The sequence below is a fragment of the Natrix helvetica genome (genome assembly GCF_964273705.1).
Source record: "Natrix helvetica genome assembly, chromosome: 1".
NCBI lineage: Eukaryota > Metazoa > Chordata > Lepidosauria > Squamata > Natricidae > Natrix > Natrix helvetica.
Window position 1 is genome coordinate 375,578,673 of NC_138548.1, and position 141,680 is coordinate 375,720,352.

Here is a 141,680-nt window from a genome sequence, read left to right on the forward strand (position 1 = left end):
AACAACAGTATATAAAAGTTATATGCTGGAGCATGACACCCCCACTCTTCTAACAGGAATCTATATCATTCTGGACCAGAGGTGTCAAGCTCGTGGTGTCGCCGTGGTGTCCTGTGACATATCAGGACTCCCCCCCTTTGCTAAATTGGGTGGGGGCGGAGCCAGCACGTGATGTATCCAGCCTGTGGGCAGTAGATTTGACACCCCTATTTTGGCTGTCAAATCTCATATTTAAAATATCCAGTGATGGAGCATCCACAATTTCTGGAGGCAGGCTATTCCACTGATTATTCTCGTTCTCAGGCATTGCTTCCCTCCTTGATTAGTTTCCATCCATTGCTTCCTGTTCTCCCTTCAGGAGCTTAATTTTTAACTGTCCATTGTTGGCATTCAAGGTCTCAAACTGCCTGAAATTATCCTGCCCCAATTTCAAAACAAAAAACCCCTTCTACCCTCTGGATTCTACACATTTCAAACTTTCATAATTCTCTAAGACACTGTGTATTTCTCTCGCTCTCATTTTTGCCAGAGAACTGGCCTTCTAATACTTTCCGCAGCCCCATTTCAAAAGGCCCAATTCCCAGTAGTGGGCCATGGCTTGGAGTGGGGCTGAGAGACCCCCAATACGGGTCATGCTCGTTCCAAAGGTGATTTTTCAAAAGGCAACTGGACTTTGTTTTTGCCTGAAGACTTTTCACTTCTCATCCAAGAAGCCAAGAACTGAAGAGGCTTCTGGGATGAGAAACTAAACCACCTTCAAGCAAAATCAAAGTCCAGTTGTCTTTTGAAAAAGCACCTTTGGAAGTCCTTCATTGAGCGCCACCACAGATAATACAGATAAAGGTAAATGTTCCCCTTGCACATATGTGCTAGTCATTCCCAAATTAGGGGTCAGTGCTCATCTCCGTTTCAACGCTGAAGTGCTAGTACTGTCCGAAGACGTCTCCATGGTCATGTGGCCGGCATGATTAAATGCTGAAGGAGCACAGAACCTTCCCACCAAAGATGGTCCCTTTTTTCTTTTTTTAAAATGTTTTTAATTTTATTTTTAATTTTCAAAATAAACACAACTCATGCTTCTTTACATACTGTGGAAAGTGTATCAGTTGGTTACAAAAAGGCTTACGTGCATCTCTTCCACAGTCAACAAACATAATTCGTATTAACTCAAGTATTTTAACTCAGATATTTATACAAGTTACCATCATCATACCTCCATTTTCATTTGACTATAATTGTTTAAACGTCCTTCATCATAAAATATACCAAGATTTAATACATAACCACATACTGGAATTTTACTTACTATTTCTAAAATCCTCCAATAACACTGAACCCTCATGTCCTATTCTAGCTAAACATCCATATTTAATAACAAAGTTTTCTAATCCTCCTTTCCAAATCACTGTTTACAATTTACATCCAGTTTCCTTATATTGTACCCATACTTATATATATGATGTTATCATTATCCCTCCTTTATTTAACTATATCCTGTATCATAACATTTTCCCCCTAATAATCAAGACTTAACTGTATCTAACTTAGTTCTTTTTTTATTAACCTATATATACAATCCAAAAGGATTTCTAATCTTCCTTTCATGGGTACCATTCAATATTCATATCCCATTATTACTCATCATAACACTACACATTGTATACATTGTTATCATTATCAATTATTTATTTAACTACATCTATTGTCAATAAATTTCACTAAGTTTAACTAGTTTTAAATTATACCCTTCCATCTATCAACCTGTATCTTTCCAGTAGCAAAACAGTCTCATATCTTCTGCCATTTGTGGTGTCAGTCCTCTAATCATCTCCTTAATCAAGTCCACACTTTGTATGGACTCCTCTTAGCGACTCCTTGCTTGTAAAATCTCTCATGTAATTTTGATGCCCTTCTTCTGTTTTCTTAATCAGTTTATCTTTGATTGTCAGTAGTGTTATCAATGATATTGCTAATAAAATTTCTCTCTTTAAATCCATAAATTCTTTTGTTTTTTCTTCTTCTATATCTTGCCATCTGGGGTAGATTTCCCCTCCATTTAATTCCTCTTTCAGTATTCCACTTTTGCCATTTTCAGAGACAAACCAATCACCAAAAATATCAGCAAATTTAATTTCTTTATATTCATTTTCTTCTTTGATTTTTAGGTGTTCAAACCTGACAGCTTTAAGACTTGTGGACTTCAACTCCCAGAATTCCTCCTCCAGTCATGTTGGCTCAGAAACTCTGGCATTTGAAGCATGCAAGTCTTAAAGCTGTCAAGTTACAAGACCCTTCCACCCCTAGAAAAAAAACGCAGAGGTCTTCAAACCTGACAGCTTTAAGACTTGTGGACTTCAACTCCCAGAATTCCTCCAGCAGTCATATTGCAGTGACATCATCTGCGTGGATCTGCTCCATCTTTGGTTTCTTCATCGTGGGCAGGGCTGCTGCTGAAGATGCCGACGAGCTGCTACCTCCTCCTCCTCCAACAGCACCACCAGATTTGCACCTGAGCTCAGCGCCGCGTTACCTCTGCCCCCTCCTCCTCCGTGCTTTTGAGGAGCCATAAGGCTTTTTTTCCCTGCCCACCCCCCCCCCCGCCTTCCTACTGGCTCCCGCAGCCTCATGGCTCCTCAAAAGCACGGGGGAGGAGGAGGGGGCAGGGGTAACGCGGCACTGAGTTCAGGTGCTCCGAGCGGAGGGGAGGCGGTGCTGCCACGCACGGGGATGCCGGCTGGAGCTTTACCAGCTTCAAGTCAGCCGTAGCGCCAGGCGCCAAATCCGGCAGTGCTGTTAGAGGAGGAGGTGGCTGGCAACAGTTCTTCTGATGGCGGCGGGGGCTTTGGGGCTTCACAACTAGCCTCAGTCACCCTGTGCTCATCAAAGCAAGTCCGGGGAAATCCTTTGCGGGCGGCCCGTTCTAGCTGCCTGCAAAGGACCTCCCCAGCTTCTGGAGCCTGTGGCAATAGAAATCACTGCCACGTGCGCGCCTGCGCAGCCGCGCACCTTAGAGGGAACATTGTTTAGGTCTGTTTAGACCACCCAGCGGCAAAAGTATCGATGGCAATCTCAGACCATTGAGATCACACGTCGTCTCGTCGTGACATTGGCTCCTCCTCCTAAAACCAACATTTCTGTGGTTAAAGGAGACATTTCTTAAGTGAATTTTGCCCTGTTTCATGACCTTCCTTGCCATAGTTATTATGCAAATTGCTGCAGTTGATACATTAGTAACACGGTTAAGTGAATCTGGTTTCCCCATTGACTTTGCTTGTCAGAAGGTTGCAAAAGGGAATCACATGATCTTCTGACATAGCAGCAGTCATAAGTATGGAGCAGTTGCCAAGCACCTGAATTTTCATCACATGACAATGAAGAGGCTGTAAAGGTCGTAACTTTGAAAAATGGTCATAAGCCACTTTTTTAGTGCTGTTGTAATGTGGAAAATGGTCAGTAAACAAACGTTTGTAAGGACTGTTTACAACCGAGGACTATCTGTAGTGGATTGCTTCCATCACTTTCTATTCTCTTGTGTCCTTCAATAGATCTCGAGGAAAAAGCCGTTCTCAACGCCATAGTTCTAGAAGAAAGAGGAGTCTATCTGAACCAATCGATGAAATTGCTCTTCCTGTGACCATCCCGGACACCACCACCAAATGGAAAGCCGGAGCTTTTTGTTTATCAGCATTCAAAGGCTTCGACTTGGCCAAGCCCACTTTTCTGAAGGCCTCCCAACCATCCAGCAATTCAGAATAACAGAGTTGGAAGAGACCTTGGAGGTCTTCTAGGCCAACCCCCCTGTTCTATCCTCACTACACGTTAGTCTGTCTGCAGCTTGACATGCAGCTAAACCCACTTATCCTCCAATAAAACAGACCGTGTGCATAGATCTGAATGCTTTATTGAAAGAACAGGATGTGGTGAAACTGGGGAAAATAGGAATACATACAATGAGAACCAAATACAAGACAGGCAGTATGGAGTTACTGTTGAACATAACAGTTAATAAATACAAGTAATTTAAATCTCACCAGCGATGCTCTGTGGGTGGGATGTGGGTTTGTCCTTGGGTGGATTCTTCTTTGTGCTTCTGCCTTCTCTAAATGCTAAAGGAAATGAAGTCTGGCTTTCCAGTGTGCACTTGTTTAAAGTGTGGGTGTGATGACTGAGGGCATGGCACAAAGGCAACACAACCAGAGAATAGGTCTAACTCCCCTTTATTGCTCCAACTGTGCCCCCTCAACATTCCCACATTCACTACAGGTCCTGGAGCAAAGCTCTCACATGCACCTTCAGAAGCCTCTGGCTGCGAGTAATCCAGTAAGTAAGGTTAGCCACACAGCAACCATGGTCAGTAGTCCAATAAGCCAGGTTAACCAAACGATAACCAGAGCAAGAGATTCAGCAAATCAAGCAAACTGGCAAGCCCCACAAGAGCGAGTACAGCAATTTCCAGGCTTGGGCAAGTGCACACGAGGCTCAAAACAGATTCAAGGCTTGTTACTGACAAATGCCTCTCCCACCGGCACCTCCTTACATCTCAGTCCCCAGGTGTACCTTGTGAAAGGGAGCGAGGCACTTTCCTCCTTCATAGCTGGCTCAATCTGCATTGATCTCACCGTCTCACCTTACTAATTCACAAAAGCCTTGCCTGGATGGACTCTGCCCTTTCCCAAGTTGCACCAAGGCCAACGGTGCCGTCCTCTGCATCCCTGTCAGCTCTTGTTCCAGTTCATCTTCCTCCACAGATTCAGCAGATTCAGATGGGTAAAGAGATTGGATCAGCTTCAAACAATATAAATGGCAATTGTCCTTCCAGCCACGAGGTGGGGATAGAGAGCAACAACAGTATATACAAGTTTTTTTAATGTACTGCAGCCCCTGGGAACCGGATCAACTTTTTAAGAATCAATCAACCAGGAAACATCAAGCAGAAAAGTTGAATAAAAAGTTAGGACTTCAACAGAACAGAAATAGTAGCTATAAAGATATGAAGCATATATATATATATATATATATATATATATATATATATATATATATATATATATATATATATATATATACATGGTTTGGGATTCCTTCAGGCTAGTTTAGTTGTATATATATATATATATATATATATACAACTAAACTAGCCTGAAGGAATCCCAAACCATGTATTGCTTATATATTCATTTAATAATATATAAATAAATTTACTGGCTGGATGCCTGCCATAGCACTCTTTCCATCTCAGCCCCCACCCCACCCCCCTTCTTCCACGTGTCCCATGAACGCATCCATATTTTCAAGAGGATGGCTGGTAGAAAGAGAAATCCCAGGTGTCCAGAACGAGCAATCAAACCAGGTTTCATTCCAAGCAGCTTTGCTCATTTCAGCCCCGCTCAATCTCCGCCGTAGACATCATTCCCGGCCTTCTAGGCCTTTTCCACCCGCGAACACCTCCCGCTCCCGACTACCGTAAATAATTCCGCTGCAACGGAGTTCGGGCGACCTTTAACTGTCAACATGGAGCAGGGCATGCGCAGACCACCTTTGCCAACCCTTGAAGCCGAGCAGAGGACCGGAAAGGCCGTAGTTGCTTTAGGAGACACTCTAGGGAGCAATAAACGAGGGAGCTTTGCCCCTCTAGGATGCAGCAGTGTCTGGGAGGGCAGGGGAAACCTGTGGAGGGACCGATTTGGAGCTGCTCTTCTCAGTCTCAGAAGCCCGGAGGGAGGGGAGCCCCGCCCCCTTCTCACCCTCCGTGAAGCCGGGAAAGGGGCGGGGCTAGTGGGCGGGGGAGGGTCGGCCGTGACCGAAGGCGGCGGCCTCGGAGGGAGTTTCTCTCTGTCGGGGCTGCGCTGAAGCCGGAGACCGAATGGAAGCCTGGGGGTCTCCCCTTCAGGCGGGGAGCGGCTTCCCCGAGGGGTCCCGCAGCTCCGAGGCCGAGCGCTGGCGCTTCCGCAGTTGCGGTTCCCGGGAGGCCGAGGGGCCCCGGGCGCTTTGCAGCCGCCTGCACCGGCTGTGCCGGGGGTGGCTGCGGCCCGAGCGGAGCAGCAAAGCCGAGATGCTGGACCTGGTGGTGCTGGAGCAGCTGCTGGCCCTGCTGCCCCCGGAGCTGGCGGGCTGGCTGAGGGAGTGCGGGGCGGAGAGCTGCGCCCAGGCGGTGGCCCTGGCCGAAGGCTACCTCCTCGGCCCCGCAGCCTCCCCGGAGCCCGGAAAGGGGCAGCAGGTGAGGGACTTTTATCCTCTTCTTACACCTCTTGTGTTTCTTCCTTACAGATCATCCCAGAGAAAAGACATCCAGACAACACGTGTTGGGATGGTATAATAGTATGTGAGAATAACTTTGCAGGATGGGGACAAGTCATAGACTGGACAATCATAATTTAGAAGATAATCTCAATTCCCACATGGTGGTGGAGGTGGAGAGATTGGGGAGCGGGATCATAAAAACCTATGCTAGTTTTGCTGCAAGTAAAAGGAGACGATGGGAACAATACTTTGAGAATCATAATATTCTATTAATGTGACTTCATCATGACCATAGAGCTAGTATTCATTGTCATGGTCCACCTTGAAGACCTGATAAACGATTCCTTCAGTCGGGATTCCCAGACCAGAGGCTCATTCCCCAATCCTAAATCCAACAATAGCTCTTCCCAAATATCCCACCCACTTACAAAAGCATGTGTCCCTGTCTAAATTGGAATATTCCTGTTTTCTGGTCCTCTTTGGTTACTACTAATTTTGGTTACTATGATTAGCATTGAACTTAAGACACGTGAACCCTCCTTCTCATGAACAAGACCTCTTAACCAAACTGGATGTTGGAAGTTATATTTCTCCTCCTAAATACTGTAATATTTCTAGCAAGAAGCAGGAAACAAGAAGCCATAGGTATTTCACACGTGTGCAAATTAGTACAGGTAGTCCTTGACTTACAGCCATTCGCTTAGTGACATTCAAAGTAAAACAGCATTAGTAACTTTTGACCATTTTCACATTTATAACCATTGCAGCATCACCAGAGTCACACATGATCAAAATTCAGGTGCTTGGCACCTGTCCCATATTTATGATGGTTGCAGTATCCCTGGGTTATGTGATCATCTTTTGTGACCTTCTGTCATGCAAAGTCAATGGGGAAGCCAGACTCACTTAACAACCGCATTACTAACTTAACAGCTGCAGTGATTCAGCAAGAAACGATGTAAATTGGGGCAAAACTCACTTAACAACTGTCTCAGCAACATACACTTTGGGCTCAAATGTCAAGGGTTATCTGTACAAAGAATGAACAGAGCATTATAAAAAGTTATGAAATAATATATGAAAATAGTGCTTAGGTGGATCAAATAGTGCTTAACATGTATATTTCAAAACCTATTTTTGATGTTATGAGGCAAAAACATTGAAAACTCTTTTTTCCCCTCCTCAAGCTTTTTGGCTCCATTGTGCGCAGACACCCCAGAAAGCAGTCATGTACATTAAAATATGTTACCAAATCACAGTGTGAATATAGTTATCCATTTTTTAGATTGCTTAATTTCAGCAAAATGAAGTAGAGATGCAAATACTAAGCCTTTGTGACTTTCCCAAGTAATGTAAGTGAAAAGATTGTCTGATTATTACTTACCAAAAGGTCTTGTATTTCCTGGATTCTAAGCAGTTTCCAGTGTAGATAGGAAAACTTGCAGAGAGAAACAACGAAGTATATTTTATTCATATTCCTTTTGCTTGATCATGGGATTCCTCACCTCAGTGACCTCCAAATTTTTGGGCACCAGGGACAGGTTCCATGAGGAGATGTTTTTCCGCAGAGCAGAGGGGGCATAGTTTCATGTGCTGCCTGCATCCCACAGATGAGGCTTTGCTTATTTCCATGGCCCAGTTTCTGGCATGCCACAGCCCGGTGCCAATCCAAGGATGGTGGGTTGGGGACCCTTGTCCTACCTGTCAATAGCAGGAAAGAGACCTGAGCAAACTTTGGAAAAAGTGCAAAGAAGAGCAACTAAGATGATTAAAGGCCTGGAGACTAAAACATATGAAGAACGGTTACAGGATTTGGGTTTGGCTGGTCTAGAGAAAAAAAGGACTGGGGGGACATGATAGCAGTGTTCCAATATTTGAGGGGAAGCCACAAATAAGGGATTGACTTATTTTCCAAAGCACCAGAAGGCAAGACAAGAAACAATGGATGGAAACTAATCAAGGAGGGAAACAACCTGGAGTTAAAGAAAAAGTTCCTAACAGTGAGGACAATTAACCAGGGGAACAGCTTTGCCTTCAGAAGTTATGGGTGCTTCATCACTGGAGGTTTTTAAGAAAAGACTGGACAGCCACTTGTCTGAAATGGTATAAGGTCTCCTGCTTGAGCACTAAACCGCCAAGATCCCTTCCAACTCTATTCTGATTGGAACCTACTTTTCATATTAAATATACAGTATATTGGCATTACACTTTCAATCAGAAATATAAGAAAAAGATAAAATAACCAATGCAATTATACATGATCATTTCCCTGGACTGTTTTGATAAGCTATTAAACTGGACTTTCTCTTACTTTACACACTTGTATATCCTTCCGGATATTATCAATATATGTCATAAAATCAGTGTTTACATTATGGTTTCCTGTCACTTAATTCTAGCTGAATACAATCAAGCATAAAGATTATGTGAACTACCTCTGTTACATGGCCACAGCACTAGGTATTAGATTACATATTTACTCTGTTGTTATCTATCTACATACTGCATTGTGCTATATGTAATAAATGAAATGGAATATCTAGGCTTTGATATGCCCTATACTACCACAATAATGAGAGAAAACAACAAATTAAACACACCGTTATAATTTGCACACGTGCAGTTTGTGGTCCTAACTCCTCTACGTTTCATAATTTATTACCCAAAAATGTGGAATTGTTACCTGTCAGTTATCAATCATGTTACATAATATTCCAAAAGCAGTTTGGGAAACTGTCTGTGCAATTTTTGGTTTTGGAAGTTCCTGTCATGATTTTCATTCTAGTTTTGATCTATTCCCAATTTATGGCACATCATTCTTTCAGTCCACCTTAGGATATTATTGTACTCTGTATGGTCCCTGTGCTTTGATACAGAGAGTATATCATTCTTTAAAGTTGAATATCCTTCAGAATTATTTTGCAAAAGTGGCTTATTGGCAAAATCTGTTGAAAGGTTATGTTCCATTGCAAAAGAGATTCTCCCTATTTCAGCTTTATATTTTCAAAATTACCCTAAAACATTTCTCATTACAAGCTAAACCTGATTGAGAATTGAAGGTGAGAAAGAATGAAGTGTCCAAATTGCCTTTTGATGATAGTTACAAAGTTTTCAAGGGGTGCATTTTACCACCAAACAATTTCTGTGTTCATTCAAGATCTCCCCCTGAAATGTCAGGTTGGTGGTCTCCTCACTGCAAGAGGCATAGAGAAGCCACTCCAAAAGAAGAGATTGATCCTGTCCCTTTCAGGAGATAATAGCCCTGAAATGTAAAGGAGAAAAAAGACAAGATCGAATAGTCATAAATACATTCAGGAAGAAGAAAGCCCACAATTGTCAAGTAAAGGGGAGGAGATAAAGAAGCATCTCCTGATCAGAAAGAAAATAGGAAATAAAAGACTCACAAAAGTGGCAGGCATTTATCCAGAAATAACAGCAACCCACAGAGTAGGAATTCTCAAGTTCTCTCATTTTGATTTGGGTTGGAAAAGTATAGTTGGAGAGTAAAAACATAAGGCAAGTGAACTAACATGATTCAAGTCATTTGAAAGTGGATCATATGCCAGACTTTTCTTTCAGTTGCAGGAGCCATTCATTGGGGAGATCCCAGCAGAACTCCAGGGAAGAGGAGATCCATCCAATGATTCTGAAGAGATTCTTTTCAGGAGGATCCAGCTGGGGACACCTTGCCACTTAAATGTGGGTTTCTTGTGAGAAGTTTAAACTACTTTCGCTCATGAGCCAAATGCCGAGTCTGTGTGAATTGGAACTTGGTTCAACCTCCAAGGTTGTTCTGGGGATGCAAATGAAGGACAATTCACAAGAATCTTGTATTTGGAAATGTTATCTGTACATTAGAAGATTTTAATCTTTCCTAATATTTTCCTAAAGATTTGGAAAAACAGTTAAAAATTAAAAGCCATGAATCAAAGCAATACCAATTGAACAAAAACTGATTCAGAAATACCCCAATATATCCACTTTAAAATAAATTACAGAAAGGACAAATTTCTCTCAGAAAAACCCCTAATTCAAAGCTGACAAATTTTAATGGAAAGACTGTTGGTCAAGTGACTTGTTTACAACATTTTGAAATAGGCCCAGTGAAAAATTCTTAGTACGTATGTCGCTTTCTAAAAAAATTGTATTTGAGTTAGCCAGCGACATGAGGTCTCTGCCCAAAACCTCCTTGGTGAGTTATTCCCGTCTTGGGGGAGGGGGAGTGCCATTCTACCAATTGGATGCATCTAAGCCATGTTTCCAACAGCAGCATGGAGGAGCTGAAGGGGGGTTTCCCACTCTTAAAGACCTTGTGGACCTGCAGGGCCTATGCCTGTCCTATAAGAAAATGTCAGTTTGATCTCTTGCAAAGCTCTCTTTTCTCTTTTGGAACTATGAAAGGAAACATTAGAGAGGACTGTCTTATGGGAAAGTTCTTTTTCTTTCTAGGACTCTGATCCCTTTGAGGAGGTGGCTGTGGACTTTACAGAGGAGGAGTGGGCACTGCTGGATTCCGGCCAGAAAGCCTTATGCAGGGAAGTCATGCTGGAGGTTTCTATGAATTTGGCCACTCTGGGTAAGGATCCTCTTTGCGTTCCAATCATTGGGAAAGGTGCTTTCATTGGGAGGTAAATGGGGAAGTTATCTGCACTAAATTGCATAAAGCGGTCAGAACTCTACCCGGCCATCATCTGTTCTTCTAGGACACAACTAAGGCCTTGGCAGAAATGCTCACCATAGCTTTCTGAAAGACCTAAGATGTTCCATGGAAATGCCTGGCCGGATTGACTTATCAACAGCAAAACCTTAATCTGATTCAGGGCTGAAAAATGCCTTGGATACTGTTAGAGTCACCTGGATATCAATTTGCACCAACTATCTCCTAGCTGACACATAGTTGGTGCCAAATCTGATGCTCAGATGGGCATATTTTGCACTGGGGAGACCCCATCTCTCCATCATTGTAAACGCTAATGAGAATTTATTTTCATCTTTCTAAGCAGGTGATGGTGATGACCTGGGGAATGAGAATGAAAAGCAGCCACCATTATTGACACTGCAAAATGCACTATCTGCAAAGAGTCATTCCTTCTCTTTTGCATTACCTAACATACCGCATTGGAAACCACACATGTTTTCAGAATATGAGGCGGATTTCAGTCAAAGCAAAATGATGAAACTATGCATGAACTGTGGAAAGAGCTTCATTAGCACGAGTAATCTTAATTGCCATCAGAGTATCTACATAGGTGAGAAGCTATGTAAATGTCCAGAATGTGAAAAAAGCTTTTGTCAGAAAACAGAGATGATTTGTCCTAAAAAGATCCACACAGGGCTCAGACCATATAATTCCCTGGAATGTGGAAAGAGCTTTTTTGAGAACAGTGATCTTATTCGACATCAAATGATCCACACAGTGGACAAACCTCATAAATGTCTGGAGTGTGGAAAGAGCTTCGCTCATAAAGGAAAACTTAATTTTCATAAAAAGATCCACACGGGAGAGAGACCATATAAATGCATGGAGTGTGGAAAGAGCTTTATTGACAACTGGCACCTTACTTTCCACCAAAGGATGCACACGGGAGAAAGACCATATAAATGCTTGGAGTGTGGAAAAAGCTTTAACTGGAGCAAAGATCTTATTCGTCATGAAAGGATCCACACTGGGGAGAGACCGTATAAATGCTTGGTGTGTGGAAAGAGTTTTGCTCAGAAAGGATGTCTTACTGGTCATGAAAGGATCCACACAGGGGAGAAACCATATAAGTGCACTGAGTGTGGGAAAAGCTTTGCTCAAACAGTACAACTTAATGCTCATAAAAGAATGCACACGGGGGAGAGACCATATAAATGCTTAGTATGTGGAAAGAGCTTTAATTGGAGCAGAGGTCTAATACATCATGAAAGGATCCACACTGGGGAGAGACCATATAAATGTATGGAGTGTGGAAAAAGCTTTGCTCAAACAGCACATCTTAATTCTCATAAAAGGATCCACACAGGAGAGAGACCATATAAGTGCTTGGTGTGTGGTAAGAGTTTTGCTCGGAAAGGATGTCTTGCTGGTCATGAAACAATTCACACAGGGGATAAACCATATAAATGCACGGAGTGTGGAAAGAGCTTTGCTCGAACAGGACATCTTTATTCTCACAAAAGGACCCACTCAGTAGAGAAACCATATAAATGCTTGGTATGTGGAAAAAGCTTTAACTGGAACAGAGATCTTACTCGTCATGAAAGAATCCACACTGTGGAGAGACCATTCAAGTGCATGGAGTGTGGAAAGCAATTCAGTCAGAATAGGGCTCTTATCAATCACGAAAGAGTCCATACAGGAGACAGACCATATAAATGCACACACTGTGGAAGAAGCTTTGCTCAAATAGGGGCACTTAATTCCCATAAAAGGATCCACATGGAGGAGGTACCATATAAATGCACGTAGTGTGGAGAAAGCTTTAACAATCACAATACATTTATACATGAAAGAATCCACATAGGAAAATTCCATATAAATGAATGGAGTGTGGAAAATTTTTTACTGGGAAAGAGCATCTTACTCATCATGAAAGGATCCACGCTGGGAGGAATTCTTCCAAATGAACAAAGTGGAAAGGCCTCCAGTAGAAACTTATCTTACAATTTGAGGATCCACTGGGGAGAAATCATGTAAATGTATGCAGTGTGGAAAATGCTTTCCTTGAGAAAGGCACCATAATTCTCATAAAAAAATACCCACAGAAGACACAATATAAATTCATGGAAGGAATTTCAGAACATTATTTCTGGTCCCAAATACTGGAATTCATTCAAAGCAGCCAGCTTTTCCGTTGCCTGTTTTAACTTGCATTTTTCTTCTCCTTCCCCATGATGTGGAAAGAGGGATGCAAAATAGCAATGAAGCCCTTCAGTTTCCTCCCTGTTGCCCTTCACCAGCTCATTATCTTTTCCAACTGGAGGACTGTTGGCTTCCTTGACTTCCCTCTTAATTTACTGGAAAAAACTATATAAAACAGAAATGGAATCATCATCATCCTAATCATTATCTATCCACTGCAGGATGAAGGTCTATTCTGCATGTTTCCAACCAATATGGTCTTGAGATTTGCTTTGCCAATTGGGCTTGCAATAGACGCTGATGTCATCACTATGTCTTCTTGTGGCTCTCTTTTGTGGACGCATCACGTGGAATCCATTCTATGACTGCCTTTGTCCACTAGTAGTTCTTTGTGATGTGATCAGCCCATTTTCATTTCAGTTTTTACTGTTTAGGTGGCATCATATATTTTCATTTGTTCTGTAGTCGATGTCTTTCTATCTTGTCTTGTGATGATGAGCATGTATCTGAAATTGCATAAATTTACCAAATTTGGAAAGTATTTCAATCTACAAATGTTAATTCCCACAAAATAGTGTTCGTGTTTCTTCACTTCTTTAGCTAAAGAAAACTTCTCATTTCCTTTTGATATCTTCTGACCAGGAGAAAAATCAGCCTCCAAAATACTGCCTCCTTTTGAGCAGTTGCTAATGCAATTATTCTCCACCAACACATTTTGGAGAAGAAACTCTTTACTCCTGGAACCTTATTAATAAACATGACATGTACGGTAAATTTCCTGCTGTCTCTTCTGTGTATTTTTCACTATCTGACCCAGTTATCATGGCCAATGATATGGAGCCCAGATTGTGAGTCCACTAGGGGGAGAAACCAACTTCAGGAGATCAATTTCTCTGGGTTTTGTTTTAGGTAGCACAGCCCCTTGAAACCAGATCAGCTTTTTAAGAATCAGCCAAGAAAGATCCAGTGGAAAAGATGAATAAAAAAGTCAAGACTTCCAATAGAACAGAAATAGCAACTAAAAATATATGAAGCAGATTGTATTCTGCAAGAAAAGCGGGGGAGGGGTGTTTAAAGAGCATCACCACAGGAATATAGACAAAAGAAAGGACAAATAAACTAGCCTGAAGGAATCCCAAATCATTTATTGCGTATACATTAATTGTATATACATACATTTACTGTCTGGATCCCTGCCATGGTGCCCTTCCCCAAGTCTTCCTCCTCCCCCAAAATTTCTCCCACGTGTAACAGGAATCCCCCTTTCCAGAGGATTGCAGTAGAAAGAGAACTCCCAGGTATCCAGAAGCGACAATCAAATCAGGTTTCATTCACAGCCGCTTTATTCATTTCAGCTCAATCGCCAGCTTTCCAGGCCTTCATACTCGCCTCCCCTCCTGCTCCTAACTAAAAACTTCCGCAGCAACTATGCTCGGGCATCCTTTAAACGTCAACATGGAATAGGGCATGCGCAGAGATCTTTTTCCAGCCCGAGCAGAGGACCGGAAAGACTAGGAGCCGCTCTAGACAGGAACAGTCTAATAGGGCTTTGCCCCTCTAGGATGCAGCCGTCTCTGGCCCAGTGTCTGGCAGGGGGAACCTGTGGAGGGACCGATTGGCAGCTGCTCTTCTCAGCCTCAGAAGCCCTGAGGGAGCGGAGCCCCTTCCCCCCCTCCGTGAAACCGGGAGAGGGGCGTGGCAAGTGGGCGGGGGAGGGTCGGCCGTGACCGAAGGCGGCGGCCTCGGAGGGAGTGTAATCCCTATTGGGGCTGCGCTGAAGCGGAGACCGAATGGAGGCCAGGGGGTCTCCCCTTCAGGCGGAGAGCGGTCTCCCCGAAGGGCCCCGCAGCTCCGAGGCCGAGCGCTGGCGCTTCCGCAGCTGCGGCACCCGGGAGGCCGAGGGGCCGCGGGCGCTTTGCAGCCGCCTGCACCGGCTGTGCCGGGGGTGGCTGCGGCCCGAGCGGAGCAGCAAAGCCGAGATGCTGGACCTGGTGGTGCTGGAGCAGCTGCTGGCCCTGCTGCCCCCGGAGCTGGCGGGCTGGCTGAGGGAGTGCGGGGCGGAGAGCTGCGCCCAGGCGGTGGCCCTGGCCGAAGGCTGCCTCCTCGGCCCCGCAGCCGCCCCGGAGCCCGCAAAGGGGCTACAGGTGAGGGAGTTTCATCCTCCTCTTACGCCTCGTGTCTTTTCTTTATACATAGTCGCAACAAACATCCAGAGAACACTTATTGGGGTGGTGTAAATAGTATGCCGGAATAACTTTGCAGAATGAGGACAAGTCATAGACTGAACGGTCATAACTGAAATGATGTTTTCGTTCTCAAGTTCTCTGACTTGGGTTGGGGTAGTACAAGTGGAGAGGCAAAATATAAGGCAAGTGAACTGTCATGGTTACAGTAATTTGAAAGTGGATCATAAATCAGGCTGTTCTTTCAGTTGCAGGAGCCATTCATGGGGGAGATCTCAGCAGAGCTCCAGGGAACAGGAGATCAATCAAGTCCTTCTAAAGAGCTTTTTTTCAGAAGGATCCAACTGGGGCCACCTTGCCAGGTAAGTGTGGGTTTAAATTCCTTCCATTCATAAACTGCTCTTACAAATAAATGCTGTGTGTGTGCACTTGAACATGGTGTCTCCCCAGAATGGCCTACTGAATCACATTCATTCATCTTTTAAGATTGTTCTACGAATGCGAACATATTATTCACAATAATAATATAGTAAAATAATATAAGGTAATAATATATTATATTATAAAAATAGACATTGGGACTTAGGAACGAGTGCAGAAAAGAGCAAAAGAATATTGCAGCCGAAATCATATAAAGAACATTGCAGGAATTGTGTATGTTTAGTGAAAAGGACAACTACGGGTGACTTCATAGTATTATTCCAATATTTGAACAGCTCGTACAAGGACGAGGGGATCGACCTATTCTCCAATGCATCTGAAGGGAAGGCAAAAAAACAATGGATGGAAACTAATCAAGAAGAGAAGCAACTTGGAATTAAGGAGAAATTTCCTAGCATTGAGAACAATTAACCAGTGGAACAACTTGCTTTTAGAAGCTGCTGGTTCGCCATCATTGGAGGCTTTTGAGAAGAGACTGGACAGCCACTTGTCTGGAATTGTAGTGTCTTCTGCTTGAGTAGAGGGTTGGACTAGAAGACCTCCTTCCAAATCTGTTATTCTGTATTAGGAAATGTTTAGAATAACAGAGTTGGAAGGGATTTTGGAGCTTCTAGCCCAAGCCGCTGCTTAGGCACGAAACCCTACACCACTTCAGACAAATGATTATCCAATCTCTTCTTAAAAACTTTCAGTGTTGGTGCATTTACAACTTCTGGAGACGTTGTTCCACTAATTAATTGTTCTAACTGTCAGGAAATTTCTCCTCAGTTCTAAGTTGCTTCTCTCCTTGATTAGTTTCTTGTCCTGCCCTCAGGTGCTTTGAAGAATAGTTTGACTCCCTCTTCTTTGTGGCAGCCCCTGAGATATTGGAACACTGCTATCATGTCTTCCCTAGTCCTTCTTTTCATCAGACTAGACATATCCAGTTCCAGCAACCGTTCTTTATACTTTGTTTTAGCCTCCAGTCCCCTAATCATCTTTGTTGCTCTTCTCTGCACTCTTTCTAGAGTCTCAACTTTTTTTTTTGTAATTTATTGCATTGGAAGAGTTCCATCTTTCTTAATGTTTTTCAAAACACTTTTCAAAACAAGTTAAAGAATAAAAACTATGCAGTAAAACAATACCAAATTGGATTAAGACTGCTTCAGAAATATACTGACATATCTACTTAGAAATGTGTTACAGCCCCATCCCATTTTCTAATCAGTTTGCTGAACCCGACAGGTGAGGCCAAGGCCAAGGATACTCTCTCCCCAACTTCCTTGCTGAATTATTCTGGACCAGGGAAAGGCTTCCCAGTGAGAGCAGTATTGTCATTCTGTTACTTAGATGCCTTTAAGCCAAAATTGTTACAGCGAAAGTAACAGCCTGAACTTGGAGCTTCACAGCCAAAAGAATTATGGGGAGAAGTAAACTTATGCCCGCTTTGCCATAAAATGTCTATTGAGTCTCTTGCAAAGCTCTTTTTTCTGGTTTGTGCCTGAAACATATTGTCTGCTAATGAAGATGTTGTTTCTCTTTCTAGAGTTCTGCTCCCTTTGAGGAGGTGGCTGTGGACTTTACAGAAGAGGAGTGGGCACTGCTGGATTCTGGCCAGAAGGCTTTATGCAGGGAAGTCATGCTGGAGGTTTCTAAGAATATGGCCACTCTGGGTAAGAACCCTCTTTGCTCTGGGTCCATTCATTGGGGAATGGTGTTTTCAGTGCAAGGTAAACAGTGAAGATACCTTCACTTATTTGCTTAAGGTGGTGAGGACTCTGCCCGGTCATCTGAATAGTAGCACATCTTTAAAACCTTTTCTAATCTCAAGAAAACAATCATGGTGACACATGTTTTGGAGTTAGCAAATATCCATGGAAGAACTACTGCAGGAAAGAACATCAATTTCTCCTCGATTCCTTTCAACTGTCAGGACCGTGCTGGATCACAATTCAGGGGCAGAGACAATTCAGGGGCAATTTTGTCCAAGGTTCTCATCACAGCCTAGGCCTTGGCAGAAACACAGATCGTAGCTTTGGGGAAAGCCTTAGATGCTCCATGGAAATGCCTGGGCAGAATAACAAATCAATTAGACCCCCAACTAAAAATTCCTAGGATTTCATTAAAATTCCTAGATAACAACTTGCACCCAACGTCTCCTAGCCAAACACATGGCATGTATTTGAGAAAAGGAATTGCCTCTCCTTAACAGTTGTAACGTAGCAGAGGACCAAGCTGATCAAACGTGTCATCAGGGATCAAACATGTCATCAGTCATGAATCCCTTTGAGTCCACAAGAGATTTAAGTCCAGCCCACCTAGAATTCCTTTGACTGTTATCTACCGCCATTTGCTTTAGCCATCAGTAGTTCAGATTCTTCTAGAGAGCTTAAGTTTGCAATAAATCTTTACACCCATTTGAACTGCCTGGATCTCCTGATTTCTTTGTTGCTTGACATCTAAATTCTAATAGGAATTTCTATTTTCTTTTCTTCCCCAGGCGATGGGCTGGAGAATGAGAATGACAAGCAGTCGAGATTAATGCCAAAGCAAACAGCAAAATATGAAATGGAAGAAATGATGTTTGGCCATCAAAGGGATCCACAAATGCAAGTGAGAAGCCCCCCAAAAGATGGAGAGGAGATATCCTCCCTTTCCCTCCCTTTTGAAATCCATGGCTTCCTTACCCAGCAAGGTCACAAAGGGAAGAGAAAAGGAAAATATGGCAAAAGAGAGCAAAGTGAATTTGATGTAGGGGAATACGACAGAAGTCAGAGCACAGGAAAAGAGTATGTCACCAAACAGTATGTCAATCAGTTCTTCTCTGTTGCTTTACATACAAAACTCTACGGGAAACACAAAGCACATACCTTTGTAAAATTTGGGAGGGATTTCGTTTTGGGCAGAAAGATAAAACTCTGCATGAGGTGTGGAAAGAGCTTCAGTAGCAAAAGTAATCTCAATCGCCATCAGAAGGTCCACACCGGTGATAAACCATATAAATGCATGGAGTGCGGAAAGCAGTTTAGTCAGAAAGGACATCTTACTCATCACAGAAGGATCCACACAGGGGAGAAACCATATATGTGCACAGAATGCGGAAAGAGCTTTGCGCAGAAAGGACAACTTAGTTCTCATAGAAGGATCCACACAGGCGAGAGACTATATAAATGTGTAGAGTGTGGAAAGAGGTTTATTGAGAACAGAGACCTTACTTGCCATGAAAGGATCAATACAGAGCGGAATCAATATAGGTGCCTGGAGTGTGAAAAAAGCTTTACTGACAACTTTACCCATCATGAAAGGAGCCACCCTGTAGAGACTCCCTACAAGTGCATGTCGTGTGGAAAAGGATTTACTCAGAAAGGACATCTTACTCGTCATGAACGAATCCATACAGGGGAAAGACCATATAAATGCAGAGAATGTGGAAAGAGCTTTGCTGAAGAAGGACGACTTAATTCTCATAAAAGGATCCACACAGGTGAAAGACCATACAAATGCATGGAATGTGAAAAGAGCTTCACTCAGAAAGAACATCTTACTTGTCATGAAAGGGTCCACACAGGGGAGAAACCTTATAAGTGCACAGTATGTGGAAAGGGTTTCAGTAGAAACTCTTATCTGAACCGTCATCAGAGGATCCACACAGGTGAAAAACCATATGGTTGCAGGGAATGTGGAAAAAGATTCATTGAGAATAGAGAGCTAACTTCCCATCAAAGGATCCACACAGGAAACAGACCATATAAATGTCTAGAGTGTGGAAAGAGCTTTTTTGGCAACAAAGATCTTATTCGTCACCAAATGATTCACATAGGGGATAAGCCGTTTAAATGTCTGGAGTGCGGAAAGAGCTTTACTGAGAAAGGAAAACTTATTTCTCATAAAAGTATCCATTCAGGAGAGAGGCCATATAAATGCCTGGAGTGTGGAAAGAGCTTTACTCAGAAAGGAAAACTGAATTCTCATAAAAGGATCCACATGGGGGAGGGACCATATAAATATATGGAGTATGAAGACAGCTTTATGGACAACAAAGACCTTAGTTGCCACCAAAGGATCTACACAGGAGAGAGTCCTTATAAATGCAGTGAGGATGAAAACAACTTTTTAATGACTACAGGACCTTTATTTGTCATGAAGACATCCACAGAGGAGGAAATTATAAACGCATGGAATGTGGAATAAACTTCATTGAGAATACAGGTAGTCCTCAACTTGCGACCACAGTTGAGCCCAAAATTTCTGCTGCTAAGTGAGACATTTTTAAAGTAAGTTTTGCCCCATTTTACAATCTGTTTTGCCACAGTTGTTAAGTGAATCACTGCAGTTGATAAAAGTTATTAATACAGTTGTTAAGTGAATATAGCTTCCCCATTGACTGTGTTTGTCTGAAGGCCACAAAAGGAGATCATATGACCCTGGGACACAGCAAGTCATAAATATTAAACAGTTACCAAGTGTCTGAATTTTGATCATGTGATCATAGGGATGCTGCAAAGGTTGTAACTGAAAAACTGTCAGTCACATTTTTCAGTGCCATTGTAACTTTGAACAGTCGCTAAATGAACTGTTGTAAAGCAAGGACTACCTGTAGTGTGCGTCTCATAAAAAGATGCGCATGGAAAAAACCATATATAGGTAGTCCTTGACTTTCAACAATTCGTTTAATGATTGTTCAGTTAACAGCACTGAAAAATGTGATTTCTGACCAGTTTTCACCTGACTGTTGTAGCATCCCAATGGTCATGTGATCAAAATTCAGATACTAGGCAATTGACTCATATTTATGATGGTTGCAGTGTCCCAGGGTTACATGATCCCCTTTTGTGACCTGACAAGAAAGTCGGTGGAGAAGCCAGATTTACTTAACAACAATGGCTAATTTAAGGTTACTTCTGCTGACTGTCAGTTGCCTGCAATTTGGCAGATCGAATCTCACCAGGCTCAAGGTTGACTCAGTCTTCCATCCTTCCGAGCTGGGTAAAATGAGGACAATATTTTGACTGTAAAGTCAGGGCTGTAAAGCACTGTGAAGCGGTATATAGTCTAAGTGTTATTGCTATTGTCATTAACACCTACAGTGGTTCACTTAACAACTGGCAGCAAAGGTCATAAAATGGGGCAAACTCAATAAATGTATCATTTAGCAACACAAATTTTGGGCTCAATTGTGGTCATCAATCGATGATTACCTGTAACTCCCATGAAATGAAGTTAATCCAAAACAGTCAACTTTTTCATCATCAAAGGATGCACAGGAGGAAACGTTTTATTGAATAAAACCAGCAGAAATATTTGGTTTGTATAAATTATATAAATAAATTTGTTCCATGATTTCTCGAAATAATTCGGGTACTTCCTCTATTCTTGGCAGTTGATCCGGAAAATAGGAATTCAGATTGGAAGAGAAAAAAAATATGAACTATCTCTAAGAATAAGGGTAGCTCACATCCATCATGTGTACCTTTTTTTGCATTCTAGCAAAGCTTCCTCCATGCCATCACTGAATGCTCCCTAAAAAGCCTCTACAAACTTCAAATTGCACACAGACTGGGGATTCAACAAGTCAATCCCCTTATCTGAACCACTGTGTTCAGCAAGCTTTGCCAGAACACAAGATGAAAACGTGTGCTTTGGTACAGATACTCCTAAACTCAGAGAACTTAAAAAATGGTCTATAAGGGAGACTTTTTTCTTATTTTCATCTTTTGGCCCCATCTTTTTCTGTTTCTCTTGCCTTCCTTTCTCTGCAGATGTCTTCCCAGATTACGCAATCTGATTTTGAGGGGGTGTACAACCTCCGGAACCAAAATTTGCCCCTGAACTGGATTTGACCATTAGTTGCACTGAAATGCCTGCTCTTCTCTTTCCATTGCTCATATTAGCAGCACTCTCTCATAGGTGTGTGTTTGTGTGTTACATTTTTTGCTGATAAATAAATGAAGGGAGACTAGTATAGATCTATTTTAAGCTATTTAGCTCTCATCAGCTAGCCATACCCTTGCTGGGATTTGAACTTGGGCTATTTTACAACATATTTGGGCATACCAGATGCTTTGACAAAACACCTAATGTATGTGTTACACCTAGTTTAATAGAAAGAAGGACTAAGGGAGACATGATAGCAGTGCTCCAATATCTCAGGGATTGCCACAAAGAAGAGGGAGACAAACTATTTTCCAAGGCACCTGAGGGTAGAACAAGAAGCAATGGGTGGAAACTAATCAAGGAGAGAAACAACTTAGAACTGAGGAAAAACTTTCTGACAGAACAGTTCATCAGTGGAACAGCTTGCCTCCAGAAGTTGTGAATGCCCCAACACTGGAAGTCTTTAAGAAGATGTTGGATAGCTATTTGTCTGAAACGGTATAGGGTTTCCTGCCTAGGCAGGGGGTTGGACTAGAAGACCTCCAAGGTCCCTTCCAACTCTGCTATTGTATTGTATCTTACACCTGTCCTAGGAACAGATACATATAGATATAAAATTTACTATTAAATATATGTATTAATATATTAAGTATATATATAATTTACTATTAAAACTCTTGAGTGCCTGCGTGCATACACACCTTTCACCTGTCCCAGGAACGCATCCACATTTCCAAAGGAGTTCCAAAGAGAAATCCGAGATGTAGACAAGCTGCAATTAAACCAATTTCCGTCCAAGGCCGCTTTCTTCATTCCAGCCTCCGCTCAGCCTCTGTCTTGACCATCATCTCCGGCCCCTTCTCCACACACTCCCGTTCTCCCCTTCCCGCGTCCGTTCCTGAAGACCGAGTTCCAACGGCTTTCAACGGTCGGCAACGAACGGAGCACGCGCAGAAAGTCCCTGTCAGTGCTCGCTGCTGTGGGTTTTAGGGGGGGGTGGGGTAGGAAAGGAGGGTCGCGCGAGCAACGTTTTTGCTTCTTTTGCTCTGAGGGGCGCGGGAGGTTTTGGCGGGAACGATTCTAACTGCCCTGAAAAGCTCTGAGGAAACGGAGACCATCTGGAAACCGGGAAAAGGGCGGGGAGTGGGGAATGTTGGGACTGCCGTGACTGAAGGCGGCCTTTGGAGGGAGCTTCTTGTTAGATATTAACATATATCGAGATAAGTCTTCCCTCTGGTCCGCTCCTACAGCGGGAAACAGGTATTCCTCTGATTGGTCAATGGGCGTGCCTCATCCCTATAAAAGGGGAACCCTCCGACCACAGAGCAAGCTGGATCACTACTACTACTAATAAAATGAGCTGTTGAGTTACTTCGTGTCCGCAGTCTGTCTCTCGTTGCCCAGATCTAACATTGGCGACGAAGGTGGGATTGAGAGACAGATAGGACGAAGAACGCTACTTCAAGAATCTCCGGATTTGATCCAGCCCAGGAATTCGGCGGAAATTCCGGCAGCCATCTCAGATCACCGCAGCGCGGCAAATTCAAACTGAGAAAATGGCGATGCATGCTCCCCCCGCTCCTTTCGACCCAGCAACCGACGAATGGGAAGCCTTCATGATTCGTTTCGAGTGTTTCCTCGAAGCAAATGAGTACACGGGGATCACCGATGCAAGAAAGAAAAATATCTTCCTCGGCTACTGCGGAAAGGAAGTCTTCAATACGGCCAGAGACCTCACCGCGCCTACTCCAATACAAGCAGTACCATGGGCGACGCTGAAACAAGCCTTGGAAACACATTACGCGCCAAAACCGTCCCGCCATGTCAGCCGCAAAGAATTCAACATGAGGACTCAAAAGGCGGGAGAATCCATTAACCAATTTGTTGCAGCTCTACGAAGAATAGCAGCCCACTGTGAATACAGGGATTTGGAAGAGCATATCTTAGAGCAATTCATCTGTGGGGTAAGAGACATTTCGTTGCAAAAGAAACTGTTAGCCAACCCGAATCTAACCCTACAGTCAGCATTGAACAAAGCAAGAGCGTCGGAATCAGCGGAGAAATCAGCAGTGACCATACAAAGAAGGGTCAACGAAACCCAGCCAGCACCGAGACAAACCAGAGTCCACTACGAAGACGCAAGCCCCGACTACGTGGATCCCGAGTTCGAGGACAGTCACTTAATGCAGAGCAGTCACTGGAGGCCTGGGGGGAAACCCGGATCCCGTTTGCCGCCCTGCGCAAGCTGCGGAGGGAATCACCCCAGGTCTACTTGCAGGTTCAGGAACGTTGTTTGTTCGCACTGCAACAAACTTGGGCACATCGCACGAGTGTGCCGGAGCGGAGTCCCTGCCTCACGGCAGCCACCCATGTACCGCCAACAGAAGCCCAACCCAGGGGCTTGGCGAAATCAAAAAGGGCGCCCAGAGAGAAATCCACAAGTGTTTACCCAGAGAGAAACTCCCCAAAGAGCTGAACGAGCGTATTCCCAGAGAGATTACTCACAAGAAAGTGAGCGAGCGTATCCCCAGAGAGAATTCACACAGAGAGCCGAAAGAGCGTTCTACCAAGACGCTCAACGAGAGTATTTTCAGGATATAGACGATGAGATAGAGTTGACCCAGAGAGAGGAGTTGAGAACGTATCTCACCACGATACATCAGGTCCGCCCTAAGCGGCCCAAAAGGCTGAAAGTCACAGTCCTCTTGGAGGGCTCACCCTGCGAGCTGGAGGTGGACACAGGATCAACCCTGACGATCATTTCATGGGCATCCATGAAACAGGCCATTCCCAGCCTCAGAAAGAGCCAACTGCGCGCTCCTGACGTCCTGCTACGAGACTACCAGGGGAACCAAGTCCCCATCGTGGGCCAAGGCACATTCCACATCCAGTTTAAGGACATCGAAGCCCAGCTGCCCGTGACCATCTCCAGCGCGCCATTGCAGAACCTCCTGGGGCTTGATTGGTTTGAAGCCCTGGGATTAGAAGTCACCGGAATCAACGCCGTGAGAAACAGCAGCGCTGAAAAGATCTTTAAGGAGTTCGAGGATGTGTTCAGCTCCGGTCTTGGTAAGTATGTGGGCAAACCAATATCGTTCAATTTAGATCCAAATGTGGCGCCAATCCGACTTAAACCGAGACGAGTGCCTTTTGCACTCCGCCCAAAAATAGATAAAGAGATAGATAAGTTAGTGGAACAAGGAATCCTTGAGCCGGTAGATCACGCGCGTTGGGAGACACCTATCGTGACCCCAGTTAAGTCAGACGGATCAGTCCGCTTATGCGCAGACTATAAATGCACAATTAATGTCGCGCTACAACAGAGCGCATATCCGGTGCCCGTAGTACAGCACCTATTGCACTCATTGGGGCCAGGAAAGGTTTTCGCTAAGTTAGATATGGCACAAGCTTACCAGCAACTGCCAGTAGATAGCGCCACAGCGGAGGCCCAGACTATAGTGACGCACAGAGGAGCGTTTAAATGCAACCGGCTACAATTCGGCGTAAGTATTGCTCCAGGATTGTTCCAGAGCGTCATGGAACGGCTGTTGCAAGGGATACCGGGAGTCGTCCCATATTTTGACGATATCTTGGTGTCCGCTGCAAACGAGGAGCAACTAAACAAAAGAGTCAGATCTGTTTTGGCCAGAATCAGAGAGAAGGGCCTCCGCCTTAAAAAAGAAAAATGCCAAATTAACGTGCCTAGCGTAGAATTCCTGGGTTATAGAATTGATGGTCAGGGAATTCACCCCACTGAAAAGAAAATTAAGGCAATCCAGGACGCCCCCACACCACGAAATCAAACCGAGTTGCAGGCCTTCCTCGGACTACTTAATTTCTACAGCGTTTTTCTGAGACAGAAGGCGACCGTTGCTGAGCCACTACACCGTCTACTCCAGAGGAACGCACCATGGAGATGGGGACGAGCCGAAGCTGCAGCATTCGCCGGGGTAAAGCGCCTGCTCACCACTGACTCACTACTTGTGCAATACAGTCAAACCCTCCCGCTAGTATTGACCTGCGACGCATCGCCTTTCGGGGTTGGAGCAGTCCTCAGCCACAGGATGCCCGATGGGAAAGAAGCACCCATTGCTTTCTACTCCAGAACTCTTTCATCGGCCGAAAGGAACTACAGCCAAATGGACAGAGAAGCATTGGCTGCCGTTGCAGGTGTGAAACGTTTCCATGAATACCTCTACGGCCGCGATTTTGAACTCATTACTGATCACAAACCGCTGTTAGGACTTTTGGCGGGAAATCGCCCCACTCCGGTCTCCCTTTCTCCACGTATGACCAGGTGGACTGTTTTCCTGGCTGCGTACTCTTACAAGTTAATTCATCGACCGGGCTCCACTCTAGGGCACGCAGATGCGCTCAGCCGTTGCCCATTACCAGACATTTTGCCAGACCCCACTCCAGAAGTACCGGTATTGCTCATTGACTGTTTGGATTCGGGACCGGTTTCTTCTTACGATGTTGCAAGGTTCTCCTCGAAGGACAATTTAATAAAACAAGTGCAAACTTGGGTATGGAGGGGGTGGCCAAAGGGAAATGTGGGCCCGGAATTCAAAATGTTTTGGTCTAAACGGGACGAACTCTCCGTGTTACAGGGATGTTTGTTGTGGGGGGATCGAGTTGTTATTCCTTGTGCTCTACGAAAAAAGGTATTGAATGCTTTACATATGGGTCATCCGGGGATCGTGAGAATGAAAGCGTTAGCGAGAAGTTATGTGTGGTGGCCCAATATGGACAAAGAAATAGAGGAGTGGGTGGCCACTTGCGACCCATGCCAGGAGTCGAGACCAGCACCCCCGGAAGCGCCCGCCACAGAATGGGAGAAACCCAAGGCACCCTGGTCACGCATTCATATTGATTTTGCAGGGCCATTCCAGGGTCAAACCTTCCTCATAGTTGTAGATGCTTATTCTAAATGGTTAGATGTAGTCCTAATGACATCAACCACGGCAGAGGCAGTTATAAAGGTACTTAGGCGGCTTTTCGCCACCCATGGTCTACCAGATCTGTTAGTATCGGACAACGGGCCCCAATTCACGGCCATGCAGTTTGAAACATTTTTAGCAGGGTTGGGAATCAGACACGCCCTCATCGCGCCATTCCATCCAGCGTCCAATGGTCAGGCAGAAAGAATGGTGCGGTTCGCGAAAGAGGCCCTCGCCAGGATGGGCCCGGGGGATTGGCAAACACGCATTGACCATTACCTCCTCATTCAACACATTACCCCGAGCGCAACGACCGGTAGAAGCCCCGCTGAACTACTAATGGGTCGCCGCCTACGGTCTCACCTGGACAGGCTCCACCCGAATTATTCTACCTCGGCTCCCCCAGACTCTACAAGTAAGGTCAGATCTTTTAGAGAAGGAGACACTGTTTATGCTCAAAATTACACAGGGGGGACATTGTGGATACCGGCGAGGGTCATTGGCATCATGGGCCCTCGATCGTATTTGTTAGAGCTTGAAGATGGGCGGAATTGGAGAAGGCACATCGATCAGCTTCGAGGTCGCCTAGCACACTCCAACTTAAGGGATGAGGGCGAAAGTTTCCTGTCCACAGAAAGACAACCGCAGGGAAACTTCATCCCAGGAAACGACGACACCGGCGAGCTAAGCGGGGGACAGGACATCACGCACGCAGCTGAGCAACCCCCCGTCATCACAGCCGCTGAGCAACCCCCCGTCATCGCAGCCGAACAAGATACCAGGGAAAAGAGCATCGAAAACGCAAGACCTCCAGAAACAGAAAAAGCACCCGATCCTGCAACTACTTCAAACCAACAGGAAACCAGTCCTGCAAGTACTTCAACACAACCTGAACTCCGACGTTCCTCCCGAGCAAGACAAACACCCACCTACCTAAAGGACTATGTCACCTACCGCAACGTCCCATCTAGGAGGGGAGGGGTGTTAGATATTAACATATATCGAGATAAGTCTTCCCTCTGGTCCGCTCCTACAGCGGGAAACAGGTATTCCTCTGATTGGTCAATGGGCGTGCCTCATCCCTATAAAAGGGGAACCCTCCGACCACAGAGCAAGCTGGATCACTACTACTACTAATAAAATGAGCTGTTGAGTTACTTCGTGTCCGCAGTCTGTCTCTCGTTGCCCAGATCTAACACTTCTCCTCCGGCTTCAGTGAAGCCCGAGACCGAATGGAGGCCCGGGAGTCTCCGAGGGCGGGAGCAGCAGCAGCAGCAGCAACCCCCGTTGCTCTTCAGGCGGGGAACGGCTGCTGGGAGTCCGGCGGAGGAAGCGGCAGCCCGAGCGTCCTCCCCGAGGGGAGGGGAGGCCGAGGGGCCGCGGGCGCTTTGCAGCCGCCTGCATCAGCTGTGCCGGGAGTGGCTGCGGCCCGAGCGGAGCAGCAAAGCCGAGATGCTGCACCTGGTGGTGCTGGAGCAGCTGCTGGTCCTGCTGCCCCCGGAGCTGGCGGGCTGGCTGAGGGAGTGCGGGGCGGAGAGCTGCGCTCAGGCGGTGGCCCTGGCCGAAGGCTGCCTCCTCGGCCCCGCAGCCGCCCCGGAGCCCGCAAAGGGTCGGCAGGTGAGAAGAGTTCACCGTGGGACGCTGATGTATTTCCCAGCCTCTGTTAAAAAAAAAATCGCAGACATGAAGTCAGGGCACGCTTATCTGGAAGTCCTAATAGTTTGGAATTGATTTCCTTTTGAGGCAGGCAAACACTTCTGTTTTACATTGAAGAAAATTCCATGGAAGGATTGGATCAGATATTGAAAAGTTATATTATTTTCTTATATTTATATTAAAAAAAATAGTTTTGGAAAAAGCAGCAAACAATGGAAGGGCAGGTATATTAATTACATAGCTGCCATTTAGTGTAAAGAAGCAACAACCAATGACAAGGTTATTAAATAAAAGGTGAAAGTTATGTTTAGGTGGTCCAAAATGAGCTTTGGGGGCAAAAATACGGAGAGTGGTTTTCCCCCTCCTCTTCAAGATTTTTGATTTCAGTAAGCACAGTTGCTAGAGAAAGTAATTATATACAGTAAACAACTAAATCAAGTTTGAATATAATTATCCCCATTGCTCGGTTTCAGCATAATTAATTAGAGATTAGTGCAAACATCTGATTAGCCACCATGACAGAAATGAGTACAGTTCAGACACCCTGTTGAGACTTGGTTTAGCATTTGTTCACTTAAAGTAATCTTATGAGAAAGGCCCATATTCTTATTTGATCAATAAGATCTCAGGATAAGAGATCTCAGGTTGTGGTCAGATTAGGAGGAATGTTGCACACTCTTGCATTTGTTGTTTCCCACTGCAATTTGATTTTTGTCCAAAACTGTTTTCAAAAGATGCATTTTAGTCCCCAAAGCATCTCCATTTTCACCCTAAAGTCTCTCCCAAAATTGCCAGGCTAGTGATATCTCTATTGCAAGAGGCCAAAGAAGCCACCCCAAAAGGAAGAAGAGAACGATCCTGTCTCTGTCAAGAGAAAATGGCCCCAAATCTAAAGGAAAAACAGGACGAGATAGAACAAACAAATATATCCACAAAGAAGGAAAGGCCACATCTAACAAGTGAAGGAGAGATAAACAACCAACTCCTGATTAGAAGGAAAAGAGGAATTAAAAAGAAGCAATGATGCATTTCACAAAAATGGCAGGCATTTATCCAGAAACAGTAACCACCCACCTAGCAGGAGTTCTCAGGTTATCTCACTTTGACTTGGGTTGGGGAAGTTCAAGTAGACAGGAAAAAGGTAAGGTAAGGACATGGTTACTGTCATGTGAAAGTGGATGATAAATCAAATTTGCCATTTCAGTTACAGGAGCCATTGATGGGGGAGATCTCAGCAGAGCTCCAGGGAACAGAATATCAATCCACTCCATTTGAAGAGCTTTTCAGGAGGATCCATCTGGAGCCAACTTGCCAGGTAAGTGTAGGTTTCTTGTGAGAACTTTAAATTCCTTTCATTCATGAATTAGTTTGTCAACCAAATGTTCAGTCTGTTTGCATTTGAACCTGGTATCCCCACAGAATGATTCAGTGAGTCACTCATTTAACTTTCAAGGTTGTTCTGGGGATAAAAACGAAGGAAATTCACAAGAGTCTTCTTTAGGAAGTGTAATTTATATGTTTGAAGAGTTTAATATTTCTTAATAATTTTTAAAATACTTTTGAAAACAAGTTAAAAAATAAATGCCATGAAGTGAAACAATTGTATAAATGCTTCAGAAATATGCCAACATATATCCTTAAAAAGGAATCACATTAAGGACAAATTTCTCATGTAAAAAGTCCTAAGTCAAATCTAAATGGTATAACAGCAAGGCTATTGGTCAAATGATTTGACATTTCCAGTCATTTCCAACATTTTGAAATAGTCCAGGTAAAATATTCCTAATAGGTAGGTCCCGTTTTCTAAGAAATTTGTATTTTGCTGAGCCAGAGACATGAAGTTAGGGAATTTCCCTCCCCAAAACCTTAGTGAGTTATTCCAAGCCAGTAGGGCTCCCCAAGGGGTACCATGATACAACGTGGATGCATCTCAGCCATGTTTTGTGCCATTACAACAACAGCATGGAGGAGATGGGGAAGGGGCTTCTCAGCGCTAAGGACTATGTGAACCTGCAGGGCCATATCTGTCCTTTAAGAAAATGTCCATCTGATCTCTTGCAAAGTTTTGTTTTATATTTTGTGAAGAAACAAAATATATGAGAGGACTGTCTTATGGGGAAGATTTTCTTTTTCTTTCTAGGACTCTGCTCCCTTTGAGGAGGTGGTTGTGGACTTCACAGAGGGGGAGTGGGCACTGCTGGATTCTGGCCAAAAGGCATTGTTCAGGGAAGTCATACTGAAGGTTTCTAGAAATATCACCGCTCTGGGTAAGGATCTTCTTTGCTCTGGGTTCCATTCATTGGGAAATATGTTTTAATTGGGAGGTAAACAGGGAAGATACATGTATTCACTTGCATAAGGTGGTCAGAACACTATCAGGTCACTACCAGCTAAGTTTGCTTCCTCTTAATTCCCTTCTACCATCAGGGTCCCTGGATCACAAACCCGCAGAAGCATGGGTAATTTTTTCCAAGGTTGTCACCATAGCCACTGTTCTATAACACAACTAACAACTTGGCAGAAATCCACACCATGGCTTTGGGAAAGACTTTAGACCGTCAAACTGGCAGCCTTCGGGCCAGATGTGTCACACACAAGCCATGCTCACCCCAGCTCCGCAAAGGCAAAAAAAGTCACATCACGTGACACCAATATGATGTAGCAAGCTTGACATCTGTACTTTAGATGATTCATAGAAATGCCTGTTGACCTATCAACAGCAAAGTTTTGATCCGGTTCAGGGCTGGAAATTCCTTTTGCTGCCCATCAGAGTCTCCTAGATAACAATTTGCACCCAATATCTCCTAGTGTGACACCTAGGCTCAGGCTCAAATAGGCCTATTTTTGACATGGGAGACCCCCTCCCCTCTTCTCTATATAAATTATACTGACAATTTCTCCTTTATTTTTTTCCAAGCAGCTGATGGTGATGGACAGGAGAATGAGAATGACAAGCAGCCAAGGTTACTGATATTGCAAAGAGCAAATCATGAAGATGAAGAAGAAGTGATGTTTGGCTATCAAGGGGACCCACAAATGCAAGAGAGAAACCACAGAGAAGGTAGAGAAGAGAAGTTCTTCACTTGCTTTCCTGTTAAAATCCATGGTTTCTTTACCCAGCAAGATCAGAATGGGAAGAGAAAGAGAAAATACGGCAAAAGAGAGAAAAATGAATTTGAATTACCGTATTTATTCGAGTATAACGCGCAAAATTTTCTACCCAAAAAAGAAATCAAAGTTTGGGTGCGCGTTATAAACGAGGGGTGGGGTGGGGTGGCAGTGGCGGCCGGTCCATTGAGGGCGCAGGCGAATTGTAAATTCGCACTGCGCCTTTTCCGGGCTGCAGCTGCTCACTGTACGCGAGGGCGAAGAAGAAAAAAAACATCCCCTCGTTGCGTACAGTGGGCGGCCCGAACTGGGGGTGAGAATTCTTATTATCCGCTGTATGGTCACCACTTCATTTCCTTGCCTCGCTCACACGTTACGGCATCAGCAATAAAATGGACGGCACAGAAGACGACCTGCTGTGGAATTCAGACTCAGAAGAAAGCGAAGAAACTGGAGAAACAGATGTTCCTGCCAACTGGGACACTGATGAAAAATTAACTCGAGGAGAATGGGAACAACTCTTTAGTGTATCTGATGATGAATCTGACTTTGAAGCATTTTAAATAAATATTGTTACCGGTAATTTTATTTCGGTATTGTGTTTATACCAGTTTACGTTGTCAATAAATGATTTTTATCATGGCTGCACGTGTTCAACAACATTTTTTTGTCAAGTACAATGCTTGGTGTGAAACAAAATTTTATACCGATTTTTAATCGAAAATTAGGGGTGCGCGTTATACACATGTGCGCGTTATACTCGAATAAATACAGTACGTGAATATAACAGAAGCCAAACTAAAGGAAGACAGCATAGCCCCAGGCAGCATAGAAAATACATAAATCGTTCCTTCTCTTTAACTTTACCTAAAATACTACATAGGGCAAACAAGCCACATGTGTTTGTAAAATTTGGAATGGATTATAGTCTAAGCCAAAAGATGAAACTGTGTATGAAGTGTGGAAAAAGCTTCAGTAGCAAAAGTAATCTTAATCGCCATCAGAGGATCCACACAGGTGAGAGACCATATAAATGCCTTGAATGTGGGAAGAACTTTACTCAGAAAGGACGTCGTACGTGCCATGAAAGGATCCACACAGGAGAGAAACCTTATAAATGCACAGAATGTGGAAAGTGCTTTTCTCAGACAGGACAATTTAATTCTCATAAAAGGATCCACATAGGGGAGAGACCGTATAAATGTTTACAGTGTGGAAAGTCCTTTACACAGAAAGGACAACTGACTTGTCATGAAAGGATCCACACAGGGAAGAGACCTTATAAATGCACCAAGTATGGAAAGGACTTCAGTAGAAATGCATATTTGACTTGCCATCTGAGGACCCACACGGGAAAAAACCATATAGTTGCAGGGTGTGTGGAAAAAGATTCGTTGAGAACAGAGGACTTCCCATCAAAGGATCCACACAGGTGAGAGACCATATAAGTGTCAGGAGTGTGAAAAGACCATTTTTGGTGACAAAGATTTTACTCGTCACCAAAGGATCCATACAGGGTATAAATCTTATAAATGCCAGGTGTGTGGAAAAACCTTTTTTGGCAATAAAGATCGTATTCATCACCAAAGGATCCATACAGGAGAAACCCTTTTATGTATAGAGTGTGGGAAGAGCTTTACTCAGAAAGGACATCTTACTTATCATGAAAGGATCCACACAAGAGAGGGAACATAAAGATGTATGGAGTGTGGAGAGTTTTATTGACAACAGAGATTTTACTCACCACCAAAGGATCCACACTGGGAAGAGATCATATAAATGCCGGGAGTGTGAAAAGATCTTTTTTCTCAACAAAGACCTTACTCGCCAGTCGCCACCAAAGGATCCACATTGGGGAGCGACCATATAAATGCATGGAGTGTGAAAAGACTTTTACTCAGAAAGGACATCTTACTTGCCATGAAAGGATCCACACAGGGGAGAGACCTTATAAATGCTTGGAATGTGAAAAGAGCTTTACTAAGAAAGGAGAACTTAATTCTCATAAAATGATCCACACAGATGAGGCATGATATAAATGCCTGTAGTATAGAAAAAGCGCTATTGGCAACAGAGACCATACTGTTACCAAAGGATCCACATGAGATAAACCATATAAATGCATTGTGTGGAAAAGGCTGTAATGTGTACATGTCCTTTACTTGTCATAAAGGGATCCACAAAGGAGAAAATGATAATTTATAGAATGTCAGACAAACTTCATTGAGTGTAGTGTACGTCTTATAAACAGCTGCTTGTAGGGAAATCTATATAAATTCATGGAATTAGCTTAATTTAGAACAATCAACTTACTCATCAGAACGGATCCAGACATGGGAGGAAGTTTATCATTTCATGGAATGTGCAAGATCTTTGGTTTGAGCTGGGATCTTATTTACAATCCAAACATCTACACAGGAGAAATGCTATTCCACTTGTGTATGAAAAGCTGAATAGCAATAGCACATATGCTTATATACCACATTATAGTGCTTTACAGCCCTCTTTAAGTGGTTCAGAGAGTCAACATACTGCCACCAACAATCTGGTGCCTCCTTTTTTTGACCTTGGAATAATGGAAGGCTGAGGCAACCTTCAGGATCAAACTCCTGGCGGTGGAAATGCAGTGTTAGCCTGAAATACTGCATTCTAACCATTGAGCCAACATGGCTCTTAGATGATGAAGATGAAGTAGTGACCTTATCTGCATACAATAACGGATACAGGGGAGTTTCCAAGGAAATGTACTGTATGAGGTAATGAGTAAGTCAGCACACCACTGTCTTGCTCATCATACATTTTCTACACCTGTTTACAGACCTGGGGAACATAGCATCTCTTTGGAAGGTTACAACCCAGACATTACTTGCCACCATATGGCAAGTAATACTGCCACCATGTGCAGTATGTAAAAGCTTCACTGAGTATATAGTTGGTGTACGTATCATAAAAGGTTGTACAGAGGAGAAACCATATAAATCTGGAATTATCTTAGTTTGAAACAATCATCAAAAGATGGCAGGAAGGTTATTAATGTGTATAACAGGCAAAAGACCTTTGATTTTACTTATTTATTAAATTTATATGCTGCCCATCTCACTGATAAGGCGATTGTTTTGACAAACTTGAACATTGGGCACTATCTAATAAAATGAAATTCAATGGTGAAAAGAGTAAGGTTCTACATTTAGGCAACAAAAACGAAATGCGCAGGTACAGTACAGGTGGTACCTTGCTCAACAGTAGTAACTGTGAAAGGGATCTTGGAGTCCTAGTGGACAACCATTTAAATATGAGCCAGTAGTGTGCTGCCAAAAAAGCCAACACAGTTCTAGGCTGCATAAAGAGGGATAGAATCAAGATCATGTGAAGTGTTAATACCACTTTATAATGCTTGGTAAGGCCACACTTGGAATACTGCATTCAGTTTTGGTCACCACGATGTAGAAAAGATGTGGAGACTCTAGAAAGAGTGCAGAGAAAAATTAATCAGTGGAACAGCTTGACTCCAGAAGTTGTGAATGCCCCAACACTGGAAGTCTTTAAGATGTTGGATAGCCATTTGTCTGAAACAGTATAGGGTTTCCTGCCTAGGCAGGGGGTTGAACTAGAAAACCTCCAAGTGCCTTCCAACTCTGCTATTGTATTGTATTGTATTATTTCAACTACCCATTGTTTTACTGCCTTCCAATCCATTAATCCCTTGCTCATGGTTTGTTGCCTTAAAACTGAGCTTGACTGGGAAGCTGAAAAAGACTTCTTTGAAAGGAGGAATGGCTAACCTACTTTCATGTTGCTGCTAAGAAAAAACTGGTGTTTGAACTAGCCTAGTGTATAGATGATTGGCTAATTGAATGCCCTCAAGTCAGTGTCAATTCTTAACATCCAGATACCTACCTGGATCCTCAGGGCTTCCCATCACCTTAGTAACTGAATCCATCCCCCTTGCACTGGTCATCCACTTCTTTCCTTCTGCCTCCCCCCCCCCCACCCAGCAATAGAGCTTTCTCTGGAGCTGGCTCTTTGCATAATACGTCCAGCATGCCTTCCAGTAGTACAAATTTGAATGATGCAACCATTTTGTGGGACTCTAATCACACTAATTTAGACCTATCTATGCGACTTCCATCCACATGCACATTTGCTAGAAATAAAAGGGATCACACAGAACTTTATTTTGTTAAATAAGCAGGAAGTGAAATTTCTGCAACCAATATTAAAAAGTGTGACAAAAGAGCAGATTGTACAAAAGGGTCTCACATACTAAATTTAAACAAAGGACAAAACTGGGGTATTGATGTGTTTGCTAAATAAAACTGTTGCTTGAAATGGGATTTTGCACCTTACAGGGTGGAATTTCCAGGGCCCAAGTTGCTACTTAACAGCCATTTGGCTTGAAAGACAACCTCCTTCCAAATGGCTGCAATTCAGCAACCCTTGACTGGCCAAAAGCTGTTAGACAGCTAGCTTCTGAGTCCCTCTCTTTTCCTAAGAGTGCTGTTGTCTATCTCTCCAGCAAATCATTCATTTGGCATCTACAAAAGCAGTGGATCCTGTGGCTGACATCTCCGTTGCAACTCCAGAAGTCATTTCGCCTAGGTCCTTTCCACCAGTCTGTAGTAGGGGGCTCTCTAGCCCATCAGCTCAGTGTTGAGTTCCATTCTTCACAACCTCCCCACCTTCCAGCCTCACAATCTTGTCTGCGTTCTCCACCGTGTGCATCCGGTGAGCAATTACCAGCACCGTCCGGCCTCCACTCTTCACAGCCTGCTGGATCTAGAAAAGGAAGCAGTGATCCAGAGAAAATCCTGGGTTCCTTAGACGCTCTACCTAGAAGCTTCCTCACATTTCCACTGAAAAGTGTTTATCCGCCTTTGCAATACAGTTTGGCCCCAAAGGTATTTCAATCTGGAAAACAATAAAAGCTACCCAAATGAAGGCAAATATGTGTGCCTCAGGAGAATGTTGCATGATCCACTTTGGGTCGGTCTCCGGGACGAGAAGTTTAGTCTTCTCATCTTTCAGATTCAATCCGGAGCCTTTCCTCAGGGAAATTCCCTCTCAACAGAATGTAAGTAGCATAGAGAAGCTGCCCACCATTTTCTCTTCCCAGCATCACAATCTTGTGAGAATCACTGGTGCAAAATATTCAAATATTTGATTTCATTCTGTAATACTGTTTGCTGTTTGGCTACATTTTCTGATTTAATTTTATGTATAGTAGGTGTGAGAAGCTCAGAGTCGGTTTACGACCAGAGTGTCATGTCAGACTGGTAAAATCAATAAATATATTTACTGTACATCTGTTCAAATAAGCATTTAGATCCATATTATCTGCTCACATAGTGCTATTGTTCAATAGTTTTCACTGTACATAAGCCAATAGCTCTTGGAGGACTTGAGATTCAAATCATAATAACCCTCAGAAGACAAGCTGATAAAAGAAAAGATAATTCAATATAAGAACTCTAAATCAGGATAGGGCACCCTGATTTTAAAGTCTAGTTAACACCAAGATAAACTTGGAAGAAATTACAACACGTCAGGTCAAATAAACCCAGTTTTCCTATGCTGTCACCTTTCAAACATTCAGATTAAGCCCTTCAGCGACCCTAAACTACTCCAGCCAAGGTCCACTCCCAGCCCCTTATGGATCCCCCACACTCACTGCATCGTCACTCTTGAAGTCCAAGGCACTTGTGGCTTCATCCAGCACCAAGACCTTCGGGTCACGGATCAGGGCCCGGGCAATGGCCAACCGTTGCTTCTGCCCAATGGAGAGCTGGTCCCCTTTTTCCCCCACCTCTAAAAGAAGGCAAGCCACAGAGACGGAGGAGATCAAGAACAAAGTCAAGACCGACCAAATCTTGTTGCCCTAAAGGGATGGCAAAGCCATCAGTTGAAGAACAAAGCAAAATTTGAAGCTCAACACTCTTTGAAGTGGGAGGGAGACACTGCAACTTGGACAGCTGGCTCTCTTATTTTCAGTGCAAAAGGTCTAGAGGAGGGGAAAAGACCCCTGCACTTTTTAACAGTAGAAAAGATTTTAGGACTCATGATTTTTGAAACGGCACAACAATGCAATCAGCTCTTTGAATTCTCTTTTCTGCATTCGTGGTTTAATGATATTGCTACAATTAGAATAACCTGGAGCTTTACAGATGGTCCTAAAGTTACAAGAGCAATTATGACAAGAATTTTCATTGCTAAGCGATGTGGTTGCAAGGTTGTTTTATGACCGCACTGCTTAGTGAAGACAATCCATGTGTTCCCAACTGCCATTGTTAACATAATCTTACTGGTCATTAGGCAAGGACCTGCCCACTTCTCACCAACAAAGTCAGGGGGTTGGCTACAGGTATTTGCAGGTCCCGGGAGCTCATAAGGAGGCTGGCAGGCAATAGGTGGCTGACGTCAGGGGTTGGGAGAGGGATTGCAGAAGTGCAGGAGAGGCCTTTTGGATGTGGGTTGGTGCAGGAAGATACACAGGCAGCCTCAGCGCCATACGACACTTTTTAGGGCCCAGAATGTCTGCTGCCAAGCAAGGTAGAGTGGGTGTATGGCCGAAGCAGCCCATGCCTCACTTTGTGGGTACTGGAGTCATTCCTGCCAGGTAGGGGAGATTTACCTCAGCAACCTGTGACATTCCCCCTCCCCCCACCCCCCCAGCTTCCCCACTGACTTTGCTAGTGGGAAGCTGGCAAGGAAGATTGCAAATGGGGATGCAGTACTTGTGGGGCACTGCAACTGTGGTTAAGGGCAGTGGTGGCCAAGCACCCAGATTGCGATCAGGTGACTGCGGGGGAGAGGCAAAGTCAGAACTTCAAGGACTAGTTGCAACCTCCATTTGTTTGGCGCCACTGTAATTTGGAATGATAGGTGAAGGAATGGTCCTAACACGAGGACTACTGTATATATTGCAACAAAGAATTGTTGGATTATTGTCAAGAATAAAGAATTAGGACTGGTGGGTTTAGCAGGAAGGAAGTGAATCAAGGGGGGGATTTTGCCCACCTGCATCAAAGCCTCCTTCCAGTTCACGGATGAATCCCAAGGCATCGGCTTCTTTTGCTGCTCTGATCACATCTTCCTCGCTGCAGCCTTGTAGGCCGTAAGTGATATTTTCCCTGATGGACCCAGAGAATAGGACGGGCTCCTGGCCCACCAGGGCCACCTGCAATTGAACAGGGAGGCCTATCAGGACAGGGCTGGGCTGAGGAGAAAACGTCACTTTCCAAGATGGGGCTCAAGTCCACTCAGAGTGCAGCTGTTTCAGGCAAAAGATTCACTACATCTCCCAATGTAGACCTTGACCTATCTGAACTTCTTTGGAAGCAAAGTGGCGACATCCAAACAATCTCGCTTGGTTTTCAAAGCTAAGTAGGATAAAACTTGATTGTCACCTGGATGAATTCCAGATGGCTAGACTAGGAAGGTCATCAAAACATATCACATCAGGGTGGGGGTGAGGTGTAACCTTTACACTGTTGCCAGAGAAACGGTACGGCCTCATTTATAGATCACAGGAGATTCTGATCTTTTATCTCAGGACATAAACCACGTGGGCAGAATATCCTGAATGCCACTCCTTTTTACCTATCAAGGAACGTAAGAAATCCAAATCCTTTCATCCATTGCATCTTTTACTACCTTCTGCACCAGACCAGATCTGAGCCACTTTGGAGATTCCAAGCCCCAATTTTGTGGCTTTCAAAGTTGCCTTAGCGGCACTGCATTCACTTTTCTCTCTGGGAATTTGGATATGAGCCACACAATTTCTGAAAACCAGAGCCTCTTTCACTGTTGTTGTTGTTGTTTTTTTGGAGGAAGGAACGGCATAAAAATGCAGTCTTTGCCATAAAAATTAGAAATTTAAAACAAGCACACAAAGAAAATTGCAGTGCATTGGGCGAGATGGACAACAAACTAACAAGTAAATAAGTGCTCTTAAACCCCAGACAATTCCAACCATATCATCCTAATGTCATGTGGTCCTGCCCAGTCTGCATTATCCCTCTCCCCAAACCTCCCCAAGTGTAACCCTTCAACCACCAAAGAGACCTAGGCCTCATCCTGCAGGTGATAAGGACTCCCTCACCTGCCTATGGAGATACTTGTGCTCATATTTCCCAACTGGGACTCCGTCCAGCAGGACCTGCCCCGACTGGGGTTCGTAGAAGTGCTCCAGGAGGGCGATGCAGCTGCTCTTTCCACTGCCGTTTGGGCCCAGCAAGGCCGTCACTTCCCCAGGGCGGAGCTCAAAGGAGACATTCTAGGCCAAAGAGAAGCAAATGCATGAAAAATGAAGCAGGAAGATGCAGCATCAATGTTATATTTAGAGCCCACAGTCTCAGTCTCATACAGTACAGGTAGCCCTTGGCTTACAACCACAATTCAGCCCCAATTTTTTGTTGCTAAGTGAGAATGTTGTTAAGTGAGTTTTGCTCTATTGCTACAGTTGTTAACTGAATCATTGTTAGTAACATGGTTGTTAAGTGAATCTGACTTCCCCATTGACTTTGCTTGTCAGAAGGTTGCAGAAGGGGATCATATGACCCCAGGACACTGCAACCGTCATAAATATGAATTAGGCACCAAGTGTCTGAATTCTAATCACAGGGATGCTGCAACCTTCAAAAGAGTGAAAAAAACAGCCATACCTCACTTTTTCGACTGCTGTTATAAATTTGGAGCAGTCACTAAATGAACTGCTGTAAGTTGAGGGGTACCTGTACCGAAACTTGCTTCGCCTTTTTAAAGGCCTTTAAAGTCTCAACATTCTTCCTCCCAATGTTCTTTTTCAATGTTAAAGGAATTGTGATTACATTTGTAGAGCACACAACCTACTTAACCAGGTTCCTTAGCAACTTTAACAACTGCATTTGAGAGATGTATTGGTGGTGTGGTGGCGCAGTGGCTAGAGTGCAGTGTTGCAGGCAAACTCTGCCCACAGCCAGGAGTTTAACCCTGACCATCTCGAGGTTGACTCAGCCTTCCATCCTTCCGCGGTCTATAAAATGAGGACCCAGATTGTTGGGGGCAGTAGGCTGACTTTATAAACCGCTTAGAGAGGGCTGTAAAGCAGTGTGAAACGGTATACAAATCTGCTATTGCTATTGCTACTTAGGGTATCATGCAAAGCCACTCGGGTGCCTTCCAGCTTCCGATAAAGTACCTTCAGGACCTGGATCTCAGGGCGGGAGGGATAGCAGAAGGAAACATTTCGGAAGGAGACGCGTCCCTCGAGGGTTTCTGGAGACAGCGTCCCTTCTGTGCGGACAGATGGCTCCCGGTCAAGATACTCAAAGACTTTCTCCGCAGCGCCTACATTGCTCAGGGCATCCCCGTAGGTGTAAATCAAGGCCTGTGGGAGGAAAAGGAAGGAGCAGCAACATTAAGACATGAGAGCATCTGCAAAGGGAGGAATACAGCTAGCTACTCTGTTTTGAGCATCGATAGCAGTATTCCAGCATTTGAGAGGCCACCACAAAGAGGACAGGCTCAACTTGAAAGAAGCTGCCTCGGGAAAAGGATCAACTTTAATGATATGCACAACTTGCGGGATCGCATCCTGCCCCATACATCCCTACGACCAATCCGCTCTCACAGAGAGGGACTCCTCCAGGTGCCGTCCACTAAGCAGTGCCAGAGGGCGGCGCCCAGGAGCAGGGCCTTCTCTGTGATGGGCCCAGCCCTCTGGAATGACCTCCCCCCCGACATTAGGATTACTACTGACCTCCGCTCCTTCCGTACAAAACTCAAGACCCACCTTTTCCAACTAGCTGGCCTGGCTCAACTATAGTTCTATCTCTAATCCTCCTGGCAATTTTAAACTTTTTACACTTTAAAATTTTAAATTGGGTATTTTAATTTTTAACCTTATTATTATCGTTGTTTTTGTATTGTAACAATTGTTGTGATTTTATACCTCCTCCGTGTAATGTAATTGTCTAATCGTGTAACATATGATTTATTTATTGTACGCCGCCCCGAGTCCCTTCGTGGAGATGGAGCGGCTAACAAGTCTAATAAATAATAATAATAATAATAAGTCCAACCAGACTCCTGCTGACCACACAGATGTGTCCCTGCAGTTTTCTTCACAACAGTGCAAAACAACCCGGCCTGTGCCTTGGTGGGAGGTTTGTAAGGACTTCCCAGTCGAGCTCAATAACTCGGGATCCCTAGATGGTCTCCTATCCAACTAACCAGACCCAGCCCAGCTTTCTCAACACACAGAGCAGATGCTGCCTCCTGCTGGGTGAGAAAGTCCAGGAGGGAAAAGGGAAGGAGGGGATTTTTTTTTCCCCTTAGTGTATCTCATGGCTGTTTCAAGCACTTTTTGAAAGCAACAGAATTCTAGAAAATAATTGCTTTGCTCCATGAAGATCAGCCTCCAGTTTCAGCCTAGACCATTGATGGCGTGCCACAAGTGGCATGCGGAGCCATTTGTCAGGGCACGCGAGGCGCTGCCCTGTCAGCTGGCCAGCGTGCCTTTTTAAAAGCCATTTTTCGCCGTCCCCAGGCTCCAGAGGCTTTATAGGAGCCTGGGGAGGGCAAAAAGAGCCTCCCCCGCCCCCCGGAGGCTTCAGGGACCGTCCGGAGGCTTCCCTGAAGCCTTCGGAACGCTTAAAACGACCCTCCGAGCAAACCGGAAAAATGGGGGGGTCGCGCGTTGTGCGCGCATGCGCACTGGGGGGGGGTCGCGCGTTGCATTATGGGTGCGGCACGCCTGCACACGACCCCCCTGTGCTCCCCCCTCTTGTGGCACGCGAGCCAAAAAAGGTTCGCCATCGCTGGCCTAGACTATCTTCAATTTTTAACTTGCAACTTCGTGCAAATTACTGGCTTCTGTTCCCAATGGTTTAAAGTGGCAATAAATTACTTTTAAAAGAGAACCTAAGGAAATCTGATTTGAAATCTGGAACCTCTTCCCACACCTTATAAAGACTTCCAACAAAATTAATTCCTTTGTAACTGCCCCCAAAGGACTTTTTTAAAAAGAAAAACAGCCTTCTGAGGATAAGTAACTTAAAGGAATGGAAATAATTTGAGCAGGATTAGAAGCACGAATCAATTTCATAATATAAGCCAGGGGTGGCAAACTCAAGGCCCGGGGCCAGATTCGGCTCATGGGGTGCTTAGATCTGGCCGGCAGGGCCGCCCTGGAAACAACGGACTGGCCCACAGTGCCTCTGCCAGTGAAAATGAAACTCACGAGGGCAGCCCTCCAGAGCTCCATTTTCACCGGCAGAGGGTCGCAGGAGGCTGTCGTAGCCGAAAACGGAGCTCAGGAGCCCGTATTTGCTGGCAGAGCACATGGGCCACCACAGGCGCCCCTGACATGAGTGATGTCGAGCTGGCCACACACACACACACACAAGGTCAAACACAACCCTGATATGGGTGGCCCTCAATGAAATAGAGTTTGACACCCTGATATAGACAGTTATTTCCTCAATGAAAAAGCAGGATATATTTTTTTAAAAAAGAATGTTTCTATAGGTATCTTTTTATTTTGTTTCCACTTATTTGCTACTTGCTGATTTGTGTATAATGCAAAGCTTTCTGCAAAAAGGAGTAGGAGGACCATATTAGCAAAACAGAAACATAGAAGAAATCTGTGCTGATTGTGGCAACCTTCAAGTTCCTAGTCCTCAGAAAGCTTTATAAAAAAATTTTATGGCACCATTACTGACATGTTTCTTTCTATTTTAGACAATTATTCTTTCTTGAGGACAGTGGCAGTAAAAGAGCAGGGAAGTAACTTGGGCTTACTGATTATGAACATCTACGCTTATATCATCTTTTCCCTAAGTATATGTCTGACTATTATTTTCTCCTTTCCTTAAATCTATAAACACGAATGCCTCCTTTTGACTACAGCAGTCTCTCTCCCATTATCCTCTGCAGCAGGGGTGTCAAACTTGATTTCACTGAAGCCACATCAGGGTTGTGTTTGACCTCTGGGGGCTGAGTGGGCATGGCTGGGTGGGATTGGCAGGGCAGGTATGGCCAGCTCAGCGTCCTGCAGCCCGCACGCAGCCCTCCCAGGCTCTGTTTTTTTGCTGCCACGGCCTCCTGCAGCCCTCTACCAGCGAAGACAGAGCCCAGGAGGCGCTCCCAAGCTCTGTTTATGCTGCCAGAGGGCTGCAGGAGGCCGTCACAGCTGAAAACAGAGCTCAACCCTCCTGAGCTCCATTTCCCTCCCGAGCTCCATTTTTGCTGGCAGATGCACCACAGGCCGATCCTTAGCTGTTTCCCAGGCAGCTCCATGGGCCGGATCTAAGCATCCCACAGGCTGGATTCGGCCTGCAGGCCTTGAGTTTGACACCCCTGCTCTGGAGGGCATTTTTCCAGCGCCGACTGTTAAATAATTAAATAAATACTGCACTGAGTCTTGATAACCTTTGGCTGTTGTGTCCTGCGTTTGATTCCACAACCGCCACCGAAGAACCCAAAGTGCTACAGAGGAAAAAAAAAAAAATCAAATCGAAGTGTTCACCGACCTGCACGTACCACCCCACGTTTGCTTGGTAGAGGATGAAGGAGACCAGGTTTCCTTTGGTCATGAGGCCGTCGCGGATCTGCTGGTAGCCACAGAAGAGCAGGATGAACTTCAGGCTCAACTGGAGGACCTGGAGTAGGAGAAACGGTAGGGCAGCCATGAATGGAAAAGCTATTCAAATGTCATGATGTGCTTCTGTCTACAAAGATTGTGCGAGCCGTGGTTATTCCGTGACATTCTACGGAAGTGGAAGCTGGACTTTAAAGAAGAAGAATGGGAAGAGCATTGACAGTCTTAAACTCTGGAGTTGGAGAAGACTCCTGAGAATCATCACGGACAGCCAAAAAACGAACAAACCGATGAGTCACTGAACAATACAATACAATACAATACAATAGTAGAGTTGGAAGGGACCTTGGAGGTCTTCTAGTCCAACCCCCTGCCTAGGTAGGAAACCCTATACCGTTCCAGACAAATGGCTATCCAACATCTTCTTAAAGACTTCCAGTGTTTGGGCATTCACAACTTCTGGAGGCAAGCTGTTCCACTGATTAATTGTTCTAACTGTCAGGAAGTTTCTCCTCAGTTCTAAGTTGCTTCTCTCCTTGATTAGTTTCCACCCATTACTTCTTGTTCTGCCCTCAGGTGCCTTGGAGAATAGTTTGACTCCCTCTTCTTTGTGGCAACCCCTGAGCAAATGAAACCAGCATTCTTACTGAAGGCACAAATGACCAGGCTCAAATTATCCCACTTCAGACACACTATGTGAGGACCTAGCTTTCTTAGATAGGTACAGATTAACAGAATTGGAAGGGACCTTGTAGGTCATCTAGTCCAACCTCTTCACCCAAGCAGACCATACACCAGATCGATCCGGAGCTCCGTTATCAGCTGCAGAGGCCTTCAGGAAAGCCTTGCTGATTGCAGAAGAAATGGGCTGGCAAGGCAGGTGTTGGGGTGCGTGAGGCCTGGCTGCAATTGTCTGAAGTAGTAGGGCAGCTCTACCCCCCATGATTCCCACCCTACCTTAATTTTTACCCGTGCACCCTGGCGTGGACGGGGTCTTCATTAGGGCTTATATTGGGCGCACATGTAAAAATCAAGCTAGGACTTATTTTGGGGTCGGTTGTATTTTTGGGGAAATACGGTAACACTTCAAGAGATCTTGATTCGATCCCTTTTAAAAACAGGGTTTGAAACTGGGATTTCACTAGATTCATTTGTGGTTTGATTTTTGGCAGCGAAGACCTTTCAACAGAAAAACAGTCTGGATGAGAGGTTAATGCTAACAACTGCTATGATGTAGAGTACACACTATCTTGTGAGATTGGGGACAAAGACACCAAATGTTTACAACTTTTCAAGCCAAGTAAGAAAAGCCAGCAAGACTTGGCAATCTCCTAAAATCTAAGCCATATTTCAAAATTGTTTTTTTTTTTTAAAAAAAATTGATACCTGAACAGGAATCTCCACAGGTTAGGAATCACTCACTTAAAGAACCTAAGTCAGTGATCGCCAACCTTGGCAACTTTGTGGACTACAATGCCCAGAATTCATCAGCCAACATGGCTGGCTTAGAAATTCTGGGAGTTGCAGTCCACAAGCCTTAAAGTTGCCAAAGTGGGAGAGCCCTGAGTCTCAGAGGACTTACCCGTACAACAAATAAGTAAACGATCCTTTCCAAGTCCCTTTGGTTCTTCAGCCGGCAAGTGTCCCCCAAGGATGCCTCGTAACGCTGTGACTCCTTCTCCTCGGTGGCAAAGCTGCGCACGGTCTCTATGGACGAGATGACCTCACGGACCACCTCCTCTGAGCGGGCTACCGAATCCTGGATCGCCTTCAGTAAAGCCTGGATGGACCACAAAGGAAGTGGCAAAGTCAGCCTCCTGAAAGCTGCCTTAGACCAGTTATCATGCTGGTAGGATACCCAAATCAAAGTCCAATGGCCTCGTTTGGAGGAGAGAAACCCCCCAAAGACTTCCTGCCTCTATCCTATTTCGATTATTTCTCACTTGCAGCCAACTGGATTCCAGAGTGCAAGCTGGAGAGGGAGAAGTACCCACCTATTATTATTTCAGGGGAGGGGGTGTTTCATTTATTCTAATTAAGAGTTGGGTTGTCTACGGCAGGGGCCACCAATCTTTCGGACCTCAGGGACCACTAAATTCATAATTTTACATCTCGTGGACCACCAATATGATTTTTTTTTTTAAAAAAGATAAATAGTATTTGGTGTAATATAAAAAAATGTAAATATTTTTCTGTGGACCACCAAAATTTTATCGCGGACCACCGGTTGGTGACTGCTGGTCTGCGGAGATTCTCAATCACCCAGGTAATTGCTGTCTCAAAGGTACCTCTATCCGAAAAGCAATCAGACTTTCTTGTTTGTTTGTTTGTTTTTTCCTTTTAAAATATTTCATTTCTCATCCACGAAGCTTCTTCAGTTCTAACTGATCGGTAGGTCAGTTACCCTGACTAGGTGGCTCAGTGGCTAAGACACTGAACTTGGCGATCAGAAAGGTTGGCAGTTCGAATCCCTAGTACAGGTCTCCTGTGTGAGACTAGACTAGGAGACTAGATGACTTCCAAAGTCCCTTCCAATTATGTTAGTGTTAAAGGTCATTCCCCACCATTCAGCTAGAACTGAAAAAGCTCCCTGGACGATTAAGAAATCCAACTGCCTTTGGAAAAAGCATCTTTGAGATAAGAGATGGGTTGAACCAAGAGTCAAAGAAATTCCAGAGGGTCTCAAGCATCATCATTTTTTTCATTTTGTCTCCCTTCAGCGTGAGGGAAAACTTTATAACAATTTCTTATTTATTATTGATTGCCTTTACAAATAAAAAATTGCAGTCCTGCTCGTTTTACAGTCCTGTCTATTTCTAACAAGCTTTGTTCTAGTATGATCTTTCTTTCATGCCTATTTTCTCAGAAATATTTCTATAATCCTATTGTAGGTAGCACTCAACTTAACGCCAGTCAGTTAATGATTGGTCAAAGTAGTTTTCTGCCTTTAAAGAATTTCTGGCTGTTTTAAAACATTGCTCCCCGCCTGCGATCACATGACCACATTTTTGGCAGGTGGCAACTAGCTCACATTGACAACTGGTTGCCGAACTCCCCATGATAACCATTTGAGACCTAGTTATCTGCGGGATCGCATCCTACCCCACACATCCCTGCGACCAATTCGGTCTCACAGAGAGGGACTCCTCCGGGTACCATCCGCTAAGCAATGCCGGCGGGCGGTGCCCAGGAGTATGGCCTTCTCTGTGATGGGCCCAACCCTCTGGAACGACCTCCCCCCCCGATATTAGAATTACTGCTGATCTCCGCTCCTTCCGTAAGAAACTCAAGACCCACCTGTTCCAATTAGCTGGCCTGGCCCAATCATAATCATAATCTAATCCTGACCCTCCTGGCCGGTATTTTAAATTTTGGGGTATTTTAATCGGTTTTAATTATTAGCTAATTTTATGATCATTGTACAGACTTTTTGTTTATTTGTTTTTCTGGGGTTTTGTATTTCTGTTGTTTATAGTGCATTTTATTTCTGTCTGTATACCGCCCTGAGTCCCCTCGGGGAGAGGGGGAGGTTTATAAGTCTAATAAATGAAATGAAAATGAAATGAGATCTTCTCTGCCAGTTTTGGCAGAAACTGCAAAAATGGGAAACCGGCAAGGAAGGTTTGTAAGTGAAACAGAGCTGAAATCCTGAAGATTTCAGTTCCGTTCCTGCAGCCCGCTGAAGAATTTCCCCTCAACGCTTGGAAGGCAGCTGAAATTCTTCAGTGGGATGGAGGAGCATTTGAGAGTGAAAAAAGCTCTCAACTTTGTGCAGAGATTTAACACATTTTTCTTCTTAATGACTTGGGAAATCACTTAATGACCACAACCGGGAATGCCAGGATAGCAGACATAATCAAAACAATCATGTGGACATCTTGCTTAATGACCACTTTATTAAATGCCCCAGATTCCGGTCCCAACTGTGATCACAAGATGAGGATAAATTGCAGGAAGTCCCTCGGCTTTTCCCCTATATTTTTGTCTGTCTCTGCTTTCTTTCTCCTCGCCTTGCCCCAACTCCTCTGTCTCTCCTTGTAGCAGGTGGTGATGGGATGATGGGATCTCATTATTCTTCTTTTCACTTGAAGACATGGCCAGGGACATAAACACACACAATTCCTTTTCTTTCAGCCTAGGAAGAAGAAACCAGGCCACACAACCAACAACCAATCCTTTTGTATAAGCCACACAGACAGGGAAGGGAATTTTAATCACGTGGCCGCCATCTTGCCTTTTCTGCCCTCTGGAGATGCCACCATGTTCTACACTGCTCAGCTCCCTTGAAGTCTCTTTTTTCTTCTGCTCTTTGGCTTGTTTTTCCTTTCCCTGAACTGGCCCATTCCCTCCCTCACCCAAGTTGGGGCTCCTTCCCCGCCTGCAATTGGCCACAGAAACCCAGAAGCGTCCGCCATTCCCTCTAGGCCGCCCTCTGCCTCCATGATCCCTACCTGATGTCGGGCATTGTAGACCTTCTGGACGGCCATCATGAGTGGGGTCTCGATCAGCATCAACAGCGTCAGGCGCCAGGACAGGCCAATCATGAATACGTAGAGCCCAACGGACTTGATCAGGTTGCGCAGGAAGACGTTGGTGTTGAGCGGCACCGAGCGGCTCATCATAGTTGTGTCTTTGGAAAGGCGGGAGGTCAGCGTTCCTGCGGGCAAAGAGATAATGTTCAACAAATGCCATACTGGCAACACAGGAAGGGAGATTATAGGAAACAGTCCATCCCCCACCCTACTGGGAAGAGGGCAAAATCATGGACATAGCATCGAAAGATAGAGTATCCTCTTTGTAATGAGTCACCATTTCCACCTAAATCCAGACTACACCCCTAGGATTTGATAGCTTTTTAGCCAAGGAAGATAACAGAATAACAGAGTTGGAAGGAAACTTGAAGGTGTTGTAATCCAACACCTTGCTCAAGCAGGAAACCATATACCAGTGATGGCCAATCTTTTTGTTGTTGGGCACCAAAAAATGCAAGGGTACATGCGCTAACCCTAACCCCCCCCCCACGCTCCTCCCCTTCACGCACACCACACCGCTCACTTCCAAACTGAGCTTGTTATTTCCTCTGGGGGCCCAGGGGAGGCCATTTCGACCCTCCCCAAGCTCCAGGAAAGCCTCCGGAGCCGGGGAAGGGCGAAAAATGGACCTAACAGGCCTACCGGAAGTTTGGAAAAGATTCGTTTCCAGCTTCCGAGGGGCCGGGGGAGGCCTTTTCGCCCTCCAAGGCTCCAGTAAAGCCTACGGAGCCTGGGGAGGGCAAAGAATGGCTCCAACGGGCCAACCGGAAGTTCGGAAATGATCCATTTCCGGCTTCCAGAGTGCCTCCAGGTGACCGGGGGAGGTTGTTTTCGCCCTGCCCAGGCTCCAGTAAAGCATCCGGAGCCTGGGGAGGGTGAAAAATGGGTCCAACAGGCCTACTGGAAGTACGGCCTCCTCCAGCCCTCCGGAAGGCTGAAAATAAGCTGATCGGTGCAGGCATGCATGCTGGAGCTGACGGCTCGCGTCCCAGCAGATATGGCTCTGCGTGCCACCTGTGGCACACATGCCATAGGTTTGCCATCACGGCCATCTACCATTTCAGTCAAATCTCTTCTTAAAAACCTCCAGTGTTGGAGCACCCACAACTTCTGGAGGCAAGTCCTTCCACTGACGTCTTGAGTGTCATTTTTTTTTAAAAAAATCAGCCAAGGGTCGCGTTTCTCTTGGGCAGATAAAGACTCCCTCCCAGCCAACTTCTGCCAATCTTTTATTAAAGCTGATTAAGCTTAAATCTAATGAGCACTTGAATGGAAGAGCCCGGGATTGCAGATCGGACTGCAAAGGTGGGAGAAAAAGAACGTCTCAGAAGAAAGTCGGTGGAAACTACTTCTTTATGGACGGCAAGGAAAAAAAACAGAGTTGTGACCATGTTGTCTCCAGGAGCAGCATTCATCCCAAAGCGATGGTATTATTCTGCTCAAAAAGCTAAGCAAGATGAGACCCGGTCAAAGCAAGGATGGCCACGAGGAAATCCCAAGGGTATGTGTGCGGGAGTGAAAGCAGAATGGTGCGTTGGCGAAGTACTTTCATCTTTTCCCCCAAATATGACATGATTGGTCTGCCGAGTTATCAAAGACGAGCTTCACCTGAGAGAATCTTTTTCCTTGACACAGTTCCAGAAATAGCGCCTGCCTTTTTGGGCCCTCACCTGTCTTCACCTCCTGGAAGAAGGCCAGGTCTTGTTGCACCAGAGAAGAGAAGAGTAAGTTGCGAGTCCGGATGACCATGCGGGAGATGGTGAACATGAAGAGCCCCCCACGGCAGCTGGCAAAGGCGGAGCTAAAAGAGAAACAGCAGGGGGGATTGGTTCCTGCTCCACCAATGGATCAAAGCTCCATGTATGAGCACCTACTGGATTTGACCCGGGTGCAAAAAAGAAATCACCGACGGATCTATCCCACTATTTGAGATTACCGTATTTTTCGGAGTATAAGACGCACCCTTTTCCCTCAGAAAAGAGGCTGAAAATCTGGGTGCGTCTTATACACTGAATACAGCATTTTCTGCCTCCCAAAACTCCGCCCCTTCACCAAAATGGGAGTGTTTTTAGCTTTTAGAAAGCTTTCAGAAAGCTCCTGGGGGCTGGGGAGGGCAGAAATTAGCAAAAAAACGGCCTATTTTGTGCCCCCCAGCAGCACTCTATAAGTTTCCTAAAGGTTTTCCATGCCCTTTTTTGACAAAAAAGAGGCCCATTTTCACAAAAAGCGGGCTGTTTTTTGCTCATTTTTGCCCCCACACCCTCCAGGAGCACTCTACAAGCCTTCTAAGAGCTATTCATGCCCTTTTTTTTTGAAAAAAAAAACCAGGCCCGTTTTCAAACTGCCCATTGGGAGATTTGCAGAGTGCAAAAACTTTTTTTTTTAAATTTTCCTCTTCAAAACCTTGCTGCGTCTCATACTCCAGTGAGTCTTATACTCCGAAAAATACGGTAAATAACTCTTTTTCCCCATTTTGAAAAAGCACCAGACAGTTTTCATTTTGAATTAAAAGCAGCAACAAGATTCCTGATACAAGCCTAAGCTCTGATATAGATGAAGCACATTTTCCTGCTGGCTACTGGTGCCTAAAGGTGCCATTAATTAATGGATTAATAGCAATAGCACTTTGACTTATATACCATTTCAGTTTACAGCCCTTTCTAAGTGGTTTACAGAGTCGACTTATTGCCCCCAACAATCTGGATCCTCATTTTACAGACCTCGAAAGGATGGAAGGCTGAGTCGACTTTGAGCCTGGTGAGAATCGAACCCCTGGCAGTCAGCAGAATTAGCCTGCAATACTGCATTCTAACCACTGCACCGCCACGGCTCCTAAGATTAAGTTCATTTATGTTTATTTGTTTTTTGCTTTTTTTAACGCAAAGCTCTTGCACTCCTTAAAAAGCATGAGAAACAAAGAAACAGCAAAATAACAGTGGTTATCGTCATCCGTTTCCTGTGAAGAACTAATAGCAATTGCACTTATATACCGCTTTCACGGTGCTTTTACAGCCATCTCTAAGCGGTTTACAGAGCCAGCCTATCGCCCCCCAACAATCTGGGTCCTCATTTTACCCACCTCGGAAGGATGGAAGGCTGAGTCAACCTTGAGCTGGTGAGATTTGAACTGCCAAATTGCAGGCAGCCGGCAGTCAGCAGTACTCTAACAGTACTGCACTCTAACCACTGCGCCACCTCGGTTCTGGAAGGGACTGGAAGGGGGTTTGAACTGTGTGCATTCCAGAGCCATAAACACTGCAGATAAATTACTCACTCCAGAAAAACGGAGGAGGCTCCATTAACTGTGACTTTAAAAAAAAACCAAAGTCAAGTTTTGCTTCAGGAGAACTCTAGAGAACAAACTGATTTCCAATCTTTCCAGCAGCCTGAGTGACAGGTACGCATAGCTCAGTGATGTACAGTGAGGTTTATAGCTGGTGAGGCAGCAATTTTTTTAGACTTGTGGACTTCAACTCCCAGAATTCCAGTCAGGCATGCTCAGTTGCGACCTGCCGCCCTCCGCCCTGGGATTCGGCCATGGCACCGCCTGCCAGAGCTGCGCGGAATACGGGGCGCGTTTGTCGGGCAAGGGCAGCGCAGGTGGGGAGCGGACAGAGCGGAGGAAGCCTCTCCCCCCCCGCTTCCCGCGCCTGAAAGAACAAAGGGAACCTCTGCCGCTGCCCGGGCAACCTGGCCGGCCTCTCTTGCGGCGGCTCTCTGGTGCTTGGGAGTCCCTGGAGGAGCTGGCGGGGGCTGCAAGCACCGCAGGCTGGACTGGAGCCTCGAGTCTAGGGCAGCGAGTCATTCGATAGGAAACTTGCCTCTTGGAAGGAATGACTCGGCTTGGCTCCTGCTTTGTCTCTCCTGCCTCTTCGCTTCTCCGTTCGGTCATTGGGCGGCAGATCGAAAGCGGGAGCCAAGCCGGGTCATTCCTCCCAAAAGGCAAGTTTCCCATCGAATGACTCACTGCCCTGATGATGAGAGGTTAGGCTGTGCCTCACTTGCCTCACCTGACTGCACGTCACTGGCATAGCTTCATTTAGGCCCCACCTGGTCTTTGATTGGCAGGTGAAGAGGGAAGAGGTACTTCCCCCAAAGAAGGTGGCTCTGGGACTACAACATGTGTGTAGCCAGCATCAAAACGACAGGTGCAGTAGGGATCTGGCAGAGCTGAGTTGATTTCAAAAAGCTAAGCAGCATCAAATTGGCTGGCATTTGGATGGGAGGCCACTAGGAAACCCCAGAGCAGAGATTACGCTGGGAAGTCAAAACATATGCCCCAAGAAGGCAACAATCAGTAGCTTCCTTAGTGTTGTGACCCACCAGCAGCCAGCAGAGCTGGCAGCAGATTTGGACAAGGAGGAGGTTGGGGAGGAAGATGGGCCAGTCCTGGAGTCTGGGGAGGGCTCAGATGAGGGCTCTGTGTCGGAAACAGAGAGGGGTCAGAGCCGTATGCCAGTTATCATCTGCCTTCAGAGTCAGATATCAGTGAGGCAGATGAACAGCTGGAGCCTGTTCCCAGTGTGTGCTTGCACAGACTTGCCCGACAAGGGAACAGCTAAAGAACAGGGGTCGACTTGGGAATAAGGCCACAGGTGTATGATGAATGGCCCCTCCCAGAGGAAATAAAAGAAGAGCGAAAGGGGAGTGGGGTTTTTGTCAGGACAAGGAGTCTGCTTCATGCTCTGGTGAAGCCTAGGTCAAAACACTTCGAGCTGGCAAGAAAAAAAAATACCTCAACATCTTCATTCAACATGATCACTCCCTTGTACCACCTTGTGGTCATAATGCCAGGTGACAACAGAATCATAATTCCAGGCCTTCTTTACGTATTTAAGGGCAACTGCAGCAATGGGGCCTGGAATAAGCTCACCTTCCAAATGAGACCAGGCAGAGAAGAAAGATGGCCGTGGAAAAGGCTTCTGTGTCGTATTTGGTGCCCAGGATGTCAATCAAACGCCCAGTGTAATAGGGCCTGAACATGTCACCTGCAGGTTGGCCAAGAACAGAGAAGGTGATGTAGGACCTCAATCAGGAAAGGCAGTTTACCTCCCTCCCACACCCACACAAACATTACATATTTCCTCTGGACATCATTCTGTGACATGCAAAGAAATCTTGAGTTGTGCCCCAGTGTCCCTGCCGCTAGTGGGAGAACTATGGAAAGGGTGGGAAAGTCCCTCAGGATGGGAGAAAAAGAGATGGTTGAAACGTTGAATGGGAGAGGATTTTGAAAGATCCAGGATCTGTCTACGTCTCTTTTCATCCTGGGACAAATGACACACTTGGGAAACCAATCAGCAGGTACAAAGGAGGCAAGGGGAAATGGCCGAAGCCTCCAGAAATCCTGCTCTGTGGAAGGAGGCAACCGAGAGGCGCATCGGACGGATTCAGGGAGAACATCAAAAGCAGCAGCAGGATTTCAAAGGCTGAGATTGGGTCTGTTAAAGACCTTCTGGCAACCATCTCGCAACTGAATTATTTTATTTTTTTTAGCCTGTGGTGTGTGATTCCAGCCCTGGGGACTCTTCGTGGTACATTTATCCTGCAGCACAGAGAACGATTTCACTCCGCACCAACTCACCAATCACCGCCAGGATGAGGAACAAGAAAGCGCCAGTGAGATACAGCTTGTCTGGACCGAAAAGTCTGAGCATCTTCCAAAAAGTGGCCTTGTCTTCTTTCCGGGATTCCTCTGTGCTTCGCCCTTCTGCCAGGATCCCCCAGAGGAGCTGGGAGAAGCCCACTGCCCCATAGATTGCTAGCCACCAGGACCAAGAGGCCGAAGAGACCAGGAGGGGAGGGTCCCCAAGCCAGTGTCCCACCAACAAGTACAAAGGGGGCAGGATGCTGACAGCAGCCACTGTGGAAAAGGACATTGGGGAGATCCCACCCATGGAGAGCAGGCCTCTGACCCCCCAGAGAACCAGCAGGCGCAGGGCGGCCTCCAGCCAAGCCGCTGTGGTCCCCAGGGGATCCATGGAGGGGGCCCAGCCAGCTAGCAGGGAGAGCAGGATTCGGTCGCAGAGAAGCAGGGGAACGGCCTGAAACCCGACAGGGACCAGCATCTTGCTGATGGGCTCTGGGGAGAGAGGGAAGGACTATTGGTTATCTGAATTGGAGGATTATGGATTTAAGAGGAGGAGGAGGAAGAGGAGGAGGAGGAGGAGATGAGAAAGAAGAAGGAGGAGGAGAAATAATATAATAATAATAATAATAATAATAATAATAATAATAATAATAATAATAATAATAATAACAACAACAACAATAATAATATAATTGGAGGGCTAAAGGGCTATCTCGCTATTTGAAAATTCTAAATTTACCTGACTTGAACATTCTGACTCTACAAAAAACCACCCTACTTGGAACAACTTATATCCTCCAACGTTACCTTAACACAGCGGTTCTCAAATAGTGGGGCGCGCCCCCCTGGGGGGGCGCGAGGCTCCATAAAGGGGGGCGCGAAGGCTCCCTTTCCATCTGGGTGCAACGGCGGCGGCGTGGGCGAGGCATAATATATCCCGCCTGGAAGTGGCAGCACTTCGGACTGTGGATTTTCATTGGAGCCGCAGGCTGGAGCTGTGCAAGAAGCCTGCTCGGGCGGGGGTGGGAGGGAGGGAAGCATGGCTGTCCCAGGCTTCCTTCCCTTCCCCCCCCCCCCCCCAGCCCAAGCAGACTTTTTGCACAGCTCCAGCCCGCGGCTCTGATGAGTCTCTGAGCAGTCCCCAGCGCTGCCACTTCAAGCCGGGATATATTCTGCCATGCCCTCGGCGGCGTCTTTATGCAGGTAGCTCGCCTCCCCGCCAGCAGCTCCACCGCCAGCATTCCGTCTGGAAGCGGAAGCGCAACAGCCGCTGTTGGGGAAGGGACAAAGGGGCGGCGGTCGCCCGATCTTGCCACCGCCACCCCTTCGCCCCTGGTAACGGCGACTGTTGTGCTGCTGCTTCCAGCTGGGATGCTGGAGGAGCTGCTGGCAGGGAGGGAGGGAAGAAAGGGAGGAGGGAGTAAGGATAGACAAGCAAGAGGGAAAGAGGAAAGAAGGCAAGCAGGCAGGAAGGAGGCAGAAGGAAGGAGGGAAGAATGGAACTGGAAGGGAGGCAGGGAAGGAGGGAGGGAGAAAGGAAGGATAGGAGGATAGGGAAAGAGGAAAGAAGGCAGGCAGGCAGGGGGAAAGAGGAAGGAGGGAACTGGAAGGGAGGCAGGAAGGAAGGGAAGGAGGAAGGGAGGGTGGAAGGAAGGATAGACAAGCAAAAGGGAAAGAGGAAAGAAGGCAAGCAGGCAGGAAGGAGGCAGAAGGAAGGAGGGAAGAATGGAACTGGAAGGGAGGCAGGGAAGGAGGGAGGGAGAAAGGAAGGATAGGAGGATAGGGAAAGAGGAAAGAAGGCAGGCAGGCAGGGGGAAAGAGGAAGGAGGGAACTGGAAGGGAGGCAGGAAGGAAGGGAAGGAGGAAGGGAGGGTGGAAGGAAGGATAGACAAGTAAGAGGGAAAGAGGAAAGAAAGCATGTGACTACGGTGGGAGACGAGGAAAGACCGGTGTGCTATGTTATGCAGAGGTGTACTTATAACAATTTTATAGACAAATTATACTATTTACAGTCGCGCGGGGGGGGGGGCGCGAAATGTTTTCTTCTTCCTAGGGGGGGCATGACAGAAAATAATTGAGAAGCACTGCCTTAACAGTTCCTGTGTCCTTGGTTAGGACTCGAGCTGTTGAGCTACCAACCAGCCCCAAAGGCTGTGAATCTCACCAGATTAACCAAATAATAATAATAATAATAATAACAACAACAACAACAACAACAACAACAACAACAACAACAACAACAACAATGATGATCATCCTCTGATGATGCCAAATGTAGACTCTGCAAAGAAGTTGATGAAACTGTTGACCACATACTCAGCTGCTGTAAAAAAATCGCACGGACTGATTATAAATTGCGGCACAATTCAGTAGCACAAATTATCCACTGGAATTTGTGCAAAAATTATAATATTAAAACAACAACAAACTGGTGGGAACATAAGCCTGAAAGTCACTGAAAATCAGATGGTCAAGATCCTATGGGATTTTCGTATACAAACGGACAAAATACTGGCGCATAACACACCAGATATCACACTGGTTGAGAAAAATAAGGTTACAACCATAGACATTGCAATACCAGGTGATAGCAGGGTCGACGAGAAGGAACATGAAAAAATCGCGAAATACCAGGACTTAAAAATTGAAATTTAACGATTATGGCACAAACCAGCAGTGGTCATTCCAGTGGTAATCGGCACACTGGGTGCTATTCCAAAAGCACTGGAATTACGTTTAAAACAGTTAAAAATTGACAAAATCACCATCAGTCAAATGCAAAAGGCCGCACTGCTTGGATCTGCACACATATTACGAAAATACGTTAAGACATCCTAGGCCCCTGGGTGGGGCCCGACTAGTAATTAATGCCAAATCCGGCGAAACAACTGGCTGCTGTGATACAATTCTGTCGATGCAATAATAATAATAATAATAATAATAATAATAATAATAATAATAATAATAATAATAATAATAATAATAGTAATCTAAATTAAATGGTGGAAATACAATCAAGGCCATAAATACCTGGGCAATACCAGTTATAAGATACACAGCTGGTATAGTTAACTGGACACAAACTGATTTGGACATTTTGGACCGAAAAACCAGGAAACTAATGACAATGCACTACAGTTTACATCCACATGGTGACACTGATAGACTATACCTGCCCCGAAAATCAGGTGGCAGAGGATTATTACAAGTGAAGCAAATAGTTGAAGAAGAAAAACATGCACTGGCTGATTATTTAAAAGAAAGTCAAGAACATCTATTAATCGAAGTAAAGAACAAAAATCTATTGAAGGCCCAACAGACGAAACAAGAATACAGAAAAGATGTGATAAAATCAAGAATGGAGAGTTGGCAGAACAAAGCATTACATGGTCAATTTCTGGAAAAAATAAAAGATAAAGTGGACAGTAAAAAAACTTGGTTATGGTTAACAGCAGGTACATTAAAGAAAGAAACAGAGTCACTAATCCTGGCTGCGCAAGAACAAGCTATCAGAACAAATGCCATTAAGGCCAAAATCGAAAAATCCTCTGATGATGCCAAATGCAGACTCTGCAAAGAAGTTGATGAAACTGTTGACCACATACTCAGCTGCTGTAAAAAAATTGCGCAGACTGACTATAAAATGCGGCACAATTCAGTGGCACAAATGATCCACTGGAATTTGTGCAAAAATTATAATATTAAAACAGCAGCAAACTGGTGGGAACATAAGCCTGAAAAAGTCGTCGAGAGTCAGATGGTCAAGATCTTGTGGGATTTTCGCATACAAACGGATAAAATACTGGCGCATAATACACCAGACATCACACTGGTTGAGAAAAATAAGGTTACAATCATAGACATCGCAATACCAGGTGATAGCAGGGTCGCCGAGAAGGAATATGAAAAAATTGCAAAATACCAGGACTTAAAAATCGAAATCCAACGATTATGGCACAAACCAGCAGTGGTAATTCCAGTGGTAATCGGCACACTGGGTGCTATTCCAAAAGCACTGGAATTACATTTAAAACAGTTAAAAATTGACAAAATCACCATCAGTCAAATGCAAAAGGCTGCACTGCTTGGATCTGCACACATATTACAAAAATACGTTACGACGTCCTAGGCCCCTGGGTGGGGCCCGACTAGTAATTAATGCCAAATCCGGCGAAACAACTGGCCACTGTGATACACTTCTGTTGATGCAATAATAATAATAATAATAATAATAATAATAATAATAATAATAATAATAACAACAACAACAACAACAACAACAACAATAACAAGTATTAGTATTGAGGGTCACTGCATAAGACCTTTGGCTCCTCGATTCAATTAAACTGCCTCCCAATGCTACATCTAATCAGCTGACTTCCCAGCAAAGGATTCCTTGGCTGCGGCCTAACTATTCATATTCTGAGTGCAGGAAGTCTCGGGATAATTTCGGAAAAGATCCAATTCACAACAACGAAGCCTTCTCTGGTTACAGGACCCTTCGCTGCGTGTTTGACTCTTAAGTTCTCGGTCCCAACAGGCACCGCCAGCACCGCTCGGGAAAGCCGAAATCTTCAGTGACTTTTTCTCGGGAAGAAAGGACTAGATCGGTTCTTTAGGCTAGAAAGGATTTGAACCCCGCTCCCATCCTCCGGAGTAGAGGCGCGAGTAGAGGACCCCAAAAGTTTAGTTCCCGCGCAAAGCAGGACGAAACGCGTTCGGTTAGTTCTTGGCGGGGCAGGAAAATCGGGGCTCACTACGCAGCTGCTTAAAGGAGGAGGTGGACTGCGCGCCCCGTAATCCGCACCCAACATGAGCAGCCCTGCTGGATGCGAATGATGGGGAGTGGAGTCCCCCGCACCTCCGGAACCGCTTGACCGTCCAGATCAATGCAACCCTCCGCCCTTTTTTCCAGTTTCTCACCTTTCGGCCGCGGCCAGGAAAGTCCTTCCACCGCGGGCGTTTGGTCCTTCTCGATCCTGAAGCCTGCTTTTAGCCGGGCCGAGCTTGGCTCCCCTCTGTCCCCAACATGCGCCGCACCGACCGCCTCCTCCTCTGCAGAGTCAAGAATCCCTCAACGCGCCGCTTTTGCTTTCGATTTCGAAAGGCAGAATCCCCTTTCCGCCAAGCTTCTTCCAGCACAGTGGCCGCCAGATGACGCTCGCGTTCCGCTGTGCAAGCCTAATAGCGACTGACCTCTCTCGCCTGTTTTCCCTTCACCCTCGTGATTTCTTGAATCGGGAGTCGGTTGGATAAGTTTTCTTTTCTTTACGTGTCATAATTGAGTCTTAAACCCCGAGCGTGGCTGAGTCGTGCATGGCGTTATTCATTACTACTGGTAGCCCTTGACGTACGGCCAAAATTGAGCCCACGTTTTCTGTGGCTAAATACAATAATACAATAGTAGAGTTGGAAGGGACCTTGGAGGTCTTCTAGTCCAACCCCCTGCCTAGGCAGGAAACCCTATACCGTTTCAGACAGATGGCTATACAACATCTTCTTAAAGACTTCCAGTATTCACAACTTCTGGAGGCAAGCTGTTCCACTGATTAATTGTTCTAACTGTCAGGAAGTTTCTCCTCAGATCTAAGTTGCTTCTCTCCTTGATTAGTTTCCACCCATTGCTTCTTGTTCTACCCTCAGGTGCCTTGGAGAATAGTTTGATTCCCTCTTCTTTGTGGCAACCCCTGTGATATTGGAACAATGCTGTCATGTCTCCCTGGTCCTTCTAAAGGAGACTTTGAGTGAGTGAATTTGGCCCCATGTTACGACCTTGCTTGTCGCAGCCGTTAAGTGAATCACTGCCGTTGTTAAGCTCATTAACACGGTTGCTAAGTGAAACTGGCTTCCCTAATTCCCTAACTGGCTCGTCAGACGTTTGTGGGATCACATGATCCTGGTGCACTTCAACCGTCATAAATATGAGTCAATTGCCAAGTGGCTTGTTAGAGAGGGGGGATGGATGAGACAGGACTCAGGCTTCAGTGACAAACAACAGCTCTTTATTAGGCAACTACTCTATTTACAAATCCATCCCTGGCTTGTCTAAGAGCCTTTTTATCGGCTTTGAGTATTTTCCCACCGGAATGGAGGACCTTGGTGGAGCCTATTGCTATAGTTTCAATATGTAACCCCGGCTGAATGTTGATCCCATGGCCATGGGGATGTTGCAATGGTTGTAAGTGTGAAAATGGTCATAAGTCCTTTTTTCAGTGCTGTTGTAACTTTGGGCACTAAACCAACTGTTGTAAGTTGAGGACTATCTGTACACTATCTCGTGGCTTCCTTAAGCCAGGGTTCAGTGAAGAAGACACAACCTGTTGTTCTTCCAGCTGCCCTTTGGACAGTCATGCATACGATACCTTGGTCACCTCACAGTGGACAATTGCAGTGCAGTCTACATGGGGCTGCCCTTGAATACTACTAGAAGCTGCAGCCAATCTAAAATGCAGTGGCCTGGACAGTAACAGAACAACAGAGTTGGAAGGAACCTTGTAGGTCATCTAGTCCAACCCCCCCTTTCAAGCAAAAGACCCTACACTATTGTTTACAGATGGTAGTCGTGATGAAGCTCCCATAATTTCTGAAAGAAGCTGTTCCATTGGTTGATTATTCTCGCTGTCAGAAAATTTCTCCTTATTTCTAGGTTGAATCTCTCCTTGATCAGCTTCCATCCGTTATTCCTTGTCTGGCATTCAGGTGGCTTGGAAAATAGCTTGACCCTTTCTTCTGGCAGCCCCTCAAATATTGGAAGACTGCTATCGTGTCTCCCCTGGTCCTTCTCTTCACTAGACTAGCCATGCCCAGTTCCTGCAACCATCCATCGTATGTTTAGCCTCCAGTCCCCTAATCATCCTGGTTGTTCTTCTCTGCGCTTTTTCTAGACTCAACGTCTTTTTATAGTGTGGTGACCAAAACTGGATGCAGTATTCTAAGTGTGGTCTTACTAAGGCCTTATAGAGTGGCATTAGTAAAGCCTTATTAGAGGATTTAGAAGTGAGAACAAGAAGTGAGGAACAAATTATACACAATTAAAAATGCATCTTTATAAGCATGATTCTTCAGGGAGCCCTTTTGTTCTTTGATCACTGGCCAAGCCTTTCTTCCCCAGCTCTGCCTTCTATTTTTAAACATGGATTATTTTAAGTTGTGGTTCAGTGTTTCCTCACTTGCTTGAACTCATCAGGAGTGATACTTGAGCAATTTGCCAGGGATATCCTTGCGGATAGACTCTATGGAGGAAAACCCCTGTTTAATGCAGCTGGGAATGAGGGGGGCTAGTAGGAATAAAAATCTGAGCTCCCTCTAAAGATTCAAAGCAGGAATTTCCAATAATACCGATTTTATTTTCCACTATCCAAGTGATGTATTCTTATTCAGACATCTGTAGGAAGAAAAATCCGGTCTGGTTCCAAGCCGGGGGGAAAGCGCTGGAAATAAAATGGAGGCCGATTGGAAAGGACTCTGTTTATTGATGAGCAGAACTGACACCTGGGGCAGCTGACAAAATGGCTGAATGAATGGATGGATCTTGATAGGTTTCTGTGACTTTGAAGTTTGAGCTGTTTTTGAGATTGTGCCATGAAGGGGCTTTTGTGTCTTTTGCTATTTTAATGGTGGTGGGTTAATCCTATTATGTCCTAGAGGTTCTGTCCTGTTCTTAGAATTTGGATGGGGGGATGTATATTCTTAATCCCATCAGCTGGATCTGAAGATGTTTTGTCTGTGAACAGATTGGCCCAGTGGTGGGATTCAAATAATTTAACAACCGGTTCTTGCCCTAATGATTTCTTCCAACAACCGGTTCATCAAACTGCTCAGAAACTTAACCGGTTTTCCCAAAGTGGTGCAAACTGGCTGAACCACTAGATTCGCCCAGACTTCCTGGATGAATACAAAATATCCCCCTCTAAAGATTTCAGGCATCTGCTGGAGGTTGTTTTACTATGCAGGAAACGGGGGCTGCTTTCTGCCTTTAAGAACATGTTTCTCCATTTCTCTTTTGGGGAAATATAATATTCTGCATCTTTTATTATTACCCAAAATGTTTCATTCTCTGGGCAGGGGAGGGCTTCCTACACATCTCAAAAACTTTTAAATTACAAATCAGAGTTGAAAGAAAAACAAGCTTAAATGCGGTTTATTGTTGCCCCGTGAAAAGACAGTGGGGACGGTCCCCCATCCCTTTCTTCTCTGCCAGCCCTGAGTGTCAGAAGATCTCCTTGTGCCTGTGGTCATCTGCCCATCTCACTTCTTCTCCTCCGAATACTGGTGGAGCAGGTCACTGACATCCGTCCGCCCAACCCGGATCCAGCCATCTTCCTTCATGTGATACACTGGAGGACACAGAAATTGGTAGACAGTCAGTAAGGGACACTGCAAAATTAGCCTCTACACACGCACACAACCCTCCAATGCTCGGGGACACAGGATGCCTAAAGAACCCAATGGGTGCTTGGGCAACTGTTGTGGCCCAGCAGGAGCTGTTGCAGCTGCCACCAGACTCCGAGAGTGAGGGTCCCTATGAGTCGGCTCAGGAGGATGTGGAGGACCCTGGACAGGGTTCCGACTCTGAGCAGGGATCGGAGAGTCTGGTCGGCCACCAGGAGGCGCCTGAGGCATGGAGCAGCGGTGAGAGCCAGAGGAGGGGGGCTCCTGATGCCATGCCTTGGAGCAGTGGGGAGGAGTCACGAGACAGTGAGTCAGAGATAAACAGGGAGTTCCTGGACGCCCGTTATCGCCGCGCCCATAGACGCAAGGAGCGAGGGTGCAATTATCGGCGGTAAGGGCTCTCAGCTGCTGATCAGGAGACTCCTCTTCAGGCTATAAAAGGGTTGACTGTGCATACGCCCTTTGCAGCAGTCAACAAAGAAATCCTACAAGAAGTTTTGGTCTTGAAAACGTAGCAGGCTGGATAGCTGCTTTCGTGTCTTGTGTTTGTGAGCTTTGTCATGGTGGTTTACTGCCACGGAACTTTCTGTCTGTCTGTGAAATAAACCCTGTTAATTTGTATTGTTCTGGAGCGTGTTCTGTGTGGGCGAAGGAGGAAGGGGGGGCCAGAACAGGCAACATACTGTTTACTACTCCGCCAGAGTAGGAATCGCGGTGGGTGGCATAGCAGATGGCCCTTCGGCCAAGGTCGTAGGCCTCCTCCACGCTGAGGTCGGGTCGATGGCCGCTGTCCAGGACTCCGTAGGCGTATGTGTTTCCGCTTCCCGTGGAAAAAAGGGGGCCTTTCAGCCGGGCTCCTGCATCATCAATGTAGTACAGACCAGGGCCCTGGAAAAGGGAGGGAATAGTGACTCTCTGCAGCTCTGCCTTCGTTTGCTTTCCCTGAGGGACTGTGCAGCCCAGCCCTGGCCACAGAGCAGCCTCTTCACTCCTTGTTCCAGGGACGTGCGGTCAGGGGAGGCAGGGGAGGCAGAGCCTCACCGCTCTCATCATGAAAATAAATAAAAAAGGGAAAAGGCGCTGAGGAGCCTTCTGCACACGTGGTTGGGAATGGGACCGCTCCGTGGTCCTCTTCATGTTGACTCAGGAGTCAGGAATGAGGGGAATGGGACCACGTGTGCAGGAGGCTCCTCTAGCCTCAGCCTCCCTCCTGCGCACGTCCCATTCCCCGCCTTCCTAAGTCAACATGAAGGGGACCGCAGCTCGCGCTGATGACATCACCAGCCTCACCAGCCATAAACCTCACCGCACGTCACTGCCTTGTTCCAGATGTGACTGAGGGTTACACCCCAAACAAGGGCAGGACACAACCAGGTTTAACAGTAACCCACAGCAGTGGCCAATCTAGGCTGATCCTTGGTTGGACCCGATTAGTTCTGGATGGGAGACCACTAAGAGATTTCCGGGCTAGACTAAGAAGTAAAAGTAAAAAACAGAGCCGATTTGGCATAGTGATGAAGGCACCAGGCTAGAAACCAGGAGGCTGGGAGTTCTAGTCCCGCCTTAGCTACGACAGCCATCTGGGGGACCTTGGGCCGGTCACTCTCTCTGATCCCAACCCACCTCGCAGGGTTGTTGTTGTGAGGAAAATAGGAGAAGAAAGGAGTATTTAGTATGTTTGCCACCTTAAGTTATTTATAAAAAATAATAAATGGGGGACAAAACATTCCCAAAACAATCCAGAAAAAAAAAACCATGGCAAACCATTTCTGTACTGCTGTTAAGCTAGATACCTGGACAAGCCATCCTAACCTTTTAAAAAATCCTGTAACTCTCCACCCTCCGAAAACTGAAAAGGCTCACCCTTTGACTCTGGGGCGCATAAGGGGTGATCCCTTAGGCTGTATGTGGGCCCCACTTTTCACAACTCTTAGGGTATCAGATAGCCCCCAACCCTCTCTTCCCAATTGATGCCTAAAAACCCACCTAACTTTTGATTTTTTGCTAGAATGCTTCAAAGAGTCTGCCTTCCCTTCTTGTCCCCTTCCCTTCCCCTTTCTTTCCTCTCCCTTCCTCTCCTTTCCCCCCTTCCTCTCTCTTCCTTTGTCTTCTCTTCCTCTCCCCTCCCTTCACCTTTCCTTCTCTTTCCCTTCCCTTGTTTTCCTTCCCCTCCCCTCCCCTCCCCTTCCTTTCTCTTCCTTTCTCTTCCCTTCCCTTCCCCTCCCCAAGTCCCCTGGCTCATCTGTTCTCCCTCCCTCGCTCCCTGCCAGTCAATACCTTCTTGTCCCATCCGCACACCATGCTGCCAACCGAGAGACCCATGCCCCGGTACTCCACCAGCATGTTGGCCAAGAGCTTGGAGGCAGCCGAGACGCTGATCCGTTCCTTGTTCCGAAGGAAGTAGAGTCTGCATTGGGAGGGCAGAAGGGAGGCAGGGTCAGAGGAAGAGGGTCTGTCTTCCTACCCCAAGTCTCCCCCCACCCAGATATTTCTGTCTCTCCCCAGGTCTTCAGTCTCTGCCTGACCACAATGGACCCATCGGATTTCCTGTATAAGAGGAAGAGTCCCAGGATCCCTCTGGCTTTAGGCTGAGCCAAGGTTGCCCAGAGAGAGACCCAAAGCTTTGGTGGGCCTGTTAGGGCCTCCCTGAAGTTGCCGTCTTTAATCTAATGGAAGGGAAAATATTAAAGGCAACTGCAATCGTCAGATCAAAGGAACAATTTAAATTAGATGTCCACAGGTAGCCCTCGACCTACGACCATGATTGAACCCAAAATTTCAATTGCTCAGTGAGACAGTTGTTAAGTGAATTTTGCCCCATTTTACGACCTTCCTTGCCACGGTTGTTAAGCAAATCACTGTAGTTAAGTTAGTTGTTAAGTTAGTTTCCACAAGTGCCAAAAACGTTAACCATCACTGGTATAGGGTCTTCTATTTGAGCAGGGGTTGGACTAGATGACCCACAAGGTCCCTTCCATCTCTCTCTATTCCATTCCATTCTATTCTATTCAGAATTTCTATTCTCTTATTCTGAATAGAATAGAATAGAATAGGATAAGAAATAGAATAGAAATAGAATAGAATTAGAAATAGAATAAGAAATAGAATAAGAAATAGAATAGAAATAGAATAGAAATAGAATAGAAATAGAATAGAAATAGAATAGAAATAGAATAGAATATAAAAAGAATAGCATTAGAATAGAATAGAATAGAATAGAATAAGAAATAGAATAGAATAAAATAAATAGAATAGAATAGTATTAGAATAGAATAGAATAGAATAAGAAATAGAATAAGAAATAGAATAGAAATAGAATAGAAATAGAAATAGAATAAGAAATAGAATAGAAATAGAATAGAATATAAAAAGAATAGCATTAGAATAGAATAGAATAAGAAATAGAATAGAAATAGAATAAGAAATAGAATAGAAATAGAATAGAATAAGAAATAGAATAGAAATAGAATAAGAAATAGAATAGAAATAGAATAGAATATAAAAAGAATAGCAGAATAGAATAGAATAAGAAATAGAATAAGAAATAGAATAGAAATAGAGTAGAAATAGAATAGAATGTAAAAAGAATAGCATTAGAATAGAATAAGAAATAGAATAGAATAGAATAAGAAATAGAATAGAAATAGAATAATAGAATAGAAATAGAATAGAAATAGAAATAGAATAAGAAATAGAATAGAAATAGAATAGAATATAAAAAGAATAGCATTAGAATAGAATAGAATAGAATAGAATAGAATAGAATAGAATAGAATAGAATAGAATAAATAGAATAGAATAGTATTAGAATAGAATAGAATAAGAAATAGAATAAGAAATAGAATAGAAATAGAATAGAATATAAAAAGAATAGCATTAGAATAGAATAGAATAAGAAATAGAATAGAAATAGAATAAGAAATAGAATAGAAATAGAATAGAATAAGAAATAGAATAGAAATAGAATAAGAAATAGAATAGAAATAGAATAGAATATAAAAAGAATAGCAGAATAGAATAGAATAAGAAATAGAATAAGAAATAGAATAGAAATAGGGTAGAAATAGAATAGAATGTAAAAAGAATAGCATTAGAATAGAATAAGAAATAGAATAGAATAGAATAAGAAATAGAATAGAAATAGAATAATAGAATAGAAATAGAATAGAAATAGAAATAGAATAAGAAATAGAATAGAAATAGAATAGAAATAGAATAGAATATAAAAAGAATAGCATTAGAATAGAATAGAATAAGAAATAGAATAGAAATAGAATAAGAAATAGAATAGTATTAGAATAGAATAGAATAGAATAGAATAGAATAGAATAGAATAGAATAGAATAGAATAGAATAGAATAGAATAGAATAGAATAGAATAGAATAGAAAGAAGGGACCTTGTGGGTCATCTAGTCCTACCCCCCTGCTCAAGCAGGAGACCCTACATCATTTCTTTGAGGAGATGGCTGTCCAGCTGCAGCCCATCAAGCACCAGCATCCGATCCCTACCTGCAGTATTTGGCCAGGAGACGCTCCCAATATTGGCAATCGGCCGCAGAGCCAGACATGGTGCCCAGAAGGTAAGGGTTGATTTCAATCACCTTGTTGAACTGCAAAGTACCTGCGGAGGAGACGGAAAGGGAGACAGGAAGAGCAGATTAGGCCCACTCGAGCGCTGCTGTTGGGCAGATTTTACCCCACCACAAATCAGAAGGAACACAACCGTTTTCTATAAAAAGGCATTTATCTGCTTTTGCCAATAGGGAGTTAAGCTGCATCTGAGGGAGTGACCTACAGTGCCACAAAGCCTTTTCATAATATTTGTTTGCCTGGGGAAAAAAAACTACCAGGCTAAAGGTGCTTTTTTCAAACGTTTTTCCTTTGAAGACGTTTTGCTTCTCATCCAAGAAGCTTCTTCAGTTCTAACTGGATGGTGGAGGATTTCTTTCAGTCCTTCAGTTTTCCTTCAGGGCTCCTTCCGTTCAGTTCTTCAGTCTGACCAAATTTACTCAAAAGTTTACAAGCTTTGCAGCATCCTTCGGGCAACCAGCTCGTATTTATGACCCCTGGCTCACATGTGATCCCCTTTTGCGACCTTCTGACCCTTTCAGCGAAGTCCACGGGGAAGCCTGATTCACTTAACAACCAGGTTACTAACCGATCAACCGCAGTGGTTCGCTTAAAAACTGTGGCAAGAATATCTTCTCGCTCAATAAAAACGTCAAATTGGAAACCACTGTGGCAAGAAAAGTCGTGTTAAGGGGGCACAAAGCACTTCAGAAATGAGGTCCATATTGCCTGCCATGTTATACAGCAGAGTAATGGAATTGTAATAAGCATTAAATAGCAAGGATTATAACTAAGCTGATCAAATGTAAGCTAAGTAATGATATGGGAGGGGGGAAATGGAGGGGGAACTTGAAATATATTTTTAATGAAAAAAATAACGGAGATTGTAAAGCCAGAACTAAAAACTTGGGGCATGTAATGATGTATGTTATACAATATTATTATGAAAATAGCTGGAAATTGTAACCAGGCCCAGACTTTGGCCAAAAAATAAGCTTTGGGGGCGGGGATAAAAATGTAATTGCTATATATGTATACTTTGTTTTTTTTAAAGGAGGAGGATATATGAAAATTATTAATATGAAAGATGTTTATTGAAACGAAACTACTAATATCGTCAACATTAAATGGAGCCTGCTCAGATGCTGAAACATACAAGCAAGCGAGATGAAGAGAGTGGAAGAGAGAAGGGAGACAAAAGAGGGGGTAGAGCAGGGGGGAAAGAGGAGGAGAGAACGAGTGGAAAAGAGGGAGGAGAAGGAGAGAGGAAGGGGAAATAGAGAAGCGAAGGATGACGGAGGGAAGAAAGGAGGTAGGGAGGAGGAGAGAGGGAGAAGAGGCAAGAAAGCGATGGATAGGGTATAAATATGGTGTATGGCAGGGGTGTCCAAACTTGGGAACTTTAAGACTTGTGGACTTCAACTCCCAGAATTCCCCAGCCAGCCATGCTGGCTGGGGAATTCTGGGAGTTGAAGTCCACAAGTCTTAAAGTTCCCAAGTTTGGACACCCCTGGTGTATGGAAAGCAGAAGAGCAAATGTTATTCTTTGGGGGTTGATGGTAAGAATATTGAATAATGCAAAACTGTGATGATGTAAGGGTATACATGTAGCTATTTGTATAAAAATGAAAAAATGAAAACTTATTTTAAAAAATGCACTTCCCAAATGTCTTGCTTAACAACAGACATTTGGGGCTCAATTGTAGACATAAGTCGAGTACCAGTAAAGTCTCCCCAGGGGAGTTTTACTTCTCAGTCTACCCAGAAGAAAAAGCCAACAGCCAACAACAGGAGGACAGCCTGACTAGGTGGCTCAGTGGCTAAGACACTGAGCTTGTCAATCAGAAAGATTGGCAGTTCGGCGGTTCGAATCCCTAGTACAGGTCCCCTGCGTGAGCAGGGAGTTGGGCTAGATGACCTCCAAGGCCCCTTCCAACTCTGTTACTGTGACTGACTTGATTCGAATCCCCCCCCCCCCCAATCCCGCCCTCTTCTTCTTGAAACCAGAATTGCTCACTGATGTAGCTGCCGGAGGAGGCCCGGGAATCGGTGGCCACGATGACTCCGTGCTGGAAGGTGAAGGCCAGGGTGGTGGTGCCGTGGACTGGCTCGAACCGGGAGCCGCTGGCCTCTGAGAGGCTCTTCAGGACCTCGGCAGGCTGCAGGGGGGAGGGAAGGCGAGAAGGGTCCCGATCAGGAAGGCAGAGAACCACCTCCACCCCCGCTGCTTCATTCTGCCAGTGGGAAGAGCAGCTTCTTCTGGCACACATGCACAACCACACAGACCCACAATCTTGGCCCAAGTTCAGCCCTTCCTTTCCTTCTAGTGGGAAAAGGGTGGGAGGCAGCCAAGCAAAGGCCTCCCCAGGGGCCTTAGAATAAGGCCTTCCTTTTCCCCACCGTCATCCGGGTCCTAAAAGCTTTTGGGGGGAAGGGGATTTACTGCCCCAAGGAAGTGTGTGTCCCATTCTGGGCACCAGATCAAAATGGGAAGGGCGGGGGGGGGGGGAAGCTATCTGCATATGCTCAGATATACTTTGATGCATGTCTCAAAAGCTGTTCCTTAGGGGCACAGTGCCCTCCCTCCTCCTTTTGTCTGGCTGCACAATCACACAGACACACAACCTCAACCCAAACCTGAGCCACATTCCTCCCTTCCTTTGCCTTCCAGTGGGAAAAAGCAACCAAGCAAAGGCCTCCCCAGGGCTCAGAACCAGGCCCAAGCCCCCCTTTTTTCCCATCCCCGTCATCCCGGTGCTAAAAGCTTTTTGGGGGGGAGGGGGATTTACTGACCCTAGGAGGTTCATGTCCCATTCTGGGCAGTAGACCAGAACTGGAAAGGCGAGGGGGAGCCCTCTGCATATGCTCAGATGCCCTTTGATGCATGTCTCAAAAGCTATTCCTTGGGGGCACAGCACCCTCCCTCCCTCCTCCTTCCGCCCAGCCGCACAATCACAGACACACAACCACACAGACCCACAACCTTCTTTTGCCTTTCATGGGAAAAGGGAGGGAGGTCTGTTCGGGTCTCAGAATCGGGCCCCAAGCCACACACACACACACACACACACACACACACACACACACACACACCCCTTTCCCTACAGCAGTTTCTTAACCTTGGCACCTTGAAGATGTCCGGACTTCAACTCCCAGAATTCCCCAGCCAGGCTGGGGAATTCTGGGAGTTGAAGTCTAGACATCTTCAAGTTGCCAAGGTTGAGAAACACTGCCCTACAGTCATCCAGGCGCTAAAAGTTGTTTTTTTTTGGGGGGGGGGGTAATTTTCTGCCCCAAGGAGGTTGCATGTCCTGTTCTGGGCACTAGACCAGAACGGGACGAGTTGCGGAGCCCTCTGCATAGGCTCAGATGCCCTTTGCCGCACGTCTCAAAAGCCACTCCCTGGGTACACCTCCCTCCTTCTGGCCGCACAACCACACAAATCTCGCCCCTTCCTTTGCCTTCCTGTAGGAAAAGGGCGGGAGGCGGCTGTTAGATCTGGGTAACGAGAGACAGACTGCGGACACGAAGTGACTTAATAGCTCTTTATTAGTGATAGTAGTGATCCAGCTTGTTCGGTAGTCGGAGGGTTCCCCTTTTATAGGGATTGGGTACGCCCCTCGACCAATCAGAGGGATACCTGTTTCCCGCTGTAGGAGCGGACCAGAGGGAAGACTTTCCCCGATATATGTTAATATCTAACATCCCTCCCCTCCTAGATGGGACGTTGCGGTAGGTAACATAATCCTTTAAGTAGGTGGGTGTTTGTCTTGCTCGGGAGGAACGTCGTAGTTCGGGTTGGCTTGAAGTGGTTGCAGGACTGGTTGTGGGTTGGTTTGAAGTAGTTGCAGGATCGGGTGCTTTTTCTATTTCCCGTTCTGGAGGTCTTGTGCCTTCGTTGCTCGGGCGTTCAGGAGTTTGTTCGGTTGCGTTGTCTGGGGGTTGCTCTGCTACGTGCGTGTAGTCTTGTTCTACGCTTGGCTCGCCGGCGTCGTTGTTTCCTATGATGGGGTTTTCTTGTGGCTGACTTTCCGTAGACAGGAAACTTTCGTCTTCATTTCGAAGGTTGGAGTGTGCTAGGCGACCCCGTAGTTGATCGATGTGCCTTTTCCAATTCCGCCCATCTTCTAGCTCTAGCAAATACGATCGTGGACCCGTGATGCCAATGACCTTTGCCGGCATCCACAATGTTCCCCCCGTGTAGTTGTGAGCGTATACTGAATCCCCTACCCTGAAAGATCGGATCTTACTTGTAGAGTCTGGGGGAGCCGTGGCAGAGTAATTCGGGTGGAGCCGGTCTAGGTGAGACCGTAGTCGACGACCCATGAGTAGTTCAGCGGGGCTCCTACCCGTCGATGCGCTCGGGGTAATGTGTTGAATGAGGAGGTAATGGTCAATGCGTGTTTGCCAATCACCTGGACCCATCCTGGCGAGGGCCTCTTTTGCGAATCGCACCATTCTCTCCGCCTGTCCGTTTGATGCTGGATGGAATGGCGCGATGAGGGCATGCCGGATTCCCAACCCTGCTAAAAATGTTTCAAAGTGCATGGCCGTGAATTGGGGCCCGTTATCGGATACGAGGAGATCTGGCAGGCCATGGGTGGCGAAGAGTCGCCGTAGAACCTTTACGACTGCCTCTGCCGTGGTTGAAGTCATTAGGACTACATCTAGCCATTTTGAGTATGCATCTACCACTATAAAGAAAGTCTGACCTTGGAATGGCCCTGCGAAGTCGATGTGTATTCGCGACCAGGGTGCTTTGGGTTTCTCCCATTCTGTGGCGGGCGCTTCCGGGGGTGCTGGTCTCGATTCCTGGCATGGGTCACAAGTGGCCACCCACTCCTCTATTTCTTTGTCCATGTTTGGCCACCACACGTAACTTCTTGCTAACGCCTTCATTCTAACAATCCCCGGATGACCCATATGTAAAGCATCTAGTACATTTTTACGTAAAGCATACGGAATAACAACTCGATCCCCCCACAACAAACATCCTTGTAATACTGAGAGCTCGTCCCGTTTTGACCAAAACAATTTGAATTCCGGGCCCACATTTCCCTTTGGCCACCCCCTCCAAACCCAAGTTTGAACTTGCTTTATTAAATTGTCTTTAGAGGAGAATCTTGCAACATCGTAGGAAGAAACCGGTCCTGAATCCAAACAGTCAATGAGCAATACCGGTACTTCTGGAGTGGGGTCTGGCAGAATGTCAGGTAATGGGCAACGGCTGAGTGCGTCTGCGTGTCCAAGAGTGGAGCCCGGTCGATGTATCAATTTGTATGAATATGCAGCCAGGAAAACAGTCCACCTGGTCATGCGAGGAGAAAGGGAGACCGGAGTGGGGCGGTTTCCCGCCAAAAGTCCCAACAGCGGTTTGTGATCTGTGATCAGTTCAAAATCACGTCCATAGAGGTATTCGTGGAAACGCTTTACTCCCGCGACGGCAGCCAGCGCTTCCCTGTCCATTTGGCTGTAATTCCTTTCGGCCGATGAAAGAGTCCTGGAGTAGAACGCGATGGGTGCTTCTTTTCCGTCGGGCATCCTGTGGCTGAGGACTGCTCCAACACCGAAAGGTGATGCGTCGCAGGTCAATACCAGCGGTAGGGTCTGGCTGTATTGAACAAGCAGTGAGTCAGTGGTGAGCAGGCGCTTTACCCCGGCGAAAGCTGCAGCTTCTGATCGTCCCCATTTCCATGGTGCGTTCCTCTGGAGTAGACGGTGTAGTGGCTCAGCAACGGTCGCTTTCTGCCTCAGAAAAACGCTGTAGAAGTTAAGTAATCCGAGGAAGGCCTGCAACTCGGTCTGATTTCGTGGTGTGGGGGCGTCCTGGATCGCCTTAATTTTCTTTGAAGTGGGGTGTATTCCCTGACCATCGATTCTATAACCCAGGAATTCTACGCTAGGCACGTTAATTTGGCATTTTTCTTTTTTAAGGCGGAGACCCTTTTCTCTGATTCTGGCCAAAACAGATCTGACTCTTTTGTTTAATTGCTCCTCGTTTGCAGCTGACACCAAGATGTCGTCAAAATAGGGGACGACTCCTGGTATCCCTTGCAACAGTCGTTCCATGACGCTCTGGAACAGTCCTGGGGCAATGCTTACGCCAAATTGTAGCCGGTTGCATTTGAATGCTCCTCTATGCGTCACTATAGTTTGGGCCTCCGCTGTGGCGCTATCAACTGGCAGTTGCTGGTAAGCTTGTGCCATGTCTAACTTTGCAAATACCTTTCCTGGTCCCAACGAGTGCAATAAGTGTTGTACTACTGGCACAGGATATGCGCTCTGTTGTAGCGCGACATTAATTGTACACTTATAGTCCGCGCAGATGCGGACTGATCCGTCTGGCTTGACTGGGGTCACGATGGGCGTTTCCCAGCGCGCGTGATCTACCGGCTCAAGGATTCCTTGCTCCACTAACTTATCTATCTCTTTGTCTATTTTAGGGCGGAGTGCAAAAGGCACTCGTCTTGGTTTAAGTCGGATTGGCGCCACTTTGGGGTCTAAATTGAATGATATTGGTTTACCCACATACTTACCAAGACCGGGGCTGAACACGTCCTCGAATTCCTTAAAAATCTGTTCAGCGCTGCTGTTTCTTACGGCGTTGATCCCGGTGACTTCTAACCCCAGGGCTTCAAACCAATCAAGCCCCAGAAGGTTCTGCAATGGCGCGCTGGCGATGGTCACGGGCAGCTGGGCTTCGATGTCCTTGAAACGGATGTGGAATGTGCCTTGGCCCACGATGGGGACTTGGTTCCCCTGGTAGTCTCGTAGCAGGACGTCTGGGGCGTGTAGTTGGCTCTTTCTGAGGCTAGGGATAGCCTGCTTCATGGATGCCCATGAAATGATCGTCAGGGTTGATCCTGTGTCAACTTCTAGCTCGCAGGGTGAGCCCTCCAAGAGGACTGTGACTCTCAGCCTTTTTGGCCGCTTAGGGCGGACCTGATGTATTGTGGTGAGATACGTTCGCAACTCCTCTCTCTGGGTCAACTCTATCTCACCGTCAACATCCTGAAAATACTCTCGTTGAGCGTCTTGATAGAACGCTCTTTCAGCTCTTTGTGTGTATTCTCTCTGGGGATACGCTCGCTCACTTTCTTGTGAGTAATCTCTCTGGGAATACGCTCGTTCAGCTCTTTGGAAATTTTCTCTCTGGGTAAACACTTGTGGATTTCTCTCTGGGCGCCCTTTTTGGTTTCGCCAAGCCCCTGGGTTGGGCTTCTGTTGGCGGTACATGGGTGGCTGCCGTGAGGCAGGGACTCCGCTCCGGCACACTCGTGCGATGTGCCCAAGTTTGTTGCAGTGCGAACAAACAACGTTCCTGAACCTGCAAGTAGACCTGGGGTGATTCCCTCCGCAGCTTGCGCAGGGCGGCAAACGGGATCCGGGTCTCCCCCCAGGCCTCAAGTGACTGCTCTCCATTAGGTGACTGTCCTCGAACTCGGGATTCTCGTAGTCGGGGCTTGTGTCCTCATAGTGAACTCTGGTTTGTCTCGGTGCTGGCTGGTATGCGCTGGCCCCTCGTTGTATGGTCACCGCTGATTTCTCCGCTGATTCTGACGCTCTTGCTTCGTTTAACGCTGCCTGTAGGGTTAAATTCGGGTTTGCCAACATCTTCTTTTGCAACGAAATGTCTCTTACCCCACAGATGAGCCGCTCTAAGATGTGCTCTTCCAAATCTCTGTATTCGCAGTGAGCTGCTGCTTTTCGTAGGGCTGCAACATATTGATTGATTGATTCTCCCGCCTTCTGAGTCCTCATGTTGAATTCCTTGCGGCAGACATGGCGGGAAGATTTTGGCGCGTAATGAGTTTGCAGAGTTTGTTGCAACGTCGTCCACGATACTGCCTGTATTGGAGTAGGCGCAGTGAGGTCTCTGGCCGTATTGAAGACTTCCTTCCCGCAGTAGCCGAGGAAGATGTTTTTCTTCCTCGCATCGGTGATCCCCGTGTATTCGTTTGCTTCGAGGAAACACTCGAAACGAATCATGAAAGCTTCCCATTCGTCGTTTTCTGGGTCGAAAGGAGCGGGGGGAGCATGCATCGCCATCTTCTCAGTTTGAATTTGCCGCGCTGCGGTGATCTGAGATGGCTGTCGGAATTGCTGCCGAATTCCTGGGCTGGATCAAATCCGGAGATTCTGGAGTAGCGTTCTTCGTCCTATCTGTCTCTCAATCCCACCTTCGTCGCCAATGTTAGATCTGGGTAACGAGAGACAGACTGCGGACACGAAGTGACTTAATAGCTCTTTATTAGTGATAGTAGTGATCCAGCTTGTTCGGTAGTCGGAGGGTTCCCCTTTTATAGGGATTGGGTACGCCCCTCGACCAATCAGAGGGATACCTGTTTCCCGCTGTAGGAGCGGACCAGAGGGAAGACTTTCCCCGATATATGTTAATATCTAACAGCGGCAGAGCAAAATCCGTTCCGGGGCTCAGAATCGGGCCCCAAGTCTGCCCCCTCCTCCGCCCCCCCCCTGTCATCCGGCCGCTAAAAGCTTTTGGAGGAACTTTTTTCCTCCAGAGAAAACTGCTGCCCGGAGAAAGTCGATGCCCCATTCTGGGCATCAAGCCAAACAATGCGGGCAGGGGACGAGCGAGGAGGGGAGCACTCTCTGCATATGCTCAGGTGCACTTTGCCCCACGTCCCAACAGCCATTCTGTGGGTGCGCCCTCTCTCTCTCTCTCCTTCTTCCGCACAACCACGCAGACCCATAACCTTGGCCCAAACCTGAGCCAAGATCGACCCTTTCTTTGCCTTCCACGGGAAAAGGGCGGGGGGCGGCCCAGCAAAACCTTCCCCGGGACTCAGGATCCAGCCCACGTCCCGTCCCGTCCCTTTCCCCCTCCCCCCCACTTTGCCCCATCGTTTAAAGTTTTGGGGGGAATTTCCCTCCGGAGAAAACTGCTGCCCCGAGAAGATTGACGTCCCATTCTGGGCACCGCGCCAAACAGTCCGGCGAGGGGGGGGGGTGGCACTCTGCATGCGCTCAGATGCACTTTGCTCCACGTCTCACCATCCACTCTTTGGCTGCGCCCTCCCTCCGTCCCTCCCTCTATCCGCCCGGCCGTTCCCGCGGCCCCCACCTGCATCCCCGGGAGCACCGCCATCTGGGGCTCCCGCACCCCGAAAGCGTAGTGCGAAAGCCCTTCGCGGGGTCCGGCGGCGGCCGCCCCTCCCGCCAGAGGCGAGTCCCAGTCGCCGCAGCCAGACAGTCCGCAAACATCCAGCAGCGCCATTGCCGCCGCTTCCTCTCCGGCGCGGCGAAAGCGAAAGCGGCACTTGTGGGGCTCCGCCTGTCCCCTTCCTCGCCCCACGCGTGGGCCGGGCAAAGGCGCCCTTGGAGAGGCGTGCCTAAGGGGGGGGGGAAGGACGCTCCCCACCCGCGGTCCTTGGCGGGACAGGGCCGCCCACGTCCACAAGCAGAATGGAGATGGAGGGGGGGCGAGGGACTTAATATGAGGGGTTCCCCGTGGGGGAGGGGGCGATGCTGAACCCCGCAGTTGCCTGCTTGCCCGCGCTTTGAATCCAGGCAGATCCTCACGTGTGGGGTCCTTGATCCTCTCTGGGCTTCCTTGTTTCCTTGCAGACGTTTTATGACCCAACTAGGTAACATCATCAGTGCTGATAAGGAGTGGGGTTTGCTCTCCGTTTATATTCACATTATATTGTAGCTCGGGGTTGACTTCAGGGGTCCTTGGTCCTCTCTGGACTTTTTTGTTTTCTTGCAGACGTTTCATGACCCAACTAGGTAACATCATCAGCGCTCGTAAGGAGTGGGCTTTGCTTTCATGTTTATATTCTGGTGGCTTGACTGTCTGTATGGATCCTCACGTCTGTCAATTCCTCCGGGTCGGGAGTCAGTCCTGCAGACGCGTCTGAGAGGGCGGGAGGCATGTGATCCTGCTCTGTCAGCGCACCATGGACTTTCTAGTCCAACCCATCTGGAAATGGCTGTTGTGGGCTTTAGCCACACAACCTGAGTTTTGACGGAGGGGCGACTAGCTCATCTCCCGCATCCCCGCATCTTTCCCGACCCCGCAAGCACAGCTTTGCTTGTGGCAGGAAAGAAGGAAACGTATGTCGTTCACACGAAGCACCACGAATAGAGTTGATAATTCGCAAATCCTCCATCACTTTAAAGCGGCGGCGATTATCTCGGGGTCTGAAGAGTGGGGGGGGGGGGGCGCCCATTCTCCAGTCTCCGTCACAAAGCAGGGGATCGATTGAGGGATCAATCAGAGCAGAGCTGGAAGGGACCTTGGAAGTCTTCTAGTCCAGCCCCCTGCCCAAGAGGAGACCCTATCCTTTCAGACACGTGTCTGTCCAGTCTCTTCTTAAAAACCTCCAGTGATGAAGCGTACAACTTCTGGAGGCAAACTGATCGATCGATCCACTATCGATTCCACTATCTATCTATCTATCGAGCGATAGATTCATTGATCGTGTGCCGTTATTATCGACCCTTATCGACCGCACAGACTTTCTCCAAGTCAATCTGTCCCAAGCCAAGTGCTTCAACCCTTCCCACGACTTTCATTAGTTCCCCCCCCTTTTTTTTCTGAGTATCGTCCTCTTTCCTAGAAAAAGCAGAGATTCCCGCCACTGCCGCTCGTTGCATCTCTCCCCCTTCAGGGGGCGCCACTAAGCTTCGCCACAGTTGGCCGGGGAAATCCCCGCTCGCAGTCAACCTCCGTAAAGGAAGTTACTTAGCAACTGATGACGCGAGGACATTCTCTTCAGCCGTTGGCTGCGTGGTCCCATACTTGGGTTTTGCTGGGTTTTTTCTCGCTGGCCGCGGAAGAAGTTCACATTTAGGAGGAAGAAACAACAATAATCTGCGCTTTGCTGATAACGCTACCCTGATAGCCAAAAATGCAATTGATCGGCGAACTCCGGTAATAAAAGTCAAGGTCAAAGTTAATATGCTGAAAAAACAAGATTAAATGTATAGGTAAAGGTAAAGGTTCCCCTCGCACACATGTGCCAGTCGTTCCCGACTCTAGGGGGCGGTGCTCATCTCTGTTTCAAAGGCGAAGAGCCAGCGCTGTCCGAAGACGTCTCCGTGGTCATGTGGCCAGCATGACTCAAAGCCAAAGGAGCACGGAGCATTGTTACCTTCCCACCAAATTTTTCTACTCGCATTTTTACATGCTTTCAAACTACTAGGTGCGAGGATGTGTGGTCGCTTTTTCCTTTCTGGGTTTTATTATTTTTTAAATGTATTTGCGATTGTGGTGACACACAGACAACAACATATACTGTATGCCTGCGGTACCTTCCCTTTGTGTCCTGATCAGTGCACAGTTGAGGACCTCACGGCAGTGTGACAAAAGTTAATTCATGTTGCTAGTGTCTGGGTTAGACCTGGTTAACTTGTCCATATTTTAAAGGTAAAGGTTCTTCTTGCACATGTGCTACTCGTTCCCGACTCTAAAGGGCGGTGCTCATCTCCATTTCAAAGCCAAAGAGTCTTCACGCTCTCTGAAGATGTCTCCATGGTCATGGGGCTGGCATCCCTGAATGCCAAAGGCGTAGAGAACGCTGTTGCCTTCCCACCAAAGGTGGTTCCTATTTTTCTACTTGCATTTATTTATGTGCTTTCAAACAGCTAGGTTGGCAGAAGCTGGGACAAGTAATGGGACCTCACTTCGTTACGTGGCGCTAGGGATTCGAACCGTCGAACTGCCAACCTTTCTGATTGACAAGCTCGGCGTCTTAGCCACTGAGCCACCGCATCATCAAAGTAATAACAATGGTCTGGAGCACCAGAAGGAATAATGAAGATATTGAAGGGGTGAGCAGTTTCTGCCCCATACATCCCTTCAACCGATCCGCTCTCACAGAGAGGGGCTCCTCCGGGTGCCGTCCACGAGGCAGTGCCAGCGGGCGACGCCCAGGAGTAGAGCCTTCTCTGTGATGGGCCCGACCCTCTGGAATGACCTCCCCCGTGACATCAGAACAACCATTGATCTCCGCTCCTTCCATAAGATGCTCAGGACCCACCTGTTTAGTTTAGTGGGCCTGGCCTAATCCCGATCTAGTCCCTCAATTCTGTACTTTTAAATTTTGGGGGTTGTTTTAAGCTGATTTTTAACTTTTATTACCCTGTACAGCTCTACTGTTTAATTGGTTTTTAAGTGTATCTATTTTATAGTAGGTTTTAATCTGGTGTCTGTACACCGCCTCGAGTCCCTTCGGGGAGAGGGGGCAGTCTATAAATTTAATAAAATAAAAAATAAAATAAATAAATTTTTATGGTCAACCATCAAGAGTAAAAGAAGAAACACCCAGGAGTATAGCTCAGACTAGCACTTGGTAAAGCAGCCATGAATGAAGGCCATGGAAAAGATATTCAACTGTGACGTGCGGTCAGGGGAGGCAGGGGAGGCAGAGCCTCACCGCTCTCATCATGAAAATAAAAAAAAAGGGAAAAGGTGCTGAGGAGCCTTCTGCACACGTGATCCAGGAATGGGACCTTGTGTGCAGGAGGCTGCTCTAGCCTCAGCCTCCCTCCTGCACACGTGGTCCCATTCCCAGCCTTCCTGAGTCAACATGAAGGGGACTGCGGAGTGTGAGCCATGGTCCCGCGGAGCGTGCTCCATGGTCCCCTTCATGTTGACTCAGGAGTCAGGAAGGAGGGGAATGGGACCACATGTGCAGGAGGCTGAAGCTGCCTCAGCCTCCTGCACACGTGATCCCATTCTCCGCCTTCATGAGTCAACATGAAGGGGAGCGCGGCTCGCACTGATGACGTCATCAGCCTCACCAGCCATAAACCTCACCGCATGTCACTGACTGTGACGATGTGTCTATACCGAGAAATTGCAGAATTGTTCAGGTCTTGGTCTTCCCTGCGGCCTTCTGTGGAAGCTAAGGTTGGACTTTGAAGAAGCAGGATAGGAAGACTAGTGATACGTTTGCTTTTTGGAGAAGACTCCCCAAAATATCTGGGACAATAAAGAAAACAAACAGATGGATCACTGAACCAATAAGACTCAATCACATTAGTGATGGGGCACCTTTGGAGATTTAAAGGATTATCCTGGAGAAAATCTACATGGTTTCTAAGAGTTGATTTGATGGCACATATAATCAATCATTCAATCAATAACTCAGTACATCACCCAACTGCCACTTGCTATAAGCTTGCTGTATTCAGTTATTCCTTCTGAATGCTTTTATTTTAAAAAATGAATTATAGTTTTATAATTATAAGCAGTTATTCCATGTTTTTTTTCAAAAAAACATTGAATTATAGTTTTATAATTATAAGAAGCAGTTATTCCTTCTGTATGCTTTTATTAAAAATGAATTATAGTTTTATAATTATAAGCAGTTATTCCCTTTATTTTTTTAATTGAATTATAGTTTTATAATTATAAGAAGCAGTTATTCCTTCTGTATGTTTTTTCAAGTGTATGTGTGTGTAATATATATATATATTTTCTGTTGGAAGCCTTTTTTGCTGAACACTTTTCTGGCTCAATCTATACATTACAGCACCTTTGCATATTATGTCTGGCATCCATATAACGGCTATCCAGAAAACAAAGTTCACTCAGTTGCCGGAACTCTTATCCCAGGAGGATTTCTCCATCCTATAGCAATGAAGGGCCCAAATATTCAAGGCAAGGATCTATTTATCATCAGCAGGCAGAAAACACAAGAATTATGTTTGATTTCAAGGGTTCGGAAGGAATACCGGTGGTTCTCTTTTAACAACCACTTTCAGCAACTGTTCAACTTTATGATGGGGCTGAACAAACCATAGTTACGACCACCAGTCCTTGTACCTGTGGCCATGACAGCATCCTTGTGGTCATGTGATCATGATCTGGGACCTTCCCTGCCAGTTTCCAACAAGCTAAGTCAATTGGGAAGCCAGCAGGAAGTCGCATATTGTGGTCATATGAAGTTTTCATTTAACAACCTGCCCTGGGCTATCGGATCTGCCACCACTAAGCAACCGAGTCACGTGGTTTCTCCATTTACAATTGGTGTTAAGCTTAAGAATGGAAAACTACCTGTATCAAATTTCACAGAACATGCCCTAAAAACGGGATGGCGAACCTATGGCACACATGTCACAGATGGCACGCGGAGCCATTTATTAGGGCATGTGAGGCGATGCTGTGTCAGCTCCAGCACACATGCGTGCGCTGGCCAGCTAACTTCAGCTTTCTTTTTCAGCCGTTTTTCACTGGAGGCTTCCTGAAGCCTCTGGAGGGTGAAAAACCACCCAACATGCAAACCGGAAGTTAGGGAACGGACTTCCAGGTTGCTCGTAGGGCCATTTTTCGCCCTCCAGAGGCGAAAAACGGCCCTACAGACAAACTGGAAATTACATACGGCCGTTTCTTGCCCTCTGGAGCCTTCAGGGAAGTCTCCTGAAGCCTCCGGAGGGCCTCCGCGGAGGGGGAGGCTGTTTTCGCCCTCCCCAGGCTCCTAGAAAGCCTCTGGAGCCTGGGGAGGGTGAGAAATGGGTCCACCATGGGCCGAAAGTGGGGGGCGGAGGTCAGGGATTGCATGCGCATGTGTATATGGGGTGGCTCATGCATACATGCCTGCAGGGGGCTCACACGCATAGCATTATGGGTGTGGGCACGCCCACGCTCGATCCCCCTGCGCTCCCCGCCGATTTTGGCCGGAGACCCGAAAAAGGTTAGCCGTCACTGCCCTAAAACATCCAGGGTGCCCTCCAGCAGTGTTCAACTACACTTACCATTATCCCCAACCAGCCTACCTACTGCAAGGTATTGCTTTTGTCACTGAGGTACTTCCAGGTTGAAAGGATTAGTTGGTAGCATCACTGTTGCCCAGGTGGGACCCAACTGGGGCCTCCTTTCATTATCCCTGGCAGGAGCTGGAGCGAAGGATGGGAGCTCAACCCGCCACACGACAGCACTCAAACACAGGCCCGCTAAGCTCCAACCCTGCATCCTAACCATGAGAGCCACCACGCTCCTGGCTCCCTATGGTGTTCGTACAAGATCTAAATGGAAGGTGATCACCAACAGTGAAAGCCGACAGATTGGGGGTGTCATTGTAGGATACAGTTTCTACCTGGCCTTCTAATTTATACTGGTCTTAAAGGCATACATACCATAACATCGACAGCACCTAGATATGATCCTAGGCCCTGCTGAAGTCATAAGCTTACCATGTATTTGAGGTCAGACCTGATTTTACTGCGGGAGTCCCCCCTCTCGCAGGTATGGCCCTCCGCCCTTTCAAGGGCCCACCTTGATGACGGATTTATTAATCCAGAGAGGTGGAGGAAGCGGAGACTTAGGGGGTTTTTAACCAGATGCTATTTAAATGTTTTAGTGGGCTCCAGGGTGGGGGGGAGGGTTAACCAGGCCAGGAGTAGGGTTAGTGCCAGGCGAACAGGTGTGGTCGGGAGGGAAGTGAGCGGAGCGGGGGAGGGGAGGGAGAATAACATTCCATTAGAGGGTCTTTTTATCTCAACGATCGTAGGGAGGGGCGGGTGCGAGGATAGACAAAGATTCTGTAGTCGGTTGGGAGACTGTGGCCGTTGGACACGCCCGGTCATTTGTACCAACCCCCACACCCTAGGTGGTCAGGATCTACAGAGCCAGGGCCTGAGGCTGATGTTATGCAATGCGAGGTCCATTGTCAATAAGGCCCCCCTCATTAATGATCTGATCTCGGAGGGGGTGCCGGACCTTGCAGGGATAACGGAGACCTGGTTGGGCCACGAGGGGGGTTTACCCCTCGTGGAAATGTGCCCACCAGGATACCGTGCATTCCATCAGCCTCGGGCACAGGGTAGGGGTGGCGGGGTAGCGGTGATTATACGGGAGGGTCTGGAGCCGAGAGAGTTCACTGTGCCACAGATATCCGGGTGTGAGTCTCTTGGCGTGAAGTGGGGCCCAGGGAGACAGTTGGGCTTGCTGATTGTATACTTGGCTCCTCGCTATGCATCAGCGGCCCTGCCAGAGATCCTCGAGATGATTGCAGAGATGGCGGTGGGACCCCCAAGCTATTGGTTATGGGGGATTTCAACCTACCGTCGATAGGCGAATCATCCGAGGCGGCTCGGGAGTTCATGGCTTCCATGACAGCCATGGACCTGACCCAAATAATTCAGGGCCTCACACACGAGGGAGGCCACACGTTGGACCTTATTTTTGTTTCTGGCCAGTGGAAGAGTGATCTGGGAATAGGGGATTGAGTTATTACACCCCTGTCATGGTCAGATCACTCACTTCTCCGGCTCGACTTCCCAGGCGCTACCCCCCATCGCGGGGAGGCGGAACCAGAAGGTCCTAGATGGTTCCACCCCAGGCGACTAATGGAATCTGATAGGTTCCAGACGGAGCTTGGGCCACTTCCTGTAGCCCTGACCCGCTCCCGGATGGAGGACCTGGTGGCCGCATGGAATAATGCGGCTACCGGGGCCTTGGACCGGGTTGCGCCTTTGCGGCCTCTCCTGCGGCAGCGAGTCACCCTGGCTCCTTGGTTTACCGAGGAGCTAAGGGTGATGAAGCGCCACAAGAGAAGCCTAGAGAGCAGATGGAGATCTTCACGCTCTGAATCTGACCGAACACAGGTAAGAGCCTATTTACGGACCTACCTTGTGGCATTAAGAGTGGCCAAGCGTCAATATTGTGCCGCTTTTATTGCGTCCGCAGATAACTGCCCTGCCGCCCTGTTTCGGGTGACCCGCTCCCTCCTTTCGCAGAGGCCGCGGGAAGCCCCCTTGCAGGGTAGAGCAGAGGAATTTGGGGAATATCTGCAGGACAAAATCGCTCAAATCCGTAGCGAGTGGGTCCCCTCCAGTAGTCCAGGGGGGATGTCGGAGGCGAATCTTGAGGGACCATTCTGGGAGGAGTTTGACCCTGTTGCTGCCGATGATATGGACAGGTTGCGTGGGCGACTGCGAGCCACTACATGTTTACTGGACCCGTGTCCCTCCTGGCTTATACTGGCATCCTGGGAGGTTACACGAGGCTGGCTCCAGGAGGTAGTCAACGCTTTCTTGAGAGAGGGGTCCTTGCCGGCCGCCTTGAAAGAGGTGGTGGTGAGGCCCCTACTCAAGAAGCCTTCCCTGGATCCAGCTATGTTAACCAAGTATCGTCCTGTCTCCAACCTTTGCTTTTTGGCAAAGGTTGTAGAGAGTGTGGTGGCGCAACAGTTTCCACGCCACTTGGAGGAAATTGATTATCTAGACCCGTGCCAGTCCGGTTTCTGGCCCGGTCACAGCACGGAGACGGCCTTGGTCGCGTTGGTGGATGATCTCTGGAGGGCCAAGAATGGGCGTTGCTCCTCCATCCTGGTCCTATTAGATCTCTCAGCTGCTTTCGATACCATCGACCATGGTATCCTATTGTGTCGTCTGGAGGGGCTGGAGGTGAGGGGCACCGTTTTGCGGTGGTTCTCTTCCTACCTCTCCGGCCGGACGCAATGCGTGCTGGCAGGGGAGCAGAGGTCGACCTGAGGCCACTCACTTGTGGGGTGCCACAGGGGTCGGTCCTCTCGCCTCTCCTGTTCAACACATATATGAAGCCGCTGGGTGAGATCATTCGTGGTTTTGGGGTTGAGTATCATCTGTACACTGATGATACTCAGCTGTACATCTCCACCCTGAACCACCCCAAGATGCCGTCGAAGTGATGTCCCGGTGCCTGGAGGCCGTACGGGTCTGGATGGGAAGCAACAGACTCAAACTCAACCCCTCCAAGACGGAGTGGCTGTGGTTACCCCAGTTCAACCAGTGGGTTCCATCACTGGCCATTGGGGGCGAACAACTGGCCCCCGTGGATCGGGCGCGCAATTTGGGCGTCCTCCTGGATGCCCGGCTGTCGATGGATGACCATGTGACAGCCGTGGCAAGGGGGGCGTTCCACCAGATTCGCCTGGTGCGCCAATTGCATCCCCTATTGGACCGGGACGCCCTTCAAACAGTCACTCACGCGCTTGTGACGTCCCGCCTGGACTATTGCAACGCTCTGTACATGGGGCTCCCCTCGAGATGCACCCGAAGGCTGCAACTGGTCCAGAATGCGGCCGCGCGGGCAATCATGGGAAGTACCAGGTACTCCCATATAACACCTCTCCTGCGCGAGCTGCACTGGCTACCTGTGGCTTTTCGGGTGCATTTCAAGGTGTTGACTATTACCTTTAAAGCGTTCCATGGCACAGGACCTAGCTATCTGCGGGATCGCATCCTACCCCACACATCCCTGCGACCAATTCGCTCTCACAGAGAGGGACTCCTCTGGGTGCCGTCCACTAAGCAATGCCAGCGGGCGACGCCCAGGAGTAGGGCCTTCTCTGTGATGGGCCCGACCCTCTGGAATGACCTCCCCCCCGACATCAGAACTACTACCGATCTCCGCTCCTTCCGCAAGAAACTCAAGACCCACCTGTTCCAATTAGCCGGCCTGGCCCAATCGTAGTTTTAATCTCCAATCCTCCTGGCCGGTATTTTAAATTTTGGGGGGTAAACTTTTTAAGCTGTTTTTAATTTTTACTATTATTGTTCAGACTCCATATTTAATTTGTTTTTAAGGGGTTTCTAATATATTCTTATTGTGTATACGGTTTTTTAGCTTCTGTCTGTGCACCGCCCCGAGTCCCTTCGGGGAGAGGGGGCGGTCTATAAATTCAATTAATAAATAAATAATAAATACTGTATCTGGGTGATTATCTGGCTGGAGAAACTATATAATTCTATTAGGATGAAAAATGTATTCAAGGAAATGATTGATGCGATAAAGACAGGAAACGTTAGGTAGTTATTTTTAAATATACAAACACAGGTGTTTTTCTGCACATGGGCTTTCTAAAGTACAAGAACTTACAGGAAACAATTGTGAACCTGTTTGTTTATTTAACTCTAAGCCAGTGGTGAAATTCAAAAAAACTTCCGTACCGATTCTGTGGGCATGGCTTGGTGGTCATATGACCGGGCAGACATGGCTGCACAACTGACTCACACACAAATGTAAAAACTGCTGGACTTCACACAAAATGTCCCCTGTAACAAGCAGGAACCTCACAGAGTCACAGAGAGCTCAAAAACCCAACTATCACACTTTATACAAAAATCACACAAAAGCTGCACAACTGACTCACACACAACGCAAAAGCAGCTGGAGTTCACGCACAATGGCCGCTGCAACAAGCAGGAACCTCACAGACAATCTGGCACAGCTGATTGTTGCACAGCTGATTGTTGGAACTTTTTAAAACAACTTTTTAAAGCATTTTTTTACTACCACTTTGGGCGAATAGGTAGTAAAAAATGCTAAAAAAAGTTTTTAAAGTTCTGAGGAATGCGGCGCAGCTGATTGTCGCATAGCTGATTGTTGGAACTTTTTTTTTACACTTTTAAGCATTTCTTTATTACCGGTTCGGGCGAACGGTAGCATTTTTTACTACTGGTTCGAGCGAACTGGCCCGAACCAGTAGCATTTCACCCCTGCTCTAAGCCCAGATCAGCCCCTTCATCGCTCTGCCCAAGCGGCTTTCAACATTTGGACCAATGAAAGACCCTTCCCCTAAATTGGGTTACAACTCCCATGTGGGCCACAGATTAGATAGAAGGTCCCAAGATGTTAATACGTGATCCGGTCAGCTAGGAGAGGAGGAAAGCAAAGGTAAGAATAATCAAATCCAAACCATTTTACAACCAGAGGCAAAGAAAAAATGCGGACTGATTCTGAAGTTGGCAGTTGGACTTAATCACCTAATTAATAAACTTAATAACTTAATTAATAACCTTAATAACCTAATGAATAACCGTAATAACTTAATACAATAACTTTAGCATCGGCATCTTCTGCTAGAGCGGAAGGTGGCAGCGGAAGAGTTGTGCCCGCCTTTAGCGGCATCCACAAGAAGAACGACAACAACAAAAGGGGCAGGCTTCAAAATGTGTGAATGCCATCTTGACTGTTTCGATCCTCTCTGCAGATGCTCCTGCGTGGCTTGACGGCAAAGTCGTCTAACAATTGAGTTGCCAAATTTTCAGTTCAGGAAGCTGGCTCACTCCATAGTAGAGGCACAGCTGAACTAGAGGCAAAGCTACAAGAGGAAGAGCTTGGCTGGCATCCTCCCAGAAGACATCAAATGTCCAAGCTGGTCCCAAGGAAGCATTTATCTCTGAAGATCACAGCATCGAGGTCTACTCACTAAGGCAGGGATCTCCAACTTTGATAACTTTAAGACTTGTGGACTTCAACTCCCAGAATTCTCCAGCTGGCGTACGCCAGCTGGAGAATTCTGGGAGTTAAAGTCCACAAGTCTTAAAGTTACCAAAGTTGGAGATCCCTGCACTAAGAATAGCTAGAATAGATATAATTCTTTATTGGCCAAGTGTGATTGAACACACAAAAGAATTTGCCTATGGTGCATATGCTCTCAGTGGACATAAACAAAAATAACATAGAATACATTAATCAAGAATCATAAGATACAACACTTAGTGATCGTCGTAGGTTATTAACAAGCAATCAAATTATACTAGAAAACAAATAAAACAATATCAATTTTAAAGCACAGAGGTGGGTTGATCCCGGTTTGGCCGAACCAATAGTAGGGGTGGGAGAAGGCTCCGCCCACCCACCCAGATGCTTCGACGCATGAGCAGAAACTTCTACACGTCAGCAGACGCCTTGCGCACACACAATCACAAGCAAACCAGTAGTAAACGGGTTAGAAACCCACCACTTGTACAAGCAACAGATAGGTACTAGGAAGGAAGAGAAAAGAGTAGTAATACAGCCTTAGTGAGTAATATGACAAGTGTTGTGGGAATTAAGTTGTTTAGCAGAATGAAAAAAGCTAAGCACGTAAGCACATATGGGCTTCATCGTTCCAAAACAGACAATCTTCAAGTTCAACTCTCCCAAACCGAATTTTAAAAAAAACAATGCAACCAAATGGCAACCTACTCGAGAGAAGATCAAAACTTCACACGCTCAGACAAAACGTTTGCAAAATCTCCTTCAATATCGGGAATGGGGATCCTGACGCCACGTTGAGGAGGGGGATTTTAAAAAGGAACCGAGCACCCCGACGTCTAGGGAGATTCTCAAGTCACCCAGGGGATGCTGGTCCCAAAGGTGCTTGTTTCAAAAGGCAACTGGACTTTCTTGATTTTTGCTTGAAGGCACTTTGCTTCTCATCCAAGAAGCTTCCTCAGTTCAGACCCTGTCAGAAGCAGCTTCTGGGATGTGGAGGGGGAACATCTTCAAGGAAAAACAAAGGAAGTCCAGTTGTCTTTTGGAAAAGCACCTTCTGGACAACTGTTCAAAGAAATGTCCTTCTGGGTTCGGCTCCAAGTGGGGAAAAAGACACTGGAGACATGGAGGCTGCTTGGAAAGATGGTTTAATGGTGGACAGGACCACATGGCTTGAGTCCTGAACAGAAAAGGTGATCACATGCTTCAATGTTGGTGGAGAAGAAGAGAAGGAGAGAAGCTGAGTCCCTTGGTTTTATGCCCTCTCTGGCCTTTGATCTTGAGCTTGTCTTCTGATTGGTTGTCAGACTCCCATGGGGCCATGCAGGAACAACTCTCTAGGCTGCGTTTTGAATCCAGGTTTGGTTGAGTTCTCAGATGCCATGTGGGGAGTTGGGTAAAGGGCCAATATTATCATGCCTTAATCCCATCCCCCTGGAGCTGAAGGGGAGAACTCTTTATTATGTAAAGGGACTGGCTTGGCCACCTTAATGGCCCATTGACAAAGTGGGTGGGGGCAGGAAGCTACGGGGAGCTATTCTCAATTCTTCCTTTTCACATCCAGGGAAATATAATATTCTGCCTTTTCAATATTTCCTAGGGTATTTTATTTTTCTGGGATAGGGCTGGGCGATAACTTTCCACACAACTGAGCACAATCAATTTTAGTGCTGGTTTCATTCATTCATTCATTCATCCATCCATTCATTCGTTGTTAGTTGTATCCAGAGATGGGTTGCTCCCGGTTTGGCCCAGTTCAGCCAAACCGGTAGTAGCAGCGGCAGGAGGTTCCGCCTATCCGCCTGGATGCTTCTGCACATGCGTAGAAGTGTTGATTGTGCCCAAATCAGTAGTTTAAAAATTGGCAACCCACCACCTGTTAATAAATAGCTCAAGTCAGTGAACATACACAATATTCCTATTATCCCAACAACAATCCTGTGAGGTGGCTCAGCCTTAGAAACAGTGGCGCACAGACTCCTCCCAGTGTTTTACAGTACAGTATTTTAAAGAGCAGCCCTCTATGCGGTTTCTTGTGAGATCGTTGATCGTTGAAACCCTCAAACGTCTCTTGGATTAGCTAAATCCCGCCCTCTGCTTAAAATGTGAATCCCCCCTCCCTCCCCCCCAAAAAGTTTCTTGCTGTGACACATTACTTAAACCGTGATTTTTGAACACAGCAGTTTAGAATTTTCGGAATGGTAAACTGTCCGTCAACAGGAGTGTTTGCGTTGCTGAGAAGTCTCTCCACCATACGATGCTCGCAGGAGCAATAAGGGCTGCTCTGGGATCCAGACCGGAGGGTTTCGCACCCCGTAATCAATTCCTATTGTTCCCATTGGGGCTGCTGCTCATGCCCCCCTCCGCCCCGTTCGGCTGCTTCTGCAGCATCTGCCAGAAGAGACCCTTCTTCTCCTCCAGCTCCTCGTAGGTCCCTTTCTCGCGGATCTCCCCGTCTTCCATGAAGAGGATGAGGTCGGCTTGCTTCACGCTGCGAAGCCGGTGCGAGATCAGGAAAACGGTGCGGGTTTCGCGCGCTTTGCCGTAGATTTCATTCTCCAGCTATGTGAGGCAAAAACGGGGTGTTGGAAAGAGAAAGAAGGTTAGAAAGAGGGGGAGCCACAAAACTGGGTCAGAGAGAAACCAGTTGGGCATCAAAATAAAAAGGATCATAGCTAGTCTAGTGAAGAGAAGAACCAGGGGAGACATGATTGCAGTCTTCCAATATTTGAGAGGTTGCCACAGAGAGGAGGGCGTCAGACCCATTTTTCTCCCTCCCAGAGCCTCCCTGCACTTACTGGCATAATGAATGGGCTGTGTGGAGACTCCTGGGAGGGGAGGGGAGGGCGTGGCCAGCCAGTCCTTTCAAATGCAGATTCAGCAAACCAGATGCAAAATTAGCATCCAGTTCACCCGAACCGGTCCAAACCGGTTGAATCCCACCCCTGCATCTCTCTCCAGCCTTTATTATTTTATTATTAAGGTATAGTGAACGTATCCAAGACTCTTGTTTCAGGTTTGCTGGGCCTGCAAATCCTGCAATACCCCCTCCCTTCCCTCCACCCCCAATGAAGACCTTCCTGTGGAAACTGGATGGGGGAGGTTCTGTCTCAGTTCCACCTGCTACCCCGACTGCAGCTGGGCCAAGCCGAAAGAGTTATCCTGTTCGAAAATCTCACAGTGGTTTAACAGAAACCCCACAAAATTCTTTTCAACGTTAGGCTACTTCCTCTTCGCTTTCTCACATTCCCTTTGTTTGTTTAATTCCGTCCATAATTCATCCTCTCAGAAAACGTCTCTTCCCCTCGCGCCCAGTTCTCTCACCTGCTTCTGGCTCTCGGCGTCCAGGGCGCTGTTGGCATCATCTAAAATCAGCACTTTGGGGTTTCGGATCAAAGCCCGAGCGAGAGCAATCCCTTGCTTCTGCCCCCCAGAAATTTGCTTTCCTGCTTCCCCAGCATCTGCAGGAAGAGACAAAAATGAATTCTACAATCCGGCCATCCCAAACTCCCTGCTTATCCATTTTACCTTATTTTTCGGAGTATAAGACGCACCCTTTTCCCTCAAAAAAAGAGGGCGAAAATCTGGGTGTGTCTCATACACTGAATACAGCATTTTTGGCCTCCCGAAACCCCCGCCCCCTTTGCAAAATGGCCATACATACATATAATCTGAAAAATACAGTACATTAAGTTTGAGTAAGAGACTGCAAAAAGTCAACCATGCTCAGAGAGCACCAAGGAGAACCAGATGTTCTTCCCTCCGGACAACTGCCATGTGACCCTCTTTAATCAGCCCTGGACACCCTAAAATCAATCCCTGGCCAGAAGACACAGTCTCCTACTTGTATCGTAGCCTTGGCTCATTGTGGCGATGAATCGATGGATTCCCACTCGTTGACTAGCCTGGGTCACCTTCTCTTGACTTTGCTCTTCCAAGCCGTAGGCAATGTTGGCACCCAAGGATCGGGCAAAGAGTACAGGATTTTGGCTCACCAGGGCTACCTACCAGGAGGGGAAAACAACAGGACGGTTCGTTATTCCAAGCAGACTTTATGAGGATGCCAATCAAAGCAACATTCATTCCCCCAACTTTGGAAACTGTAACACAAGTAAATGTCTATGGAGATTCTCACTCGTCCAGGCCACGGTTTTCCCAAAAGTGCTTTTTTCAAGAAGCAACTGGACTTTCTGGTTTTTCTTTGAAGATGTTTCGCTTCTCAATCCAAGCACTGAAGACAAATTCCTTGTGTGTCCAATCACACTTGGCCAATAAAGAATTCTATCCTATCCTATCCTATCCTATCCTATCCTATCCTGTCCTATTCCATTCTATCCTAATTCTACATTCCATTATTCTATTTTATTCTATTCTATATTCCATTACTTTATTCAAATTCTACATTCCACTATTCTATTCTATTCTAATCTAATCTAATTCTACATTATATTATTCTATTTTATTATATCCTATTCTATTCTATCTATTCTAATTCTACATTCCATTATTCTATTCTATTCTAATTCTACATTCCATTATTCTATTCTATTCTAATTCTACACTCCATTATTCTATTCTATATTCCATTATTCTATTCTAATTCTATATTCCATTATTCTATTCTATTCTATTCTAATTCTACATTCCATTATTCTATTCTATTCTATTCTAATCTAATTCTACATTCCATTATTCTATTCTATTCTATCCTATTCTATTACAATTCTACATTCCATTATTCTATTCTATTCTATTCTATTCTATTCTATTCTATTCTATTCATCTAATCTAATCTAATCTAATCTAATCTAATTCTACATTCCATTATTCTATTCTATTCTATTCTATTCTATTCTATTCTATTCTATTCTATTCTATTCTATTCTACTCTACTCTACTCTATTAAAAACAAAAACATCCAGTTGCCTCTTGAAAAAGCACTTTTGTAATACAGGTAGTCCTCAACTTACAACCATTCGTTTAGTGACTGAAATTACAACGGCCCTTAAAAAAAGACATGACTGCTTTTCACATTGATGACGCCTGATGTATCTCCAGGATCTCGTGATCAACATTCGGCAACTGGCAGGTATTTATGACAGTTGTGCTGTCCCAGAGTCACCTGATCGCCATTTGTAACCTTCCCAGCCAGCTCCTGATGTGCAAAGTCAATAGGGGAGGCCAGATTCACTTAACAACTGCACGCTTTGCTTAACGACTGCAGCAATTCGCTTAACAGTTGCGGCAAAAAAGGTTGTAAAATGGGGTACAGCTCATTTAACTTGCTTAGCGACAGAACTGCTGGGCTCAACTGTGGTCGTAAGTTGAAAGCTACTGTAAAGATATTTAACAGGTGGAACAGTAAAGCGTATAATGGGCCGGGACACACAGTTGTAGTTGATTGGTTGGAGGACGCGGGCTCCTGAGGCAATCTACGTTACGATTGGTTGCTGGGAGTAAAGGGGGAGCTTCCCTTTTTCCCACCTTTTTTTTCATTCTGTGCGCTCTGTATGCTGTTTAGATTTACTTCATGATGTTCCTGTGTTCCTGACTTACCTTATTTGTTGTGAATATAAATGTTACATATAGTCATTTATATAAAACTACAAGCTTGTGACAGTATGTCCGACTTAATTGGGGCACACCCGTTGCACAGTTCCCTGACGTCAATTCATTCATTTTGATTAATGGGGGTTGAAAGGGGGAGGGGGGAATCCACAACAGACTACCTTATTTTTCGGAGTATAAGATGCACTGAGGTTTTGAAGAGGCCGATTAAAAAAAAACAAGTTTTTGCACTCTGCAAACCTCCCAAAAACGGCCCTGTTTTTAGCGAAAAAGGGCCTGTTTTTTTTTTCCAAAAAAAGGGCATGAATAGCCTTTAGGCACCTTGTAGAGTGCTCCTGGGGGACAAAAATGAGCAAAACATGACCCATTTTTCACAAAAACAGGCCCATTTTCTGTCAAAAAAAGGGCATTGATAGTGTTTAGGAGGCTTATAGAGTGCTCCTGAGGGCTGGGGGTGGGTGGGGAGAAATTGAACAAAAAATGACCTGTTTTTTGCTCATTTCTGCCCTCCCCAGCCCCCAAGAACTCTATGAAAGCCTCCTAATATTTCGGAGTATAAGATGCACCAAGATTTTGAAGAGATAAATTTTTTTTAAAGTATTTGCACTCTGCAGACCTCCCAAAAACAGCCAGGTTTTTTTGCGAAAATGGGCCCATTTTTTGTCAAAAAAGGGCATGCATAGCCTTTAGGAGGCTTGTAGAGGGCTCCTGAGAGTTGGGGGGTGGGCAAAAACGAGCAAAGAATGGCCCATTTTCTGATCATTTTAGCCCTCCCCAGCCCCCAGGAGAACTCTGGAAGCCTCCTAGAGGCTATGCACGGCCATTTTCGCAAAGGGGGGGGGGGTTTCAGGAGGCCAAAAATGCTGTATTCAGTGTATAAGACGCACCCAGATTTTCAGCCTCTTTTTTTGAGGGAAAAAGGTGCGTCTTATACTCCGAAAAATACGGTATTTAACAGAATGACAGAGTTGGAGAGGTTCTTGGAGGTCTTCTAGCCCAACCCCCTGTTCAAGCAGGAGACAATTTCAGACAATGGCTGTCCAGTCTCTTTTTGAAAACTTCCAGGGATGGAGCGTCCACAACTTTTGAAGGCAAGCTGTTCTATTGGGTGTGCTCTGTATGCTGTTTGGTGATTTGCCCAACGGTTTACTTGGTGACATAGTGATGCGCCTGACTATCTCGCCTGCTGTAAACACAAATGTAAAATCTATTTATTGATATAAAACTACAAGTTCGCATCAGCATCTCTGGCTCCATTTGGACACTGGCTGCGCAATCCCCTCAACAACCCGTATCGGCCGCCTTCGTTTACGGTCTCGCATCCCTTACCTTTTGATGCAGGAAGTGATGTTCATATTTGCTCAGCTTCTCGCCGTCCAGCAGCACCTCTCCTTCCTTGGGCTCGTAAAACCTTTGGAGCAAGGCCACCACTGTGCTCTTCCCAGACCCAGAAGGGCCCACCAAGGCAGTCACAGTACGAGGACGCAGCTCCAAAGACACTCCCTGGAAGAAGAGAACACCGCGTGCCAATTCTACCCACCTCAGATGCAGTTATTCGTACTGCAGTTTTGGTTCTGACTTTGGATGGGATGGGACAGCGCTTTGACATGCTCACGGCGGGACCCTATCCTTCAACAGAGCTCCTCACCTTTGCTGCACTGCCCATTGGCTTATTTCTTCCTCTGAGTGGAAACTATTTACTAAGATCTCCTCCACCTCCCACTTTGCTTCCCAATTTAGCCTTCAACCTTGATATGAATTTCTGGTTGCTCTCTGCTGACAATTGAGTCAATTGGATAGCATCTGAATGTGCAGAGGAGCAAGATTATAGAATAGAATAGAATAGAATAGAATAGAATAGAATAGAATAGAATAGAATAGAGTGGAGTGGAGTGGAGTGGAGTGGAGTGGAGTGGAATGGAAGGGAAGGGAAGGGAAGGGAAGGGAAGGGAAGGGAAGAGAAGAGAAGAGAAGAGAAGAGAAGAGAAGAGAAGAGAAGAGAAGAGAAGAAAAGAGAAGAGTCCAACCCCCTGCTCAGGCAGAAAACCCTACACCTCTTCAGACAAATGATTATCCAATCTCTTCTTAAAAACATCCACTGTTGGAGAATTTACAACTTCTGGAGACAAGTTGTTCCACTGATTAATTGTTCTCACTGTCAGGAAGTTTCTCCTTAATTCTACAGTAGGTTGCTTCTCTCCTTGATTAGTTTCCACCCATTGCTGCTTCTTCTACCCTCAGGTGCCTTGGAGAATAGTTTGATTCCCTCTTCTTTGTGCAGCCCCTGAGATATTGGAACACTGTTATCATGTCTCCCCTAGTCCTTCTTTCTATTAAACTAGACATACCCAGTTCCTGCAACCGTTCTTCATATGTTTTAGCCTCTTCTCTGCACTCTTTCTAGAGACTCCACATCTTTTTTTACATTATGGCAACCAAAACTGGATGCAATATTCCAAGTGTGGCCTTCCCAAGGCATTAAAAATGGTTTGGAGTGGCCTTGGGCTCTCAGACTGCACACTGTACATATCTGACCATTTAAATGCAGCTAAATCCCATTAAGCCAAGTTAGACCTAAGCCTGTCTTGGCTGACCTCAAAAAGCTTGGTCTGGCCAATGCTTGGATGGGGGACCACTAGGAAATCTCAGGGCTGGAAAATTGACAAAGCATCTCATTGTTGCCAAGATAATGATACAAATGCATCTATAAAATCATAATGATTTGATTGATATTGTTGCCAAGATCATAATGATTTTATAGATGCATTTGTATCGTTATCTTGGCAACAATATGGGATGCTTTGTCAACTTTCCAGCTCTGAATTTTCCTAGTTCTCTCCCATTCAAGTATTGGCCAGACCCAATATTTCTTTCTGGGATAGTCATTGAAACCCATATGGAAGTCTATAGGGCCTGTACAAAATAAAGCTTCCTTAAAGGTGAACATACTGACCTCAGCTAGATTTTGGTTTCCTCTGGCTGCATTCACACAACATTCTTGTCCAAGTCAACAGATGACACACACAAGATGAAAAGTTGGTTACCTTTAACCTTGGCTTAGTAAGTTGTGTGAATTCAACCCATTTGACTAGTTTGTAGTTTCATGTATTGATTTAACCCAGATAATCAGGGCTGTTCAGTAACAGAGTTAACTGGTCACAGGATGAGTGGGCCTCAATCTTGGGTCTTCATCTCTTCATCTCTATTCTTGAACCATACCCAAGGAGTTGTGATCCCTTCTCAGAATCCAATTCCCATCACCAACCTTTAGTACTAGAGAGTTGCCATTGTTGGGATAGGAGAACGAAACATCTTTAAGCTCCATTTTTCCTTCCAAATGTGTGGGAGCCAATGTTCCCGAGGGCTTGATTTGAGGTGTCCGGTCCATATACTCAAAAGCCTTTTCTGATGAGCCTATGGCTTTTTGCACGGAGGGGTAATAAGAAAGGAGAGCCTAGGAGACACAGGAAACAGGCACTGTGAGATGAGGGAAACATTTTGAGGAAGGGTCTTCACTCCTTTCTAGGTTTCCAGGCAGATGTTTCTGCCCCCCCTCACCGGGTGCTGGGCCAGTCACACAACTTACCCGCACCACTGTGGAAAGCTCAGTCTCCTGCAGGACAAAGGTAACGAGTGCTCCACCAGTTAACTTCCCTTGAGTGACCAGGTGTCCCCCATAAGAGAGAATCCCCACTTTGAGAGCCAGTTGTAACATCTGGAGGAGAAAAACATTTGGGGATTAGTGTGAAACCCCTTGGATCAGAGGTGTCAAACTGGCAGCCCAGGAATCAGATGTCTCACACATAGGCCACGCACACCCCAGCTCCATGAAGGAGAAAATGTTTTGATACATCACATGACAGCAATGTGACACCGCAAGTTTGACACCTGTGCAATGGAGGGAGGGTGGGAGACAAATAGATAGAGAGGGAGGGAGGATTAGATATAGATAGATAGATAGATAGATAGATAGATAGATAGATAGATAGATAGATACAGACAATCTGTCTGTCTGTCTGTCTGTCTATTTACCTACTTACCTATCTGCTCTACTGTACTGTACTCTACTCTTGTCTGTCTGTCTGTCTATCTATCATCTATCTATCTGCTCTGTCTGTCTGTCTGTAAATATCTTATCTTATCTTATCTTATCTATCTATCTATCTATCTATCTATCTATCTATCTATCTATCTATCATCTATCATCTATCTATCTATCTATCTATCTATCTATCTATCTATCTATCTATCTATCTATCTATCTATCTATCTGCTCTGTCTGTAAATCTATCTATCTATCTATCTATCTATCTATCTATCTATCTATCTATCTATCTATCATCTATCTATCTGCTCTACTCTGTCTGTAAATCTATCTACAGTATCTATCTATCTATCTATCTATCTATCTATCTATCATCTATCTATCTATCTATCTATCTACAGATCTATCTATCATCTATCTATCTATCTATCTATCTATCTATCTATCTATCTATTTATCTATCTATCATCTATCTATCTATCATCTATCTATCTATCTATCTATCTATCTATCTATCTATCTATCTATCATCTAGCTATCTATCTATCATCTATCTATCTATCTATCTATCTATCTATCATCTATCTATCTATCTATCTATCTATCTATCTATCTATCTATCTATCTATCTATCTATCTATCTATTTAACTCATGTTTTGCATCTGTCTTTACACAAAGGGATAAAACAGTCCAACCTATCAAAAGCAGCACCACAAAATTAGGAACACAAATTGAAATAGGGAAGAAAATGGTAAGTGAGCACCTGTCTACCCTAGACGAGTTCAAATCACCAGGACCGGATGGATTACACCCCAGAGTTCTGAAGGAACTAGCAGACGAGATCTCAGAACCACTGAATTATATCTTTCAGAGATCCTGGAACACCGGGGAACTACCAGAGGACTGGAAAAGAGCTGATGTGGTTCCCATCTTCAAAAAAGGGAAAAAATTAGATCCAGGAAACTACAGACCTATCAGCCTAACCTCAATACCAGGAAAGATTCTGGAAAAAATGATCAAGCAACGAATTTGCGAACACCTAGAAGCAAACAAAGTAATAGCCAAAAGCCAACATGGATTTGTCAAAAACAGATCATGCCAGACTAATCTTATTGCATTCTTTGATAATGTGACAAAATTAGTGGACCAGAGGAATGCCGTTGATATAGTTTACTTGGACTTCAGTAAGGCTTTTGATAAGGTAGACCATAACCTACTACTAGATAAAGTAGAAAAAAGTGGGTTGGACAGCATCACCACCAGATGGATTGGTAACTGGCTGACCAACCGCACTCAACGTGTAGTCCTCAATGGAACTGCATCTACATGGAGGGAAGTATGCAGCGGAGTACCCCAAGGCTCTGTTTTAGGCCCAGTACTCTTCAACATCTTCATCAATGATTTGGATGAGGGAATAAATGGGGAACTCATCAAATTCGCAGATGATACCAAGCTGGCAGGAATAGCCAACACTCCAGAAGATAGGCTTAAGATACAGAAGGATCTTGACAAACTTGAACATTGGGCACTATCTAATAAAATGAAATTCAACGGTGAAAAGAGTAAGGTTCTACATTTAGGCAACAAAAACGGAATGCACAGGTACAGTATAGGTGGTACCTTGCTCAACAGTAGTAACTGTGAAAGGGATCTTGGAGTCCTAGTGGACAACCATTTGAATATGAGCCAGCAGTGTGCAGCAGCTGCCAAAAAAGCCAACACAGTTCTAGGCTGCATCAACAGAGGGATAGAATCAAGATCACGTGAAGTGTTAATACCACTTTATAATGCCTTGGTAAGGCCACACTTGGAATACTGCATTCAGTTCTGGTCGCCACGATGTAAAAAAGATGTGGAGACTCTAGAAAGAGTGCAGAGAAGAGCAACAAAGATGATTAGGGGACTGGAGACTAAAACATATGAAGAACGGTTGCAGGAACTGGGTATGTTTAGCTTAAGAGAAAGAAGGACTAGGGGAGACATGATAGCATTATTCCAATATCTCAGAGGTTGCCACAAAGAAGAGGGAGTCAAACTATTCTCCAAAGCACCTGAGGGTAGAACAAGAAGCAATGGGTGGAAACTAATCAAGGAGAGAAGCAACTTAGAACTGAGGAGAAATTTCCTGACAGTGAGAACAATTAATCAGTGGAACAGCTTGCCTCCAGAAGTTGTGAATGCCCCAACACTGGAAGTCTTTAAGAAGATGTTGGATAGCTATTTGTCTGAAACGGTATAGGGTTTCCTGCCTAGGCAGGGGGTTGGACTAGAAGACCTCCAAGGTCCCTTCCAACTCTATTATTGTATTGTATTGTATTGTATCTATCTACAGATCTATCTATCTATCTATCTATCTATCTATCTATCTATCTATCTATCTATCTATCTATCATCTATCTATCATCTATCTATCTATCATCTATCTATATCTATCTATCTATCTATCTATCTATCTATCATCTATCTATCTATCTATCTATCTATCTATCTATCTATCTATCTATCTATCATCTATCTATATCTATCTATCTATCTATCTATCTATCTATCTATCTATCTATCTATCTATCTATCTATCATCTATCTATCTATCTATCTATCTATCTATCTATCTATCTATCTATCTATCTATCATCTATCATCGATCTCCCTACCTCCCAGCTCTACTCTGTCTGTCTTCTCTCTCCCTCCTTCCCTCCCTTTCTCTCTCCCCCACTCTCTCTCTCATAGTCAATCCTACTTGCTCTGGAAGCACAAAGCTCCATGTGTCACGTAAAATCTGACATCATCCTTTGGATGATGGAAGTTGTGCAGCCCGCACCATCTTGCCTTCCCCAGATCCCAAGCGTTGCTCCCAACCTCTCCACCCAGGTTCGCCTCCTTGCCTCAGGGATCCATATGGAGGCACCGTAGGCCACGGCCTCCACCTTGTTGAGTTTGTAGGTCTCTTGCAACTTCTTTTCGTAACACTGAGCAGCTCCGTCCTCGTTGGCAAAGCTGCGGACGGTCGAGATGGCCTGGAAGGTCTCCATTGCGACCTCATTGGCCTTGGCTAAGGATTCCTGGACCCGCACGGCCAAATTCTGGAAGGAGAGAGAGAAAACAGACAAGATAACAAAGCTTGTCCAAAATGGATTAGAGGTGCTCAGTCTGAACCCCCAAACTTTGTATCAGCTCTATTGCCCCTGTACAAATTAAACTCTGGAAACAACTTTGGATGTGACCAGATGGGAAAATAAATGAAACCATATTAATTAATATTAAATAAGATAAAGCTCAATTCCTGGTGGCTACAAGTCCAGGTTGTTCATTCAGCAATAATACACAAATAGTCCTCAACTTACAAAAGTTTCTTTAGTGTCTGTTTGCGTGAACAGTAGTAAAAAAATGCTTCTGCACATGCGCAGAAGCAAAAAAACAAGATGGCGGCGCTTATGGCACCACCAATAGAACCAGTTCGGGGGCGTGGCAATTCGAGTTACCACCTACTCATCCGAACCGGTCCGAACCAGTAGGAACCCACCTCTGGTCCTCAACCATTGCAGCTTGGTGGCCCAGTGGTGGGGAGGAGAACTGGGCTGTACAAATGGCGGGCTGGCGCACACACACAGGCAGCTCAACTTGTGCAATTGGTGGGCTGGTGGCAAACGGGCCACGGCCCAAGGGCTGGGGACAGGGGTGAAATCTATTTACTTCGCTACTGGTTCACAAATGGTTCACAAAAGTGATGCTTCACGTCCGTGGAGCATCAAAACAGACGTGATAAAGTCCAGGTGGGTAGGCGGAGCCTGCTACCGAGTGCGCCTGCAAAGGTAAGTAGAACAGCGAGGGGGGGCTGAATCCGCTGTGCCACACGATTCAGATTACCTGTTGATTATCACCTTTAAAGCGCTCCATGGCTCAGGACCTAGTTATCTGCGGGATCGCATCCTACGCCACACATCCCTGCGACCAATTCGCTCTCACAGAGAGGGACTCCTCCGGGTACCATCCGCTAAGCAATGCGGGTGGGCAGTGCCCAGGAGTAGGGCCTTCTCTGTGACAGGCCCAACCCTCTGGAACGACCTCCCCCCCCCGATATTAGAATTACTGCTGATCTCCACTCCTTCCGTAAGAAACTCAAGACCCACTTGTTCCAATTAGCTGGCCTGGCCCAATCGCAATTATAAGTATAATCTAATCTCGACCTTCCTGGATGGCATTTTAAAATTTTAAATTCTGGGGTATTTTAATTGGTTTTAATTGGTTTTAATTATCAGTTAGTTTATGGTTACTGTACAGACTGTGTGCTTAAGTTGTTTGTCTGGGGTTTTGTGTTTTGTTTTGTTGTCTATTATATATTTATTGTCTGTACACTGCCCCGAGTCCCTTCGGGGAGAGGGGGCGGTTTATAAATTTAATAAACTGAAACTGAAACTAAACTACCTAGAAAGCAGGAAATCCTGCTTTCTAGCTAATATCAATCACACGTCACAGCTGATCATCAGAAATATCAGTTTGGGTGAACCGGTATCACTTTTTTTTTACCACCAGTTCAGGCGAACCGGTAGCATTTTTTACTAGGATAATTGCTGTGATGAATTGTCTCATTCTGCATTCAGTAAGGATTTTTTCCCACTTTGGCACACACCAGACGTATTTAAGGATGGCGGTGTCACACTCGATTTCATTGAGGGCCGCAGCAGGGTTGTGTGGCTAGAGTGGCCGTGGCCAACTCGATGTCACTTGTCGAGTCTCCGTTTTTGGCCGCAACCACCTCCTGCAGCCCTCTGCCAGCAAAAATAGAGTGTTGCGTCCCCCTCCCCGAGGTCCATTTTCACTGGCAGAGGGCCGCAGGAGGCCCTTGTGGCCAAAAATGGAGCCTGGGAGGACCACGGGCAGTCCAACCAAGCTCTGTTTCTGCTGGCAGAGGCACCACGGGCCAATCCTTTGCTGTTTCCAGGGCAGCCCCATGGGCCATATTTAAGAATTCATAGGCCAAATCCAGCCAGCTGGCCTTGAGTTTGACCCCTGTATTAAGGCTTTCGTCCCCAGGAAAGGCTAATAGAAATATACATTATTTCTATAGCTCTCTTCAGCAGCCTGTGGGACACTTGCCTTTGGGCCTCGGAGCTCTCTACCACAGACCCCTCAAGGTGGGACTGAAGGAAACCTTTTGTCACCTGGTAGAACTTCCCCGAGCACTTCGGCAACAGCAGGATGAAGGGCATGGTCACAATGACGAAGGAGGCCAAAGGCACAGAGATCCACAGCATCATGGAGTAGTAGCAGACGCCCCGGAGCAGGTACCACATCACGAGGCTCAGATCATGTGAGAGGGCTTCGCTCATGGTATCGATGCCGGATGAGATGTGGGAAGTGATGTCACCTGTCAACCATCAGAAATTACCATATGTCAATTGGGAGAAGCCCCTACCCGCTGTGGTCTTTGCCTTCCCAGAGTTGTGGCCCGCCAGAGGAGCTGGCAGCAGAGACAGATAGTGAGGAGGTCTTTCACTGACTTACCTCGCGACAGCCCCGCCCAGCAGGAGCCCGCTGCTGGCCCACTTCTTCTGCAGCCGCTTGCCCCCCATTCGGGGACATCGCCTCTGGCCCCCGTTTTGCCATCAGAAGCCTTCAGGAAAGGTCTCTGCAGCCAAGAAATGGGCTCCAGATTGATATGCACTGTGCTTCCTGGCTTCCGTTTTACCATCAGAGGCCTTCTGGAAAGGTCTCTGCAGCCAATAAAAGAGCTCCGGATCAATCTTTATCAGCTGCAGAGGCCTTTAAGAAAGACCTTTGACAGTGAAATGGAAACCAGGTGGCACCACACATGTCAATCCGGAGCTTGTTTCTCGGCTGCAGAAGTCTTTCCTGAAGGCCTCTGATGGTGAAACGAGACCGGTGGGCGCTGCCCACAGCAATCCAGAGCCCATTTCTTGGCTGCAGATACATTTACTGAAGACTTCTGATTGCGAAATGGAGGCCAGGGGCGATATGCTCGAGTGGCGCGAGGAGCCGCAGGAGTGGGCAAGGGGAAGCATGTGTCGGGGTGTGTGAGACCTATCTACAACTGTCTGAAGGTAAGCAGCTCATACCCCCCAATCCCCACTCTCGCTTGATTTTTACCCGTGCACCTCGCCCCACCCTGTGCAACCAGGTTCAATGGAGTGGGCGGGGTCTTAACTAGGGCTTCTTTTGGGGGTAGGGCAGAGGTGGTATTCAGCAGGTCCTGACTAGTTCTGGAGAACCAGTAGGGGAGATTCTGAGTAATTCGGAGAACAGGTAAATACCACCTCTGACTGGTCCCGCCCCCTTCTATTCTCTGCCTCCCGAGTCCCAGCTGATTGGGAGGGAATGGAGATTTTACAGTATCCTTCCCCTGCCATGCCCACAAAACGGTAGTAAAATATTTTGAATCCCACCACTGGGGTAGGGATTATATTGGGCACACACGTAAAAATCAAGCTAGGTCTTATTTTTGGAATAGGTCATATTTCGGGGGAATCAGTGTGTGTGTGTGAGAGAGAGAGAGAGAGAGAGAGGGAGGGAGGGAGGGAGGGAGGGAGGGAGGGAGGGAGGAGGGAGAGAAAGGGAGAGGGAGAGAGAAGAAAATGCCGTATCCTTTACCTGTTCGATTAGTGCTGAAGAAGCCAATCTCCTGGCGCAGAATGGACTTGAAGACAGAGCCCTGGAAGCGGGTGTGAAATCTGTTCATAACCGTATTGTACAGGAAGTCACAGAAAAACTCTGTTGTAGCGCTGAGAGGAATCAGAAAAGAGATATCGTGACTCCGTGTTGAGTTCTCTCCATTCTTTTCTCCTAACTGACATCACTTTTATCCCTTTCCCCTACTCTCCCCCAACAAACCATATTTTATCCCATGCTGCCGTTAAGAATCTTGGTTTCCTTTTCTGTTTTTTTTCCAACCTGAGTCACATTTCTGGAAATATATTGATGTGAGGGACAAATAATATCCTATCCTGAGGTAATGGTCACCATGATGAATTGTGAATTGCACTGCAGAAGGAGCAGTGCAAGCAGTCTTCCAATATCTCAGGGGTTGCCACAAAGAAGAGGGAGTCAAGCTATTCTCCAAAGCACCTGAGGGCAGGACAAGAAGCAATGGGTGGAAACTAATCAAGGAGAGAAGCAACCTAGAACTAAGGAGAAATTTCCTGACAGTGAAAACAATTAACTGGTGGAACAACTTGCCTCCAGAAGTTGTGAATGCCCCAACACTGGAAGTTTTAAAGAGGAGATTAGACAACCTTTTGTCTGAAGTGGCATAGGACAGTGTTGGTGAACCTTTTCGGCACTGAGTCCCGAAACGGGAGCGTGTACGTGTGTGCTACAAACCAGTAGAGTAGCCACCCGGTATGTGCCAGGAAAATGATCTTCTGGTTTCTGGCGTGTGCATGCGCACCAGCCAGCTCGTCTTTGCACACATATGCGTGCCAAAAACCGGAAGACCAGGTGGTTGGTGCGCATGCTGGAAACTGGAAGAGCAGCCACCTGGCATGCGCACTTCTGGTTTCCAGCCCTCCCACATGCATGGAGACCAGCTGGCCGGCTGGCCGGTACACCGGAACCCAGAAGAGCAATGGGCGACGGCTTGCGTGCCCAGAGAGATGGCTCTGTGTGCCACTCCCGGCACGTGTGCCATAGGTTTGCCATCACGTATATAGGGTTTCCTGCCTGAGCAGGGGGTTGGACTAGAAGACCTCCACAGTTATTATGGACATACTAAAGGACATTATTTTAGAAGATGCTACGATCAGTAGAAGGGATTGGAGCCTCCTTAGAAACTAAATGTAGAGCTATGTTTCTCAATCTTAGCAACTTGAAGAGCTATGGACTTCAAGTCCCAGAATTCCCTAGGCACCATGCTGGCTGTGGAATTCAGGAAGTGGAAGTCCATGGCCTGGCAGATATTGTAATGCATCCAGAGTCACTTTGAATAGTGAGATTGGGCGGCATATAAAAGGAATAAATAAATAAAAGCTAATCTCTGGCGGATGGTATCCACAGCATACCTTTCTCCGCCTGATCTAATGGGACAGCAGCCCATTAATAGACAGGTAGTCCTCGACTTACGACAATTGAGCCCAAAATATATGTTGCTAAATGAGACATTTGTTAAGTGAGTTTTGTCCCATTTTACGACTTTCCTCACCACATTTCTTAAGTGAATCACTGCAGTTGTTAAATTAGTAACACAACTGTTAAATGACTCTGGCTTCCCCATTGACTTGCTTGTCAGAAGGTCGCAAAAGGTGATCACATGACCCCAGGGCATTGCAACCGTCATAAAGGTGAATACGATGTCCAGCATCCGAACATAAATCACATGACCATGGGGTCACTGCAGCGGTCATAAGTGTGAAAAATGTCGCTTTTTTCAGTGCGGTTGTAATTTCAAACGGTCACTAAGTGAACTGTTGTAAATCGAGGACTACCTGTACTGTTCCCATTTTTTGTCTCTCCCTCTCTAGCAACCCCCCCCCCAAATAATATGTGATGCATTTCCGAATGTATTTGTTTGTGATCCAACTTTTCCCTACTATTGTGACTAAAATGCATTGACAAATTTGTGGGTTTCCAACGATACCACAGGTTGATTCGTGCGGAGGTTAAAAGGTGCGGAAAATTGGTTAGTGCAAGTTTGCATTTAAAAAACAAACCCGAGTAGTTCCTCCCCATCATACCTGGCCAGAGTGAAACAAGCCATCATATAGAGAGCATTTGTGAAGGCCGAGGCTTCCTCCTTGCTTATGAGCAAGTCTGTTACCTGACCGGTATAATATGGAACCGCCATCTCCCCTGAAAGACAGACATTGAGAGAGATTGAGAGAGAGCTAAAGGTAGATAGATAGATAGATAGATAGATAGATAGATAGATAGATAGATAGATAGATAGATATTGAGAAAGATTGAGCGAGTGAGAGAGATTTTGAGAGAGATTGAGAGAGAGCTAAAGATAGATAGATAGATAGATAGATAGATAGATAGATAGATAGATAGATAGATAGATAGATAGATATTGAGAAAGATTGAGCGAGTGAGAGAGATTTTGAGAGAGAGAGAGATTGAGAGAGAGCTAAAGATAGATAGATAGATAGATAGATAGATAGATAGATAGATAGATAGATAGATAGATAGATAGATATTGAGAAAGATTGAGCGAGTGAGAGAGAGAGAGAGATAGACTGAGAGAGAGCTAAATATAGATAGATAGATAGATAGATAGATAGATAGATAGATAGATAGATAGATAGATAGATATTGAGAAAGATTGAGCGAGTGAGAGAGATTTTGAGAGAGAGAGAGATTGAGAGAGAGCTAAAGATAGATAGATAGATAGATAGATAGATAGATAGATAGATATTGAGAAAGATTGAGTGAGAGAGATTTTGAGAGAGAGAGAGAGAGATTGAGAGAGAGCTAAAAGATAGATAGATAGATAGATAGATAGATAGATAGATAGATAGATAGATAGATAGATAGATAGATAGATAGATGATAGATAGATATTGAGAAAGATTGAGCGAGTGAGAGAGATTTTGAGAGAGAGAGAGAGAGAGATATTGAGAGAGATCTAAAGATAGATAGATAGATAGATAGATAGATAGATAGATAGATAGATAGATAGATAGATATTGAGAAAGATTGAGCGAGTGAGAGAGATTTTGAGAGAGAGAGAGATAGAGAGAGATATATATATTGAGAGAGAGCTGATAGATAGATAGATAGATAGATAGATAGATAGATAGATAGATAGATATTGAGAAAGATTGAGCGAGAGAGATTTTGAGAGAGAGAGAGAGAGAGAGAGAGAGAGAGAGAGAGAGAGAGAGGGAGAGCGCTAAGGATAGATAGATAGATAGATAGATAGATAGATAGATAGATAGATAGATAGATAGATGATAGATAGATATTGAGAAAGATTGAGCGAGTGAGAGAGATTTTGAGAGAGAGAGAGAGATATTGAGAGAGATCTAAAGATAGATAGATAGATAGATAGATAGATAGATAGATAGATAGATAGATATTGAGAAAGATTGAGCAAGTGAGAGAGATTTAGAGAGAGAGATAGAGATAGAGAGAGAGAGAGAGAGAGAGATATTGAGAGAGAGCTAAGGATAGATAGATAGATAGATAGATAGATAGATAGATAGATAGATAGATAGATAGATAGATAGATAGATATTGAGAAAGATTGAGCGAGTGAGAGAGATTGAGATATATAGACAGACAGGCAGACAGACAGGCAGACAGAGACTGAGAGATAGAGAGAGAAAGAGAGAGAGGGAGATCAAGGCAGAGGTGGTATTCAGCCAGTTCTGACAGGTTCTGGAGAACCGGTAGCGGAAATTTTGAGTAGTTTGAAGAACCGGCAAATAGGCTGGCCCCGCCCCTGCTGCCTCCCAACCTCCCAGCTGAACAGGAGAATGGAGCTGGAAAGCAGGTTATTTGGGTGCGGAAGGAATGGGGATTTTTCAGTATCCTTCCCCTGTCATGGCCACAAAGCCACGCCCACAAAGCCACGCCCACAGAACTGGTAGTAAAAAAAAATTGAATCCCATCACTGGATCAGGGGGTCTTACAAGAGACATCAGCATCTGGAAATTGCACTAAAAGCTGGCCACTTGGGTTGGACCCTCCCAAGTTGCAACCCGAACAGCATTATTTGTTTCCTGTATGTAATACAGATACTCGACTTACGACTGCAATTCAGCCCAACACTTCCATCGCAACCGTCTTAAATATGAGTCGGTTGCCCAGCATTTGAATTTTGATCACGTGATCAAAATGCCGCAATGCCATTAAGTATCAAATATGGTCATCGGTCACTTTTTTCAGGGCCGTTGTAACTTTGAACTGTCACTAAATGAATCATCCTAAATCGAGGACAATTTGTAAAGTACAGTGAAAACTCCAGACGGGTGGGGAAGGGAGGGGAGAATTGCAAGCAAGTGCATTTTCCTCCCAGGCCTTCTCATCAACATGGGCAGCCAAGTTACTATTTTTTAAAGAAAATATAGAAAAATGTTGCGGGCCTCTCACGATTTCTGGGTGTCTCTCGTTAAAGCAAGGGGGGTCGTTTCTCAAGCTTTTCTATACCAGCCTGAAAAGTCAACTTGCACCTGATTTAAGAGTCTGTTCCACATATTCCTTTATTTATTTAATGTATTTGTATTCCACAGCAATCAAAAAGATTCTTTGTTCCCTTAGACAGAATAAACAACCCACCCAGTATAAAAAAAAACAACCTAGTAATCCTGAATAAAGACAATAATATTAAGCAAAAACCAAGGAATGTATTGCGTGGATTGCTAAAAAAAACTGCAATATGGTGTTCAAGGTTGGGCAGTGACGGGGTAATAAGCTGCTTTAATTAGTATTTAATTTAAAAAATGCTGGTCGGTTCACCCCAGTGGTGAAATTCAAAAAACTTTATTACCGGTTCTGTGAGTTGGGCTTTGTTTGGCTTGGGAGGAGAAGGATACTGCAAAATCTCCATTCCCTCCCTTGGGGGAAGGATACTGCAAAATCTCCATTCCCTCCCCACTCCAGGGGAAGGATACTGCAAAATCTCCATTCTCTCCCCACTCCAGGGGAAGGATACTGCAAAATCTCCATTCCCTCCCTGGGGGAAGGTTACTGCAAAATCTCCATTCCCTCCCCACTCCAGGGGAAGGATACTGTAAAATCTCCATTCCCTCCCCATTCCAGGGGAAGGATACTGCAAAATCTCCATTCCCTCCCCACTCCAGGGGAAGGATAATGCAAAATCTCCATTCCCTCCCCATTCCAGGGGAAGGATACTGCAAAATCTCCATTCCCTCCCTTGGGGGAAGGATACTGCAAAATCTCCATTCCCTCCCCACTCCAGGGGAAGGATACTGCAAAATCTCCATTCCCTCCCCACTCCAGGGGAAGGATACTGCAAAATCTCCATTCCCTCCCCATTCCAGGGGAAGGATACTGCAAAATCTCCATTCCCTCCCCACTCCAGGGGAAGGATACTGTAAAATCTCCATTCCCTCCCCATTCCAGGGGAAGGATACTGCAAAATCTCCATTCCCTCCCCACTCCAGGGGAAGGATACTGCAAAATCTCCATTCCCTCCCCACTCCAGGGGAAGGATACTGCAAAATCTCCATTCCCTCCCTTGGGGGAAGGATACTGCAAAATCTCCATTCCCTCCCCACTCCAGGGGAAGGATACTGCAAAATCTCCATTCCCTCCCCACTCCAGGGGAAGGATACTGCAAAATCTCCATTCCCTCCCTTGGGGGAAGGATACTGCAAAATCTCCATTCCCTCCCCACTCCAGGGGAAGGATACTGCAAAATATCCATTCCCTCCCTTGGGGGAAGGATACTGCAAAATCTCCATTCCCTCCCCACTCCAGGGGAAGGATACTGCAAAATCTCCATTCCCTCCCCACTCCAGGGGAAGGATACTGCAAAATCTCCATTCCCTCCCTTGGGGGAAGGATACTGCAAAATCTCCATTCCCTCTCCACTCCAGGGGAAGGAGACTGTAAATTTTCCATTCCCTCTCCACTCCTGGGGGAAGGGTAGTGCAAAAATCTCTATTCCCTCCCCTCCCCTGGGGGAAGGATACTGCAAAATCTCCATTCCCTCCCTTGGGGGAAGGATATTGCAAAATCTCCATTCCCTCCCCACTCCAGGGGAAGGAGACTGCAAAATCTCCATTCCCACCCCGCTCCAAGGGAAGGGTACTGCAAAATCTCCATCCCCTCCCTTGGGGGAAGGATACTGCAAAATCTCCATTCCCTCCCCACTCCAGTTGAAGGATACTGCAAAATCTCCATTCCCTCCCTTGGGGGAAGGATACTGTAAAATCTCCATTCCCTCCCCACTCCAGGGGAAGGATACTGCAAAATCTCCATTCCCTCCCCACTCCAGGGGAAGGATACTGCAAAATCTCAATTCCCTCCCTTGGGGGAAGGAGACTGCAAAATCCCCATTCCCTCCCGATCAGCTGGGACTCGTGAGGCAGGGAATAGATGGGGGCGGGGCCAGCCAGAGCTGATATTTACAGGTTCTCTGAATTACTCAAAATCTCCGCTACGGGTTCTCCAGAACCTGTTAGAACCTGCTGAATTTCACCCCTGGATCACCCATGTTATGAGTTTCATAGCATTTTAAAAACACTTTTAATACAATACAATACAATACTTTTTGAACCATACACCATATAATTAAAAAATGTGACTTCCTGCCAGCCTAATGTGGATACTTTGAAATTTTTACTGCTATTTTTTATTAATTTATTTCGCTCAAACTAAGATTACATTTCCTTTTTTTTCCCCCAACAAAAGCAGAAATAAATCCTTCTAAAAATGTCATCGTTATTTTTTCTGTGTGATACTTACAATGGTTGCTTTGAAAGATTTAAAAAAAAAAAAAAACTGGAGGCCCTGGATATCCAAATTCATTCTAAAACTCCAATTGGGAATAAAAAGGAGATCAGAAATGACCCGGCTCTGTACAGATCATTCAGAACAAATGTGAAACAGGAAAAATTCCTGAAATTACAAACAAGTAGGACATCTGTTGATTTTTTTTAATTACTGTGTTTTTCACAGTATAAGACGCACCTTTTTCCCTCAAAAAAGAGGCTGAAAATCTGGGTGCATCTTATACACTGAATACAGCATTTTTTGCCTCCAGAAACCCCTACCCGCTTCACCAAAATGACTGTGAATGGCCTTAAGGAGGCTTTCAGAGTGGTGCTGGGTGCTGGGGAGGGTTGAAATGAGCAAAAAACAGGCCGTTTTTTGCTCAATTTTGCCCACCCCCCAGCAGCACTCAGAAAGCAAAAACTTTTTTTATTTGCCTTTTCAAAATCTTGGTGCGTCTTATATTCTAGTGCGTCTTATGCTCCGAAAAATACAGTAATACTTTCAGAAGCGAGGGGTAACAGAAAAATTAAAACAAGGCGCTGTGAGGGCAGCTGACCAATATGGCTTTTCCCCAAGGAAAACGGAGAAGCACTGAAGTGAAATCACCGTATAAGAAAGTGCTTTTGTTTTACAAAACCCCGATTATTCTTTAGAAAGTCCTCGCTTTAGCAAATTGTCTTGACTGTTGCAAAGTTTCTGCCTCCATTTCAGCCATCCGTCCCCCCTGGTATGCAGGAAAAGAGGCCTGCCTGAGCTGGCACGCTAACAGCTCTTTTCTTGAGTCTATTCTTGGATGAGAATGAGGTCACCGTTACAAGCACACAAGATTGCAAGTCAGTGACACAAAGCATCTGTTAGAGGTGACCTTGAAGGATAGGCTGACTCTGCAAACCGCTTAGAGAGGGCTTGTAAAGCACTGTGAAGCAGTATATAATTAAGTGCTATTGCTACGGCTATTTCTGCAGTGTGCTAAAAAAAAAATCGGTTTTCCTGCATCTAACAAACACAATTGCCCCAGTTCGACACTATAAAAGCTGTCTCTTGAATATGCACGTTCCGAGTTTCTGCATCTATAACTAATATAACTTTATTATTATATACATTGACAGCAGGGGTGGGATCCTACCGGTTTAACAACCGGTTCGCTGGGCGCAGGTCACAGGAAAACAGCTGAGGAGCAGCAATCCACTTTGCGGCTCCTATCAGCTGGGCTAAAAAATAAGGAAATATAGGTGAACATAACCGGAGGTAGGGGGCACCTGCAGGTCAGAGCGAACCGGTTCACTCACAGCTGATCTTTGGAGCTATCAGTTCACTCAAACCGGGCCGAACTGGTTGAATCCCACCCCTGGTTGACAGCAGCAAAGCTACTGTATGCACAACAATGGAAGGACACTTTGATTCCTACTATGGAAAAACAGTTGCAGAAGTTGATGGAATTGGCTGAAATGGCAAAATTGACTACTTTGATTAAAGAAAAGAATGCAAGTACTTTTGCTTAAACATGGAAACCGCTTCTGAACTTCATGCTTGAAATGAAACAGAGTGAAACTTTGATTCGGGGTTTTTTACCGAGTAGATCACTAGATCTTTACAGAAATGGCTCACTCATATTATTATGACAAAGCAAACAGTTGTGATTTGATGTCAATGCCTTATTTTACACCAACAGAGAGACTTGAAATGTTTCTTTTTCTTATCCTTCCTCACTTCTCTTCACACTTTTTCCTCCCCGCTGCTTTTCTATTTATTTTTGCATTTTGTATTTCATAATAGTTTATAACTCAAAATATTAAACAGAAAGGTTTCTGCATATATGTGCAAGGATATATATAAAATGTAATTTTAAAAATATTCAAGAGGCGATCACACCAACTTGGCCTATCGACTTTTGAGGATTGCCGTGCTCCGTAGCCTAAAAAGAGCGAAACCATTTTGTATTATCTTTCTCTTGACACCATTTTCCATTATGCCAAAGGTGATTTTTTTGAAGAGGAAGTTGGACTTTCGGGGTTTTCTTTGAGGACGTTTTGTTTCTCACCCAAGAAGCCTTATGACCTGGATGACTGAGAATCTGCATAGACATTTTCTATTACCTTTATCTGGAAACCGTTTTTTATTATCTTTATCTTAATTTTGCGTGATTATGGGAGCCTGTTCTCACCCTTAATGTGGTAAGTAAAATATCACACTGCAGCTACAACTCCCTCTGGCTGCTTTTATTGGGTTCTGGATTAAAGTCCTCCAGAAAAATCAACAGATAAAAAGCTGTGGATTCCGGGAATTGTAGTCTCCATACCTTTGGAAGTCCCCCTGTAGGATAAGCAGAGGGGGGAGGGGGAGGAATTAAATAAATACTCAACTGACTGCTCTGATTGAGCCAGGAATTTTGGTCACAAGTCATCATGGCCATTAAATGGGTTATCACGGGACCTCTCAATTTTACGATAATTTTTTTACGAAATCAAATCAAATCAAATCAAATTTTATTTGATTAGCCGCAACCCTCTCCCGAAGGACTCGGGGCGGCGTACAATCACAAGGATAAAATACACATAGGACACACATACATACGAAAAAACAAGGACAATTACATTTGTGCATGGAGGAGAGTAGACCTGCAAGTGAAAGACAATAAACACAGCTAAAAACACAGTTAAAACACAGTTTAAAATCCCCTAAATAAAATTGCTGAATTAAAAACCCCTCAGGAGCGTAACGAAGTTATGGTTGGGCCAGGCCAGATATTTGAAAAAGGTGGGTCTTGAGCTTAACACGGAAGGAGCGGAGGTCTGTAGTGGTCCTAATATCCGGGGGGAGGTCATTCCACAGGGCTGGGCCCGCCACAGAGAAGGCTCTGCTCCTAGGCGCCGCCCCATGGCATTGTCTAGTGGACGGCACCTGGAGAAGTCCCTCTCTGTGCGAGCGAATAGGTCGTAGGGATGTATGGGGCAGAATACGGTCCCGCAGGTAACTAGAAGATTGTTAATCATGTGGTTTTTAAACAAACCATGTGGTTGCATGAATCTAGCCTGTGCAATGGGTGGTGTTTTTGCTGAAAAACGTCGCAAACTATAAAAGTCATTATTTGCAGTCAAATATTCCTCTTTAGCAAAGGAATTATATAGTAAAGGAATTTGGTTCAGATGGTTATTGCCAGAAGGAATGCTGATTTTCTGGGAGGGCAGTAGAATTAGAATCAACACAGTTGTGGAGACGGAAGCCTTCATTAAAAAACATAGTGCCCTCCTAGACGAAACAGGGGACAGTACACAAGATATGAAGGAGGGAGGGGCCGCAGCTCTGCCAGCAGACAGTGGGGAGGATGCAACATTGAGAAGACTCAGGTCACAAAAATGAGTTGAAACATTATTGCAATTGTTGTTATAATGTAATTGTTGGAAGTGATACAAAAGATGATTGAATATATTGATGATAGAATGTAAAATCAAAAGCTGCCAATGTTTATTCAAATTTTGATGTTTTTTTTCTTCTTTTTTGTAAAAGTTGTGAGATTTGGGGGGATTTCTACCTCCCGCATGATGTAGCTGTCAAAATTTTCTATACCTATTTACCCTTTTCCTTAAAATATTTGTAAAAACCAATAAAAATTTTACAAAAAAAACCCCCAAAACAATCAGACATCTCTAACTTCATGCCAGACCTCCGTTAAGTCCCGGCCCCCCTTTTAAAATAACCCATTTCTGTTTTCACACAACTCTTTGACATTTCTAAATATCAACAGAAGAAAAGAGCTTTTAAAGATCGCTTGGTACAACAGAACGATTAAAAACATAGACATTTCAAGTTAAACACTTCATAACTGGATAGAACTGCCTGAGGAGTTGCCTAAAAGCTCATTTTGGAGATTTTTAAATTGACTGAGCACTAGTTTGGCTAGAACTAAAGACCCCACATTAAAATGGGATCAAGGACGTTTACTGCAAATGTGGCCCCATTTAAACAACTATCTATCTTTTACAGAGGTCCCTGGGATCTATAATGCATCCAAAATGACTTGCTGATTCGGAATTATCCCCGCCATCAAAGTGGCCCGGCATTGGGCTAGAACTGTATATCAACGTATGTTTTCATTCATTCATCCGCTTTTGTCTTTTAAAATTCAAATTAATAATTTCCAGCTTTCTAGTTCTTGCATGCCTGACACAAGACGAGAAAAAGAAGACAATCTGTATTATGTCACCTGCTCCTTTAGTTTTCGGAAAAGAAAAATATAACTCTCCGCATTGCAGCCATATGACAGGAGGAGGGTTGGAGTCAATTTAGAGGAGAATTTTTGGTGTGTGTGTGTGTGAATGATTGCATTGGGATGTCTTTGTTCTTCCCCCACTAGAATTTTAAGTACCTTATTTTTCGGACTATAAGATGCACCGGTGTATAAGATTTTGCACCAAGATTTTGAAGAGGTAAGTAAGAATAAAAAGTTTTTGTCCTCCCCGGCCCCCAGGAGCACTCTGCAGGCTTCAGCAGGGGTGGGGAAGGCAAAACACCACAGTTTTTGCACAAAACAGGCGGAAAATGGCCCGTTTTTTTGCAAAAATGGGATGTGGGGGTAGAGCTTCAGGAGGCCAAAAATGGCTGTATTTGGTGTATAAGACACACCAGCACTCCACGCTCTTTTAGGGGGGAAAAAGATGTGTCTTATACTATGAAAAATATGGTAGATATTTCAAGGCATTTAATACAAGCAGAGGTCAAGAAAGGCAAGATGGAAGGCCACAGATGCTGTTTATGCAATTTTAAAAAAGGAGGGGTGGGACTTTGACCGTATGTTGCCAGCCACCATTTTGACTTTTTTGACCTTCCCTGCAATAAATCCTTAATACAGGTAGTCCTTTTGACTTGCAACCACAATAGGGAATAGAATTTCCATTTCGAAGCAAGACAGTTAAGTGAGTCACTTTTACCCGCCAGTTGTTAAGCGAAACACTGCAATCTTTAAGTCAATCATGTGGTCATTAAGTGAATCCTGCTTCCTTGTATTAGTTTATTTCTCAGAAGCCAGCTGGGATGGTGTGATTGGCGATCAAAGGAACTCAGGATGCTGCGACCACTGTTAGTATATGCTGGTTGCTAATATATTATTTTGACCTTGTGACTATAGGGCTGTTGCGATGGTCGTAAGTGTGAGGACTGGTTGTAAGTCACTTTTTTCAGTGCTAGTGCCACTTCAAATGTTCGCTAAATGCGCAGTTGTAACTCAAGGACTATCTACACCAGGTATTGTGAAAACTCTTAGGTTGAATGTCAGGGCCGGGGCAAGGATCACGCCTGCTCCCCTCGCCTCAAAAGGTCCACTTACCCATGCATGAAATCACCATAAGCACCGTGATGGCCACAAACCGCAGCGCCTCTGGCCTCAGGCAGGAGATGAGGCGCCCGAAGGAAGCTGAGGATGCCTTTTCCGATCCTGTGTCCCCCCAAGAGAGGAGATTATGGCACAGCAGCATCACGGCCCCCACCACCAGGTAGTTGAGAGCAAGGACGTCGCTCCGGCCCCAGTTGGAGGCCAGATGCAGGGCGTCCCCTTTGGGCTGGTAGAGGTACTGCAGACTGATGTAGCCGGGCATCTGGAAGGAGAGGACCAAGGCCCCTTGCAACAGCAGCCTCCAGGGAAGCTGGTCCACACCGGAGCTGGCGAGGGTACCCCCTGCGAGGACGAGCGACACGCAGCGCCCCACGGCGACGGCCCAGAGGAAAGCCAGAGGGTTCCCCCAGGGCGAGGGGCTCCCCTTCCAAGCCAAGTGGAGGGCCAGGAAGTCCAGCAGCATCCCCAGGGCGACCCAGGACCACGAGCCCGGCTTCATCATGCCGATTCTAAGACAGGCAAAGCGGTAAATCGCTGGAGCAATGCTTTTGCGCTGGAAGAAATCCTGGCGAGAAAGGGGAAAAAAATGAGAGCAACCGAGAGTGGAGAGAAAAGAGGGGGGAAAGAGCAGCGGTAAACCAAGTCTGGCAGATTGATTGATTGATTATTTATTTATTTATTTATTTTGTCAAACATGTACGAGATAATAGGCATAATATATAAACATGGACATGAACACAGGAAATGGTTTTTTTTTAATTTATTTAGTTAGTTAGTTAGTTATTTAGTCATTTAGTCATTTAGTTAGTTAGTTAGTCAGTCAAACATATAAGAGAGATAACAGGCATATATATAAACATGGACATGAACACAGGAAATGGGTTTTAGTTAGTTAGTTAGTTAGTTAGTTAGTTAGTTAGTTAGTTAGTCAATCAGTCAGTCAAACATATAGGAGAGATAACAGGCATAAGTATAAACATGGGCATGAACACAGGAAATGGGTTTTAGTTAGTTAGTTAGTCAGTCAGTCAGTCAAACATATAGGAGAGATAGCAGTATAAGCATGGACATGAACACAGGAAATGGGTTTTACTTATTTATTTATTTAGTTAGTTAGTTAGTCAAACATAAATGAGAGATAACAGACATATATATAAACATGGACATGAACACAGGAAATGGGTTTTAGTTAGTTAATTAGTCAGTCAGTCAGTCAGTCAGTCAGTCAGTCAGTCAGTCAAACATATAGGAGAGATAGCAGTATAAGCATGGACATGAACACAGGAAATGGGTTTTACTTATTTATTTATTTAGTTAGTTAGTTAGTCAAACATAAATGAGAGATAACAGACATATATATAAACATGGACATGAACACAGGAAATGGGTTTTAGTTAGTTAATTAGTTAGTTAGTTACTTAGTCAATCAGTCAGTCAAACATATAGGAGAGATAACAGGCATAAGTATAAACATGGGCATGAACACAGGAAATGGGTTTTAGTTAGTTAGTTAGTTAGTTAGTTAGTTAGATAGTTAGTTAGTTAGTCAGTCAATCAGTCAGTCAGTCAGTCAGTCAAACATATAGGAGAGATAACAGTATAAACATGGGCATGAACACAGGAAATGGTTACGAATAAATGGGGCCAGGGAGGGTAGGCAGGATGGTGCGCTTATGCACGACCCCTTACAGGCCTCTTAGGAATGGGGCGAGGTCCATGCCAGCCAGACAGTTTGAGGTTAAAGTTACTGGGGTCATTTCTCAATTTTATTCATGTATAAATCAAGTCATTTTGCTAAGAACCGACTTACCGGGCGGTGTTTCTCGAAGAGGGAAGCCGCCGCCGGGCGCTTCCCCGGTTTGCAGAGAGAGAGAGAGAGAGAGAGAGAGAGAGGCGGCGCGGGGCCGGCGGAGAATGTAGGGAAGAACCCGAGAAGCGGATTGAAGAGAGCTCCTTCCGCGCAGGGCAGCCGGCGACAACTGAACCGAGGGCACGGGCGGCGGGGGCCGGAGGGCAGGTCTTGGCGCATCTCCCGCCCGGCTCTGGAAAGAACCTCGCGGCCCGCAGAGCTTCGGAGAAAGAGCCGCTTTCCCGGAAGCCGAAAGTGAAAGTAAGAAGTCGGAGAAAACAAACACCGGCTGGAGGAGAGAGGCGGGGAGTTGGGGGGGGGGGAGATGCTGGCCGACTTCCAAGCGCAAGGCTGGTCCCAGGCAGGCGGCTGCTCAACCGGTGAGGCTCTTCGATGCATCAAAAATAAGTCTGAAAAAAAGGGAAGGTGATCGAGGGAAAGTGGGGAGAAGCGGGGGAGGGAAGGGGGGAGAAGGCGAAAAAATGACCGCTTTCTCTTCACTTTCACCGCAACTTTCTCTCCCACCCCTGGCCTTTCCGTGACACAGCTTCAGCCCCGCGGCGTTTTCTTCCGCGCATTCAACACGTGCCCACCAATATCAAATCGCGCCAGCTTCCTTCCCTCTCGTGCAAACCTTTTGTTTGCACATGCCAGCCGCCGACCCGTTTCACACGTTCCTACTGCTCTTCCTCCTCCGCTCAACTTTCCTGTGTAAGGAATACTCTGTAGCAGCTCAGAGACATTCTTGGCTTCCTGCACCGACAGGAGCGTTAGATGGAATTACTTAAAAATAGGATGGAATAGCAAGAGTCGGAAGGGACCTTGGAGCTCTTCTAGTCCAACCCCCTGCTCAGGCATGAAACCTACCCTTTGGTTATCCAACCTCTTCTTAAAAACTTCCAGTGTTGGAGCATTTACAACCTCTGGAGGCAAGTTGTTCCATTGATTAATTGTCCTCCCTGTCAGGAAATTTCTCCTTAGTTCTAAGTTGCTTCTCTCCTTGATTAGTTTCCACCCATTGCTTCTTGTCTTTGGTGCTTTGGAGCAGCAATCACCCACTGCTGGTCTGCCAGAAAATTTTGGTGCTGCCCAGAAAAATTATTGACATTTTTTATATTGCACTAAATACTATTTTTTTAAAAAAATCATATTAGTGGTCCACAGGATTTAAAATTATAAATTTAATGGTCCCTGAAAACTGAAAAGTTGGTAACCCCTGCTTTGGAGAATAAAAGCTAACCAGGATGTTGGCTTCAAAGAAGGAAAAGCAGGGCTGTTTTAAGGCATGGGCCTGATGGGCCCCACAAGCATAGGGGCCCCCTACTAATCTGTGTATGTTACTCCTTCAATGCCTCTTGTATCATATAAATACTGCAACTGTATGGCTTACTGAATATGATTGCGTTTTTCATGTATTGTTCAAATGTTTCTCATATTGATCAGTTGTTGCTGCACAGCATGTTTTTAATGTTTCAACACCGATTTTGCTGGACGTGCCAATAAAATAAATGTATGTTTAATTGCATTTGCATTTGTATTCCTGTCAGTTGTTGTAGTAGGGGCCCCAGTACACTGCTTTGCCTGGGCCCCCTGTTAAGACGGCCCTGAGGAAAAGCCCCCATTTTAAAAAAAGAGCAAAGCCTCAAAAGACCAGGCCGCCATTTTGATTATTTTGACTGCACCTCAAGGACATCCCTTCCCCTCCCCCCCCCCAGTTCCTTGTTAGACCATATTTTTATTCGGCTCCAAAGAATTTCCAAGAGCCCGTTTGATGTAGTGCAGAGGTGGTATTCAGCAGGTTCTGGCCAGTTCTGGAGAACCGGTAGCGGAAATTTTGAGTAGTTCAGAGAACAGGTAAATACCACCTCTGGCTGGCCCCGCCCCCATCTATTCTCTGCCTCCCAAGTCCCAGCTGATGGGGAGGGAATGGAGATTTTGCAGTAACCTTTCCCGGGAGTGGGAGGGAATGGAGATTTTAGAGTATCCTTCCCCTGCCACGCCTACCAAACCATGCCCAACAAGCCATGCCACGCCCAACAAGCCACCTCCACACAACTGGTGGGAAAAATTTTTTGAATCCCACCTCCGGTGTAGTGGTTAAGGCACTTGCTAGGAAGCAGGCGATTCCAGCCTTTGGCCCGAAGCTAGCTCTGTGGCCTTGGGCCAGTCACTGTCTCTCAGCCCTAAGAAGGAGGCAATGGCAAACCAGTTTTGGAAAACTGCAAGGATTAGACTTGGTAATAGTCAGGAATCAATACATTTCGGAGCAATGAATGAATGAATAAATAAATAAATAATAATAATAATCATAAACAAATAATAAACAAATAATAAATAAGTAAATAAATAAATAAGTAAGTAAATAAATAAATAATAGATAATAAATAAATAAACAAACAAACAAACAAACAAACAAACAAATAAATAAATAATAAAGCTGCACTGCTCCAGGGAAAGGAGAAAAGAGGAGGGAGAATATAATGTATCACCTGCAGGGAGAGGAAACGTAGCCAGGAGGTTTACATTTTGACCCAGCCTCAAGAAGGAGGCCAAAAGCTGAATGAACTTCTTCCAAGGATTATATCATGGTCGGATTCACACAACAGGCCTGATCAAGGTCATTAAATTCGCAGTTGTGTTGGCACAAACCAGCTAAAACTCCAGTGCTGTACGATGGTTCCTCCTTTGGAGCTCAGCGTGTGCGAACTCTCCTTTAACAAAGTGCTAAATTGCCAAGCAGGTACAGGGGTCATGCGAATGTGGCCAATGTCGAGTGTATCCTTTTGCTGATTTGCATCCTTGGCAGTTCTCAGATGCTGCAGGCCCGACCCAGGGGTGATGCTGATCTTCTAGCCTCAGTATGGGTAGTCCTCGACTTACGACCACAATTGAACCCAGAGTTTACGTTGCTAGGTGAGACATTTGTTAAATGAGGTTTGCCTCATTTGCATTTTACGACCAATGTTGTTAAGTGAATCACTGCAATTCTTAAATTTGTAACCCAGTGGTTAAGTAAATCTGGCTCCCCCCTTAACTTTGCTCATCCGAAGGTCGCAAAAGAAGATCACATGACCCCAGGACACTGCAACCATCATAAATATAAACCCATGGTCGAACATCTGAATGTAAATCACGTGTCCCTGGGGATGCTGCAACGGTCATAACTGAAATAGGGTCCTAAGTGAACTGTTGTAAGTCGAGGACATGCCTGTACAGGAAGCAAGAGATGTAGTAAAAGACTGTAGAGATTCTCAGTCCTCCAGATCACGGTTCTCCCAAAGGTGCCTTTTCAAGAGGCAACTGGACTCTCTTTGTCTTTTCTTTTGAAGACATTTCTCTTCTCATCCAAGAAGCTTCTTCAGCTCTGACAGGACAGTGAGGAATGGAAGGATTTATATTCCTACCCAGCTATAGCTCTACAATTTGGGATGAAGACCCTTGGAATGGTGTGGGAGTAGGAATGGATTTCCAGAGGGGACAAATTGCAGACTATAGGAACTCAGGTGACAAGTAAACCTCCAATTCCTTCAAGGACCCTCTGAAAGGATGCAAACGACCAGCTGTCAGTAGGGAATATAAACCCTTCGATTCCCCACTGTCCTGTCAGAGCCGAAGAAGCTTCTTGGATGAGAAGTGAAACGTCTTCAAAAGACAAAAAAACCCAAGAAAGTCCAGTGCCTCCTTAAAAAAACACCTGTGGGACAAGAGCTGTAGTCTTTCCTAGTGGTTGGAAACCTCTGCTTCTTTCTTTTTTTGAAATTTTTATTTTATTTTAATTAAACAAAAACACAAAAAAAGAATCACCCTTCATTACATCTTGTAGAAAGCGTGTCAATTGGTTACAAATAACTGTCGTGCATTTCTTCCACAGTCATTACTTATAGTTCATATTAGATTATACACTTTAAATCAAAAATCTTTGTATATCTTAACTATCAATGTACCACAATTCTCATTTGACTACAATGATTTGAACGTGCTTTTACCTCAAATCATTCATACTTAAAGACACAACCACATAATGGCATTCATTAGCTATTTCAAAAATCCTCCAATAACATTACACTTTTATGACATATTCGAAATAAAAGTCAATTAATAAAATCTCTAAACCTTTTTTCCCCCTCCCCCCCCCCCACTCGCTGTTTAAAGTTTGTATCCAAGTTGCTTTTACCAATACCAGAGCATGTATATATTATTAAACTGTATCCATTGACCTTTCCTTGTTGTTATTATAATTGGCTAAAAATCATTTACTATTTATATCCCACCTCCTCTCATCAAACCCCCAAAACATTACACCTTTATGGCAAAACCTAAATAAAAAGTTGTTAATAAAATGTATAGGTCTTTTTCCCAGATCACAATTTGTGTGTTGTATTTATGCTGATAAATAAATAAAGGGAGACTAGTATAGATCTATTTCAAGCTATTTAGCTCTCATCAGCTAGCCATACCCTGACCCAGGTTGAAATCCCAGTAAGGGTATGGCTAGCTGATGAGAGCTAAATAGCTTGAAATAGATCTATACTAGTCTCCCTTTATTTATTTATCAGCACAAATAAAACATATACATATGTGTGTGTGTGTGTGTGTGTGTGTGTGTGTGTGTGTGTGTATGTATTTATATATGTATATGTATTTGTGTTACAACCCCTGGTATGCCCTTTATTTATTTATCAGCACAAATACAACATATGTATGTATGTATGTATGTATGTATGTATGTATGTATATATGCTGTATTCATTAAAATTTCATTATTATTATAGTTAATTATTTCTTCACAAATAAACATTTAATAACAATCTAAAACAATCTAAGACTTACTAAATTCCTACTTATTGCTCAAGCAAAATTAACTAATTTTTAATTATCAACTCTGCTTCTTTCTAAAGGATGTCTTGGCAGGGTATCAGCCCCGATCCCCAGGTCAAATTCTAACCCCCCCCCTCTCCTCCCCGCCCCAGAAGCGGATTTCCGCGCGTGGGGAAGCCGCGTGGGGAAGCGACGCCGAGCCCCCTTTCCCTCCACCCACTTCCTTGGTGGCTAAACAGGCTGGGGAAAGAATAGTGGCCCTGAGCCCCGGGGCTGATTGACAGCTCGGGGCGCCCCCTGGTTTCCGCGGGAGGCGCTGCGCGCGGGGAATCTCTTGCTATCACTTTCGATCTCGACTCCGAGATTTCCGCGAAAGCGCTTCGTGGGAAGGAGCCGCTATGGACCATCGCGGGGTAACGAAGATCAGCACCGGGGTGAGTGGCTCTGAAAGGGACGGGGGGGTGCAGATCAAGGGACACCTCCCCCCCCACGCCCAAACTTTGCCACGCGAGCAGAGGAGAAGGGAGGGTGGGGCGTGGGAGAGGAAGGGGCTTCTCTCGCCAAACGCGGAAGTGGAGACGTTTGAATTCAAGAAGAGTGGAAGCGCTATGTTTCTACTTGCAAGGCGGAATCCAGCCGGGAAGCGAACCTCGATGGCCCACCGGTCACACTTACGCCTATTTTTGGTGCAATTGGTACAGCAACACATCGGTGGGCATCTTAAGAAAAGCTAAGCGGGGATGGGAGACCACCAGGAGATACTCGGGCTAGACTGAGGCATTGGAAAAAAACCCGACGAGTTTCATTCATTTGTCCCCCAAAAGAGAACTAACGTACACCCACTTTTGTGCAATTGTTACAGCAAAACCTCGGTGGGCATCTTTAAAAAAGCTAAGTGGGGATGGGAGACCACCTGGAAATCCCCAGGCTAGACTGAGGCATTGGGGAGGGGGAGGAAGTTTCATTCATTTGCCCTCAAAAAGAGAACTTACACACACTTTTGTGCAATTGTTACAGCAAAACCTTGGTGGGCATCTTTTAAAAAGCTAAGCTGGATGGGGAGACCACCAGGAGATCCTCGGGCTAGACTGAGGCATTGGGGGGGGGGAGTTTCATTCATTTGCCCTCAAAAAGACAATTGACTTACTCCCATTTTTGTACAGTTCTTACAGCAACATCTCTGTGGGCATCTTAAGAAATTGGGCACTATCTAATAAAATGCAATTCAATGGTGAAAAGAGTAAGGTATCTACATTTAGGCAACAAAAACGAAATGCACAGGTACAGTATAGGTGGTACCTTGCTCAACAGTAGTAACTGTGAAAGGGATCTGGGAGTCCTAGTGGACAACCATTTAAATATGAGCCAGCCGTGTGCAGCAGCTGCCAAAAAAGCCAACACAGTTCTAGGCTGCATCAACAGAGGAATAGAATCAAGATCACGTGAAGTGTTAATACCACTTTATAATGCCTTGGTAAGGCCACACTTGGAATACGGCATTCAGTTCTGGTCGCTATGATGTAGAAAAGATGTGGAGACTCTGGAGAGAGTGCAGAGAAGAGCAACAAAGATGATTAGGGGTCTGGAGACTAAAACATATGAAGAACGGTTGCAGGAACTGGGTATGTTTAGTTTAAGAGAAAGAAGGACTAGGGGAGACATGATAGCAGTGTTCCAATATCTCAGGGGTTGCCACAAAGAAGACGGAGTCAAGCTATTCTCCAAGGCACCTGAGGACAGAACAAGAAGCAATGGGTGGAAACTAATCAAGGAGAGAAGCAACTTAGAACTGAGGAGAAACTTCCTGACAGTTAGAACAATTAATCAGTGGAACAGCTTGCCTTCAGAAGTTGTGAATGCCCCAACACTGGAAGTCTTTAAGAAGATGTTGGATAGCCATTTGTCTGGAACGGTATAGGGTTTCCTGCCTAGGCAGGGGGCTGGACTAGAAGACCTCCAAGGTCCCTTCCAACTCTACTATTGTATTGTATTAAAGCTAAGTGGGGATGGGAGACCACCAGGAAATCCTCCCGGCTAGACTATTGGAAAAAAAGGGGGGGGAGTTTCATTCATTTGCTCCCCCAAAGAGAACTGGCGTGTCTGGGAAGTCAGCAGGAGACTCCATTTGCTGACTTATCAAGGGGAAACTGAGGCTGGGAGATGGGCAGCCCACATCTGGAGTAAAGGAGCCCATCTCCCTTACTTAAGATGTCCATCCAGTTACACCTAGCACCCCCTGGGCGGAACTGAATCTGCCCCTCCAGGAGAAATACACAAATTGAGAAACATCGTATCTGAACACATTTGAGTGCTTTAAGTGTGTAACTGTCAATTATGCAAATAAGACAATACAGATAGTCCTCGACTTACAACCTTTCGTTTAGTGACTGTCCAAAATTACAACAGTGCTGATAAAAGTGACTAATGAGCAGTTTTCACACTTAATGACCATGGTCGTATCCTCGATCACGTGATCAAAATTCAGATGCCGGGCAACTGACTCGTCTTTGAGTCGGTTGCAGCCTCCCGGAGGCCACACAATTCCCTTTTGCGACCATCTGACGAGCAAAGTCGACGGGGAAGCCGGATTCACTTAACAACCGTGTGACTGATTTAACGGCCGCAGCGAGTCACTTCACAACGCCGACAAGGAAGGTCGCAAAAGGGAGCTTAACAAATGTTTTTGCTTGGCAGCAGAAATTTTGGGGCTGGATGGTGGTCGTAAGTCGAGGAGTACCTGCATTGAAATTTGGATGAGATCCTCTGGATAGTGAGCAGGCTCCCAATATTGATATCCTTGCTGGGAGGGATACTTCTGGGCGTGTGGGCATGATTTTGTGTGAATAATTTGTTTCCATGTGGGATCCCCATAAGAAGCTTACTGTCAGACATTGTGGGTGCTTCATCACTGGAGGTTTTTAAGAAGAGACTGGACCAGTGGTGGGGATTCAAACATTTTCACTACTGGTTTTGTGGGTGTGGCTTGGTGGGTGTGGCAAGGGAAGGATGCTGCAAAATCCCTATTTCCTCCCAATCAGCTGGGACTCGGGAGGCAGAGAATAGATGGGGGCGAGGCCAGCCAGAGGTGGTATTTACCGGTTCTCCGAACTACTCAAAATTTCCGCTACCGGTTCTCCAGAACCTGCTGAATTCCACCTCTGGACTGGATAGTCACTTGTCAGAAATGGTGGAGGGCAGGGGTATCAAACTTGGTTTCATTGAGGGCCACATCAGGGTTCGGTTTGACCTGTGTGGGCATGGCCAGGGGGGCACGGCCAGCTCAACATCACACAAGCTGTGGTGGCCCGAGGGCTCTGCCAGAAAAAAATGGGCTCCTGTGGTACTTTGTGGTCCGTGACAGCCTCTTGCAGCCCTCTGTCAGCGGAAATGGGAGCTCGGGAGGAGGGATGCAGCCCCCTGGGCCCTGTTTTCGGCCACCACGTCCTCCTGCACTCCTCTGGGAGCTCCGTTTTTGCTGGCAGAGTCACCGTGGGACGGTTCATCGCTGTGTCAGGGATGGCCCCGCAGGCCAGATCTAAGCACCCCGCTTGCAGGATCCAGTCTGTGGGCCTTGAGTTTGATGCCCCTGGTATCCCCTGTGTGAGCAGGGGGGTTGGACTAGAAAACCCCCAAGATCCCATCCACTTCCAGCTCTATTCTGATTGATTGATTGATAGGTGGGGAAGCTGCAGCTTCGAATACAGTGGATCTAAGACACCCACCCCCATTTCCAAATTCCTTTGGGGGGGCCCTCTCCTGCTTCTGGCTCAGCATGAACCTCTGTTTGGGATTTTTCCTTCCGCAAAAGCCTGGGAAATAGAGCAGGGGAGATAGTGGGAGAGGGGAGGAAGGACCAACAAGAAATGGAAGTACCGTATTTTTCGGACTATAAGACCCACCAGTGTATAAGACGCAGCAAGATTCCGAAGAGGTAAGTAAGAAAAAACAAGTGTTCTCCTTCCCTCAGCCCCCAGCAGCGCTCTGGGGGCTTCAGCAGGGCAGGGGCAAGGCACGAAGTCCCCCATTTTTCTTTCCCCCAGCTCTGCTGAAGCCGGCAGAGTGCTGCTGGGGGCTGAGGGAAGGTAAAAAAAGCCTCCATTTTTGCAAAAAACTGCTCGTTTTTTGCAAAAATGGGATGAGTGGGCGGGGCTTCGGGAGGCCAAAAATAGCTGTATTCCAGGGGTGTCCAAACTTGGGAACTTTAAGACTTGTGGACTTCAACTCCCAGAATTCCCCAGCCAGCCATGCTGGCTGGGGAATTCTGGGAGTTGAAGTCCACAAGTCTTAAAGTTCTCAAGTTTGGACACCCCTGCTGTATTCAGTGTATAAGATGCACCAACATGTCCATGCTCTTTTTTTGGAGGGGGGGGGGAACTTGCGTCTTATACTCCAAAAAATACAGTAATTCTCCTGTCACTCAAACGGTCTGCCATGCTTATCCTAAGCTGCCTGGTAAGTACAGGTTGCCCTTTACTTAACAATCGTTTGTTTAGTGACCGTTTGAAATTACAACGGCGCCTAAAAAAGTGACTTATGACCGTTTTCCACATGGCCGTTGCAGCACTCCCCACGGTCGCACGATCAAAATGCAGGCGCTTGGCACCCGGCTCCTATTTATGGCGGTTGCAATATCCTGGGGTCATGGGCTCACTTTTTTTCTGATCAAAGTCGAAGAGGCAGCTGGATTCACTTAAAAACCCGCGTCGAAAACTTCACAACTGCCCTGACACCCTGAACAACTCTGGCAAGAAAGGTCGTTAAAAAAAGGGGGGGAAGAAATCTCAACCCGCTGTCTCGCTTAGCGGCAGAAATTTTGGCCTCCGTTGCGGTCATAAGCCAAGGACTGTCTGTACTGCTTGGTTTTTCTCTGCAAACCGGTTCAGTGGGTGGATATGTTGGCTGTAAGGAAGCAGGTGTTCTCTTATCTAGCTACAAAGTCACTGATACAGCTGATCTTTGAACCTTCCACCCGCCTGGGATGGGGAAGGCGCGTCCTTCTATGCACACTGTAAAACTCCGTGTAAAGCCACAACCAGCCTGGAGAGGCTTTTGCTATGCTGCAGACCAGCCTTGGCATGTTGAAGGGACTCAGGGCTCCCTGCCAGCTCAAATTCCCCTGCTGCAGAAGGAGTCATGTTCCATGCTTGGCATTTTGCAGCTGCCAGAAAAGCCAACACAGTCCTAGGCTGCATAAACAGAGGGATAGACTCAAGATCACGAGAAGTGTTAATACCACTTTATAATGCCTTGGTAAGGCCACACTTGGAATACGGCATTCAGTTTTGATCACCACGATGTAGAAGAGATGTGGAGACTCTAGAAAGAGTGCAGAGAAGAGCAACAAAGATGATTAGGGGACTGGAGACTAAAACATATGAAGAAGGGTTGCAGGAACTAGGTATGTCTAGCTTAAGAGAAAGAAGGACTAGGGGAGACATGATAGCAGTGTTCCAATATCTCAGGGATTGCTACAAAGAAGAGGGAGTCAAACTATTCTCCACCTGAGCGTACAACAAGAAGCAATGGGTGGAAACAGAGGGATAGAATCAAGATCACGTGAAGTGTTAATACCACTTTATAATGCCTTGGTAAGGCCACACTTGGAATACTGCATTCAGTTTTGGTCCCCACAATGTAAAAAAAGATGTGGAGACTCTAGAAAGAGTGCAGAGAAGAGCAACAAAGATGATTAGGGGACTGGAGACTAAAACAGATAAGAACGGTTGCTGGAATTGGATATTTTAGAATCTAGTTTGATGAAAAGAAGGACTAGGGGTGATATGATCCAGTAGAAATGTTCCAATATCTCAGGGGTTGTCATGAAAAAGCAGGAGTCAAGCTATTCTCCAAAGCATCTGAGGGCAGGACAAGAAGCAATGGGTGGAAACTAAACAAGGAGAGAAGCAATTTAAAACTAAGGAGAAATGTCCTGACAGTTAGAACAATTAATCAATTGTTAATCAATTAACAATTAATTAAAAACAACTTGGCTCCTGAAGTTGTGAAACACTGGAAGTTTTTAAGATGTTGGATGACCATCTGTCTGAAACAGTATAGGGTTTCCTGCCTAGGCAGGGGGTTGGACTAGAAGACCTCTATGGTCCCTTCCAACTCTGTTATTCTAACAGATCCGATTGGATAGAAAGGCAGGAGAAGCAGTTTTGCCAAAATGCTGAGATTCCTTGCCAAGATTTTAGCTTGGTTTTGTTTTCAGGCAGCTGGCAACTACACAGAACCCACTGCAGCCCCGCAGATCTTTCAATGGGGTTTTCGATTGATTAAACTAAAGTTTCTTTTACGACGCTGTAATCCCCTAATTCGGGTTAGAGTCGGGGCGACTGGATGGAGCTGGGCATTTGCTGGTCGGCTGCCCTCCCGGACACCACACGGAGTTCACAGTAGCAGTAGTGCTGTTATTTCTCCTCTGCTCTACAAATACTGCTTTTTCCTCTTCTTCTCTACAGACCACCATCATGGCCGTGGAGTTTGATGGCGGGGTCGTCCTGGGCTCTGACTCCCGGGTTTCTGCAGGGTAAAGGCTGAAGGAATATGTGTTATCTTTTTCCTACCTGTTCTGTGGGCGTGGCTTGGTAGGGAGGTCATGTGACTGGGTGGACGTGGCTATGTAGTCATGTGACTGGGGTCAAAAGACAGAAACTCACTTTACAACGTCCTGCTGGAGCAGGGGGTTGGACTAGATGACCTCCAGGGCCCTTCCAGCCCTGGATTACTGTGCTTCTTCAAGGTATCTTCTGAAGCTGCATCTAGTGCCGGGTTTGTGGTCCTTCCTCCCTCTCCTTTCTCCCTCCCTCCTTCCTTCCTTCCTTCCTTCCTTTCTTTCTTTCTCAGCACTCCTCCAAGATTATCACTAAGTGTTTTTTTTTATGATTTATGATGAATGTACTTTGATGATTATGATCATGATTTATCATTTATTGCTTGTATGTACACTACAATTTTTGCACTGGAGACAAATTCCTTGTGTCTATTATATGCTATTCTATATTCTATTCTCTTCTTTATTCTATTCTATATTCTCTTCTTTATTCTATTCCATATTCTATATCTATTCTTTTCTATTCTGTTTTATTCTATTCTTAATTCTATTCCATTCTACTAGATTCTAATTCTATTCTGATTGCTTTCAACGTCTTGCCTTCCTCTTTCCAGGCAGTCGGTGGTCAACTGCTTCTTCAACAAGCTGGAGCCCCTGCATGACCGGATTTACTGCGCCCTCTCCGGCTCCGCGGCTGATGCTCAGGCCATGGTTGACCTGATCAATTACCAGCTGGAGCTCCACAGGTGAGGAAGTCTAAGGAGCTACTCACACAGGAGCCCACCAGGGTCCTCCCCTTCCACGGAAGCCCAACCCGAGAGTGGTCTCCATCTCTGCCCGTCTTCTGGTCCTGGAAAGGAAAGCACACCCAAGGGGCACCAAGTGGCAGAGTTGCAGATCTGAGGAGAAGGAAGAGAGATCAGCAGAGCACAAAGTGGGACCTAGATAGAGTAGGCTTGAGTCACTCCTGATCAGTGGTGATCAGGGATGAACAGGAGAGAGAAGGGAAGAGTGGAAATTAGCCACCAAGGCAGTCACCGGATGATACGTTCCTCATCTTCATGAGGTGAGGCCTGTAGGGATGGGGTCAAAAAAGTCAAGATGGTGGCCCGAAACCTGTCATTAAAGCTTTGAACTTCCCGATGTACATAAAACAGAGCAGGATTTTGATCACAGGGTGGTATTTGACTTTTTTGGCTCCTTCTCTGTGCCTCTCAGTCCTGCTTTTTCTGTGGACACAAAAGTCTCCTTTTTTTTTTCAGGGGGATCTTTGGGAGTTTTATGTCTCTTCAGAGACTCCTATTCTACCCTGAAGCAAATAGCTTTTGGTGTGTGTGTGTGTGTTACATTTTAAAATGCTCCAAATCACAAGAGACAACAATATTTTCACCCCTAAACTTTGTGAGATTTTGGTGTAAAAACAAAGCAGTCTCTCTGCTCATCTTCTGTCAAAAGCCGAGTCTCGTTTCTGAGAAGAATTTAGAAATTTAGAATTAGAATATTTAGAATGATTAGAACTAGAATTAGAATTAGAATTCTTTATTGGCCAATCTTGATTGGACACACACAAGGAATTTGTCTCCGGTGCAGAAGCTCTCAGGGTACACACAAGCAACAAGTGTTAAATCATGACGATAATCATAAGATACAATCATCATAAATCCTAAGATACAACACTCAGTGATAGTCATAGGATACTAAATAAGGAATCAACACAAATCATACTAGGAGCCTAATTAAAACACTCAATATAAATCATAAGATACAAGCAACACAGCCATGATAAGGAAATAGGTAATAGGAAAGATGAGAAGGATAATAGCAAGGCAGCCCTATTAGGTAGTTTGACAGTGTTGTGGGAATTAGTTGTTTAACAGAGCAATGGCATAGAGGGGGAAAAATGTCCTTGTGTCTAGTTGTTTTGGGAATGCCCGATAACAGGGGTGTCAAACTCAAGGCCTTAAATCCAGCTTCGGGGCCAGCCTGGGAATATCAAACGACCAGCTCGCGGTGCCTCTGCCACCAAAAACGGTCTGAAAACAGGCCAACACGCAACCCATTTTCGGCCTCCATGGCCTCCAGCAGCACTTCGCTGACTTAAAACAGGCTGCGCAGGGGCCTCGGGAGGCCCGTCTTCGGTTGGCAGGGTGCTGCAGGAGGCCATGGAGGGCGAAAACGAGGCACGGGGCGTGCCCCACCATGCCCCGTTTTAGCCAATAAAGTGCTATTGGAGGCATCCCATCATGTCTTCCCGCCCTCCCGCTCCCTCCCACCCCACCCACTGGCCCGTGAAGAACTACAATGGTGATCCAACCCTGGAAGAAATCCAGTTTGACACCCCTGCCCTATCGCATCATCTTGAGGGAAGAAGTTGAAATAGTTTATGTCCGGGATGTGAGGGGTCTGTAGATATTTGCACAGCCCTCTTTTTGACTCGGGCGAGAGTCAATCTAAATAGGAGCCAGCCGTGTGCAGCAGCTGCCAAAAAAGCCAACACAGTTCTAGGCTGCATCAACAGAGGGATAGAATCAAGATCACCTGAAGTGTTTATACCACTTTATAAGGTCTTTGTAAGGCCGCACTTGGAATACTGCGTTCAGTTCTGGTCACCACGATGTAGAAAAGGTGTGGAGACTCTAGAAAGAGTGCAGAGAAGAGGCTAAAACATAGGAAGAACGGTTACAGGAACTGGATATGTTTAGCTTAAGAGAAAGAAGGACTAGGGGAGACATGATAGCATTGTTCCAATATCTCAGGGGTTGCCACAAAGAAGAGGGAGTCAAACTATTCTCCAAGGCACCTGAGGGTAGAACAAGAAGCAATGGGTGGAAACTAATCAAGGAGGGAAGCAACTTAGAACCGAGGAGAAATTTCCTGACAGTTAGAACAATTAATCAGTGGAACAGAAGTTGCCTCCAGGAGTTGTGAATGCCCCAACACTGGAAGTCTTTAAGAAGATGTTGGAGAGCCATTTGTCTGGAATGGTATAGGGTTTCCTGCCTAGGCAGGGGGTTGGACTAGAAGACCTCCAAGGTCCCTTCCAACTCTACTATTGTATTGTATTGTATTGAGATACAGGTCCTCAATGGAAGGCAAGCTGGTTGCAGTTATTTTTTTCTGAAGTTCTAATTATCCCTCGAAGTCTGCGTCTGTCTTGTCTGATTGCACAGCCAAAGTAGACAGTTATAGAGGTGCAGATGACAGACTCAATAATAATTCCTCTGCAGAACAGAATCAGCAGCTCCTTGGGCAGTTTGAGCTTTCTGAGTTGGAGCAGGAAGAACATTCTTTGTTGTGCTTTTTTTTGATGACGTTTGTGATGTTAGGTGTCCATTTTAAATGTTTTTTTCCCCTGGGCCTCTGGGAACAATAAATCCTTCTTTCCTTCCCCTTTAAAGAAGGAAAAAAAGTGACTGAAGCAATCCCCTTATGGTTAAACCCATTCATTCATTCATTCATTGGTGTCTCTGGGAGAATCAAATCTTCCAGCTCAACCCTGTCCTCGGTGGGAATTTTTTCTACCGATGCAGCATCGCCCCCTGGTGGCCATTATAAAAATGGTGCTTCTTTGTTATCACTTGATTTCCCAGAAAAGGCAGCTGCCAAAGAGCAGATCTCATTGGCTCCAGTCAGGGATCAAGCACTCCCTGCAGCGAGGAGTTGGAAAGTACCGACATCCGAAGCCAGGAACCCTGTTACTACCTTGAGTGTTGCCTGCCGTTCCTTTCCTTTCTAAACTCTGCTTACTTGTTTTCCGATTGACATTTGCAAGGCAGTGCTATGCGCTCCGGAGTTCAGGGGGATTTTTTTTCCTCCAAGTGAGTGGGAGAACAATTACAGACTGAAAGGTGCCAATCATTTTGCTTTCATAGAGGGAAGCATAAACAGACTTGCTCCATCTGATTTATTTTTATTTATTTAGTTTGTCAAACCTGTACGAGATAACAGGCCTAAGTATAAACATGGACATGAACACAGGAAATGGGTACAAATAAATTGGAACAGTAGGCACACTGGAATGCTTATGGCAAGCTCCCTTTATGGACCTCTTAGGAATGGGGTGAGGTCCACAGTAGACAGTTTAAGGTTAAAATTATGGGGGGTTAGAGGATGTAACAACAGAGTCAGGTAGAGCATTCCAGGTATTGACCACTCTTGCTGAAGTCAACAATTAAGTTTGGAGCGGTTTACCTTGAGTTTGTATCTATTGTTTGCCTGTGTATTATTATGGTTGAAGCTGAAGTAGTCATTGACAGGTAGGATGTTGTAGCAGACAACTTTGTGCGCTACGCTTAGGCCAGAGCGTAGGCGGCGTAGTTCCAGGTTGTCCAAGCCAAAAATTTTGAGCCTGGTGGCATAAGGGATTCTGTTGTGAGCAGAGGAGTGGAGGACTCTTCTCGTGAAATACCTCTGGACTCGCTGGATTGTATTAATGTCCGATATACAGGATGGATTCCAGGCAGATGAGCTGTATTCGAGGATTGGTCTGGCAAAGGTTTTGTATGCCCTAGTTTGCAGTACAATGTTACCGGAGAAGAAGCTTCGCAAAATAAGGTTAACAACTCTTAATGCCTTTTTGGCAATGCTGTTACAGCAGGGGTGTCCAAACTTTTTGTGAGGAGGGCCAGATTTGGTGAGGTGAAAATGTGTGGGGCCGATCATTCAGCCTGACATTCTTTGAACCCTTAACATTAAATGTGAATTAACTACCGTATTTTTCGGAGTATAAGACGCACCAAGATTTTGAAGAGGCAAATTAAAAAAAAAGTTTTTGCACTCTCTCACGAAAATGGGCCTATTTTTTAAAGGGCATGAATAGCCTTTAAGAGGCTTCTAGAGTGCTCCTGGGGGCTGGGGGGGGGGCAAAGTTGAGCAAACAATGGCCCGTTTTTTGCTCATTTATGCCCTCCACAGCCCCCAGGAGCACTCTGAAAACCTCCTAAAGGCTATGCACAGCCATTTTGGTGAAGGGGGCAGAGTTTTGGGAGGCAAAAAATGCTGTATTCAGTGTATAAGATGCACCCAGATTTTTAGCCTCTTTTTTGAGGGGAAAAAGATGCATCTTTATACTTCGAAAAATACAGTATTTTGTGAAAGACTAAACAAATAACTCCAGTGGGGAGAAGAGGCTGCGGGCCGCTTGAAATTTGAAAAAGGGCCACATTTGGCCCCCGGGCCGCACTTTGGACATGCCTGTGTTACAGTGAGCGCTGAGGCTTAGATTGTTTGAGATAAGTACTCCTAGGTCCTTGATAGAGTGAGGGTCGTCTATGAGATCGTATCACAGTAGACAGTGGTGATTACACCCACTTTACAGATGGGGAAAACAGAGAACCTAAGCCTTCTCGTCCACTCTTTCCTTGCCCTTCCTCGCTATGGTTTCTTAAACTTCTTAAACACAGTTAAAATCCATCTCTCACACTTTCCATTTATTTTTACTAATCCAGAAGATCTTAAAAAAAACAAAAAGTGTTTAATAATCCTCATGAACTCTCAGCCTCATTTGCCCTATCCATAGCGGGACCTCACTTCGAATGGTCAGGAAATAAATGGAAAGTCCTCAACCTACAACAGTTCGCTTAGTGACAATTCAGAGTTACAACGGCACTGAAAAAAAGTGACCCGGGGACGTTTTTCACACTTATGACCGTTGCCGCATCCCCATGGTCACGTGATTTGCATTCGAATGCTCGATAACTGGTTCGTATTTATGACAGTTGCAGTGTCCCGGGGTCATGCAATTCCCTTTGGGAGACTTCCAACAAGCCGAGTCGATGGGGAAGCCAGATTCACTTCACAACTGTGTCACTAGCTTAACATCTGCAGTGATTCACTTAACCAATGTGGTGAGAAAAGTTGTAAAATGGGGGGAAACTCACTTAACAAACTTCTCACTTAGCAACATAAATGTTGGGCTCAATTGTGGTCGTAAGTCGAGGACTACCTGTAATTATTTTGAATCTGGGTTACTTGGTAGGGGCTTAGCATGGGATGCAAATCCAGCCGCTTTGTTGGTATAGGAAAAAGCTCAGAAAATGGATTAACGCAACAACCAGGTTAAAAGCGTTGTGAAAATGACTCCTGAGAATCCCTTGATAAAATGTCCCAGAAACCGGAGTTGCAGCTTTCACACAAGTGACCGGTGAGGCTCAAGGTCTTCAGGAGATCCACTTTGGACCTGCCCTCCCAAACTGCAAACAGAGAGAGAGAAACTGAGGCACAACTGAGTATGCTCAGCCACTTCCCTTCTCCCCACAGCCTGGAGATAGAGAAGTCCCCACGGGTCCTGGCCGCAGCCACATTGGTGAAAGCCCTCAACTTCAAACACCCGGAGCTCTCGGCCCACCTGCTGGTAGCTGGATGGGACCCCCAGAATGGCGGGCAGGTAGGTCTACCGGGGAACTTCAGAAAAGGGGCTGCTCAGAGGGGAACTATAGATCAATCAGAATACAGCTGGAAGAGACCTTGGAGGTCTTCTAGTCCAACCCCCTGCCCAAGCAGGAGTCTCTATAGCAGTTGTTAAGTAATTAAGCTCCCCGTTAGAAGAGCGAGCATGCAGAGAAGCGTAATGAGAGTGATGTGGAATAACACGCACAAACCAGCATACAGAGACACTGAATAGTATAAAAATATAGTAGTTTACTATGTAGAAATATAGAGGTATTCAGAGTCCGGTTAACAGTCCAGGTCATACACGGTTCAGTAATTCAGTTATCAAATAGTCAGTCTAACACACAAAGTATAGCTAAACAGTAGCAAACCACAATACCTCAGTATACACCAACCAGCTTCTAACAAAACAGAGAGCTAACAGCCGTTCTGGCTCCCTCTTATAGCTGCTTGAGGTAACAATCCAATTACATCTCTCTAACATTTAAAGTAACAGTAATCATAGCATATATACATTGCCAATCCAAGCCTAGGGTTACATCCCTAACAGCAGTGATGGCCAACCTTTTTCCCATCGTGTGCCAAAAGCGGGGGGAGCACAGGGGGGTCATGCGTGGGTGTGCCCACACCCATAATTCTATGTGCGCGCCCTCCCCCCACTTTCAGCGCATGCTGGACCCGTTTTTTACCCTCCCCGGGCTCCACACGTTTTCTAGGAGTCTGGGGAGGGTGAAAATGGCCTCCCCCACCCTACTGGGAGGCCCTCCGGAGGCTTCAGGAGGCTTCCCTGAAGCCTCCGGAGGGAGAAAAACGGCCCAACTTGCAAACCCGAAGTCTGTTCCCGAACGTCTGGTTTGCGCGTTGGGTTGTTTTTCGCCCTCTGGAGGCTGAAGGCCTAAGTCAGCTGGCCAGTCCGCATATGCACGCTGGAACTGACAGGGCAATGCCTCATGCGCCCTAACAAATGGCTCTGTGTGCCACCTGTGGCATGCATGCCATAGCTTCTCCATCACGGCCTTATACCATTGCAGACAAATAATTATCTAGTCTCTTGTTAAAATGCTCCAGTGATTGGAGCATCCATGACTTCTGAAGGCAAGCTGTTCTATTGGTTAATTGTCCTCACTGTTAGGAAGCTTCTCCTTCATTCCAGGTTGCGTCTCCCCTTGATCGGTTTCCATCTGATGTTTCTGGTCCCGCCTTCTGGTGCTTTGGAAAATAAGTTGACCCCTTCTTCTTTATGGCAGCCTCTCAAATGTGAAACATGGCTATCATATCACTACTCATCCTTCATTTCACTAGACTAGACCTACCCAATTCCTGCAACCATTCTTTGTATGTTTTAGCCTCCAGTCCCCTAATAATCTTTGCTGCGATTTTATGCACTTTTTTCCAGAGTCTCTACATCTTTTTTTATAATATAGTGATCAAAACAGGATGCAGTGTTCTATCACACAAAGTATAGCTAAATCAGGCCCAACTGATAATCTATTAAGACCTCTAGTTACTTCTCACACACAAGCCCATTTAGCTAAAGTTTTTTTCTTTCTTCTGCTGTTCAGTCATGTCCATTTCTTGGAGGCTGCCTGGGCAAGTCCCTGCAGTTTTCTTGGCAAGATTTTTCAGAAGTGGTTTGTCATTGTTTCCTTCCCTCAGACCCTCCCTCCCTCTCATTATAATCTCCTTCCTTTCTTCCCTCTTCCTTCTCCTTCCTTCCCCTCTTTTTTCCTTCTTTTTCCTTCCTTGCTCTCTTCCCATTTTTCCTTCTTTTTCTTTGCCCTTCCTCTTTCCCCTTCTGCTTTCCTGTTTCTTTCTTGGAGGCTCAAATGCAAAAGGGGAAACGTCTATCTCCCTCTGTCTTGTTTTTAGTTTGTTTTGCTAGCCCTCTTGCCCTCAAAGACAGAGGCCCCGTTTTTGCTGGCAGAGGCTCTGTGGGCTGCTCCTTCCCTGTTTCCAGGGCAGCCCCGCAGGCCTCGAGTTTGACACCCCTGATATATTTCATTCATGTTGTTCCTGCTGACCAGGAAGTTTTATCCAGCTTCGTAGTAAGGAAAGTCCCGTCCTTTCCCTCCAAAGTAATAAAGCGCAGGGGGAAAGTATTCTAACCACCACAAAAGCTGGATGTGCTGACTTTGCGCCACGAAGCAGGATTCATCCCCTCCTTCCGTTCTGACAGGTCTACAGTACGTTGGGAGGAATGTTAAACCGGCAGCCCGTTTCCATTGGAGGGTCAGGAAGCACCTTCATTTACGGCTATGTGGATTCTGCCTACAAACCCGGGATGAATCGAGAGGAATGTCGTCAGTTCACCAAAAACGGTATCAGTGCGGCTGGTTTCCATTCTGGATCGGTGACAGGAGTGGGATTGAAAAATGTTAGCCACCAGTTCTCTGCCTGGTTGTTGAGTGGGCGTGGCCATGGGGGGCGTGGCCTAGCCAGCTTCCTGCACCATGGCAGGGGGCGTGTCTTCGCCCTTCCCAGGCTCCAGAGGCTTTTCTCGAGCCTCTGAGAGTGCGAAAATGGCCTCACCCAGGCTCCGGAGGCTGAAAACGGACCCGTTTCCAGACTTCCAGTGAGCTCCCCAGGGTCTGGAGGCTTTTCTCGAGCCTACAGGAGGGCGAAAATGGCACCTCCCCTGGGCTCCGGAGGCCGGAAATGGGCCTGTTTCTGGACTTCTGGTACTTTGGGTAGGCCTGTTTTTCGCCCTCGCAAACGGGCCGTGTGGAGACTCCAGGGAGGGGAGGGGTGGGCAGGGTCAGCCAGTCCTCTCAACTACCAGTTTGGCAAACCAGATTAAAATTAATATTCGGTTCGCCCGGGTTATTCGAACCGGCTGAATCCCACCCCTGGTTGGTGAGGGTGAGAGGAAACTGCCAGAATCCATTTTCAACAGCAGGCCCAACACTGCTCACAACCTGCAGCATGTATCACGGTTAAGGGCGTAGTAGAACAGAATAACAGAGTAAAACAGAGTTGGAAGGGACCTTGGAGGTCTTCTAGTCCAGCCCCTCTGCTCAAGCAGGAGATCCTATACCCTTTCAGACAAGTGACTGCCCAGTCTTTTCTTAAAAGCCTCCAGTAATGAAGCACCCACAACTTCTGAAGGCAAAGCTGTCCCACTGATTGATTGAGAGATTCCACTTTGGCGACAAAACTATAAAAAAAATGTTGGGACTCTAGAAAGAGTGCAGAGGAGAGCAGCCATGATGATTACGGGATCGGAGACTAAGAGCACATGAAGGAACTGGGCCTGCCTAATCTAGTGAAGAGAAAGACCAGGGGAGACATGACGGCAGCCTTCCAATATTTGAGGAGTTGCCACAGAGAGGAGGGGGTCAAGCTATTTTCCAAAGCACCTGAAGGCCAGAACAAGGAAAAATGGATGGAAACTGATCAAGGAGAGCCTAAAAACCTGGAAATCAGGAGACATTTTCTGACAGTGAGAACGATCAACCAATGGAACAGATGTTGCCTTCGGAAGTCGTTGGAGCTTCATCACTGGAAGCTTTCAAGAAGAGACTGGACTGCCATCTGTCAGAAATAGTTTAGGGTCTCCTGGTTGGATGTATGGTTGGACTAGATGATGACTAGATGACCTACAAGGTCCCTTCCAACTCTGTTAATCTGATTGATTGTGTTCCATCAAGTCATTATCGACTCTTATCAACCACACAGTTTGTTCAAGACAATCTCTCCCTAGCCTAATGCTTCAACCCTTCCCACGATGCCCCCCACCCAATTTCCATCAGTCCATCCCCCTTGCATGAGGCCGTCTTCTTTCCTAGAAAAAGCCGAATTCCCACTACTGCCTCTTGTTGCGTCTCTCCACCTCCAGGGGGCGCTACTAAGCTCCTCCATAATTGGCAGGGAAATTCCCCGCTTGCTGTCCACCTCCGTAACTGAAACTACATGGCAACAGATGACGCGAGGACATTCTCTTCAATCATTGGCTGGGTGAATCCAATACTTGGCCTTTGCTGTCGTCCCCGCCCCCCCTTCACACTCACAGTGGAAGAAACTTGGAGGAAGAATTCAGAATTAGAATAGAGCTGGAAGGGACTTCGAGATCTTCTAGTCCAACCCCCTGCTCAAGCAGGAAATCCTATACCATTTCAAATAGTAAACGTCCCAGTCATGTTTAAGAGTTCAAGTACATTCAGTCCGGGATCCATGCACATCTTTGTAGCAGTCCAACCAGGCTGACGGGATCCAAAGAAGCCTCACAGGACAGAAAGACATGAGGAGCTCTAAGGTGGACTTCATGAATAACAAAAGAATAGAGTTGGAAGGGATCTTGGAGGTCTTCTAGTCAAACCCCCTGCTCGGGCAGGAAACTAATCTAATCTGGAGACAGTGTTCCAATATCGAATGGTTTTCCAGAAAGAAGAGAGAGACCGTATTCTCCAGAGCACCTGAAGACAAAATAAGAAGCAATGGATGGAAACTAATCAAGGAGAAAGGCAACCTAGAACTCTGCATAAACGGAAGGATAGAATCAAGATCACGTGAAGTGTTAATACTGCCTTCTAATGCCTTGGTAAGGCCACACTTGGAATACGGCATTCAGTTTTGATCACCACAATGTAGAAAATGTGTGGAGACTCTAGAAAAGAGTGCAGAGAAGAGCAACAAAGATGATTAGGGGACTGGAGACTAAAACATATGAAGAACAGTTGCAGGAACTGGGTATGTTTAGTTTAAGAGAAAGAAGGACTAGGGGAGACATGATAGCATTGTTCCAATATCTCAGGGGTTGCCACAAAGAAGAGGGAGTCAAACTATTCTCCAAGGCACCTGAGGGCAGGACAAGAAGCAATGGGTGGAAACTAATCAAGGAGAGAAGCAACCTAAAACTAAGGAGAAATTTCCTGACAAGTCAGAACAATTAATCAGTGGAACAACTCCAGAGGTTGTGAATGCTCCAACACTGGAAGGTTTTAAGATGAGATTGGACAACCATTTGTCTGAAGAGGTGTAGGGTTTCCTGTCTAAGCAGGGGGTTGGACTAGAAGACCTCCAAGGTCCCTTCCAACTCTGTTATTCTATTCCCTTCCCTTCCATTCCATCTTGTCCTTACAATACAATACAATACAATACAATAGCAGAGTTGGAAGGGAACTTGGAGATCTTCTAGTCCAACCCCCTGCCTAGGCAGGAAACCCTATACTGTTTCAGACAAATGACTATCCAACATCTTCTTTTTTTAAAAAAACAAAATTTTATTGGTTTTTAAAACAAAATATTCAAGGAAAAGGGTAATGGATGAAGTACAAATTTTGACAGTTACATTATGCAGGAAATGGCCCTCCCCCCCATTCTCATAACTTTCATTTACTAGTACATTGGTTTGTTATTACTTGGTACTATTACTTCCAGTGAGCTCCCCAGGGTCTGGAGGCTTTTCTCGAGCCTCCAGGAGGGCGAAAATGGCACCTCCCCTGGGCTCCGGAGGCCAGAAATGGGCCTGTTTCTGGACTTCTGGTACTTCGGGTAGGCCTGTTTTTTGCCCTCCCAAATGGGCCGCGTGGAGACTCCAGGGAGGGGAGGGGTGGGCAGGGTCAGCCAGTCCTCTCAACTACTGGTTTGGCAAACCAGATTAAAATTAATATTAGGTTCACCCGGACCATTCGAACCGGCTGAATCCCACCCCTGGTCGGTGAGGATGAGAGGAAACTGCCAGAATCCGTTTTTCAACAGCAGGCCCAACACTGCTCACAACCTGCAGCATGTATCACGGTTAAGGGCGTAGTAGAACAGAATAACAGAGTAAAACAGAGTTGGAAGGGACCTTGGAGGTCTTCTAGTCCAGCCCCTCTGCTCAAGCAGGAGATCCTATACCCTTTCAGACAAGTGACTGCCCAGTCTTTTCTTAAAAGCCTCCAGCGATGAAGCACCCACAACTTCTGAAGGCCAGCTGTCCCACTGATTGATTGAGAGATTCCACTTTGGTGACAAAACTATAAAAAAAGATGTTGGGACTCTAGAAAGAGTGCAGAGGAGAGCAACCAGGATGATTACGGGATCGGAGACTAAGAGCACATGAAGGAACTGGGCCTGCCTAGTCTAGGGAAGAGAAGGATCAGGAGCGACATGATGGCAGCCTTCCAATATTTGAGGAGTTGCCACAGAGAGGAGGGGGTCAAGCTATTTTCCAAAGAACCTGAAGGCCAGAACAAGGAAAAATGGATGGAAACTGATCAAGGAGAGCCTAAAAACCTGGAAATCAGGAGACATTTTCTGACAGTGAGAACGATCAACCAATGGAACAGATGTTGCCTTCGGAAGTCGTTGGAGCTTCATCACTGGAAGCTTTCAAGAAGAGACTAGACTGCCATCTGTCAGAAATAGTATAGGGTCTCCTGCTTGGGTATATGGTTGGACTAGATGATGACTAGATGACCTACAAGGTCGCTTCCAACTCTGTTAATCTAATTGATTGTGTTCCATCAAGTCATTATCGACTCTTATCAACCACACAGTTTGTTCAAGACAATCTCTCCCTAGCCTAATGCTTCAACCCTTCCCACGATGCCCCCCACCCAATTTCCATCAGTCCATCCCCCTTGCATGA

The 141,680-nt window shown here is 45.7% G+C and overlaps 7 protein-coding genes across 13 annotated transcripts in view; 4 read left to right on the top strand and 3 right to left on the bottom strand.

The window, feature by feature from the left end:
* Window positions 1-3,887, top strand: part of LOC309383771 (alpha-1-macroglobulin-like) — a 49,973-nt gene extending 46,086 nt beyond the window's left edge. The window contains exon 16 of the mRNA XM_081936643.1: window positions 3,546-3,887. Coding sequence (XP_081792769.1) covers window positions 3,546-3,756 — 211 coding nt within the window. The 3' untranslated portion in view covers window positions 3,757-3,887. The remainder of the gene's footprint in view (window positions 1-3,545) is intronic.
* Window positions 3,888-5,787: 1,900 nt separating this feature from the next.
* On the top strand, window positions 5,788-13,851 carry LOC309383769 (uncharacterized protein). Of its 2 annotated transcripts, none has more exons than XM_081936636.1 (4): window positions 5,788-6,217; window positions 9,820-9,939; window positions 10,690-10,816; window positions 11,241-13,851. In XM_081936636.1, exons 1-4 carry the CDS (start codon window positions 5,864-5,866, stop codon window positions 12,689-12,691), a joined length of 2,052 nt encoding a protein of 683 aa, XP_081792762.1. In that variant the 5' UTR covers window positions 5,788-5,863; the 3' UTR covers window positions 12,692-13,851. The 2 variants fall into 2 exon arrangements, with proteins under 2 accessions (XP_081792762.1, XP_081792763.1); XM_081936637.1 differs by having other exon boundaries at window positions 11,244-13,851.
* A 386-nt stretch (window positions 13,852-14,237) lies between these two features.
* On the top strand, window positions 14,238-31,907 carry LOC309383764 (uncharacterized protein). 5 transcript variants are annotated; one of them, XM_081936630.1, is made up of 8 exons: window positions 14,238-15,228; window positions 15,516-15,629; window positions 17,234-17,360; window positions 18,188-18,300; window positions 29,362-29,472; window positions 30,298-30,424; window positions 31,075-31,218; window positions 31,651-31,907. In XM_081936630.1, exons 1-8 carry the CDS (start codon window positions 14,875-14,877, stop codon window positions 31,761-31,763), a joined length of 1,203 nt encoding a protein of 400 aa, XP_081792756.1. In that variant the 5' UTR covers window positions 14,238-14,874; the 3' UTR covers window positions 31,764-31,907. The 5 variants fall into 5 exon arrangements, 4 of the variants coding, with proteins under 4 accessions (XP_081792756.1, XP_081792754.1, XP_081792755.1 ...); XM_081936628.1 differs by having other exon boundaries at window positions 31,075-31,907; XM_081936629.1 differs by having other exon boundaries at window positions 31,078-31,907.
* Window positions 31,908-35,416: 3,509 nt separating this feature from the next.
* Window positions 35,417-59,070, bottom strand: TAP2 (transporter 2, ATP binding cassette subfamily B member). The gene is made up of 12 exons (XM_081936635.1): window positions 58,888-59,070; window positions 53,959-54,456; window positions 53,248-53,362; window positions 50,045-50,175; window positions 48,294-48,499; window positions 45,425-45,622; window positions 43,775-43,903; window positions 40,441-40,629; window positions 39,364-39,537; window positions 38,280-38,439; window positions 36,934-37,070; window positions 35,417-36,041 (listed from the first exon to the last, which is right to left on the bottom strand). The coding sequence occupies exons 2-12, from the start codon at window positions 54,440-54,442 to the stop codon at window positions 35,910-35,912; spliced, it is 2,055 nt and encodes a 684-aa protein (XP_081792761.1). The 5' UTR covers window positions 54,443-54,456; window positions 58,888-59,070; the 3' UTR covers window positions 35,417-35,909.
* Window positions 59,071-62,088: 3,018 nt separating this feature from the next.
* PSMB8 (proteasome 20S subunit beta 8) lies at window positions 62,089-76,235 on the bottom strand. The gene is made up of 6 exons (XM_081936747.1): window positions 76,011-76,235; window positions 68,943-69,084; window positions 66,866-66,977; window positions 64,633-64,762; window positions 63,039-63,243; window positions 62,089-62,300 (listed from the first exon to the last, which is right to left on the bottom strand). The coding sequence occupies exons 1-6, from the start codon at window positions 76,161-76,163 to the stop codon at window positions 62,212-62,214; spliced, it is 831 nt and encodes a 276-aa protein (XP_081792873.1). The 5' UTR covers window positions 76,164-76,235; the 3' UTR covers window positions 62,089-62,211.
* Window positions 76,236-89,288: 13,053 nt separating this feature from the next.
* TAP1 (transporter 1, ATP binding cassette subfamily B member) lies at window positions 89,289-117,588 on the bottom strand. Its single transcript, XM_081936610.1, has 12 exons — window positions 117,307-117,588; window positions 115,491-116,061; window positions 105,439-105,553; window positions 103,361-103,491; window positions 101,914-102,119; window positions 99,637-99,834; window positions 96,292-96,420; window positions 95,971-96,159; window positions 94,035-94,208; window positions 90,982-91,141; window positions 90,462-90,598; window positions 89,289-89,699 (listed from the first exon to the last, which is right to left on the bottom strand). Exons 1-12 carry the CDS (start codon window positions 117,523-117,525, stop codon window positions 89,457-89,459), a joined length of 2,472 nt encoding a protein of 823 aa, XP_081792736.1. The 5' UTR covers window positions 117,526-117,588; the 3' UTR covers window positions 89,289-89,456.
* A 4,848-nt stretch (window positions 117,589-122,436) lies between these two features.
* Window positions 122,437-141,680, top strand: part of PSMB9 (proteasome 20S subunit beta 9) — a 24,744-nt gene continuing 5,500 nt past the window's right edge. For both annotated transcript variants that reach the window (XM_081936752.1, XM_081936753.1), the window contains exons 1-5: window positions 122,437-122,597; window positions 128,628-128,695; window positions 129,334-129,465; window positions 134,978-135,104; window positions 137,286-137,427. In XM_081936752.1, the coding sequence (XP_081792878.1) occupies window positions 122,562-122,597; window positions 128,628-128,695; window positions 129,334-129,465; window positions 134,978-135,104; window positions 137,286-137,427 (505 nt within the window). In that variant the 5' untranslated portion in view covers window positions 122,437-122,561. The remainder of the gene's footprint in view (window positions 122,598-128,627; window positions 128,696-129,333; window positions 129,466-134,977; window positions 135,105-137,285; window positions 137,428-141,680) is intronic.

Bases quoted from the DNA above. Each gene is read 5' to 3' on its own strand.
- TAP2 (XM_081936635.1), bottom strand. From the start codon at position 54,442: ATGCTGGTCCCTGTCGGGTTTCAGGCCGTTCCCCTGCTTCTCTGCGAC. The intron at 43,904-45,424 runs GTAAGTCCTCTG...CTCCTACTCCAG, and splicing joins TTTACTTATTTGTTGTACGG to GTCCTCCAGTTGAGCCTGAA. The intron at 36,042-36,933 runs GTGAGTGTGGGG...TTCCTTTTCTAG, and splicing joins ACTTCAAGAGTGACGATGCA to ATCCAGCAGGCTGTGAAGAG.
- PSMB8 (XM_081936747.1), bottom strand. From the start codon at position 76,163: ATGGCGCTGCTGGATGTTTGCGGACTGTCTGGCTGCGGCGACTGGGAC. The intron at 66,978-68,942 runs GTGAGCAATTCT...TCTCCTCCGCAG, and splicing joins CTCCTCCGGCAGCTACATCA to GTACTTTGCAGTTCAACAAG. The intron at 64,763-66,865 runs GTAGGGATCGGA...CTCCCAATGCAG, and splicing joins CTCCTGGCCAAATACTGCAG to ACTCTACTTCCTTCGGAACA.
- LOC309383764 (XM_081936627.1), top strand. From the start codon at position 14,875: ATGGAGGCCAGGGGGTCTCCCCTTCAGGCGGAGAGCGGTCTCCCCGAA. The intron at 15,630-17,233 runs GTAAGTGTGGGT...TTCTCTTTCTAG, and splicing joins AACTGGGGCCACCTTGCCAG to AGTTCTGCTCCCTTTGAGGA. The intron at 17,361-18,187 runs GTAAGAACCCTC...TTTCTTCCCCAG, and splicing joins TAAGAATATGGCCACTCTGG to GCGATGGGCTGGAGAATGAG.
- TAP1 (XM_081936610.1), bottom strand. From the start codon at position 117,525: ATGCGCCAAGACCTGCCCTCCGGCCCCCGCCGCCCGTGCCCTCGGTTC. The intron at 96,421-99,636 runs GCAAGGAGGCGA...TTTCTCCTCCAG, and splicing joins CCTCCATATGGATCCCTGAG to ATGTTACAACTGGCTCTCAA. The intron at 94,209-95,970 runs GTTGGTGATGGG...CTCTTCTTCCAG, and splicing joins GCAACTCTCTAGTACTAAAG to GGAGTGTCTTTGGAGCTGCG.
- LOC309383769 (XM_081936636.1), top strand. From the start codon at position 5,864: ATGGAAGCCTGGGGGTCTCCCCTTCAGGCGGGGAGCGGCTTCCCCGAG. The intron at 6,218-9,819 runs GTGAGGGACTTT...CTTTTCTTTCAG, and splicing joins AGCCCGGAAAGGGGCAGCAG to TTGCAGGAGCCATTCATTGG. The intron at 9,940-10,689 runs GTGGGTTTCTTG...TTTTCTTTCTAG, and splicing joins GGACACCTTGCCACTTAAAT to GACTCTGATCCCTTTGAGGA.